This window comes from Tiliqua scincoides, chromosome 7 (genome assembly GCF_035046505.1).
Source record: "Tiliqua scincoides isolate rTilSci1 chromosome 7, rTilSci1.hap2, whole genome shotgun sequence".
NCBI classification, from domain to species: domain Eukaryota; kingdom Metazoa; phylum Chordata; class Lepidosauria; order Squamata; family Scincidae; genus Tiliqua; species Tiliqua scincoides.
The window spans coordinates 49,396,664-49,502,246 of NC_089827.1; the positions used below are offsets into that span (position 1 = coordinate 49,396,664).

At 42.3% G+C, this 105,583-nt stretch overlaps 3 protein-coding genes and 1 pseudogene across 4 annotated transcripts; 1 reads left to right on the forward strand and 3 right to left on the reverse strand.

Annotated features, from left to right (window-relative positions):
• Positions 1-6,829: 6,829 nt before the first annotated feature.
• On the reverse strand, positions 6,830-34,613 carry NUP37 (nucleoporin 37). Of its 2 annotated transcripts, none has more exons than XM_066634204.1 (10): positions 34,539-34,613; positions 32,079-32,234; positions 30,411-30,535; positions 29,200-29,272; positions 22,691-22,785; positions 11,821-11,911; positions 10,714-10,895; positions 9,908-9,958; positions 9,269-9,362; positions 6,830-7,200 (listed from the first exon to the last, which is right to left on the reverse strand). In XM_066634204.1, exons 1-10 carry the CDS (start codon positions 34,557-34,559, stop codon positions 7,087-7,089), a joined length of 1,002 nt encoding a protein of 333 aa, XP_066490301.1. In that variant the 5' UTR covers positions 34,560-34,613; the 3' UTR covers positions 6,830-7,086. The 2 variants fall into 2 exon arrangements, with proteins under 2 accessions (XP_066490301.1, XP_066490302.1); XM_066634205.1 differs by having other exon boundaries at positions 32,079-32,272; positions 34,539-34,594.
• Positions 34,614-34,777: 164 nt separating this feature from the next.
• PARPBP (PARP1 binding protein) lies at positions 34,778-75,227 on the forward strand. Its single transcript, XM_066633350.1, has 11 exons — positions 34,778-34,831; positions 36,415-36,568; positions 45,768-45,992; positions 47,680-47,787; positions 48,493-48,663; positions 51,910-52,064; positions 59,679-59,862; positions 61,058-61,224; positions 62,658-62,739; positions 72,993-73,155; positions 74,890-75,227. The coding sequence occupies exons 2-11, from the start codon at positions 36,419-36,421 to the stop codon at positions 75,225-75,227; spliced, it is 1,743 nt and encodes a 580-aa protein (XP_066489447.1). The 5' UTR covers positions 34,778-34,831; positions 36,415-36,418.
• Positions 75,228-75,748: 521 nt separating this feature from the next.
• PMCH (pro-melanin concentrating hormone) lies at positions 75,749-77,200 on the reverse strand. Its single transcript, XM_066634322.1, has 3 exons — positions 76,955-77,200; positions 76,069-76,273; positions 75,749-75,798 (listed from the first exon to the last, which is right to left on the reverse strand). Exons 1-3 carry the CDS (start codon positions 77,198-77,200, stop codon positions 75,749-75,751), a joined length of 501 nt encoding a protein of 166 aa, XP_066490419.1.
• Positions 77,201-91,090: 13,890 nt separating this feature from the next.
• LOC136658238 (5S ribosomal RNA) lies at positions 91,091-91,204 on the reverse strand (annotated as a pseudogene).
• Between the last annotated feature and the right edge of the window lie 14,379 nt (positions 91,205-105,583).

Sequence of the window (105,583 nt, forward strand, 5' to 3'; positions counted from 1 at the left end):
TTTGTGTTTTACTCTGATTCCTGGCACAGAACCAAACGGTGGAAAAAATTTCTTCTGCTATATTTGTGTGTGTGTGTGTCAAACTGCCTTTAAAGCACTGGTTTCCAACCTGTGTTCCGGGGACCACAGGTGGTTCGCGAGACCGTGAGAAGTGGTCCACAGGTCTCAGGGAAAAAAAATTCAGGGTCCTGCTGAACAAGCAAACTCCACCAAAGAGGGTGGAAACTGCCACAGCCATAGCCACTTGTCAGCTGTGGGCAATTCATTCTCTATCCTCCCTGATAGTCTATATCGGAGTCCTTGCGAGATAGACCACCAGAATGGGCAGAGGCCAGACCACCCACAGCCACTTGTCTGTGGCTCAGTGTCAATTTTGTCTATTTTGTCTCAGTGGTCCGCAGGCTCCTAAAGGTTGGGAACTACTGCTTTAAAGGCAAGCTCAGGAAAAAAGGTGGTAACTGCAAGACCAAGAGCTACTCAGCTTGTAATCCTATGCACACTTACCTGGATAGAAGTTCTGTTGAATGCAGTGGGACATACTTCTGTGTAGACACGTAGACATGCCTAGGACTGTTCTGTCAGCATGTCAGGAGAGTCAGCATGGCTTCTGTAAGGGTAAGTCTTGCCTCACGAACCTTATAGAATTCTTTGAAAAGGTCAACAGGCATGTGGATGCGGGAGAACCCGTGGACATTATATATCTGGACTTTCAGAAGGACTTTCATATATCTGTACAAATCGATGGTAAGGCCACACCTGGAGTATTGTGTCCAGTTCTGGTCGCCGCATCTCAAAAAAGACATAGTGGAAATGGAAAAGGTGCAAAAGAGAGCAACTAAGATGATTACGGGGCTGGGGCACCTTCCTTATGAGGAAAGGCTACGGCGTTTGGGCCTCTTCAGCCTAGAAAAGAGACGCTTGAGGGGGGACATGATTGAGACATACAAAATTATGCAGGGGATGGACAGAGTGGATAGGGAGATGCTCTTTACACTCTCACATAATACCAGAACCAGGGGACATCCACTAAAATTGAGTGTTGGGCGGGTTAGGACAGACAAAAGAAAATATTTCTTTACTCAGCGCGTGGTCGGTCTGTGGAACTCCTTGCCACAGGATGTGGTGCTGGCGTCTAGCCTAGACGCCTTTAAAAGGGGATTGGACGAGTTTCTGGAGGAAAAATCCATTATGGGGTACAAGCCATGATGTGTATGCGCAACCTCCTGATTTTAGGAATGGGTTAAGTCAGAATGCCAGATGTAGGGGAGAGCACCAGGATGACGTCTCTTGTTATCTGGTGTGCTCCCTGGGGCATTTGGTGGGCCGCTGTGAGATACAGGAAGCTGGACTAGATGGGCCTATGGCCTGATCCAGTGGGGCTGTTCTTATGTTCTTATGTTCTTATGTTTGACACGGTCCCTCACCAAAGGCTACTGAAAAAACTCCACAGTCAGGGAATTAGAGGACAGGTCCTCTCGTGGATTGAGAACTGGTTGGAGGCCAGGAAGCAGAGAGTGGGTGTCAATGGGCAATTTTCACAATGGAGAGAGGTGAAAAGCGGTGTGCCCCAAGGATCTGTCCTGGGACCGGTGCTTTTCAACCTCTTCATAAATGACCTGGAGACAGGGTTGAGCAGTGAAGTGGCTAAGTTTGCAGACAACACCAAACTTTTCCGAGTGGTAAAGACCAGAAGTGATTGTGAGGAGCTTCAGAAGGATCTCTCCAGACTGGCAGAATGGGCAGCAAAATGGCAGATGCGCTTCAATGTCAGTAAGTGTAAAGTCATGCACATTGGGGCAAAAAATCAAAACTTTAGATATAGGCTGATGGGTTCTGAGCTGTCTGTGACAGATCAGGAGAGAGATCTTGGGGTGGTGGTGGACAGGTCGATGAAAGTGTCGACCCAATGTGCGGTGGCAGTGAAGAAGGCCAATTCTATGCTTGGGATCATTAGGAAGGGTATTGAGAACAAAACGGTTAGTATTATAATGCCGCTGTACAAATTGATGGTAAGGCCACACCTGGAGTATTGTGTCCAGTTCTGGTCGCCGCATCTCAAAAAAGACATAGTGGAAATGGAAAAGGTGCAAAAGAGAGCGACTAAGATGATTACGGGGCTGGGGCACCTTCCTTATGAGGAAAGGCTACGGCGTTTGGGCCTCTTCAGCCTAGAAAAGAGACGCTTGAGGGGGGACATGATTGAGACATACAAAATTATGCAGGGGATGGACAGAGTGGATAGGGAGATGCTCTTTACACTCTCACATAATACCAGAACCAGGGGACATCCACTAAAATTGAGTGTTGGGCGGGTTAGGACAGACAAAAGAAAATATTTCTTTACTCAGCGCGTGGTCGGTCTGTGGAACTCCTTGCCACAGGATGTGGTGCTGGCGTCTAGCCTAGACGCCTTTAAAAGGGGATTGGACGAGTTTCTGGAGGAAAAATCCATTATGGGGTACAAGCCATGATGTGTATGCGCAACCTCCTGATTTTAGGAATGGGTTAAGTCAGAATGCCAGATGTAGGGGAGGGCACCAGGATGAGGTCTCTTGTTATCTGGTGTGCTCCCTGGGGCATTTGGTGGGCCGCTGTGAGATACAGGAAGCTGGACTAGATGGGCCTATGGCCTGATCCAGTGGGGCTGTTCTTATGTTCTTATGTCAGTGCATTACTTTCCCCACCAAAGAAATATAGTTCACACCCAGCACAGCTTAAAATGTTAAGATTAACATTTTAATGGGGGGGGGGGGAGAAAACAGAATCTTACTGAATGGAGGTGCTATAGTTGTGTCGACAGACAGAATGATCAAAAATTGTTTCCGTAGAGAAAGCAGTGGAAGTGACACAAAGATTTGAGCTGTATGTCCTATAAGGATAATTGTGCGATATCGATAATACTTTTTGGTAACAAACAGGAATCAGACCTGCCCTCTGAAGGTCCAATCCTATCCAACTTTCTAGCACTGGTGCAGCTGCAATGCAGCGCCAAAGTAAGGGAACAAGTGTTCCCATACCTTGAGGAGGCCTCCAAGACTGCCTCCCCACCACAGGATGAAGTGCATGCCCCACTGGCACGGCTGCACCAGCACTGGAAAATTGGGTAGGATTGGGCCCTAACAGCTCACTTTAACTATCAGTATAGCTAAAGAAAATGGCAGGCATGTGCCATGCAATGCTTTGTATGAAATCCATATGCTTACATAATAATCCCCAGGATGTTCCACTTAGTAATCAGCATAGAAGTCAAAAGAACTATGTACAACTAAGCAGCAAGTTGCACAGAAAGAAAAAGCTGATCCAAGGTAATTTCCAAACATGTTGTCACCTGATCCTCCAAGAGGGCAACAATTGTGTTTACTAAAGTAGTTCAGTGAAAAGCCAAAAAGGTCAGAAAATATATTTTTTCCCCATGAAGTTTTCCAAGTTTGTGTATTCAAAAGGCACTCTGGCAAGACTGCATTTGAAGAACAGCTATGTCATCAAATGGGGGTTTCTTATTTATAAAAGATACAAGTTGCTTGCTAAAAAGGAACTGAACATCCACAGTGACAGTTGCATATAGCCCCATTTTTGTTCTGAAGGTGTTTAGTCCCAAAACGGTAAAGGCACACTTTAGAGTGTGGGAAGGGAAATCAGGTAGGATGGGATGCACGTAACTCCTTATATGATTACTTTTACACATGTGGTAGCAGCTTTGTCAGACACAGCGACCTATGGCTTTAACGTAATTGACAACACATAATGAGCCCACAGGTGTACACATTCGATCCCTGTTACGTGTATGCAACATTGGGCAGAAAAGGCTCCTTGACTTTTGCAGTAGTGCAAACTGGGCTCTATGCCTGGGACACAATCCTAAATTGGGCTCTGCATCTGGGGCACAATTCTTCAGTACAGTGATTTTCAACCTTTTTCGACTCAGGGCACACTGATGTGGTACTAAAATTGTCAAGGCACACCATCAGTTTTCTGACAACTGACAAGGCACACCATGCTGTTGGTGGGAGTTCACATCCCCCAATGGCCCTACTAATAAATGACCTGCCCCCAAATTCCCATGGCACACCTGCAGACCATTCATGGCATACCAGTGTGTCATGGGCAGTGGTTGAAAATGGCTCCTTCAGTATATTCTCCAGAATAAGTAACAACTAACATGCAACTCTCATTCATTTCAAGGGTTGATACAGTGGTGGATCTTGCCCATAATTGTTTGCAACTGTCTAGAGTAGTGGTCTCCATACAGGAGACTGTTGTGCTCTGGGAAAGGTGTCCGTGGCATAAAGAGTGCTTACTGTTCTGCTGGGAAGTCTCCTGTTTGTGTTGCCGATCTCTACCAAACTGTGCCCCGGCTTGCTGCGTCTACCTGTAAATCTGGGCAAAATAGCTGCTGGGGTAACAGAACCCAGAAGCAGCTGGCTGGAGCACAGTTTGGGGGAGATTGGCGGCATGAATAGGGGACTCCCCCCATGAAATAGTAAGTGGTATTCAAACGGGGAAGGATTAGGCAGGGCAGCATATCCAGCCTGCCGGCTGGAGTTTGAAGACCCCTGGTCTAGAGAAGTGGTTCCCAAACTGTGGGTCAGGACCCACCAGTGGGTCATGACACAATTTTTGGTGGGTAGCTGATAAGGAAAAAGTACTGAGCCCTATGGAAAGTAAAACTGACATGTAGACAGACATGCCTTGGCTTTTATTGAAGACCAAGTGAAGGGGAATACAAGGCTACTGGAATGGTCCTAATTCAATGAACACGGAGCTCAACAGACACTCAAAAAGATGGATCCCCCACTATAATAAAAAGGATAAAAATAGATGCTTGAGAGCCCAATCCTGTGGTTGGCGGCACGGAGCCATGTAAGGCACATTTGTGGGGCTCACTGCCGGACTCCCACCAGTGCTAGCCAAGTGCCAGCCGGTGCTGGGCTAGCGCGGGGTGGTCCCCCAGCTTCCGTGACTCGGTGGTCTCCCACACTGCAGAGCAGTGGAACGGGAGGGGGCGTGGAGGAGGCATTCCGGGGAGGGGGGAGGCTGGCGGGTGGTGAAGAGAGGGCGGGCAGGAGGCGTGTCAGGGAGAGGGAGGAGGATCTGTGGAGCTCCACTCCGCAGGATCCAGGGCACTCGTGGGGGGTGAGTAGCCCTAAAGTGAGTAGCCCCATTGTGGGGCTGCTTACCTTACTCAGGGGAAGGGAACAAGCGTACCCTTCTCCCGAGGCGCCTTCCGCAGTAGCGCGGGAGGTGTTGGATTCGGTGGCAGCCCTCCTTGGTGCCACTGAGCCTGGGCTCCCCGGGCAGCTCGGGATTGGGCTGCCCGTGGTTTGTAAAATGAATTTTTTTAGCCTTGTAAAGCTAGGCAGGTGCCGACAGACGGTCATTTTAAAATGTGGTTCCTGTGCTAAAACATTTGGGAACCACTGGTCTAGAGAGCTTGGAGACATTTTCTAAGTCGACGCCCTGTGGCTTGACCCAGGAAAATATTTTTGCTATTGAAGTAACCAGAGCACATGCTACTACATCTGCCACAGTAACCTTTGAACATATTTTGATTACCACAAAATGGCTTTGTTTTTTTATTTACAAATTTGGTTGGGGTAACCTTGGGGCAGATGGTGTAACCCTGGGGAACTATTTGCACTGGACCTGCCTGAGAGTTAGTCAATTATTGTTTTTTGACAGTCACCTGATAATATTTTAATGTACGTATTACAGGGCAGCATACTTGGTGGTTCTCATTTTTTGAAATAAGTGTAACTTGCCGAAGGCCACCAAATAAGCTTCATGAGGAATTTGAACCAGGTTCTTATTAGTCCAAGTCCAGAACCAGTATCCAGTAGACTATAGTCTCCCTTATGGAGAACTTGTGCAAGGAAAGCGCTCTACAGGTAGACCACAGCTGTGATACATCTGCAAGAGGGATCTGAAGGCCTTAGGAGTGGACCTCAACAAGTGGGAAACCCTGGCCTCTGAGCGGCCCGCTTGGAGGCAGGCTGTGCAACATGGCCTTTCCCAGTTTGAAGAGACACTTGGCCAACAGTCTGAGGGTAAGAGGCAAAGAAGGAAGGCCCATAGCCAGGGAGACAGGCCAGGGACAGACTGCACTTGCTCCCAGTGTGGAAGGGATTGTCACTCCCGAATCGGCCTTTTCAGCCACACTAGACGCTGTTCCAGAACCACCTTTCAGAGCGCGATACCATAGTCTTTCGAGACTGAAGGTTGCCAACTACTATAATTTCAATGATTATGAAATGTAGATGCTCCAGGTGGACTGCTTCCTATACACATACACAGGGTGCAATCTTCATGGCATTTCTCTCTTGCAGGCCCAAGTGAATCAGTCAAAAATGTCCTATGTGTTTCAAGAAAGTTTACAGAAGTCCTCCTGCTTTACCCTGTAGAAAATGGTTAAAAAACCCAACCATTTCCTGTTGTTTCCTCATCTAAAACTCTGGTCATCTCCTGCTTTGAGCACAACATTTTGCTCTCCTGTTTTTATCGTTCACACCTCAGTCCCCTCAACTGTATGCAAATCCCCAGGTCTAAAATGATTTGCCTGTTCCCTCAGAGCACATGATGCATTCATCCCCTTCCTGCTTTGTCTCTTCCTCCTTCTGTTTCTCCCACTATTTTTGACTGCACATTAATTTTGAACACGGGCCTGCCTGTTTTGCCTACATAACTCTGTCAGGAGCCATGGGCACCGAGGGCACTGTGCAAATAATACAGAGAAGCAGCTCCCAGGTGACCTGCCCTCACTCCCATTCCTCATTTTACAATGTTCATCCTGCTAGTTCATCAACCTGCTTGAAAACTGAAAAGAAACAATACATTTTTCTCAAGAGATGCAATGATGCTTTTATTACAAAATGGTCTCAGACTCAACATCTGCTCTAATAGAGCTGTTTGCACTTGTAATCATAAAAAAATCCAAACACCTGCAAATGTGCTTTGTTCCTTATATTCTGTGGTATGGTTTGGTACTTCTACCATGTAGTTAGTAAACAGTGATCTAAAATAAGCAACATCTTTCTTATGATAACCATTCCCAATTCAGTATCCCAGTCTTTAACCTCCATGTTCAAATGTTTACATTTCTGTCACCCAGAAAAAAAGTTTATGATCTCCACCCATGGCACATAATGGGAGTGTCCTATGCCAAGTCAAGCCAGATCCCACAGGTGCAGAACCAATAAGAACGGGCTGCAAACAGAAAGAGAGAGAAAGAACATGTTTTAAGTATGACTGCTGCCCAAGGTGTAGAGCAGGGGTGCTCAAACTTTCAACTTTAGGGATGCTGGAGCTTTAACAAGTGTATAGAAGAGAGAATTTCAGCAGGTGTAGCTTGTCATCTGTGGGATGACAAGTTGCACCTGCTCAATTCTCTCTTCTATACACTTGTTAAAGCTCCAGCATCCCTAAAGTTGAAAGTTTGAGCACCCCTGGTGTAGAGTACAACACAACACAGCACCAATATTAAAGAACCATACTGTTAATTTTTTAAAAATTCTTCAGTAGATATCCTATAACGCAGCAACCATTTCCTGTATTGCATTTGGCTTCAACATTGATAACTTATCATAACTCTCAGGGAACCTTGCTTGTAAACTGTTAATAATGTAATTATTGAAAATGTATTAGCAAAGAATGAGCTAGAAGGGTCAACTGGAAAGTTGCCAGTACACACCCCATTTAAAAATGAATGAGATGGGCTACCAACCCAAATTTCATGCAACCAGCCTGACATGGCATTAACAATCTGCAGTTGCTTCATGTTAACTCTTGACCTGTGTCTATTGCCTCACTGACAGGAACTTGTGAATTTGCTATTGTTTTACTTGGTTTTTCAATCTGATCCTCAAATAACAAGCAAGAGCCCCCCACCCCCGCATGTTCATCCTCTGCACGCCTCAGACAACAAACAGCCCTATCTCTACCATGTCATAAGAACATAAAAAGAGCCCTGCTGGTTCTGGCCAAGGGCCCATCTAGTCCAGCTTCCTGTATCCCACAGTGGCCCACCAGATGCCTCTGGGAGCACCCAATTTGCCCTGCTCATCAACTTCTCAGTCATACCTGTTGGCAAATACTGGAGACTGTGCTCTGACACAGGCAAAGTAATTTTCATGTTCACCTCTAGCCAAGAAAAAATAAACACAGGCAGGTGTTTCTCTGAACAAATCACCAAAACTGAACCCAGGATGTACAAGAGATTGTCACCTTTCTATGCTTTGAACTCTCATTCTCTCCAATGAAGATTACATGAAACTCAAAAGTTGGCAGCCTTTGAATAAGAAGCTATACACAGTAAGCTGGTTCACAGAAAGTCCTGTATACTGAGTATCAGGACTTCACTTATGGAAACTTAACTGTGTTTGATGCAATTTGCAATATAGAGTATACACATGCGCATTTGATCCCTCTGATCCTTGTACCTCTTTTGCAGGGAGAAGAATTGCAGGGGTTGAGGTCACTTATCTCCCACACATATGAGAACCTTTTTCAGTATAATAATAAATATACAGAAAAAGATATTTCCCAAACCTCATCATCAGTTCAACTTCCATAATGAACTACAAACGCCAGCAGTTAGATTAGGCCTCAGGAGTGCACTCGGTTTGTTATTGTCCAGATTAAGTACACATTCTCTTAATGGGGATTCTACATATAGCATTTCAGGAGGAATGAAGCATCAATCACAGTGTCATAAAAACTCTAAATTTATCGGTATATTGTAAAGTCAGTTTAATTCAGATTTTTTAAAAACGTATTTTGAGCCTTAACACCTATGTACCGACAGCTAGGATCCAAGGGGGGCTTGGGTTTGTGCTTCTCAAACAGCAGGGCTCCATGCCACATGGCAAAGTGCTTTTGAAACTGAGGCAAAAGTGGTTTGTAATAAGGTATGAGGGGGAGAAGGGGGCTGCTGTTGAGAGTAAGCCAATCAAAAACAACACCAGGCTTGCTCAATCCCTTGAGCACACCTAAAGTAACTCTTTGGATTCCAGCCCATGAGCTTTCTCAACCACCTTCATTCTGGACTCTGGGATTGCAGTCAATGTTCTCCAAGATGTTCTGATAAGATAGTTTCAAAGTACATCAAGCCCACTTGTATTCATTTTGAGATACAAAATGAAAAAAAATAGGAACATCCTCCCTAAACACTATATCTGATCTGTTTTGTAATCATGTCTCATTCTTAGAAAGAGCAGTTTATAATCTGGAAGAAAACAAAACTGATTCTCTCATCTCAGATCTGCATGAACTTTACCTGAGGATGTCCTAAATGATGAATGAGAAGCTGACTGGTCATTTTGCCCGGATAGCCAATAGTAGCAAATAAGTTTTCGTTGATTCTGGACCACCTAGATACATAAAAGCCAAATAAAGGGTACTTTCGTTTTTAAACAGAATGTGTAGGTCATTATTCAAAGTTAAGCATTCATTGGTCTCACTCATTTCAATGGGAGGGTGAAGCATATCCATATGCACACACCCACAATTTCTGCACAACACCATGATAGCTGATCATGAAGGCACTGAATATTTTGTATGCATTTCTATCTTGCAAAGTGAAACATAATAAATCTGTGGCATTATACACATAAAACAAGCAAGTATAAAAATTGCCTTACAGTTCTACTTGACCTCCTATTTCAAACTATTTCCATTGGTAACAGAAATAAAAAATAAATTTAGAGTAGAACTCCAAAGGAAACATTTATTACATGTTTCTGCAGTTGAAGCTGAAATGGGCACACTGATGCCAATTTTTTTTTAACTTTGAAGGGCTCGACATTAACATCAAACAAAAACAACTGTGGCATCTTAAAGCCTAACAAATATTAATGTCCTGGAGCCCACTTTGTCAGATGCAAGATCGGTTTAGGACAAAACTACATCAAAATACCTGAATAGTCTAGCTCTATCAGCATGGACAGGTATCTTATCCAGAGGATAACTGTAAAACAAAAATGTGTGAGAAATCGTTCAATTAACAATAATAAGCAATGCCTCCAATTTGGTTCATAAGACAGTAAACCCCTGGAATACTTTTTTAAGATACTACATACATGCAGTCTTTAGTTTTTTAGGTAATGACCTGTGATCTGCTGACAGGTCTTACAAGAACAGCACATCATCTCCTAGACCAGTAGTTCTCAAACTTTTAGCACCGAGACCCACTTTTTAGAATGAGAATCTATCAAGACCCACCAGAAGTGATGTCATGATCAAAAGTGACAAGCAGGAAAATTTTTAACAATCCTAGGCTGCAATCCTAGCACACTTACCCAGGAGCAAGAACCATTTACTATCATTGTTAAAAGCATATACACAGTAGCCTGTTAAAAGTACAGTTCTGTAACAGTTCCCCAAATGCAGTCACATATCATGTTGGCATCAAGTCTAATATATTAAAAATAAAATACTGAAATAAATGGGGACCCACCTGAAATTGGCTTGCGACCTACCTAGTGGGTTCCGATCCACAGTGTGAGAAAAACTGTCCTAGACATTTATGCATCATTCTTTTTTGTTGTGCTCTATAATGTACTAGGTTACATAAGGGTTGTATTACAGTTTGTCTGTGATATAACATGGGGGAACTATTTTGCATAGGTTCAAAAACAAAACAATTCCCTTTTAATAACTATATGAAAAACATCTCCTTGATGCTTCTATATAGTAACAGAGCAAATACTTTGACAACAATACCTAGATCGAGTAATGTCCCAAATAAACCAATCATTTCCAGCAACTGCGCCAACTTTAAAGGTATTTTTTAAGCACCAGTGAGCAGACATCAGTGGTATCTGATCAGTTGTGAGAGATAAAATGGCCTGATGGGTCACAAGATCATAGAATCGTATTGTTCCGTTCTTCTCTGCAACCATCAACTAGAACAGAAAATTAGAGGTGGGTTACAATGACATTAGGGAAACAGCAGCCCATTGCTTTTTTCAGTAAGCATGATGCCCTGTAATTTATTTATCTTTTCACATTTTTTTACCCCCTTCCCTACAAAGAGCTCAGAGCGATGTATGCAGCTGCTCCCCTCCTTTTGTCCTCACAACAACCCTGTGAGGTAGGTGAGACTGAGAGAAAGTGACTGGCTCAAGGTCACCCAGGAAGCTTCCTGGCCAATAGGGGATATGAACCCGGATCTTCCAGGTCTAAGTCCACCTCCCAAACCACTATACCACCCTGGCTCTCTATAATGTAATACATTATTACATTAATTAATGTATTAACGTAGTACATTATTTACAGCACTAAGTGCAATTGGCTAGTATTCATGTATACTGTATACACTTCAGGTCTTTTTATACATGCCCAGTGTTAATGAGCAAATAACAGCAGCTATGGGATGTATAGTCTATGATCCCAATAAAGCACCTCACATCTTCAAGGTAATCCATCAATAAGAATTTTCATACGAAACCACAACATTTAGCTCGCTGACTATAAGACTGGAAAAGTTCAGATTCTTTGAAAACAGTGGTAGAATTCAGATGGGCTTCAGTTTTGTAACATACTACTGCAGTGGTACTCAAACTTTTAGAGGCCCTAGAAGTTGCTGCCTGATTTATAAATGACAAGGGGTGTGGTTATAATGGTGACTGAGCAGCACTGCCCCCATAGCAGCTGATTTAACCCTTGATGCACATAGCCTAATCTGCCCTGTCAGTTTCACAAACCATCAAAAATTGGGTTACTACCCACTGGTGGGTCCTGGACCCACAATTTGAGAACCATTGTACTAGTGTATCACTACATCACTTCAAGGTTTGGTAAGGAAAACATTACCTTTGGAATACTAACCTTGAATGCATCTTCAGGATGCCAGCCCACACTCATCCCAGGAGAACGTAGAACAAAACAAGCTCTCACATTGCCTTCTAAGTCCCAGACTCTAAAAACAAGTAATACCACCATTTTAAACAACTTTCATACAACACCAATTTTTTCAGCTTTGAAAGGCTGTTAAACAGATTGGTCCTGTCTTTTGACCTTGCTATTGGCAGAAGCAATGGCTCTTGTAGAGAAGTTGTGGCTCTTCGCTCACAACAGGAGAGGAAACTGAACGCTTTCCACATGCGCTGCCTCCAGTGCATTCTCGACATCACCTGGCAGGACAAAGTTCCTAACAACACAGTCCTGGAACGTGCTGGAATCCCTAGCATGTAGGCACTGCTGAAACAGAGACGCCTGCGTTGGCTCGGTCATGTCGTGAGAATGGATGATGGCCGGATCCCAAAGGATCTCCTCTATGGAGAACTCGTGCAAGGAAAGCGCCCTACAGGTAGACCACAGCTGCGATACAAGGACATCTGCAAGAGGGATCTGAAGGCCTTAGGAGTGGACCTCAACAAGTGGGAAACCCTGGCCTCTGAGCGGCCCGCTTGGAGGCAGGCTGTGCAACATGGCCTTTCCCAGTTTGAAGGGACACTTGGCCAATAGTCTGAGGCTAAGAGGCAAAGAAGGAAGGCCCATAGCCAGGGAGACAGACCAGGGACAGACTGCACTTGCTCCCAGTGTGGAAGGGACTGTCACTCCCAAATCGGCCTTTTCAGCCACACTAGACGCAGTTCCAGAACCACCATTCAGAGCGCGATACCATAGTCTTTCGGGACTGAGGGTGGCCAACAAATTGGCAGAAGACAGGATCCAGACCCATGCTAGGCAATTAACCTTTATATCTGGAGATGCTGACTATTTGAGATCAAAAAGAAAAACATGTAGAACACATGGCAGGGAAGAGAGAAGCAGTTGTACAACAGAATTTTTAAGGAAAGAAACTAACATTAGGTGCTCCTTTCTTCAAGTAAAACACATAAGCAAAGATTAGGACTGGGGAAGATAAAAGGAATCCCTCAGGAGAATTTTTTTGCCACTGTCCATTATTCAAATACTCTCTGCCACTGTCCATTATTCAAATACTAATAAAGGTTATGGATTTGAGAGCAGAAGCACTTGGGGGAGGGAGATTACATGATATCCACACACACACCCTTAGAATTACAAAACCTGAAAGCTGTTACTTCAACTAATACCACCACAGATGCACACTCAGCTTGGAAAATGTAATGTTTCGCAACATGGCCTGGAGTGTGAGAGACAAAGCGTGCAAACTTGGAATGGAGAAACCTCCCCAGAGCTGTGCATTGCAGGGGGGAAGACTGATCATGGCAGTAAAATGATTTTCCAAGGATTTTCTGCCATCACCTTCTCCTTAGTTAATTTAAAAAAAAAAGTTTACTGCCCCACTTTTCAAACAAGCAGTCAAGGTAGCTTACAACTGCAGTAAAACAAACAAAAATACACTACCACAACAATCCCACAGTAAATCGTACGTGAAACCCAAGAAAAGCAAATCCAGACAAAAAGAGATTCTCTTATTAGCTTCCATGAGTCCCAGGGTTTGTCTGAACACAATTTGGACCACCCACTGTGCAAAGGAGGTATTTGCACAGAAGCCACCTATTTGTGTTTCTCCCTTGGACTTGCTAGTATTTCCAGTGGTTGTGGAGGTTATGAAAGGCTGAGGCCCTGCCCTCTTAGTAGCACTTCTCCAAAAGGAAGAACTCTCAAGTCTTGCTCCTTCCTATCAAGTAGAAGCATTGTGGTCAGCATCTCTTTCTCTCCCTCCCTCATTTAAAGTAGGCTCTTCCTTTTTCTCAGCAATTCAGTTATGTCACTTCATGAAAGCTGCTTTACTTTGAAACAAAACAAAGCCAATATTGAAAGCCCCATAAGGTATCAAGTCATTGTGAGGCTGTAGAACTGAGTATCTATAGTTGCAGGGAAAACAGGACCAAGAGAAAATACTGACTGGACAATTCTCCAAATTCCACCAACACCAACTACAGAACTGCAACATTATGCATTTGTCTCATGGTGTCCTGAAAGTGAATAAAATGCTCAGTTCAACCTCCAGTTATGAGTTAACCGAGTAGCAAAACATATTTTTGGGTAATTTCTGCTCCAAGATCTTTTCAGTTCATCTCTCACCAGGGTACTTAAAACTTTATATTAAGATCTGAACACTCTCTAAAATAAACGATAACACTGCAAGTCTAGACAAAATAGATGTGAAGTAAAGTAAACACAATTAATTAACAGTGTGAGACTTTCTGTGCCAAACTTCAACAGATCAAATATTTGTTTTCCCTGCAGAAATCCTATGGCCTCCAAATTTAGAGAGATCAGTATCCTTATTTTTAAAAATGTACAAGTTTTGTGAAAACAACGAATATCTACTAGATTAGGTAATTTAGAGACAAAGCTCTTTCTTCTCCTGCCAGAAGTTTTGCCTTGTAGATCCTTCCAAGTCAAATCAACACTTTCTGCATGTGTTTACTATGTAGGGAAGAAGAGTGTAGTATAATTCAAAATGGTGAATCATTTGGCCAAAGAACACCGTGCCCCCTTCCCAAAGGGAAAGGAGCAGAGATGCAGGCACTGATAGAAAATTCTATCCATTTCTCTGATTTATGACTTACTGTCAGGCTTGTATCTGCTTTATGTTTTGTTGAAACATGGAGATCATGCTCAGTAACAGAACGTCCTCTGAGATCAAAATATAGCACAACACCCTTTACCATCTCCCCTCCCCCACTCTGCAACAACGTAATTCTACTCAGATCACTTCAAATATTTGGCATTTCATACATGGAAAGCATTGCTGTGCGAAGAGAAAACACACACACACACACACACACACACACACACACACACACACACACACACAATTTACATTTTAACCTAACAGACAAATGCACAGTCCTCACACCAAAGCTAGTATAGAAGACTGGGTAAGAACAGAAACTTCCAATTTAAACATTGCCTTTGCCATGAAAGCACTTGGTGACCTTAGGCAAGCCGTTCTTCCTCAGCCTCACTCCGATCATAACATAAGGATAATGATACTGATCTGCCTTACAGAATCAATGTATAGAATACTGAGATAACATGCTATATAACTGCTATATGATACTGTTAGCATCATTATTTTGACAACCAACAGGCAGTTTTCATGATTTTCCCTATTTTCCCTATTTCCAGGTAGGAAAATGGCAGTGCTTTGAAACAGGTCTTAGGTTGCGATCCTAAATACACTTTCCTAGGAATAAGCTCCACTGAACTTACATACCCCACACATCTGAGTAGATGTGCATAGGATTCCACTGTTCATTTGGAAGACATTAGGATTGTTCCCAATTAAGGGAAAGTATGCCGTTTTAACTGCACATAAACCAGGTGAAGTTCAAATTATCAAAAAAGCAGGACAATAGCTGATCACAGGTTGCTAAATGCTAAAAATTAATCACTAGGTCTCTGCTCTTTTCCTCCACAGCTCATATGAAGCATAAGCAGCTATGTTATGATGGGAGGGAGATAGAGAAGAGGTAGGCAGCATTGAAAAAATAGTAGTCAGTCATCATAAGGTACCCTTCAGGAAAGAAAAAAAAAAAAACCAGATTGATTTTTTCTATTTTTAAAGAAGTAACAAAACAAGAAGGTCTGCACCAAAAGTTGTCTTAAGCTATGCTAAGAGAATGCTAAAGTTCAGGCATTGGGCAGCCCAATCCTATTGGGCTTACTGCCTGCGCTCTTGCCTTGCTGCTGGCTCCAGGTGTCATGAAAAGGCACTCTGGTGCCAACAAAGGTTTTTCCATGAAAACCAGAAATAGTTTTAGATTGGAGACAAGCACTACGTATAGCAGCACTGAGGACACCAGAGGGGACTGCAAGCCCCCTGGACCCTGCAGTAGGCCAGCGCTGCCCTCCAGGTAAGTAAAATAGCCCTTGGGTCCCCAAGCCACTGTGATTATTGCGGCATCATCGGGACACTCTCCCTCATCCCTGCCACTACTTACCATGATCCAAGTAGGACTTTGGGAACCGCTGGCTTATATCACTGTTAATTCAGGGAAAAGTGCTGTAAAGTACAGATGTTTAAACAGCAGTGCATTGGCTTTCATTATGTTTGTTATGAATTGTATGCACTAGCCGCCATTATATTTACTATCCACTCAGCTGCCTGGGTGGGAAGTCTCGGGACTGGAGGACGTCATCCTGGAGAGGAGGGAAACAATCCCCTAGGGGGGACCCCTTCTCCAGGGGACAGGCCCGTATCTGAATGCACTCAGGTTACTCCTCGACGGGAGGGAGGTCGGGGGATTCATGTAGTGGGGGATTTGATTATTAGAAACATAGAGAGGGGTGTTTGTGACGGATGTGAGGACCGCATGGCAACTTGCCTGCCTGGTGCGAAGGTTGCGGACATCACTTCTCGTCTAGACAGGCTGGTAGACAGTGCTGGAGAGGAGGTAGCGGTTGTGGTGCATGTCGGTATCAACGATGTGCACAAGTGTAGCCGGGAGGTCCTGGAGGCCAAATTTAGGCTATTAGGAAGGAAGCTGAAAGCCAGGACCTTAAAGGTAGCGTTCTCTGAAGTGCTACCTGTTCCACGCGCAGGGCCAGCTAGGCAGGCGGAGATCAGGGGTCTCAATGCGTGGATGAGATGGTGGTGTAGGGAGGAGGGGTTTAGATTCATTAGGCACTGGGGAACATTTTGGGACAAGTGGGGCCTGTACAAGAGGGACGGGCTTCACCTGAACCAGAATGGAACCAAACTGCTGGCGCATAACATTAAAAAGGTGGCAGAGCAGCTTTTAAACTGATCCCTGGGGGAAGGCTGACAGGAGCCGAGGGGCATCCATTTCTGGACTCCTCATCCCTATGGGACGAGGATGGGGAGGTTAGAGAACAACAAGACAAAGGCAGAGTAGGAGAAGAAATTGGGAATGGTAGCATGATGGGATGTGATAGACGGTTTGGCACAGTGAGAGGATGTGGGGACAAAGGAGTGAATAAGCAGCCCATCTTGGGGCATTCCGTGTACAAATGCTTTTATGCGAATGCCCGAAGTCTCCGAGCAAAGATGGGAGAACTGGAATGTCTGGTGACAAGGGAAAACATTGTCATAGTGGGCATAACGGAAACCTGGTGGAATGCAGAGAATCAGTGGGATACTGCAATCCCGAGCTATAAACTCTACAGGAGGAACAGGCAGGGGCGTGTTGGAGGTGGGGTGGCCGTTTATGTTAAGGAAGGTATAGAATCCAGCAAAGTAGAGACTGAAGGCGGGTCCGACTCCACCGTAGAATCTCTGTGGGTTAAATTACCAGGCCTGTGGGGCGATGTAATACTGGGGGCGTGCTATCGTCCTCCAGACCAGAAATCGGAAGGGGACCTTGAAATGAGGAAACACATCAGGGAAGTGACAAGGAGGGACAGGGTTGTAATCATGGGGGACTTCAATTATCCTCATATTGACTGGGTCAATTTGTGTTCTGGTCACGAAAACGAGACCAGATTCCTTGATGTGCTAAATGACTCTGCCTTAGAGCAGCTACATGGAGCCCACCAGAGGACAGGTGACTCTGGATTTAATATTGTGCGGTACTCAAGACTTGGTTAGAGATGTCAATGTTACGGAGCCATTGGGGAACAGTGATCATGCTGCAATCTGTTTTGACGTGCATGTCAGGGGAAGAATAACGGGCAAATCTCTCACAAAAATTCTTGACTTCCGATGGGAGGACTGGCTTCAAATGAGGAGGCTGGTTAGGAGGAGGTTGAAAGGGAAGGTAAAAAGAGTCCAATCTCTCCAGAGAGCATGGAGGCTGCTTAAAACAACAGTAATAGAGGCCCAGCAGAGGTGCATAGCACAAAGAAAGAAGGGTTCCACTAAATCCAGAAGGGTGCCCGCATGGCTAACGAGCCAAGTTAGAGAGGCCGTAAAGGGCAAGGAAGCTTCCTTCCGTAAATGGAAGTCTTGCCCTAATGTGGAGAATAAAAAGGAACATAAACTGTGGCAAAAGAAATGTAACAAGGTGATACTGGAGGCCAAGCGAGACTATGAGGAACGCATGGCCAGCAACATTAAGGGGAATAATAAAAGCTTCTTCAAATACGTTAGAAGCAGGAAACCCACCAGAGAAGCGGTTGGCCCTCTGGATGGTGACAGAAGGAAAGGGGAGATAAAAGGAGACTTAGAGATGGCAGAAAAATTAAATGAGTTCTTTGCATCTGTCTTCACGGCAGAAGACCTCGGGCAAATACCGTTGCCCAAACGGCCCCTCCTGACCAAGGAATTAAGTCAGATAGAGGTTAAAAGAGAAGATGTTTCAGACCTCATTGATAAATTAAAGATCAATAAGTCACCAGGCCTGGATGGCATCCACCCAAGAGTTATTAAGGAATTGAAGAATGAAGTTGCTGATCTCTTGACTAAGATATGCAACTTGTCCCTCAAAACGGCCACGGTGCCAGAGGATTGGAGGATAGCAAATGTCACGCCTATCTTTAAAAAGGGAAAGAGGGGGGACCTGGGAAACTATAGGCCGGTCAGCCTAACATCTATACCGGGTAAGATGGTGGAATGCCTCATCAAAGATAGGATCTCAAAACACATAGACAAACAGGCCTTACTGAAGGAGAATCAGCATGGCTTCTGTAAGGGTAAGTCTTACCTCATGAACCTTATAGAATTCTTTGAAAAGGTCAACAGGCATGTGGATGCGGCAGAACCCGTGGACATTAAATACCTGGACTTTCAGAAGGCGTTCGACACGGTCCCTCACCAAAGGCTGCTGAAAAAACTCCACAGTCAGGGAATTAGAGGACAGGTCCTCTCATGGATTGAGAACGGGTTGGAGGCCAGGAAGCAGAAGTGGGTGTCAATGGGCAATTTTCACAATGGAGAGAGGTGAAAAACAGTGTGCCCCAAGGATCTGTCCTGGGACCGGTGCTTTTCAACCTCTTCATAAATGACCTGGAGACAGGGTTGAGCAGTGAGGTGGCAAAGTTTGCAGATGACACCAAACTTTTCCGAGTGGTGAAGACCAGAAGTGATGGTGAGGAGCTCCGGAAGGATCTCTCCAGACTGGCAGAATGGGCAACAAAATGGCAGATGCGCTTCAATGTCGGTAAGTGTAAGGTCATGCACATTGGGGCAAAAAATCAAAACTTCACATATAGGCTGATGGGTTCTGAGCTGTCTGTGACAGATCAGGAGAGAGAGATGGGTTGGTGGTGGACAAGTCGACGGAAGTGTTGACTCAATGTGCGGCGGCAATAAAGAAGGCCAATTCTATGCTTGGGATCATTAGGAAAGGTATTGAGAACAAAACGGCTAATATTATAATGCCGTTGTACAAATCTATGGTAAGGCCACACCTGGAGTATTGTGTCCAGTTCTGGTCGCCGCATCTCAAAAAAGACATAGTGGAAATGGAAAAGGTGCAAAAGAGAGCGACTAAGATGATTACGGGGCTGGGGCACCTTCCTTATGAGGAAAGGCTATGGCGTTTGGGCCTCTTCAGCCTAGAAAAGAGGTGCCTGAGGGGGGACATGATTGAGACATACAAAATTATGCAGGGGATGGACAGAGTGGATAGAGAGATGCTCTTTACACTCTTACATAACATCAGAACCAGGGGACATCCACTAAAATTGAGTGTTGGGAGAGTTAGGACAGACAAAAGAAATATTTCTTTACTCAGCATGTGGTTGGTCTGTGGAACTCCTTGCCACAGGATGTGGTGATGGCGTCTGGCCTGGACACCTTTAAAAGGGGATTGGACAAGTTTCTGGAAGAAATATCCATTACGGGTTACAAGCCATGATGTGCATGTACAACCTCCTAATTTTAGAAATGGGTTATGTCAGAATGCTAGATGAAAGGGAGGGTGCCAGAATGAGGCCTCTTGTTATCTGGTGTGCTCCCTGGTGCATTTGGTGGGCCATTGTGAGATACAAGAAGCTGGACTAGATGGGCCTATGGCCTGATCCAGTGGGGCTGTTCTTATGTACTTATAAATAAATCCCACTGATTTCAGTGGGACTTAATTCTGTGTAAATATGTTTGGAACTGCAACACCAGAGTTGTAAGCCACTTTGGCCTGCACCCAAGTATTCTGCAGAGTATTGTGCAGTGAACCTGGGGGCTTTTTCTTTCTGGTGTCAGCCCTGAGAAGAATCCCTGAAGATTGAAATGCTTCAGTAGCAGCACCACATGAGTGACACGCTGCTATCAAGAACAAAAGACAGCCACCTAACTAGCATATGAGGCCTCTGGGTTCCAGCACTTATTCTACGGCAGTTCTTGCAAGGAATGGCTCCTTGATCCGCATTTTACAGGTGTAAAATAAAGGTCACTAAACAGTACAAAGGAGAGTTGAACCCATATTTCTTGGTTCAGTTTCAGTACACTGATTTGCCAGCATAACCTCATTCACTTCAGAAGGGCTGGTGTTAATGCAATCCTTTAGGATGATCAGGCTGTTGGTTCAAGAAAAAGACAACCGGGAATAAAACGTAAAAGCTGATGCAAATGAGTGCAAATAACCAAATATATGAAATAAGTCAGAAGACTGAGAATTAGGCAGAAGAACCTACTGAAAATGTCAAATAGAATAGGAGAACACACACACACACAGAAAGCTGTGATGGATACCTACACTTTGTGCCAATAAAACTTTCTGCAGTCTAGTAACTTTTGTGCACTTCTTTGCAAGACTGCAATATTGTTTAAATATTGTTTACAGTAAGATACTTTTTTAAAAGGGAGGAGAAAACAATATGTAACCTTGTGGGCAATACCACCCTATATATGGTCTTCACATATTCACCTCTTTCCTAAGGTGGTCTTAAAAAGTAGTTTTCGAAAGGTCACTTTTGAAAGATGCTTGTTCTTGCAAACTCAACTTCATTTCTTATAATGACCTTAAAATTTCCATGACCTATTTTTTTTCAGACAAATCAAATAAAATGATTTCATTTTTAAAGTATTTACAGTCTAGAGATAGGCACTTCCTGGATATGGTAATTAATAACAACCAGAAAATACTTGGCATTTGCAGCAGTCCAGTTGTACAAAATGAACATATAAAATTGTGAATAATGTCTTCTTGATTATGCTAAAAGATCAGGTAATGTATTTGTTTCAGAAAAGTTGTTCTGTTTGTGAGGATGCCTAGATACTGTAACAGGACACAAACTTGCATTTTGTCTGGCACTTTGTAATGATTAAGTGCTAAACAGAAAAAAAAATGCACATCTGTAGGACATATTTGAAAACAAGAAAAAGCGGGCAGAAACCATGGAATCCAAGAATCAGAAAATATTCTCATTATGTCATAATCTTTATTCTTAGTCCAAGACCTCCATAGTAAAGTATTAAAATACATAATAGCTAAACTGGTGAACATCAGATAAGTTCAGGTCTTATGGGGGGGGGGAAGATTTGGTTACTATTAGAAAACAGGACATTCATATGGTTGAAAAATGGCAAATGATCTTCTACCACAGGTAAATATTAAATAATATTCATGGGCACGTGCCCTTTGCTACTTAAAACATACAACAGAAGCACTGACATATCCCTACCTTAGAAAAACCAGCATTCTGGTACTAAACACAGAGAGGGCTGTAAGCCCAGTGGTAAAGCACATGATATGCATGCAGAGCCCTGGCAGTTAGGCCTGGGGAAGACTCCTGTCTGAAATGGTGGAGAGTTGTTGCTAGTTGGAATAGTCAACAATGAATCTAGATGGATTGATGGTTTGACTTGGTATAGGGCAGCTTTACATGTTCACTAGTGCAGGCACATCTGCCTGCATGGTTGTGAGTAACATTCCTATAACACTAGACAGCATCGCATAAGTAGGCTGGCACTGGTGTTTACTTACATGAGCAAATCTTAGGGTAAAGCAAGCTTTATTTTTTAAGTGCTCAAATTTAAGAAAACTTTAGCCTTAAGTAATGCAAAAAGAGGGGTAAGAGAGAGGTGAAAGACTGCTGAAGACCAAGAATAAAATGACCGAAAAACTGCATAAGCCCCTGCCAAAAAGCTGAAGCAGTTCTTGAATTTGCAGGATTACTCCCAGAACAACATGTTTTGGCAGGAACTGAGATGAGAGGAGCAAAGGGGAACAGCGGACTGGAATACTCTGGGGTTTAACTCTTCTTTTAGTTCTTACAGCATGGACTCATCCCAACTGTCCAAAGAACAAAACAGCCAACTAACACAAAGGGGGAGTTGTAGCAAAAAACAGCAACAGCATCAGGAAAAAGCAAGAATTACATATATTTTCCTAGCATGTTAAAATGACATGGAAGAAATTGCAACAAGGAGTAAAGTATACTCATGCTCAGCAACTAACAGTTTCATTGAACAGAATGAACCAATGGTAAAGGGTTGTGTTTTTTTTTTTTGGGGGGGGGTGCAATAAAGCAGTACTGGATGACCACAAGAAGAAATCAGTGATGTTACAGCCTTAAAACACCCCATGTTTATTTTTTATTGTGTCTTTATAGAGCACTTAAAAGCCCATACTCATGCACATGCTTTAAACTCTGCAGTTTTTCCTTTAATATAGCAAAAAGTGCCCATTTTTCAAAAAGTGATGTATGTGGAGTTACACAGCATGTTTGTTAGTAAACTGAGTTTAGTCAAAGTCTTTATCCAGAATACTATGAAAAACAGCACTGTGGTAAAATGCATTGATATGAGGAATTTGAGCATTGTTTTGGTGACACCGCTCTACTTCTTCATATATATATTTTTGTAATAGCACACAGAGATCAAATTTATTTCACATTAGGTTGATGGAATACTTACCTGCAGGTGTGGTCATCGCTCACACTTGCAATTCCCTGACCTTCTTTAGGTGAAAATACCAGGTCATTAATATAATCTGAGTGGCCCTCAAAGGTCTGTTGATCAGAAAGTGGAAATATCTTTGATTATAATATATAACGAAAACAAACATTTAATGCTGCAAAAAACAAAAGTAAGGTGAATACATTCTTCTAAAAAAGTCATCAAAGGAAGATTTGAAAAGTCAGGAACTGAAAAATCAGTAAAAACCTCTTAGGCAGGTTGGACTTAAGCCATTTAAAGCATTACTGGATAAATCAGGTATCTTGAATTGTGTCTGGAAGACTAAAGACAGGGAGGAAGGGCTAAGTAGCGAACAAAACAGGACGGTCTCCAGGATCAGCTCTTGGAGATTACCTGTTTTTCACCTGAAATGGCAGGTCTAGAGACCTGGCAACGAGTGCTAGGAGAGGCACTGTTATCCTGGCGGCTTTAAAGTATCTGGAAACTTTAGAGCTGTTGGAGGAATCTTTAAACTGGTTTCCTCTTCAGGGGGGAAGCAGAGTAGCTTCAGCAGCAGACCCCCCCTCTTGCTGGGAATCAACCCAGGGAGCCTCCCACACCTGGCTGACTGCTAATCAATAAAGACAAACGGCAATGGCTGGTTGAAGTTTGCAAAAGATGTCATTTATTCACGGTTCCTTAGTAGCTTATGTTACAGCATCTGATTATGATCAGAGGTACACTAACTTAAAAGACAACAAGGCCATAAAACTGCCTCGTCCTGCATGTGCCATGTGGTCAAGATGGCATCGCTAGCAGAGCCCTGCTGGATGCCACCTTGACTGGTCAGTGGTCAGTAAGGAAGAGAGGGCATGCTTGGAGCAAAGGGTAAGTTATAGTGTCTGGGCCACGCCCCCACATAGGTCATCCAAAGGGGACAGGTAAAGTGTAGGGTCACTGGGCTATGGCTTAACCCTTTCAATGGACAGTATCCTTCCATCTCTGGAAGCAGACGGAGTTGTACCAACTCCAACAAGAGCTCAGCCAGACTTTGCGGGTAAGACAGCAAGGGAGGCAACAGGAGAAGATCATTGAGCACTTGGTATTATATGGAGCATGATTTCATCAATATACATTTATAAATGTGTAACCCTGTACTGGATATAATTTCCTTTTACTAGACTTTGGATTTTGGACTATTTTGGATCCTTCACCATGGCAGGATTTCGTTAAATATGAACTGGTGAATAGTCTTTGTTGTCTACTAATAGAGACATAGAAATTCTTCAAATTCCATAGGAAAAAAACAAAAGGAACTTTATAGTAAAAGAGAGTTGACATCTAGTGGACTAAAAGAAAACTGCAAGGAGAAATGATGGAACTCCCAGAAGAGGAATGGCAGATCCTGATCCACAGACAGCTGGAACATAAGAACAGCCCCACTGGATCAGGCCATAGGCCCATCTAGTCCAGCTTCCTGTAGCTCACAGCAGCCCACCAAATGCCCCAGGGAGCACACCTGACAACAAGAGACCTCGTTGTGGTGCCCTCCCTTGCATCTGGCATTCTGACAGCCCATTTCTAAAATCAGGAGGTTGTACATGCACATCATGGCTTGTAACCCGTAATGGATTTTTCCTCCAGAAACTTGTCCAATCCCCTTTTAAAGGCGCCCAGGCCAGACACCATCACCACATCATGTGGCAAGGAGTTCCACAGACCAACCACACGCTGACTAAAGAAATATTTTCTTTTGTCTGTCCTAACCCTCCCAACACTCAATTTTAGTGGATGTCCCCTGGTTCTGGTGTTATGTGAGAGTGTAAAGAACATCTCTCTATCCACTCTGTCCATCCCCTGCATAATTTTGTATGTCTCAATCATGTCCCCCCTCAGGCGCCTCTTTTCTAGGCTGAAGAAGCCCAAACGCCGTAGCCTTTCTTCATAAGGAAGGTGCCCCAGCTCTGTAATCATCTTAGTTGCTCTCTTTTGCACCTTTTCCATTTCCACTACGTCTTTTTTGAGATGCGGCGACCAGAACTGAACACAATACTCCAGGTGTGGCCTTACCATCAATTTGTACAACGGCATTATAATATTAGCTGTTTTGTTCTCAATACCTTTTCTAATGATCCCAAGCATAGAACTGGCCTTCTTTACTGCTGCCGCACATTGAGTCGACTCTTTCATCGACCTGTCCTCCACCACCCCAAGATCTCTCTCCTGGTCTCTCACAGACAGCTCAGAACCCATCAGCCTATATGTAAAGTTTTGATTTTTTGCCCCAATGTGCATGACCTTACACTTACTGACATTGAAGCGCATCTGCCATTTTGTTGCCCATTCTGCCAGTCTGGAGAGATCCTTCTGGAGCTCCTCACCATCACTTCTGGTCTTCACCACTCAGAAAAGTTTGGTGTCGTCTGCAAACTTTGCCACCTCACTGCTCAACCCTGTCTCCAGGTCATTTATGAAGAGGTTGAAAAGCACCGGTCCCAGGACAGATCCTTGGGGCACACTGCTTTTCACTCCTCTCCATTGTGAAAATTGCCCATTGACACCCACTCTCTGTTTCCTGGCCTTCAACCAGTTCTCAGTTCTCAGTTGGAGAATTTGCTTGTGATGAGTAGAAATCAGGGGATTCAAAGTCTACAAATACAAATTAGTGTGGAAACTTTAAACCAACAAGTATCTAAGCTGTGTGAATTGGAAGTAACACCGGAGAAAACAATTTGAGTTACTAACTGATGGGTAAATTGGAAGATAAGAATTCAAAAATTATCGGTTTGGAATGGAGAAGAGATGCCACGAAAAATAGATTTTGAAGGGACTGATCAAGAAATTGGTAAAAAGGTGGAGAGAATGTATCAGGAACTGGAGTTGTTGGGAGGAGTAAGAAGAGGATGGATTTTCAAGATGTTGATATGAAGTTTATTAGGAAAAGAAAGAAAAAGAGAGAAAAAAAGTTCAGAGATGATATGCAAGATTTCAATTGCTATTCAAGATAATGACATGATTTGGTAGTTCTGTAATATTTGATTTCAGAGAAGTGAAAATATATATAGGTATTTTATATGTTAATTTTGATGAATTAGATTTAAATTTGTCTGGTATTGTTTTGAAATTTATAGATGGGGAAATGATATGAAGGTAGAAAGTTAAGTTTAGAAAGTAATGGATATGTAATATATGAGTGGTTTGGTAGATTTGTTTATAATTAGATTTATGATAAATATTTAGTAGTAATTTGTATTAGAATAAGTTGTATTAATAAGAGAGTTTAAGATTTTATTGAAAGAAGGAACATAAAGAATGATGTGAAAAGAAGGGAAGAGATAACTGATGATGGAAATGATGAACGTATAGAGAATATGAAAGGATTTTTAGAGATGAATATGTATTCTTTGTGTTTTTTTCCTTTTTATAATTGTTCTTTTTTGTTTGTTTAATATTCAAGATAATGATATGATTTGGTAGCTGTGTAATATTTGATTTGAGAGAAGAGAAAATACATGTTAGTATTTTATAGGTTAATTCTGATGAATTAGATTTAGATGAATTAGATTTAAATTTGTTTGATATTGTTTTGGAATTTATAGATGGGGAAATGATATGTAAAGTTTAGAAAGCAATGGATATGTAATATATGAGTGGTTTGGTAGACTTGTTTATAATTAGATTTATGATAAGTATTTAGTAGTAATTTGTATTAGAATAAGTTGTATTAATAAAAGAGTTTAAGATTTTGTTGAAAGAAGGAACAAAGAATGATGGGAAAAGAAGGGGAGAAATAATTATGATGATGGAAATGATGAAAGTATAGAGAATATGAAACAGGGTTTTTAGAGATGAATATGTATTCTTTGTATTTTTTCCTTTTTATAATTGTTCTTTTTTGATTATATTAAGAGATATAAAAAATTATTGGTAGAACAAATTATTAATTAATTGGCATATGGTATCCTGCAACCTCAATGTTTGTATGTATGCGTTTTTGTGTATTTTTGTTTATGTGTTTATGGAAAAGCAAAAAATAAAATAAAATATACGTAGACCAAAGACAGTACAAATGTTGAAGTACTGCTATTATATGCCCCTGGAGACCAACCCTTTTTAGGAGGCAGGCAGCCATGTTGTATCATCTAAAACAGGGTTGCCCAAACCCCGGCCCTGGGGCCACTTGTGGCCCTCAAAGACTCCTAATCCTGCCCTCAGGGAGCCTCCAGTCTCCAATGAGCCTCTGGTCCTCCGGAGACTTGCTGGAACCTGCACTGGCTTGATGCAACTGCTCTCAGCATGACGGCCAACTGTTCGACCTCTCGTGTGAGCTGTGGGATGAGGGCTCCCTCCACTGCTTGCTGTTTCACATCTGTGATGCAGCAGCGGCAGCAAAAGTTGGCCTTGCTTTGTGCAAGGCCTTGAGCTATTGCAAGACCTTCATTCATATATGAATGAATTTCCATTCCATAGAGAAGTTCCATCTCTAATATATCAATTTTTGTAAATGTATTCAAATTTGAAATGTAAATTAATTCTTTTTTTTTCCTGGCCCCCGACACAGTGTCAGAGAGATGATGTGGCCCTTCTACCAAAAAGTTTGGACACCCCTGATCTAAAACATCACAAAAGTTATGAGCGTTACACAAAAGAACAGTGTTACAATAGCCTAGCCTTGAGTTTACAATACAGTCACTAGTTACATCAGTATTGGGCAAGAAGAGCTGCAGTCTCTATAATCCATGATATTGGTGAAAGAAAAACACTGTTGCAATCCCCAGAGATCCTGGACAAAGCGAGGAAGACAGAGCAACATGGGGTTGTGGATTTGAATGAAGTCAAATGACATCACTGGTGAGCATCCCTGTCTTTGCAAGAACACAGGATCTGAAACTCATTATCACTACAGTCAAGTAGATTCAGCTTTAATTAGCTCACCCATATTCAGTTTCTAGCTATGGTTAGACAGCTAAGTGTGCTCCAAACCTCACATGACTCACTCTGAAGGGGCAGGGAGCAAGACAGACCATTATGGGATGCCACAGCGAAATGTTAAGAATCAACAAAATTGCTCAAGAGCAATCACATTAAAGCCTAGCAGGTTCTATAGCTGTATAATCACCTAAATCTACAGTACACAGAAAGTATACAGAAAGGCTACCCAGAATCAGTTGAGTATGATTAGGCCTGTCACAAGGTCCAGACAATTATTGCCAACCATGACCCTAAGAAGTGCAGTTTCAGAGGTATAATGACTGACAACTGGATTAGTAGAAGTCCAGAAAATGGATAAAATCCAGGTGTTTCTAGGAACAGAAAGTTGGAGATAAGGAAATCTGCATCCAAATATGAATTTTTGAATAGAGGCTGAACAGGTACAAATTGAAGGCCATCCTCTGCCCTCCTTAAGCAACGTATTAGCAGACAAATCAAACACAGGATCCAATTTCTGCAAGTGGGCTTTCATAAGCCAAGTTGGGCATGGAAATAAACTGCAGGTGCAACCACAACCTCTCCGTTGGTGGGAGAAAATGACATCTTAAGTTTGGGGATCAGGTTGTAGCTCAGTGGAAGAGCACAGACCTTGCCTCAGAAGAATCACAGGTTCAATCCCTGGCATCTTCAGGTACAAGATGAAATCCTTCTAGTCAGCACAGTCCACTGAGCAAGATGGATTAATGGTTGTACTCAACACTCAGCCTGTGTCATGCTAAGTTTTACAAGACCAACACTCCAAACGAGGGAGAACTCCCGCACCTTGATATAGTGTTAAATTGTGTTATCAACCATGCAGGAAGCTGTTGTTTTCATGCAGCCTTAGAGTGCAAAGGAGACGTTTGTGAGATTGCATTAGATATTCTGCCGCTGCCACTAGTTTATCACATTTTTATACCGCCCTTCCTCCAAAGAGCTCAGGGCGGTGTACACAGCTGCTCCTCTCCTTTTGTCCTCACAACAACTCTGTGAGGTAGATGACACTAAGAGAAAGTGACTGGCCCAAGGTCACCTAGGAAGCTTCGTGGCTGAGGGAGGATTCAAACCTGGATCTTCCAGGTCTAAGTCCACCTCCCAAACCACTACACCACCCAGGCTCTCTCTATAGTTCCAATACATACATAATACATGCACAAGAAAATCCAATAATCTGCGCTTATTGTATGTTTTTATGTTTATTCTTGTATATCTCAAACATGTCACCATTGTAAATAATTCACATTCAAGCAAACATGCCAACACAGGAATTATGAAAACTAATTTCTTTTTTAAAGCAACAATCACTAGGTACTCAAAATATCAATTTGGGATGTTACTAAAATTCTGCATTAAGAAGTATAAAAAGGCTGCTCATTGAAATCAGAAGTGTTAAAATAATTGCTTTTAAGGACAACACAAACACCCCTCCCCACCCAAAAAAATACCAATTCACAATATTGGTCTTTTAAAAATGCACATTAGTTGTTTTACAACAGGCAAGCAAGCACTTAAAACAGCCAAATGCATTATTATCAGAATTTATTATACTCTGTTACCTCATATTCATTCTTAGCTTGCAGATCTGATGTGAATAACCTTAACTTCCTATCCGAAGCTGCAGTACAAAATCTAAAGCAAACAATACGCAATATATTTAATAATCTCATATTATTCAGAAGCGGTCTGCAACTTGAAAGATCACTATGGTGTAAAATACCTTGCCTAACAGATCAGACCATAAGTCAAAACAATTGTGTATTAATGTGTATAGTTACTTTTAAAAATTATAGATAGCTGAACGTTTGAAAAAATTCAAAGATAGCAGTAACAAAACCCAAAATGGGATCATGAACTAGTTTTCCACATACTTTTAACTGAAGCTTTAAAAAGAAAAAAAGGTGTATCATAATCATGTCCCCCCCCCCCCCAATACCTCTTATCACATCTGGCATTTCCATGCTATATCTGTAAGGCTTGTCAAACTAGTAAAGATACAATAGTTCAAAAAAAAAAGTTATTACTTACATTCTTGGAGCTGGATCTGTTTTAACCTAAAATACTGTAGGTCTCAAGAAGGCAATAACTGCTATGACACTTTACTTGGCAGCTGCCTAGCGGCAAGGAAACATATCACAATTGGCCCCTGCTACCATGACTCTCAGTCAGCAATATAACACAGTGCCAAGTGGAACTGCTCTTTCCATCCCTCTCCTGTCTTAGATGGTTAGGGGGACTAACGGTGCTGAGCACACAGCATATGCAGCTCTGGATTGGCTGTGCACACAGTATATAGGGACCAACTGCTTCCATTCTTTGGCTGTGGCAAAACTAGAGAACTACTGCATGTGATGAATTAAGACTGCTGACGAAAAAAACACACACACCAACAAAGGGCTCCATAGTAGAATGTTTTTCCCCTTTTTATCTTGGTCTTTGTGCTGCTACAGATCAATATTACTATTTTTTTTACAGATGCCTCAGACTTTGAGTAGCGATATTCTATATAGGAGAATCCAATACTGCCACACATTTGCTGGATAACACTGCACTGTTTCATTATCTGTTCTGTATACATTTTGTTATTCTAACACACAGTCCTAAAAAGAAAAGTGTTTGGTGTATACAACTTTCTTTTTAAATCTATAAAGATTCATCCACCAAAAACGTTTGCTTTACAACTGATTTTTCACAGGAAACATTCCTGTGCAATTCCAGCCCTCAAACTTGCACCTAAATAAAATCAAAATAAAAGTGATGTTCACATTACCGTATCTGGGGAGGGAGAGCATCAAGTCTAGTTTCAGGACTCCACGCTATGGCATCAACTCTAATCCCATGATCGAATGTCATTAGTGTTTTATACTGTATTCCTTCCACTTCTGCGTCCTCCTCCTAGAGATACATGCAACACCGTGAAACACTTTGGGAACAATATATTGTTAAACAGGCATGTTTTAAAATGAAGTACGCTTACATAACGAGTCAGCGGTTCCCAAACTCTCTGGGAATTTGGGAACTACTATAAGAGCTTGCAGGGGAGGGGCTAAGGCAGAGACGCAATTGCCACAAACATGCCACTGCCCGGGACAAAACAGTTTTCCCCCCCCCTTACCTGCCGCAGCACCAGCCTTATGGAGAATTCAAGCAGCCCAAAGACCTCTCTGCAGGGCTCCCTGCACATCTAAACAGCTGTAAATAGTGAAAAAGGCCACATTCAGCTTCTCTACAAACACCGGAACTGGAGTTTTTCACTATTTATAGCAGTTTGGAAGTGCTGGAAACTCTGCAGAGGGGTCTGCGGGCTCCCTGGACCCTCTGGAGGGCCAACACTGCCACAGATAAGTATAAAAAAACCCCTTTTTTCCTGGCAGAGGCACGACTGTGGTGACCGCATCACTGCCTTTGGTGTTGTCCGCCCCTTAAGGGGGCAGACACAGGGCTTCCCTGGTTGGGGTGTCACAACGCCCCAGATTGGAAACCTCTGGTTATAGGGGATTGTGTGGAGTATATTCAATTCACAAGGGGACTGTCCAAGCATCCTGGGCATCACCTCACATGAATGGAGAGTAATCTGCCCACATCCCTATGGCAGTGCAAAAGAAAATTTTGTACCTCTGCTGGGCAAGCTGCCTTTCTGATCTTGTTTTACCGATCTTTCCCTCAAGCAATTCCTACATCACAGTTTGAAAGTCACTTGTCTAATCCTAATCCTCAGATATGAGGCTGCAGCATGTCTCTGCAGCAATGTTGTGTGTGCACAGGGCTGGGGTGAGGTGGAAAAGTGAAGGGAATATGACAAGCCAAAATGTTTTTCTCTTCAACAAGCAGCATGAGTAGTAAAACAAAGCTGCAACAATTCTTCCTAACTCCATGTGATTGTGTGAGACACCTTAAGGAAGACGTGCTGGAGATCCTCAAGATTTTATTACCAGCATTCTAAAGTAAGCTTGTGTCAGGTGAAAGGCAGCTTCATCAGCTACGATGAAATGCAAAGAAAGTTGTAATGCAAAGAAAGGGGCATCAGGAAACCTAACAGTTTGGTGAATGCTATTAGCGGGATGTTTTGCGAGGGACTTCTCTCAGAAATATTAATGCTAACCAAAAATGAACTGCAGCGTAATCTGTTCGTATCCTTATTTATATACAGTACTATGTATTTGTGTTGTTCCTTTAGATTGTCGATGTTGACTGTTGTAGGCCACTTGAAATGTCTCTGGGCAGAGAAGTGATATATTAAACATAAATTAAAAGAAAATCATTCTGATCATTGTGAACATTTATGTATACAACTTGCAACTTTTTAGTGCATCCTGACTATCAGATTTGAACCTACTCATTCTATTCACATTTTCAGTCTCACAAAAACGGCAACCTTCTTTGGCTTCATGTTACTGAGCCTTCTTAATATGTTTAAAGAGCTATGAAGGGTACTAACCTGGAATCTGCATGTCCCAACCACCACATAATTATTGCCACCATAAGCAATGAGAGACTCTGCAATTCCACTGTCAAATGGGTTGAATTCCACCACATGCACGTAATCCTCACATTCCACAGTATAAGTTGCACTTCGGGAGGTCTCATGCTTCATCTTCAACAGAAGGACTCAAATTAACATAATAGTAGATCCTTTAGTTGGAAAAGGAACTAAACTGTAAACGCACACAGGAGTTAGATGACAAACAGCCTAATCTCACACATGTTTACTTGGAAGAAAGTCCCACTGAATTCAATGAAATGCATATGCAGTTGGGGTGGGGTGGGGAGGGGGGAGACAGACTACTCATAGCACCATGCAAGCTCAGGGTTGCTGAGCAGACTAATCCTTCTGATATCCTATGCCTACACTAGGACAACAGTTCACTCAACAACTGCAACCATGCACTGGTAGCTTCCCCATCTGGCTGCACTGCCCATTGCGATTACTTCACACTGACAGGAGGGAAAGCTTGTTACCACTCTGGAGATTATTTCCAGCAGGCTGGTGGGAAGGTGGACTCTAGAGGTGGCACAGGAAAAGTTGCCGCTGCCTTTAAGTTTTGAAGGCAACAGTTGATCTTCATCTGGCTCACCTGGTAACCACAGAGAGCAGCACCACATAGGAAAACTCTCATTTTGGATAACTACATCTACATACAAAACAAAGTTTTGCATGATCAATTTCTACGTTATGATACCACTCTCCAGACATAAGACAACCAAGACCTACTCCTCTGACCTAAATACATTATTTTGAAACCAGCAAACCTAATGCCTAAAGCCACAATCCTATCCAGACTTTCCACACTTGATTACAATGGGCTCTAAAGCACTATGCTGAGAACTGGGATGTTAAAGAAAAGGGGGGAAAATCAGATTATTGTACCAATATATTTGATCTCTGGTTTGATGATTAAAACATCTCTTTCCCCCCTTCATTAAATAAAGTCACATAAATCCAGAAAGTCTTGGATACGAGTTTGCAACAACAAGCAATCAGAGTAATTTCCCAACAAGTTACTGAAGGCACAGTCCTAACCCCTTATGTCAGTGCTTTCCAGCACTGGCATAGTGGTGCCAATAGGACATGTGCTGCATCCTGCAGTTGGGGGGCACTCACGGAGGCCTCCTCAAAGTAAGGGAGTGTTTATTCCCTTACCTCAGAGCTGCACTGCCCTTATGTCAGTGCTGGAAAGTGCTGACATAAGGGGTTAGGATTGCACTCTGAGTTATCTATGCTCCTGGAGCAACACAGCTATTGCTCTTAAACAAACCTTTCTCCTGTTGTTCAGGATTAATTAGTTCTGGATTAATTGCTCATGAGAAATCTGATAGATGAGCCCATGACCTGACAAGTTAGAACTGTTCTACACCTTAAGCACTGTTTATTCGGGGGTGGGGGATATATATCATTTCAAGGAATCAAACGTGTAAAATCCAAGACAGAAAAACAGTGCAAAGCTGCAACTGATGCCATGTTCAACTAGGAACAGTACTATACCAAAATAGGTGGTAGGGAGCATTTACTGCTTGTTTGGGGGCAGCCACTACTTGTTCCAGGCCAGTGGTTTTCCACCTTTTTAGTCTCATGGCACACTGACAAAGTATTAAAATTGACAAGGCGCACTGTCAGTTTTTGGACAATTGACAAGGCACACCTTGCTGTTGGTGGGGGGTTCATATCCCCCAACAGTCCTATTAATAAATGACCCTCCACCAAACTCCTGCGGCACACCTGGGGACCATTTGCAGCACACCAGTGTGCCAGGGCACAGTGGCTGAAAATGGCTGTTCCAGGCAAACCCAAAATTGTATGCCTGTCCTCAAAGTGCACAGAGGCAAACACGCAAGCGCCACACTGGCCAGTTCCAGTGTGCTGATCTGAGATGAAGGCACTGTGGGCACATCCCTAACCTGGTCTATTCAGAAGTAAGCCCCATTTTGCTCACGGGGGCTTACTCGCAGGAAAGTATGGGCAGGGGGGCAGCCTGTGCCACCAGTGCTCTTGCGGGGGCGGGGAGTTGAAGCGGCCTCGCCCCCAAAACGCAGCCCAACTGGAAGAGCCGCGTGAAGAAGTAAGGTTGAGGACTGGTCGAAGGCACCTCGCCTGGCTTGGGAGCAGCCTGGCAGCAGAAGGCTGTGCCATACCCCCTGGCAGGCTCAGCCCAACGCTGTCCACACTTTCCTGGGAGTAAGTTGCAATGACTACAATGGGACTGACGTCTGAGTAGACGCGGTGGCGTAGCTGGCGGGGCGGCGGGCGAGCGGCCCCTCCCTTAGGAGCCATTCCCGGCCGTACGGCTCCGTTTTGCTCCCCCCGCCGGGAATGGCTCCGAAGGGTGGGGCCAGTGGCTCGCTCGCTCGCTCGCCAGCTACGCCGCTCCGCGGCCATCCCCCACCACGCTGTAACCGCCACCTCCAGATTTCCGCGCCTCATTCTCCGCCTGCCAAGCTCCCGCGAAGACTTCGTCAGACTCACTACTTCCGGGGGCCGCCGACATCCCCTTCCGGGTCACGAGAGCACCGCGCTCTCTGATTGGCTGCCGTCGCAAAATTTGAAATCCAACCGCCGCCAACGGGCAACCGGCGGCATGCGCTTCCCGTTGCTTAGTAACGAGCGGTTGCTTCGGTCGGGAGTCCTTCGGGTCGACGGGCGGCTCTCTCGCGCCTTCTGAAGAGGGAGGGCCTGGCACGGGGTGCGGTGCGGCGGTGAGGAAGCCGTGGGAGCGGGGGCGGCTCATGGAGAAGATGCTAGAAAGGGCACGGCTGGAGGCTGGGTTGCCAACTGACCAGGGCCCAGCGGTCGTTGCTGGAGGCTGGGTTGCCAACTGACCAGGATTTAAAAACCAAACAGCATCCGACTTGGAGACTCTAAGTGGCAGCTCGAATGCATAGCAGTTGGCAGGAGAAGCTTTTCGGGGGGGGGGGATAAAGCAAAATCACTTCCTGCTCAGTTTGGGTTGTCAAGCTGCTCTTAGAGCTGCAGTGGCAAAGCTGGTAAGCTGAGCAGAAGTGAAGGAGGTAGTACAAGCATTGCGAAGGGTCAGTGGCCTCGCCGCTGGCCAATGCTGGACCCTTCAGGAGCTGCTGGCATATGAGCTCCCTCATCTGGGATCTTCTTCCCTGGCTGCTAAGCCCTAAATCTGCACACAGTCTCTGGGATGGTGGGGTGCCCTGGAGTTACCAGACACAAAGGGCGATGGAGTATCTATACCAGTGATTTTCAACTACTGTGTCAGGGTACATTGGTGTGCTGCGAACAGGTGTGCCATGGGAGTTTGGGGGAGGGTCTTTTATTAGTAGGGCCATTTGAAAAAGGTTGAAAAACTCTGGCCTATACCTTTAACCATTGTATAGAAGAGGGAATTTTGGCAGGTCTCAACATGGAAAGCTGTACCTGCCAAAAATCCCTCTTCTATACAGTGGTTAAAAGTATAGGTACTCTGTGCCCCTGGTAGCCCCAGGGTGCACCACTAAAGCCCTTTCAGGCCATTGCTAGCTGATTACTTCTGGAGTCTCACCTTTCTGCCTTTAACAGGAGCCCTATTTGAGAGCTACAGGATTCTTGTTCATCCTGTTTGTGCATATTGCTGGCACAGGTCTGTGTTGACCCATAGCAGTGGCTGGGGCTTTTCCTGGACAAATGTCCCCTTACCCTGAGGAGATCTCCTAACTGTTGAATTCCCCCAGGAGATGCAGCATAGTCTTGCACTGGTGCTGCTGCATTGGCACAGGGGAACAAAAGTAGGATTGGGTATAAGTCCGATTGAATTCAATGGGGGAATATATGTAGAGTTACACTGTTGGGCGTCTTTTCTCATATGCAGATTTGATGTCTTCTCTATGTCACTGGTCTTCTACAACCTGTATTTTTTTTTATTATCCCATTTGAAATCTTTCAAACTTTTCAGTCTCTTTCCTGAACCAAACTTAGTACTCCAAAGAAGATTCATTGTTAGCAGGGTTTGATGCTGTTCATTCCCAATATTTGGGAAAACTGCTTTTCCTGTGCAACTTGAAACAGCACTGACTTTCTCCACCTCAATATTATCCATGTAACTATTGCTTAGGTTATCCACTATTGCTTTTAAATAACTCTTCTTGATGGTGTTTGCTAGCTATTTATGATTTTTACTCCTTTTCTTTCTCTGCGGAATTTCATTCAGTCTCAATCTGCTTATGTTTTCAGTTAATAAATAATATTGTGAATATTTACCCTTCCCTTGTAAATGCTTGCAGCCCCTCTTTGTAGTTACACATGGTTTTGTAATGTGTTTTACTTTCTGTTTTAGGAACATGTCTTCTCTTCAGCAAAGGATCTTAAATATGATTCAGTGTTTCCGAAAAGAATGGCGCTTATTTTCAGACTCTGAAAGGACTACAGTGTGTGGTGCAGACTTCATGCTGATGACTTTGCAGCTTTGTGTTGCTGAGGTCAATAAAAAGGTCAGTGTATTAGGTCTGGGGAGTTTTTTGTTCCAATTATTGGGTGCATAGAGTACCCAAATACAGCTGCAGGAATCCGAGCTGATATATTTCTGCAGTGTTCCATTCATTATTCTGATATTTGGAAAGGAAAGGTTGTTGTTAAATCTTTTTTATAACAAATAGTTACCACCACCCTGTTCCAATCCACAGTTCTCAAACTCTTCAGAAGGAAGAGATTAAGGACCCAGTCCTATCCACCTTTCCAGCACTGGTGCAGCCGCAATGTAAACTCAAAGTAAGGGAACAAATGTTCCCATACCTTGAAGAAGGCTATGTGCCTTCCTTCCCACCACAGGATGCAGTGCATATCCTGTTGTTACAGCTGCATCAGCACTGGAAAATTGGATAGGATTGGGCCCTAAGGAAGGTGCAAATGGAGCCCAAAACCGGGGTGGGGGGGGGGAGGATAAAAGAAAAGTGACTTGAAATGAATAAAGAAAAATTTTTTATTTAGGATTGTATATTCTTATCTTCCTAGTAGTAAGGCAAATAAATAATAAAGATTAAAACCATAAAAGAATCAAAATACAATAGTGAAAGCACAGCAGCTAAAAACACTGTCAAGCACTTAAAAACAGAACCAATTACCACTATTAAAGCACGTAAAACTAGCAAAACTAATTCGTGTTATAAAATGCCCAAGAGAACATGGTGGACTTTGGGTCTCTAGAGTCTGACTGCAAGCAAATGTTTCCAGTCTGCTTCATCTGTTCTCTAGAGTGGATTGCATACGAAAAGCAGAGAACTCAAATGTGGCAATGGATTGGTGTTTTCACCTACAGCAATCTTGCCAAATTTAAAAAGACACATTGCACCTTGCCTCCAGTAGTGATGCTGCTGAACTGCACTCCAGTGGACATCCATGCTGGAAGCAACATCTGAGATTTGTCACACATCTTTGAACATACAAAACAGCGTTCTAGAATATCTTGCAGATACCTCAAAACCAAGGCCCCCTCTTCACTTACCTCAAACTTCTGATATGATTAGTGGTCAGAGAGATCTCTGGCTCCTAGCTGTGTCAGAAGCCTCTGGTTATGCTTGGAATGAGCTAAAGTCTTCAGCAGTGCAGCATGTCCTAGTTCTGTTTCAAAAATGTTTCTTCTGATGTAAAGTGGGATAAAGTTTGGAAGTATTCCAGAATGTGGGAATGTACTTTAGCTGCATGTGCTATAGGATTCCTATAAACAAGAAGTGAGCTACCCAATATCAGATGCCGAGGACAAATTTTGCCTTCATTGCAAAAGTGCAAGGCATTATTTTTATATTAATTTTAAGGAAAGTAAATGGGACAGCATTGGTTTGAAGGCAGACCTGGTGATCCCAGCAACTGAGAATCAAGCTTCTGTTTTTTTCATACTCGAAGCTGACAGAATGTTGGGAATTAGCTTTATATAAAGAGATGCAGGCACACTAAAAGTTCTGGTTTTTCCTTCATATACGTTTTTAATTTCCTTTTCTTTGGATAGATGTCTATTCAACAAGAAACATCTATGTGTGTGACACTTAGCTTGTGCCAAACTGCTTTGCGGAGTTAGGCTCTTAATGAGGGCTACATTTCTGAAGTTAAGCTACTTCATTCTTACTAGAAATGTGAGTCATCAGAGTGCTGATCTTGCAGTCATGGTTTATGGTGGAACCAGTTTTTTTCCCCTCTTTCTCCAAGCACAGGCAGCTGAAGGATGAAGTACCTCAGCAGACTCTTCCAGGAAAGCTCACTTTCCTCTGTTCAGACCAACCATGGAAATTTTCAGCTTGGAGGATTTTACTTTGTAAAATTATTAACAGATGAAAAAGTGGGGAGGATTAGAAAGAAAACGGTTTTTCAGCTGTATCTGTAATTCCACTGGCTAATTAAGTAGCGATGCTTGTATTTATCTAACTTTTTTCTCTATATTTTCTTGATATAGTTTTTTTCAACATATGGCATTCTGTTCAACAAGAAACATCTAATCATAATATTAAACACTGGACTGTGGCCTAATGGAACACCACAGGAACAGTGTGTGTTGCATTCCCCTTAATCTGAATATTTTCTGACTGCTTACAGAATATTTTGACCCATTGTCACATTGACTACAAATTATCAGCCTTCCCTTACTCATAAATTGCAACTCAATTTTATGCATGTTTCTTGAAAGCAAGTTCTGCTGAGTTCAGTGGAGATTCCCTCCCAGGAACATTTGCACAGGGTTGTAAAGTTAGATTTCTAAAGATGGCTTATTGAGGCTTGGATTTGAACTGAGAAACTGCAATCCTGTGCCTACTTTCCTGGGAGTAAGCGAGTAGCAAGTAAGCATTGGATTGGAATGTAGAAATGCACTCCTAAGCATGTTCACTCAGTTGCAAGTGCGTCTGAGTTCAGTAGGGTTTACCCACAGGAATGTGTGCCTAGGATTGCATCCTTAGAGTTGGAAGTATCATCTGTTGGCCAGTGTTGACTTGGCAGTCTGCAGGTGTAATGATCTTGGTGTTTTGGAATGTTGGTAAGGAGCTAACTGTGACTGACAGCAACATTCCAGGATGACTGGGAAGAAGAGCATGCTGTTGGCAGTTAAGAGAGAGGGTTGGAGAGTTCTGCTCAGGAAAGGAAATTAGGATAAAACTGAAGAGAAAGGTTAGAGATTAGGAGCCTTAGGTTAGCTAAACACTTAGGAATTCCATCAGGGATCACTATTACACCATAGGTGTTTTTTTATTTTTATATCTACTGTGTATGTATCTACTATATCTCACGGCATTTATATGCTGCTTTTTGGTCACATAATGATTCAAAGTGGCTCACAACCTCCAAACACTTAAAAAGTCTAAATTTAAACTGTCAAATCCACTGAGGCATGCTCCATAATAAACATAGCAAGTGTACACCACAACTGCAAAAAATCAGACAACATTAAAAGCTTGTCTGAAAAAGAACATCTATACCAGGAGCTTCAAACCTAAAGCCCATGGGCCAGATGCTGCCCCCCAGAAGCTCTTTATCTGGCCCTCAGGCTCTCCCAGCACCACTGTCAGCTGTTCTGAGTTGTCATTGCTGAAAGGTCAGCACACCTGATAATTGGGCTCTCTGATATCTGGAAAATACAATCAAGATTTGCGTTTTTTTTCTGTCATTTGCAGCTAAGAGTTCCTTAGTGAGAAAAAATGTTTTTGACCTGCTTAATGACATCACTTCCAGCCTTCAGCAGGCATTATGAATGCTATTCGGCCCTCTGCATTAAATGAGTTTGATGTCCCTGATCTGTATGGTTCTTTTAATAATTCAGAAATAAATCTGTTCATTGTTAACTTAATTATTTTTGTGTTTAAAAAGATCATCTCCTACCTCTCCTCTATGAATTTGAGGTGAGTTGTTGAATGAAAGTTCCCTTACCTAGAGGGAACCTTCACAACTGCCCCCATATTGCAGGATGCAGTGGTAGACATTTTGGCCTTGCTATATTGGGAGAAGAAAGAATAGGATTGGGCTGTTAATCATGGGTAATCTGTAGTGATCAAATTATTGCTTTATAGTAGCATTATATTGCTTTATTATCACACACTCAAGCTGAGCTTTTGATGTGCCAACATTTTAGAAAGAAAACATGATGGCTAGTAGTGGTGTGACTAAATGCTGAGATGCTTTGTAATCTGAGATCTGTTATCAATTGCATGGCTTCTTTTTGTTCCCAAACTAGTCAGCCCGCATTTGAGTTTCCGAAATAAACACTCAACCCTGAGCTAGAGAGTTCTAGTTCCTTCTTCACTGTATATGGCATGTTTTGTTCCCTACCACCTCTTTGTTTCCTTTTCTCTTTGGAATCCAGGAGTTTTGTACTTTGACAGCAGGAAGCAATATCAAAGAGAAACTTTGGAAGGGAGTGTAACTAGAGCACTTTTTTCCAGGCAGGAAATCTGGTTACCGATAACCCAAGTTTGCCAAAGAAGTAAAGTTAATGTTGTCAAAATCACATGAAGGTGTACATGAGTTTTGTGTAGCTCAATACCTAAGGTACTGCCAATACAGGTGAATGTCGCTTAGCGACATTCTGGCTAGCGACGGGCCGCAGATGCAATAGTCTGTTGCCAATCACGGTTCCTCTGTTCCACTGAAACCGGAAGTTGTGTCATTTCGGCCATTCTGAGCCTCTGTGGGGCTCAGAAAAGCCTCTGGAGGTGAAGAGAGCACAGCTCCCCTCGGCTTCAGAGGTTTGAAACAGGTGATGTTGATTAATGTCAGCATCACTTGACAATGGGGGTGTGGGAACACATCCCCATAATAAGTGATGCACACCTGTACCTCAGTGTTATCAGTTGCTGAATTCTTGCCATTATTCAATTGAGAGGTAATGGAGCACCCTGGGTAGTGCCGTGGAGCATTTGTGACCTGCTGAGTGGTGAGGCAGCACGTATTGCTATCTACAAAATGATCAGTTTGAGAGAAGGAAGTTATGACAAGGCATACGTGCACTTTGACTTGTGGCAAAGCATGATATGAGTTAATTGCTCTAAACTCATTCCATGTAAACTTAAACTATGTCATATGGCTCCTTCCATTATGGTATACATTTGTATTGGATGAAGTTTCAGAAGTTATAATGAAACTCTACATATTAAGGAGTCTTTGGGGTTTATCCTGTGTGAACCGCCATAGGGCTCAATTCTATCCAACTTTTTAGCACCAGTACAGCCGCAATACAGCCTTGAGGTAAGGGAACAAATGTTCCCATGCCTTGAGGAGGCCTCTGAGATTGTCCCTCCACCACAGGATGCAGTGCATGCCCCATTGGCACAGCTGCACTGGCTCTGGAAAATTGGATAGGATTGCGCCTTTATTTCTTAAATCAGGGGTCTCCAAACCCCAGCCTGGGGGCCAGATGTGACCCACAGCGAGTTTCTATCTGGCCCACAGCCAGCCTCTTGTTCCCTGAAAGCCTCAGGCCCACTCAACTGAACATGGCCAGAGCTGTGCTCTGATTGCATCTGGAGGGTGTTCTGAGGGTTGGAGAGGCTGAGTGAATGAGCCCACTCATTCATTTATTCATTCATCTCAGTTCCATCTCTTATTTATTTAAATTTTATATTTAAATTTTTTTCTGGCCCTCAGCACCGTGCCAGATATTTCATGCGGCCCTCTGGCCAAAAAGTTTGGAGACCCCTACTTTAAATCAAAGGAATATCCAATGACCAAGAAATGCAGTATATAAATACCAGCTGTTGTTGTTGTTATCCACAGTGACATTATGCATCATGTTTCCACCTTTAAGGAGATTTGACAATAACTGAACAAATTTGGTTTGCAAATATCATTTTTGTAGAAATTTAAATTTTGAAATAAAATATTTTGTTGTGCAAAGTTCCAAAATAACTTGATTATTATAAAATATATATTGGGAAGAACTGCTAGGGCTTTTAGACGTGTAAACTTTGCTTTTTTCATTTTATCCATGTGAAATACAATATTCCTGTTGTCTATCAGAGAATTAAAGCATTGAACTTGGTGAACTTCCTTTATAAATTAGCCAGCTGGCATGCGTTCCTAGCAAAACATTTTCTGAGTTCTACCACAAACTCTCACAATCCTTTCTCTGAATAATATGCTGTCACGGTGGGCACCTGATCATGAAAGCTGATATCTGGACAGCATTTTTATTTGGATTTTAAATGTTTTTACAATACCAGTATAAACACAGTTAAGCTGCAAGTTTTTCATCTTGTGAGAAAAGGTTTTGACTGAACTATACTGAAGCTTAACTCGTAGTTACATTTCAAAGGTTAGTTTTCAAAACAAAAGAATGAGGCGAAAAAAGGCCATCTTCTAGTATATAGCTAATGTATGTAATCTGAAGTAGGATTTTCTAGAAAAATGCTATGGAAAATGATTAAAGTATTTGGTTTATGGAATTCCTTATAAAATATTTTCAGTTTCTACATGGTTGGTAGTAATTCTATTACAGTATTTTTCTAATGGCCACTTTTTACATCAGTCTCAACTGAATCTATCAGTAGGGGTGTTTTTTTTCTTGGTGATTTTTTTCCCCAAAATTTTGCAATAAAGCACAATGAGCATTTCAACTGTGAATGCTGTATCATTTTAGACCGTTGCCAAACATATATACGTACGATATTGGTATATTCATTGGTTTTCCAAGCTTCTCAAAAGTGTAGGCAGGCAAGCACCACACTTAGCCCCAGAAAAAGCATTTGAAGAGAGTGGCTTGGGGCAGAGGGGAGATCCAGATCTGAGCACATCCAACCTGATCGCAGATCACAGTTTAGAACTCCATCGCCTCACCTCCAGATTACAACACAGTGCTGATACCAAACTGGGCATAACAGAATGACATAAAATTGGCAAAAAAAACACCCCAGTAAATGCAGATCAAGTTGCAGTAAAATACAGGAAAAAAAAATAGGAGAAAGCATTGCTTGGTTTTCCAAGGTGTCCCAAAGTGCAGCACAACACAGACAAGCACTCATGATGACATAAAATTGGCTCTTACTTGAAATAGCACAAATCACAGTAGGAATCTCCAAAAGCCTCTCCAAAAGTTAAGAAGTCTCTCTGAATGCTTTTCCAAATGCCTCTGCAAACAACTGCAGCCTGCAAACAGCTACAGCCTCTGCAGGGCAGAAAAGGGCAGAAAGCAGCAACCAGGAGGAGCAATAACTAAGCCACAAGCCCCGAGGAGCACCTAGGGAGCAATTACATGAGCCCCAACGAGTGAAGAAAAACAAAGAGGGAGCAAGGCAGGTTGGAACGGCAGGCTTAGCTCTTCCTTCTCAGTGCCTCTGCTCGGGCATTTGCTTTCTCCCCACCCATTTACATCTGTTTCACACACACACCCCCCCAGCTACCACACATACACGTACCCTTTAGCACAGTGATTCTCAAACTTTTTAGCACTGGGACCCACTTTTTAGAATGACAATCTGTTGAGACCCACTGGAAGTGATGTCATTAACCCAGAAGGTATATCTTCGCTGGAAGTGACATCATTAAGCAGGAAAATTTTTAACACCTCCCCATATGGTGAAATTAAATTAAATTAAATTAATTAAGTAAATTAAAAGTTTACAATAAGTTCAAAAATGTATTTAAAATAAAGAACAAACCTCCTAACCTTCCCAAGGAGTTGCTGATCTGTTTAAAAAAAAATTCCCCAAACATCCCAAAGATTGCTATCCTATCCACTCACACCCAGGAGTAAGCCCAACTGAAAGCATTGTTGAAAGCATATACATAGTAGCCTGTTAGAAGTACAGATCTGTAACATTTTCCCCAAGGCAGAAGCTTATCATGGTAGCATCAAGTCTAATATATATTAAAATATATTAAACATTTTTAAATAGTTGAAATGTATAGGGACCATCCTGAAGTTGGCTCATGACCCACCTAATGGGTCCTGACCCAGAGTTTGAGAAACACTGCTCTAGCAGATACTTTTACTCAGCTGCTCTACCATAGGAAATGCTTCAGGGGCTTGCTGCCTTAGTGAAAACTACTTGTGGATTCCTCAAAATAAGCAAAAGTGGTGTTATTTCATAAAATGAGTTGGTTTTTTTTGGGTTTATCTTAATATCTTTTTATATCGCAATTTGAGCAGAAATTCTCATCATTTAGCATTTTGTATTTCTCACTGAAAAAACACCTCTATCTGTGTTAGAATGGTAGGTCAAGTAAATCAACTGAAGGCACACAATGGGGCCACTTTGCTGGAGTCAAGTAAGTGCTTCACTGACAGGCTGATCCTACACTGGGGCAATACTGCCCTGGCAGCGGCCATTGCAAATGTGCTGTAAGATGCTGCAGCAGCTGGCTAGATAGATGTGCCTGCCAGTGCCAGGGGAGAAGCAGAAGGAAAGTGTCCTGATAAGTTGCCCGCCAAATAGCAGAAAGGGTGGGGAAAAGGCAGGAGGGAAACTGGGTGGGGGAGGATGGACCAGATGGCTATTTTTGGCCAGGAGGGGGCAGGGATGGTGGCAGAAGCTGCCACTGAATCCTATCCCCCCCTCCTGAGCCGTGGAGCCTAACACAGGTCTCCTTGATTCTGCACCAGCTTAAATAGCTGGCACATCTTTGAATAGACCCATCAAGGCTTCAGGGGCTTTACGCGGGGTAAGGCAACTGATGTTCCTCTACCCCAGAGGTTCCCAAACGGGCGTTGTGATTGGAAGTGGGTTGCAATCACTATTTTTAGACATTCTGAGGTTTTGGGAACCCTGCAGAGGTGTCTGTGGGCTCCCTGTACCCCTTAGGAAGGGTGCCCTGGTAAATACAAAAAAATCCTTTTCTGGCAGCAGTGCGATCTTGGCAATTGCGTCACTGCTTTCACCCCAGAGGAACTGCTGCCTTACCCTGAGAAGACCTGTGGCTTCTTCTCTGGCCCATACAAGCCACAGCGGTCGTCATTTGGCACTGATGTATTGCATAGTGGCACCAGAGCATAGTATTTGGTCCTGAGTCTTCCTGAGAACCACACATATACCAGTCTGGAAGAACAGGTAGGATATTAATGTAATAAATACAGAAAAGGGCAGGATTAAGGAGATTGAGAGGTGGAAGTTGCAGGAAAAAGCTGAAAGGGCAGTAAATGTGGCTCTAGGTCACATGAAGATTTCATTCTGTGATTCACCCCATCTAGTGGCTGAATGTGGTATAGTGTGGTATACCAACGCATTCTGGGGCAACAATAGAGGAGCAAGTAACTTTGAAGTGGGTCTTTGAAACTTTTTTTCTACTGATTTAGGGCCCAGTTCTATCCAATTTTCCAGGGCAGGTGCAGCTGTGCAAATGGAGCATGCACTGCATCCTGTAGTGGGGAGGCATTAACAGAGGCCTCCTCAAGGTATGGGAACATATGTTCCTTCATCTTCGGGCTATATTGCTGTTGCATTGGTGCTAGAAAGTTGGATAGGATTGGGCCCTTTGGTATCCACTGATTTTTTTTTTTAATCCACTGGGTATTCTGGAATGGAACCACAGTGGATAATGAGGCACAACCTGTATAACATTTTTCCATGATCAAAATCTGTTAGATCCACCTAATAGGACAAATCTAGTTTTATGTGATTACTTTTCTTCTTCCAGCTGACTACATGTTTTGTAATGCAAGCTATTCTTTGTTAATTTTGAATCCTTATTCTGAATGAGGCATTGTCATTTCTTTTTTCATAGCATTATGGAGATTTTAAAACATCTCTTAGTGAAGTGATCTTATCTTGGAATTATCTCCTACCTGACAAATTGGGTATATTGCCTGAAAACATGGAAGCTCCTCAAAACTATGCTGACATCAGAAATGCTTATACTAGCTTTTTAAAGCGTTGCAATATGGTGGATGTTATAGATGTCTTTCAGAAATGTGGGGCACTAACACTGGAAAAAGAATCCATGTCTCCTGTAAGTATTTCCTTTATATATTTTGACTTGTAAACAGCCACTGGTAACTGATGGCAAGTAAAACTTGTCCTGTGGCAACCAAACCTTAAAAACATGAAGAGTTGGTTATTTTCTTTCGTTCAAGTCATCATTGTACCACAACAATGACTAACTCTAAGGGCTAGTAAGTATTTTTTTTTTTTTTGTGGGCTAGTAACTCTTGTGAGCTGATTTGAAAGGCTGGAATAAAATGTTGTAGCCAAGAAAGTGATGTAGATTGAACTAAATTAGTTACACAGTAATCCTAAAATCCATGCCAAAGCTACATATTAGCCCTGTTTGCTAAAGTTTTCCCTCTAAATCTTTATAAAGACAAGAAGTTAAATTAAATTAAGCTTTTAAATTAAGCTTTTAAATTAAGCTTTTAAATTAAGATAATCCCCCTTTTCCTCAGAATGCATGTGACACAAGAACCTGTTGCTTTTCATGTCAGAGTATCTTGGAGTAAAATTTTAGAGAAGTAGTTGTGTGAAACTCTGAAGCATCATGAAATCAAATGATAGTGGTATTTTAAAACAGCATAAAATTGTATGTTTATCAAAAAAAAATCCTATGAACGTATAAAGCTGCCTAAAATTGAGTTAGACCATTGGGCAGTTTAGGCCAGTACTGCATTATCAGCTCTGACAAGCAGCAGCTCTCCCCGATCTCAGGCAGAGGTCTTGCTCAGCACTTGGTACCTGATCCTTTTGACTGGGAACTGAACCTAGAGCCTTCTGCTTGCAAAGCATTTATTTATTTAAATACATTTGTATCCTGCTGTTATATATAAAATATTCAAAGTGGCTAACAAGTTCTGTCTAACACTATAAAACATAACGTTTAAAATGATTTAAATATAAAAACAACGTATAAAACAAATAGCACCATCAAGAAATTAACATCAGCAGATAAGTGTTTTTATATTTAACAATTGTTAAAAACTTGGCTGCTGACATACCAGTAAGTCTTGCCTACCAGGCACAGTCCAAGCATCACCTAGTGCCTGCAGTGGTGCTCCCATGTGCTGTCCCCTACTTTGCAGATTGTTTTCTAAGCCCCTCATGGGTTAGAAGTGTAGTTGTTATGGATGACTTCAGCCTTTTTGGTCCTTGGAGTGGCACATGTCCTGTAGCTATTTTTTTTCCCCATGGTAGAGTAATTTAAAGACTATTTTTGCAACTATGTGTTTACCTGATCCAGAGAACCATGAAAGAAATTGGATTTTCATATTGTAGTGTTTATCTCTTTGAATTTTTTTTGTCCTCATAACTTTTTAATTTCATCTGAACTCTGATTTCACTGAACTCTGATTTTCTTAAATAAATTCAACCGAACTTCTTATAAATCAATGCCTGGGCTTTCTTTATACTAGCCCTGCTATGCCTTCTTGTCTTATGGGCTTGCCTAAGGAGATGGAATTGTTCCTAAGAAAGTTGTCTTTTCTATTAGTGTTTTGGACTCTTCAAAACTATTGAGGTTCTTTTTGGTTCTCTTAGAAGAGGTGCCCTAGAAAACTAGGAGTTGCTAGGGAATGCAGACTGTTAAAATTTTTCTGTTAAAATCTGCTTTATAAATACCCAAAGAACCTTGAACCCCATGTTGACTCTCAAACTTTCACAGACAGAGTCTAGTTATAGTTATTGAAATCTTTTCTTGTTTGCTGAAGGTACAACTATTAGAATTTCTTGCTGGAACAATGGATTTAGCTCGTGAGAATTTTATTCTTTCTGCACCCTCAACACCTACCAAGAGACTGAGCCAAAATAATGAAGAGGTAAGACATTTTGTCGTTCTGTATTAATCACAGCAAACATTTGTTACAAGAAACAGTTACACTGTATTAGCTGTGAGACTTTGCATTTCCTATTTTTGATAAAAGACTGACAGACTCGTTTTGCTTATGTAAAGAAGCTACATCTTTAGAATTTGATTTTGAATTTAAGCAAAATCTCAGCTTTCACTGAAAAACAAAAATCGGTTTCTTGGTTTGCGTGATATTAAGAAAAGGCTTCACAGATCAGAACCCTTCAGTGTTTTTCAGTCACTCTTCATAAATGACACTTCTTTGCTACGGTTCATAAATATGTTCAATTTACTTAAAACACTATTACATGGGGTCTCATCTTGAAGATCATTTGTGAATATTGAAGTGGTTAGGTACCTATGATACCTATGATAATAGTATCTATTATCAGGTTGGTCAACATGGAAGTTCTAGATGTCAGGAGGAAAATAAAAAAGGGAACTGTCATGTGAGTAGGTAATATAAATGTTTGTCAGCCCACATTTGAATACACTTGTTAATCTGTTACTGCTTGATTCATTACTTACTCACTTTCTTCAGCACAGATGTCAGTGAAGCCATTACAGGGACACCATTTTTGTTTTGTTTCATGTGAACTTTTTAATGTATGACTAAATCCATGTTTTCCTGAGACAAATTAGAGAAATTCTTTCTCTTGGATTCTCTCTTATATAGCTGCCAATGATGGTGAAGAATATTCTATATGCATATTTAAGCTTGTTGGTTAACTCCAAAAATGATCTAGCCTTTGCTCATATTTTAAACATTCCTGATAGAGGGCTTGGAAGAGAAGCTTTTACTGATCTAAAACATGCTGCACAGAAGAGACAAATGTCAATTTTTCCGGTAAGTGTGACAAATTAACCCCAGTCTTGCTATATTTTGTCAAAGCATTGAGAAGAGGTAGTAGGACAATTTTAGAAAATAAGCTTGAACTGTTTCTTTAGGAGCTGGGTTGGGGGTAGACAGAGCATGAGTATACCGTGTTGTAAAGGCCTCTCTCTAACACAGGCTTTTCCAAAGTGTGGGTTATGACCCTGTGTGCGATGGGTCATGAGCTGGGCCCACTTTTACCTGTGGTTGGCTCCAAATCAGAGCCATTCTGGAAGCATTGGGTGGGCCCAGGGGCCTCTTCTGGGTTTCACTGCGCCGGCAACCCACTCTATTGTCCTCCATGGGCCTCAGAAAGGCCTGCAGAAGCGCCTGGAAGCAACTTCCAGTTTGACCAGAAGTTGCTTCTTGTTGCTTCTGTGTGCCATTCTGCTGGCTTTTGCAGGTGTCAGAGTTTGTCACTGGCCTGGTGCATCCTGGAAGAGGCCTCCGGGCTCTCCCAGTAAAGTATGGTTGCACCAAAAGGGGCATTGTGTCGTGACCAGCGGTCAGGATGAGGTAGGTTGTGGTGCTGAAAAATTTGGAAACTGCTGCTCTAGAAGCTGTTTTAGAAGCTGGCTTCTCTGGTGAGTTCATCTGTAGAAGTAAAGCGTGGGTGGTACCATAGGGGATTTTGGTGATACCATAGGGGAGCAAACCAAAATAACCTGGTGCATGCTTGTATTGAATACTCATTTGAAACTGAATGTCCCTGGAGCACTAAAGTAGCTTTATGAAGCACTAATAGTGGAAACATTTTCCTAAGTTCTCTGTGAAAGGGGCATTACTCAAGAGGTCTTTACCCATTATCATTGACAGCAACAGGAAATCTTTAGAAAAGAGCAAAATGCTGTGTATTTAGCATTAGGTTTAAATTTTTCTTTTAAAGCAGCCTGGGAATGGGTTTCATGTCCCATGGTAATGTCCTTGAACAAGAATGGAAAAAATGATGGCTTAATTATTTCGGCTCCTAATGTTGTATTAATGCACATTTTAAAAAAAATGAAGTATGAGTTTGGACTGGATTCATTAGCTACTATTGTAGGACTGCCAAAGAAAGGAAACTTCTTTATAGTGTAATGAAACCTTCTTCATTTGGCATCTTTGTTTTGAAAAAAATGAATGAAAACAAATATTTTCCATTGAGCAGTCAAGATCCTGTGAACCACACAACCCACAGGAAAGCCATGAACATTGGCAGAATAGAGGTTCTTTTAGAATTATTCCATGTATATTTTTCCAGGTTTAAGAAAAACTTTCTATTTTAATTATGCAATATACAGATGAAGGATAAATGTGTTATATTAGTGATTCTCACACATTTAGCACAGGAACCCACTTTTTAGAATGAGAATCTGTCAGGACCTACTGGAAGTGATGTCATGACGGGAAGTGACATCATCAAGCAAGAAAATTTTTAACAATCCTAGGCTGCAATCCTATCCACACTTACCCAGGAGTAAGTCCCATTTACTAACATTGTTAAAAGAATATACATAGTAGCTTGTTAAAAGTACAGGTCTGTAACATTTCTCCAAATGTCACATGCCATGGTAGTATCACGTCTTGTTGTTGGCAACCTTCAATCTCGAAAGACTATGGTATTGCGCTCTGAATGGTGGTTCTGGCACAGTGTTTAGTGTGGCTGAAGAGGCCAATTTGGGAGTGACAATCCCTTCCACACTGGGAGCAAGTATGTGTGTGTCCCACATCCCAGTGTGTCCCTGGTCTGTCTCCCTGGCTATGGGCCTTCCTTCTTTGGCTCTTTGCCTCAGTCTGTTGGCAAAGTGTCTCTTCAAACTGGGAAAGGCCATGCTGCACAGCCTGCCTCCAAGCAAAACGCTCAGAGGCCAAGGTTTCCCATCTGTTGAGGTTCATTCCTAAGGCTTTCAGATCCCTCTTGCAGATATCCTTGTATCCAGATATCCAGTATCAAGTCTAATATATTAAAAATAGAATATTGAAATGAATAGGAACCCACCTGAAATTGGCTTGTGACCCACCTAGTGGGTCCTGACCCTCAGTTTGAGAAACAATATAACAGTTATATTGTTTCAACCCTTTAGATTATGTTGCACTAATTTAGGAGTGTATGTGGAATAATGCTGTAGGAGTGTGTGAGGGATAATGGTTCCCTTTGACGAAGTTATCATCAGTGCATGCAACCTATTGATTGACAGCTAATGAACCTGTTCTAGCCCAGGAACCTTTAGCTGCTACTACCTGATAGCACAGCTATAGTTTTCACTGGATTCTATTTAGAAACACAATTTCTGTTCTATATCATCATCATCATTATCATTCATACTAACATCAAACTCAGATGGTTGAGTGCCTGTCAAAACTGAGCCACTCCACAATAGTCATTCTTACATACTTGGAGAACTGCTTATGTACATTCATTTGTGAATTAAAAGCCCAACGTTGTATATACGCAACAGGGACCAAATGTGTACACCTGTGGGCCAGGCAAAAATAGGTTAAAGAAAACGTAAAGATAACCCACCACAACATCCTAATGCAGACTTAGCATGCTCAGTAGTCCCCAAGAACCACAGATGTTGAATGGCACTTGTGGGGGGAACTGACCTGCTGCAGCTGACCTGCTGGCAGCCTTTAACACCTAGAGTTGGAGAACACAGCCACCCTCCCTTATGCAAGTTGTGCTGGTGTTGATAGCCTGCTCATAAGCACACAGGTGCAGCCTTGCTTTCCAAAAATCTGGGCGCATGCCACAGATTTAGAGAATTTCTCAAGACAATGCTACATTTAACAATACAGAACTGTACCAGGTGAAGCGGGATACCTAGCTACCTTATCTTGTTTGCACTGTGGTATTAAATTTTAAAGTGTGTAGTTAATGGGGAGGTCAAATTCTCATTGCAATGCAGATACAACCTGTCTTAATAGTATAGGAACTTGAAACAATGGATTGGTCTGTACTTAATACTGTGCAAATCCAGTTCTAAAGACTTGAACTTTGCTTCAAAATAGTATGTATGCATGTTAAGCACAAAGACACCTGTCATGTTAACAGTTTTATGAATAATGTACAGTTCGTTTGTGGCCATGAATTAACCTGCTATTTGTGGGAATTACTTGGTTGGAAATATGCTTGGTGGTGTATCTTTATTAGGAGTGGGTTAGTCTTTGTGTTCCTAATGTTATAGATGTTATAGATTCCACTATTTGTAACTTGGTTAAATATGTAATTTTTGTTAGGTGGCAACTTCTTTCATCCGAACCATAGAACTTGGAGGGAAAGGTTATGCCCCTTCTCCATCTGACCCTTTGAGAACTCACGTGAAGGGACTTTCATACGTGGTTCACTTTATAGATAAACTGGAAGAAATTATTGGTGAAGTCCTGGAGCCTAGGTAATTTTCTTATATCTATCTATCTATGCACTGTTCAAGTTAATATACATCTATATTCATTAGGTTTAAAAAGAAAAACATGAGAAATGTTTGTTATTGTATACAACTTAACCATTCTGGTGCAAGCAAACTGTTCCAGATGCATTGGGCAGCTTAAAGCATAGCAGATAAGGTAACATACAGGCAAGTGATGAGTCCTGCAAAAGAAGTAAGGAAGTTCATAGAGATAAGGGGAGGAGATCTTAGGATTCAAGAAATGATCAATTTAAAAGTGAATTATTTAACCCTGTCATTGGTACACGGCATGCCAGACAGCCAGTGCGAGGGGAGATAATACGATCATTAAATGTCCTTTATATTTTACTAGTGAAATTCCTGTCAACATAATAGGAACAGAGAGAGATCCCATATCTTACAGAGAACCCTAGCAATATTTGCCTTGTCTTGTAACACTGCTTTGTGTGCTCTTTGCACGGGCACATTTCTTCTCTAGTGGAACCTGACTTAGTAATGAGAACAGGTTTTGCCCCTGCCACACTATTTATTTACTTTTTCCCATAGTGGAGAATCGCAGCTATTCACATATATGAGGGGAAAATAGTGGAAAAATGGGGGGGGGGGAAATGGAAGTGTTTTGTCTGGGCATCTGAGATTGGGGTGGAATCCCTATCTCTGGGGACTCCCAAGTTAAAAATGTTCTCATGTAACATTCAAGCCATCAATATTTGTGGCACCCTTGAACAACTGAGTATGTTTCTAGCCTGTGGAGTTCTTACTTGTCTTGATATTTGCAAGCCACTTGTTACCTCACAAACAGCCTAATTCACTGCAACTCGCTGTGTGGTGATGCATAAGCAGCAACACACATCCATTGAATTCCACAGAGGAGTTTTGGCCTCCTCAAGGTAAGGAAACAATTATTTGCTTTCCCCAGTTTAAGCCTCTGCAAGTATGGTGGGTTAACTTGAACCTGTGCCAGTGATATAGCTAACAAAAGTCTGCATTGACCTAGGAAGTTGGATCAGGCCGGGGGAGAGAGTCAGGATTTGGTGCACACCACCACCACTGAACTTGCCCTTTCTGGGCCTGATCCACCTCTTTGCCACCCAGTTCTACCCTCTCTCTGATTCCATATTCATTGTTGCATGGATCCAGTCGCTTGCAGCTTCCAGTGACTGCCAGGTTGTGCTGTCTAGCAGAGTTGTGTTTGCAACAGCTGGAAAGCACGCTATGCCAGCAGAACGCACATTCCACCAGCATAGCATGTCCTTAAGATTGGGTCCAAATTCAGTCAACCAAGAGAAGGGAGCTGGCAAACTTGAAGTCCAGAAGGAAAAAGGATCTGGATGAGTTCACGAATTCCAAATGGAGTTTATCAGGAAGCTAGAGCATAGAAATGGAACAAGCCATTTACAGTGCATCTGTAAAGGTTGAGTGCCTATTCAGTTCACCAGGCTGGTCCATAATAAATGTTTCATGGGCCAGCTGACAACTTCTCCCATGTCTTTGATGCTTCTTTTTGGAGCAGAAAGATTGCTGAAGGCTTTAAGGGATGATAAAAGTCTTTGGGTGTGACTACTGAATTCCTGACAGTGTCAAAATAGGCAATTACAATGAAACATTCAGTATTTTATGAACATTTTGTGTTTATAGGATGTAAATGAGAGATAACTATAATAGAGAGTTACCTGTCAAGATTTAAATTGGTACAATGCTTATACGTTCATTCATAAATACATGAATCTGTGTATTCATTTAGTGTTCCTCACAATTAGTTTTGGTATATCTTAAATCCTAAAATACAGGTCCAGCCTTGTTATACATGGAATTTTTTTTGCATGGATTTGATTCAACACAAATGGCCACTGCAAATGAGAAGGAATGTGCAGATCCCTGGAGAAGGGGAAAAATTCGTCCCTTTAAAATCACAGTTTAAAAAACTGCTTTTATTACTATTGTAGAGAGACAGTCATGCAAGGAATTACAGGTGTGACCTAATTATCCACAGATTCCACAGATTTTTCTATCTCAACGTGATGAGATGTTTAACAATAGTTAATATGAGAGAGGACAGCCAGCTGACAATCCATCATTCTCTCTCCAGGCAGTTAGGCAAGCCACCCCTCCCTTCCCCCTGAACACGTGAAAGAAAAATAATCCATTTGCTCTGGGTGAAGGGAGTGCTTGGAGTGAAGCCTTTCCAAGCTCCTGGAGAGAGACCAATTGATGGATTTTCTTCTTAGTGACTCTATCTTACATCACAAAGGTCAGCAAAGCTGTTTTTATATCGCCTAACAAAAGGACATTGTTTTTTAAATTAATTTGCTTTAGTGCGATTTTAGCTATCCAGTGAGTTCTAGGAATTGAACCCTTGCGAATAATGAAACTCAACCTGTAAATCAGTATTATAAGTCAACAATTTTACAGCCCAATCCTATGGCACCTCAGCACCAATGCTGGATATCACAAATGTGCCAGAAGGCACGTTTGCGCCACCCTGAGAGTAAACTGTGTTGGTGGGAGGCCTGGGCCACCCTGTCAATGCTGCAGATTGGTCACTGGTGAGCAGGTAAAAGCAGAGTGGCACAGGGGCATGGATAGGTGTTTTGGGGCAGGAGGAAGGGTGGAGAGAGGGTGGAACAGGGGAGGGACAGGCCCAGGAGGGAGGGTGGGACCCGTGTAATGAAATAACTGTTGCAGCCTTGAGAAGTGCCAGTGAGCAGGCTAGGGTTTTACATGGGGTAAGGGGACCTCCAACTTGCTTGGATCCAGCGTAGGATCTAGTGGTAGGTGTTTGAAGCTGCTGCTGTGCTGGATAGGATTGCGCTGTTAATCTTATTAATGTTCATGGTCTATCAGAGAATATGTTATTCTACAGCATAACAATAATAGATTGCATTTGTTATAAACAACAGCTTATATATATCTTGCAATTGCCATGACAGGGAAAAAATGCTGATTTTGCTATAATGGAAATTTGATAAATCCTTTCCTGTTTTTGGAATAAGGATTGGGAAACTGTTTTATGTTTGAGCAGAGCTTGAATACTGTCCATATCCTTGAGTATCTCTAATGTTTCTTCCTTGTCACTAAAAATTTACTCCCAGAAACAGTACATATGTAAATTAAACATACGTGTGTTAGGACTGATGTCACCAGTAACTTATTTACTATAGGAATGCTTCTGGATTATTGTATCATTACTGCCATTTAGTGTATCAATGCACCCACACTACTCATCCTTTATAAATGGGGACCTGAAACAAAGTGTTGCAGTATAGCCTCAGTTCCTAACAATGTTTCTGATGAAGTCTTTAGCTAGCCTAGAACAGAAGACTTGTAATACTGTTCAGGGCTTGCAGGAGGCCAAAGATGTTAGAAGTACCACAGATCTTAGTAGCAGAACTGTCAACCTTTAACCTTAGTATTTTATTGCAATTCAGGGTCCCCACTTATCCACAGGAGATCTGTTGCAGGACCCCTCCCCCATATATAGAAACTGTGGGTATGAGGGAACCCTATCTGCACTATATAGAGAAGCATGCTGTGTGGCCCCAACCCCCATGCCCATTACCTTCGGTTAGCAAGCAGGCATGTTTCTTTCCGTTTCCTCTTAATGTTCTCACTATCCTCCTAGCATGTAGGCTGCTTGCCTCCTTGTCATGTTCTTGCCTCTATAAAAGCAGGAAACATTCCTGCTTGCTCATGAAAAATATGGAAGGTAATGGGCATGGGGGTGGGGAATGAAGAACCAGATAACTGAATCCATAGATACCAGAACTGCGGATATGAAGGAGTGCCTGTATATCAAAAGGAGAGTTTTTATTTAACCTCATGATATGCAAGACCCAACTGCTCTTAACCATAGATGTACTTGCTAGACTCACACAATCTGCCCAACTTCTGGGTCCCGTAGACTCCCTTTTTTTTAATCTCTGGGGCAGACTTGAGAGTTGCCCATAAATCGAGGATTTTAATGTGGCTGTGATCAAGCAGCAGCATCTCTCTCCTTGCAAATATAGCAGCAAAGAAAATTTGTATCTGTAATCATAATGTTAAGAGAGAAGTAATTTTTATTTCTGTTTATGGAACCATACAGGATTCTCATAATTGCATGAAGTAGATTAATCTGTATGTTTTGGAACAGTTTCCTGGGTGGGCAACATTAACTTTAGCAAGGGTCAGAGGTCAACTTGCTGTGCTAGACAGAAAAAATCTCCCAGGAAAGAATGTCTCTTTCTGCTTGCCCTTTCCCATTTCCTTTCCCTTTTTGAATTTAGTGTTGAAACATGATACTGTTGTTCCCTGCTTTGATATATGCTAGCTTCTTAAACTGTCACCCTCTTTACATCACTTGAATCTGATGGAATCCAAACATTGGTCTGTCTCCCACTGAAGAAGTAGGATTTACTTCTGAGTAAACTTGGATAGAATTTGGTTGTAAGAGTAGTCTGTTCGTATTAATGCAAATGAAGTAAACCATGGCATGGTGTCTTACAACTTAAACCCCATACAAGTAGATCAGCACTTTGTCTTGGCCTCTTCATATGAAAAATGAATGAAGTTTTCGTTTCATTGTTCCAGCTAGAGTTGTGTGTATCTGATGGGAAATGGGAATGTTTTTTCTGGAAATGAATTATGTGGGAAGAAAAATTAAATAAGCATAGGGATATTAGCTATTGAATCTGTAGTAGTAGGTAGAAATAAATACATTGATCTTAGTTTTACTGCTTTATGTGCTGTGAAACTAAAATAACTGTCTAAAGATTCTCTTTGTAGAAAATAAGAATGTTCCTTGTATACTATTGCAGATTTCTTTTAAATTGCAATTTTTAAAAAACCATTTTATTCAAGACTCTGTAGCTTGCCTGGAAATAGCCTTTCACTTTTTCTTCTTAACTTTATGATGATGAACAGGTTTTAAGTTACTGATCTTCTCCTAGGAGAAAGCTGGTAGGAATGGCATGAAGTTGATTTACCCAGTTTATAGCATCATAGACTGATGAGATATTATTCAGCTTTTATACTAAGAACTTCATAATTTGAAATCTTTGTTGGATAGAAAAAATTATCAGGGAAAGGATAGAACCAGGTGAGGCCTGGGAGAAGGCAGGCTGACCAGTGGAGTAGAGCCTAGAGCAGGGGTGCTCACACTTTTTTGGCTCGAGAGCTACTTTGAAACCCAGCAAGGCCCGGAGATCTACCAGTTTTTTTTACAATGTTCGCGCCATCATAACATATAACATTTATGTGTACAATGTATGTTGGTGTACCTTGAGCCCCACTGAGTATAACAGGACTTACTCCTGAGTAGACATGCCTAGGATTAGGCTGTGAGGCTGCAATCCTAGCCACACTTACCTGAGAGTAAGCCCCATTGAGTACAATGGGCCTTACTCCCGGCGTTTCCTCCCAGAGGCACCTGAAGGGGGCGGGGGTCGGCACTCCGCGATCTACTCATTTTGCCTCGCGATCTACCGGTAGATCGCGATCCACCTATTGAGCACCCCTGGCCTAGAGGTTAGCATGTCCACATCCGTTCCTGCTCCACACATTCCTTTTACTGAACCAGCAGCAGAATGGGGGAAAACCTTGGTAGATAATATCCACTGCCACCATCCCAGGCAACGGATACCAGCCAGAGAAGGACCATTGAGAAAAAAATCCCTCTCGTAAGAGAGCACTGAACCCTAGGGCACTGTTTCTCAAACTGTGAGTCAGGACCCACTAGGTGGGTCACAAACCAATTTCAGGTGGGTCCCCATCCATTTCAGTATTTTCTTTTTGATAGACTTGATGCTGCCATGGTATGTGATTGCATTTGGAGAAATGTTACAGATCTGTACTTCTAAGAAGCTACTCTGTATATGCTTTTAACAATGATAGTCAATGGGACTGTCTTACTCCTGGGTATGTGTGGGTAGGATTGTCACATTTTCCTGCTTGATGATGTCACTTCCGGTGGGTCCTGACAGATTCTCATTCTAAAAAGTGGGTTCTGGTGCTAAAAGTTTGAGAACCTCTGCCGTAGGGATTTTTATTAAAAATCAAATCCACAGTAGCATCTGTAGGGTGAAGACATTGATGATCCACTGAATTACTCATAAACCAGGCAGACAAAGGATTGAAATATAACTTGTTTATTAAAAGTCTAACAGAAAGGGAATGAAACAATATAGGAAAAGAAAGGGTTGTAGTAAAAGTACACATAGGCTGATGGAAAATGCCTGAGCCTATCTGGGAAGCACAAAGAAAAGGTTTTTTGAAATGGATGCAGAAACCAGTAAATGAAGATAGGTTGCTACTCAAACTCTCAGCTCCTAGACCCTACTCCATTGTATTACTGTGCTAAACCCAGGGAAGATTGCACAGTGGCTAGAGTCAGTTAACAACAAGGAAAATAAAATTATTCCTTAAGGCAATAATAATAATAACTCAGTATTTATATACCATCTTTCTGGTCATTGGATTACTCCTCTGACTTTATTCAAGGCGGTTTACATAGGCAGGCATTTCTAAATCCCTCAAGGGGATTTTTACAATCATAGAGGTTCTCTCTTTCAAGAACCAACAACACTTCAGAATGGATCTTCCTGGGTTGGTCTCACTTCTGGCCTCCAGTTCTCCCACGCAGGCTGACAAGCAGCTCCATCTCTCACACGGAGGGTAGCCAAGACACTTCTTGCTCACACCAAGAGCAGGTGGAATCACTCAGCTGGGCTTGTCAGCTGCTTCAAGGTCTCGCCATTCTCAGCCGTTCAGGGAGCTGCCAGTGTCCTCGAACTGGCGACCTTCTGATGTTATTTTCGGGCTAACGGAAGCTCTACCCTCTAGACCAGACCTCCTGCCCAGACCTACATGCTCCCCAGCTGTTGCAGATGAACAAGTGGGTGCTCTATTCTATGCTCCCAATGAATGTATCAGTCAGGCAACTGGCAGAGATGCTTATATAACTTTGCTTTGATTATGCCATCAAGTTACCTGATCGGAGGAGTGAAATTCAAATTTCAAATCACCGTCAGGAGCCAAGATGAAAGTTTTTAGAGCTACAACTGTGTTACCAAGGAAGGCAGAAGCCAAATATTTAAACATATCTGTTTTGGAAAGAGTACTTAAAACTCTTTTAAAAATGCTGTTAATCCTTGCATCATGATTGCTACTTAATTATTTTACAAGACAAAACATTTCTGATAACATATGCTTCTCAATTTATGTGAATGAAAACCTTATATGTCAAGAAGTGAATGCATTCATTTCTTCCATAACTTTAGTTCCACTTATGGCTGGTGAACAAAATTGAATACTGTGAGCTGACACATGCTGGGGTAATTAAAACTGTTTTGTTTTGCAGTCAGACTATTTTCTTTTGCTATTTAAATCAGTGTATTAGCTAGGGATGAGTCTACTGTCCCTGCTTCTTGACTTTTGTAATCTCTCAATTCTTAAAAGCAAATCATTGCAGAATCTCATTGCATGATGCTGTGCAGCTTAATAGATCAAAGCTGTTCTCTGAACAGTTTTGATTAACTATGAAGACTCGCTGTTTTCAGAACTATTGAGTCTATTAAGAGAGTGCCAAGATGGATAGGAAGATGACCCTAGATCTGTTTTTAGACTTGCAGGGGGTCGAATTCTATCAACAATCAAGATGCATTTGATAAAAGGCCGAAACAGCAGGGATCCATTCTGTCAAGCAGCAGAGGAAGTTGTACAAGATTTGGATGCAAGGATTAAAAATATTATCAATTTTCAGCATGAGACTGAGGCAGCTAGCACCCCTGGAATCAGTCCAGCTCGGGTAAGGGGCCTCCTTTTGTTCTTCTCATTTGCTTGATATAAAAGAAATGACAATTCTCTTAATGCCCTATGTGGAGAAAATAATTCAGTAATAAAGAACCTTTCCTGTAGCATAGTGCCACTAAGAGTGCAATCCTACCCTGCGCTGGAACAGGCAAGCCAAGAGGCTTGTGCTGTATCCAGTGCAGGATAGGGGCCCAAGGTGGCTCAGCCAGAGGCAAGGGGAAACTTTTCCCCTTACCTCTGGGTAAGGCGCCCCTCTGGGTCTCCTCATAGCGAAGGTCTGAGGAGAGCAGAGTGGCGTGAAGCTGCTCCGAGCTCCCTGGGAACGGGGGTTGGGATCTAGCATAAGTGTTGGATCCCAGCCCCGCCTCCCGCTCTCCACCTGCCCGCCCCCGTGGTCACCCACCACCCGCCCTTCCCCCACCCAGGAATGCCTTCCTCCCGCCTCCTCCCTGCCTCATCTCCACCTCCTCCCTGCCCACCTCAGAGGCTTGCATTGGTCCAGCCAGGCCGATGCAAGCCTCGCTGAGGAAGCCGGCACAGAGGCTTGTGTCAGATTTTGTTTCATGTGTTATGATGTTGCTACAAAGAAAGAAAATCTTACCCAGGTGATCTATATTACTTCTTTCTAAATACTTTTATTCTGATTTAACTACTCTGTTAATGATGGTTGCCATTTGTGTTAACAACTATTATAACTTTATGCCGGTGCTGTATATGCTGAGTTATTCCTTGATTGGATTGGCTAGTAAACCCTGTCTTTCCATTTAATATGTAGCTTGGATCCCTTGGCGGCATTTGCTTTGCAGAGGTGGGACTAATGTTCCATGTTCGTTCTACACTCTGTGTACAGACACACAGTGATCTGAAATATGTGGATCCATGATAAGTTCTCCATGCAAAGAACTCTTAGCTGCTCTCACTTAGAATCACATAAATTCCAATGAAATGTATATATAAACATTTATGGGTTTGAAGCAACTCCCATACCATCTGGAATTAGGATAGACATTTTGCATTAGGAAACAAAGTTTTCTGTCTTAAACTAAACCAGAGTAGCCATATTTTGTATGGCCCAGCATTGGAGCCTACCAAACTGGATTAGATGTAGTGCTGGTGTAATTATGTATGTAGATGTTTCCTGTACAACTCAATCTTGTAACTAATAATAATATAGAAAATGTTTGTTACAGCCCAAGCTCCATGTTATAAATCATGGCACTGCTTACTGTGGCAGAGATACAGTGAAGTCCTTATTGGCTCTTTTGGATGAAGCAGCTACTCATCCTCCCGCCAACAACAAAGCTGAACTGTTGTGCAATCATGAATTTGGATTTCCCTCTACCTTGATGTTGTTCACGTAAGTGCTAAATGTTGGAAATTAAGAACCCAATTCTGAGCTCTTTAGCACCAGTGGTGCAAGCGCACTTGTACCGGCATGTCTATGACAACCAGAGAATAGCCGGCACAGACTTGAGAAGCCCCATTGCAGAGACCCAAGGCGACCTCTGGTGGCTGCCATGGGGCCGCAGGATGCTGTGGTAGCTGTTTGGCTGCATCCGGCGGCACTGTTCTCTTTAGGATTGGGCTGTCAGTAAGCCATGGGGAGGAGGTAAGAACAAGGATGTTTATTCTTCTAAGAAGGCTTTCACTGAGAATGCCTCACATGCAGCTCTTTCCACTATAGAAAATAAATAAGGACACTGTTACTTGTGTGGTATTGTGTGAGCCAGGAAGTCAACAAGTACTTTTACATGCTTGAATGGAATGAATTTTGGGTGAGTGGAAGGTGAAAATACTCAGTGGGTATCATCCTAAATAGTATTTCTGCTATCAGAACCTGTCTGTGAATTGAAGGAGCACTCCACCCACATAACGATTCCTAGCACTAATAGAATGCTCTTTCTATTCATGGAGGGAGCTTCTGATGGTGGAAGCTCTAGTTGGGATGCTACCCAGCGTTAGTAAAGCATCAGTCTTATGTAAAGTAAATGATGGTTATTTCCCTTTTTAAAATTTTTGTTGATGACCACTTACAGAGGAAGAATGGAATAAATAATTTGGGGAGAAACATATCAAAATACAAGCAGCATGAAGAACTTTACCATGTTGAAACTGAACTAGTTTTATGCTGCTGAGAGCTGGGGGAAAGATGTTAATCATGTCCACATCAATTACTTCTGACACAAGTAATATTTCTTTAAGAAAAATCCACAGTTCAGTGAAACATTTAGCAAGCTAATGCCTTTACTAAAATGGTCACTATAGTTCTACTAATAACAAATATAATTACAGAAAAAGATGGAAATGGTTTAAAAGAATCACAGCAAAATAATATCTTTAGATCTTCTGATACTCACTTGATCTAATCAAGTAGTCATTAACAAGTACAAGAGTTCCTATATATATCTGCAGATTATTTATCTACAAGAGCATTCATTTCATGGTGGGAACCAATTTGCACTTGTTCTCTTTGTGTATGTGAATTGGCTCCTTGCATTAAAATGAATGAAACATTCATACAGCTGAAAATTTTTTATGAAGGTCAGTATATCTGTTAAATCTTGGAATCAAGACTACCATAATGAGCGGGTCATATTACAAAACAACCTTAGGTTTATACTCTCTCTACGATTTCTGTACAGAGTTTTCACCTATCAAATGTTTATGCCTAATAAAGATTTTGTTAACTATTACAAAACAACTCAATTCTACATATGCATGACATGAAAATATTGGGCTGATGATATATACAATACTGAACATTCTTTCTTACAATTCACTCAAATGTAGGTCTCCAGCACAGTCCACTGGATCGTCTCCTAAAGCTTTGAGACTGCGGATGCAAACATCCGTGAATAAAAGAATACTGAAGGTAGAGTAGCTGCAAAAACCTTGGTGCCTATAACTATTATTAACTATATAACTAATATATAACTATTATTCAAATCATAATGTCATTGACTGCATGCCTATATTGCTTAATATATGGTTTCTGAGAACTGATATGCAATTTCAGAAAAAGTGTGTATAATGCAAAAGAGGTCCTGAACCCCCCTTTCTTGCTTGGTTACATTACCATGACCAATTTCTTTAGCAACTAGACTTGTCAAGTTAGCGCTTGGTCCCCATAAAACAACACTGACACAGTAGGATTTCTTCTAAAGCAGTGGTTTTCAAACATTTTAGCACCTGGACCAATTTTTAGAATGGCAATCTGTCAGGGCCCACTGGAAATGATGTCATTAACCTGGAAGTGATGTCATGGCCAGAAGTGACATCATCAAGCAGGAAAATTTTTAACACCCCCCCATATAATCAAATCAATCAAGTAAGTAAGTAAATTAAAGTTTAGAATAAGTATAGGTTTAAAAATTTATTTAAAATAAAGAAGAACCCTCCCAAGCAGTTGCTGATCTGCTTTAAAAAATTCCCCAAACATCCCAAAGGCTGCAGTCCTACCCAACTTATCCAGGAGTAAGCCCCATTGATTATCATTGTTTAAAGCATATACATAACAGTCTGTTAATAGATCTGTAACATTTCCACAATGCAGTCACATTTGGCAGCATCAAGTCTAATATATTAAAAATAAAATACACATTGAAATGAATGGGGACTCACCTGAAATTAATTTGCCATTCACCTAGTGGGTCCTGACCCACAGTTTGAGAAACACTGTTCTAAAGAATTTTACTATAAACTTTACAACAGTGAGGTAAGTATTAACATATATTAACAAGAGGTTTGTTCTTCAGTGGGGCATTCCAGATGGTCTTCAGGGAATGATTCTCATGTTCCTCAGCCCTCCCCCAGCATCTGCTCAGCAGTTTTTTCCTGAGAGCAACTGTCTCTCTCCCCACATTCTTTTCCAACTGCCTCTATTAACTGCTCTTTCCCATCATTCCAACTGCCATTCCCTCACACAAAGTTCTCCTTTCCCTGCTTCTGTCATCCCTTCCCTGCTTCCTGGAGTGCGACATTGGTGGTGTTCCCCACTCACCCTTGGTGCCATAAAGGACAATGCAGAAAGAACCTGATTCCTCTGTCCCAAAATACGCTCTTGACAGCATGTGTTGGCCTTGTGCAGACCTGCTAGAGAATGCAGAAGACTGGTAGCATGTCTGAATTTCTCTCTCCCACTCCCATTAAAAAGCTTGTATTTCAAGAGGTATTCTTACCAGTCTTCTTCCTGAAGATTCCTTCCCTATATGTTCAGATTTTTTTTTTTAAAGAACATTGGTTTTCAACTGGTGTGTTGCAACCCATGGGCCGGGGAAGCACTGGTCGAACAAGCCTTGCTGAGGGAGAATCAGCATGGCTTCTGTAAGGGTACGTCTTGCCTCACGAACCTTTTAGAATTCTTTGAAAAGGTCAACAGGCATGTGGATGCGGGAGAACCCATGAACATTATATATCCGGACTTCCAGAAGGCGTTTGACACGGTCCCTCACCAAAGGCTACTGAAAAAACTCCACAATGAGGGAATTAGAGGGCAGGTCCTCTCATGGATTGTGAACTGGTTGAAGACCAGGAAACAGAGAGTGGGTGTCAATGGGCAATTTTCACAATGGAGAGAGGTGAAAAGCCGTGTGCCTCAAGGATCTGTCCTGGGACCGGTACTCTTCAACCTCTTCATAAATGACCTGGAGACAGGGGTGAGCAGTGAGGTGGCTAAGTTTGCAGACAACACCAAACTTTTCTGAGTGGTGAAGACCAGTGAGTTGCTCCAGAAGGATCTCTCTAAACTGGCAGAATGGGCAACAAAATGGCAGATGCGTTTCAATGTAAGTAAGTGTAAAATAATGCGCATTGGGGCAAAAAATCAAAACTTTAGATATAGGCTGATGGGTTCTGAGCTGTCTGTGACAGATCAGGAGAGAGATCTTGGGGTGGTGGTGGACAGGTAGATGAAAGTGTTGACCCAATGTGTTGCGGCATTGAAGAAGGCCAATTCTATGCTTGGGATCATTAGAAAAAGTATTGAGAACAAAACAGCTAATATTATAATACCGTTATACAAATAGATGGTGAGGCCACACCTGGAGCATTGTGTTCAGTTCTGGTCACCACATCTCAAAAAGATATAGTGGAAATGGAAAAGGTGAAAGAGAGAGCGACTAAGGGCGCAATCCTAACCTGTGCTGGAGCAGGCAAGCCTGGAGGCTTGTGCTGACTCAAACACAGGTTTGTTGGCGGCAGCAACTCAGCCATGGGCAAGGGGAAGCTCTTCCCCTTACCTGTGGGTAAGGGCTGCGCACCCCAATAGGTCTCCTCAGACCTGCACCACCTCTGCAGGTAGTGCAAATCCGAGGAGGATGGAGCGGCTGGAAGCTTGAAGCCGCTCCGTTCACCCTGGGGATGGGGGTTGGGATCCAGCATAACTGCCGGGTCCTGCCCCCTGCTCCCAGCGCACCTGCCCATGGGCCCGCCCTCCCACCGCCCAGAAACGCCCCCTCCCTCCACTCCCCACGCCCCCCACGCCTACCTTTGCCGCTTTTGTTGGCTTCTGCCTCCGTCCACGCATTGGCGCATTTGAATGCACTGACACGGCTCCCACCTTAGGTGGCACAAACATGCTTTACGGCATGTTTGCAACACCTTCAGGGCTCCTATACTGGCATAAGTGCCAGTTAGGATTGTGCCCTAAGATGATTACTGGGCTGGGGCACCTTCCTTATGAGGAAAGGCTATGGCGTTTGGGCCTCTTCAGCCTAGAAAAGAGCCTCTTTTCTAGGCTGAAGAGGCCCAAACGCCATAGCCGTGTCAGTGCATTCAAATGCGCCAATGCGTGGATGGAGGCAGAAGCCAACATAAGCGGCAAAGGTAGGCGTGGGGAGTGGAGGGAGGGGGCGTTTCTGGGCGGTGGGAGGGCGGGCAGTTATGCTGGATCCCAACCCCCATCCCCAGGGTGAACGGAGGGGACACATGATTGAGACATACAAAATTATGCACAGGAAGGATAGAGTGGATAGAGAGATTCTCTTTACAGTCTCACATAATACCAGAACCAGAGGACATCCACTAAAATTGAGTGTTGGGAGAGTTAGGACAGACAAAAGAAAGTACCGTAGATACTCAGGTATAGGACCTGAAATTTTTGCCAAGTAATCAAGCTCCATTTCTCACTTTGCCTTATCTCTGGGTCAATCAGAGGGCAGAGCCTTTCAACTCTGAACAGGTTCTTTCTCTGCTAAGCTTAGGCAGGCAGCTGGTTAGTTGCTATAGTTACTTTCCTGGGACGTTTCAGCCAAAGTTAACCTTTTATTCGCCTCGGTTCCCTTTTGCTGCTGCAACCCGATTCCCTTTTGCAAAGGCTTTGCATTTGGCAGAGGTCTTTTTTTTTTTTTTCCAACACCAGGATGAGATCATTTGATGCAACAATTCCCAGGCTACAATTCAATGCAGCATTACTTAAGAATAAAACCCATGGAAAGCAGTGGGTCTACTTCTGAGTAAAAAGGATTGCAAATACATACAGCTGCATCTCTCTGCTGTGAATTGAATTGCACACTCTGTTATGTGTTATGGGTTGTGTGTTGTATGTAGAGCTTCTGGCTTCACACACCAGACACCTTAAAGGTGGATTTGATTCATGGTTCTCCTGCAGTGGTTGCCAACCTTTTTCACTTGCATATCCCTTGGCAATAATAAATTGTACCCTTCATATTAGCAAAATATTTGTAATAATACAAGCCCTCACCTCCTCTCTATGAAAACCCAGACTTCATGTATTCATCACAGTGTTTTCTCTTTTTATCTGTTTGAGGAATAGAAGACTCTGCCTTTGCACTGTTTTGCACCAGAAGTGTGCTGAGAAATTCTGGATGATTGATCACTTTACATATTATGTTTCAGCTTTTTTACTGTGCTGGTTTTCAATCACTGGTTCATACATGAATTGATGACCAAAAACTAGCTGTTGGTGGGGCTTTCAAAGCCAACTAGCTACCTCCCTTCCTGCCTTGCTGGTCCTTGCAAGGCATTCTGGAGCATGGTGACCTGCCTTTTTCTACCATTATTCCATTCTTTTTCAAGTACCCCTAAAGGTCCTGTTGAGTGTCCCTGGGAGTACATGAATACCAGGTTGGGAACCACTGATTTACTGGTATGTTGTTTACAGTGCACTTACTCTGATAGTGTTTACAAAAAGGTGGCGAAGATCAGAATTTAAAAAGAATAAAAATGTATCTTATGATCTTTTACTATGTTTTTAATAAATTAGAGGCTACAGTTCTTAGGTAACAATTAGTGGTAGGTTATTTTTCAGAATCTGGCCTGGGGTAAAATCAGACAAAACTATAGTCAGACACCCCTCTAAGTTTAACCCCCGACTTATCCGAGGGTCATAGAAATTTCCATGATTGTTGGCTCAAAACTTGCCTTCGACTTATTTGTGGGGTCGACTTATAGGTGAGTATCTGCGGTATTTCTTTGCTCAGCATGTGGTTGGTTTGTGAATTCCTTGCCACAGGATATGGTGATAGCATCTGGTCTAGATGCCTTTAAAAGGGAATTGGACAAATTTCTGGTGGAAAAATCCATTACGGGTTACAAGACAGTTAAAAACTCCTGATTTTAGAAATGGGCTATGTCAGATGCAAGGGAGGACACTGGGACGCAGATTGTGTCTGTTGTCTTGTGTGCTCCCTGGGGCATTTGGTGGGCCACTGTGAGATACAGGAAGCTGGACTAGATGGGCCTATGGCCTGATCCAGCGGAGCTGTTCTTATGTTCTTATAGTCTATGTCCCATTAATGGGAGGGGAGGGAGGTAGGCAGGCAGGCAGCAATCCCCAGGATTGTGCTGCTGCTGGGGAGGGAATTTTTTTACTTAACTAGAGCTGGAGTCCTGGGTGGTCTCCGGGGTCCTCTGAGTTCAAGTCTGTAAAAACAAACAAACAAAAAAAAAACAGGCACTTTCAGTATTGTTGTAAAAACAGGATATGCCTGTTTTTTCCCCTGTTTTTCAGACTTTCGGTGGCTTGGGGAGCCCTGTGGAGGGCTTTCCAGACAGCCCCGGACCTCCCAGAAGTCCAGCACTTCCTGGAGGTAAGTGGAAAAAACCCCTTCCCTCCCTAGCAGCAGTGCAATCCTCAAAATTGTGTTGCTGCAATCCCTCTGCCCCAGCAAATACTTACATGGTTCCCTCCTCCTAAGGAGGGCTTTGGGAACCACTGTCTTAGGACATTGCGTCTTGGATTCTGCTTTGTTGGAAGTATCTTTTATTTCTGAAAAACTGGAATATGAAAGAATATGGTGCTTTTAGAACCTCTCCCCATTTTTTTTTCTTTTTGCTTTTTAATGGATTGGCTGTGGATGCCTGAAGGGTATCTAGTCCAATATTGAAGGGATGTATGAGAAAAGACTGTCCCCCTGTTGGTCCAGTATCCTGACTACTTACAACAATGAATTAAGAATTGAATCAACAATGAATCATTGTTGTAACAATGAACTATAGCAATGAACAACTAGCTTTTAAATACGTTTCATTGTCTTTACTTCAGTACAAGGTACCTGAATTGTCTTAAATAGTTGGAAGTGTTTAGGCCCTTTCTGCAGTACTTAAAAGAAACCCCTTGCTGTCTTTTAAGAATAAATGCTTGACTTTGTATAAGGTTCAAAGTGACAGTAATGACACAGATTCTAACCTTGCTTCTTTGTTTAAAAAGTAAGCTTGGATGTTAGGGTTTCCGCAGCTGCCCCACACCTACCCCACTGCCATTTTAAGTGGCACTGTTTATGTGCGTATCTTAAAATTTTAGAAACAAATATACCCTCAATCCATTTCTTTTCACTTTATTTTTTTACAGCAAGTTATGTTAATAAATAATATGAATTGCTTTTTGGTTGAATAACTGTTTTGAAAAATAAATTTTCTATGAGGCAAACTCCTTACGCTTATTTTTGTCATTAATGTTTTGTTGGTATAAATCAGGGGTGTCCAAAGTTTTTGGCAGGAGGGCCACCTCATCTCCCTGACACTGTCGGGGGGCGGGGTAGAAAATTAATTTACATTTAAAATTTAAATTAATTTACATAAGTTTGCATAAATAAATATACTAAAGATGAACTTATATGAATGAATGCATGAAGGACTTGCAATAGCTCAAGGCCTGTAAAAGGCCTTGCACAAAGCAAGGCTGGCCTTTCCTTTGCTTCTGCTACTGCATCATAGATGTGAAACAGCAAGCAATGGAGGAAGCCCTCATCCCACAGCTCACGCAAGAGGTCAAACAGTCACCCTTACGCTGAGAGCAGTTGCGTCGGGCCAGTGCAGGCTCCAACAAATCTCTGGAGGGCCAGAGGCTCATTGAAGACTCACTGAGAGGCCTCAAGTGACCACATGTGGCCCCAGGGCCGGGGTTTGGGCACCCCTGGTATAAATCATCAACTTGAAAAATGGCCAAATGTAGGGCAGGAATTCAGGAAATAGTCTTGTTTTATTGCCCAAAGAAGCCAAAATGATCTCTCAAATATTCTCTTTACAATACATGCCCAAATATGATGGGCATTTCAACATGCAGAAATAGAAAATATGGAACAAGTATGGCAAATGGTGAAGCACATTTCGAATATGGTGGTTTCCTTACTGACCTATGACCTGATACAGGCAGTAGGATGTGAGATTTCAATCTTGACTTATGCCAGTATTTCTCTTAATCCACTTTCTGGCAAGTTTCCTATATCAAGTACTATTATTTTCCATTTTGCGGCTAAACTCTTGGCCAAACTTTGGCAAGCTTAAAGTTCACATAATTTTTTTTATGTTGCTGAAATTCTTCCAAAAATAAAAATGTATAAAACAAGAGTATTTCAATCTGTCCTATGAGAATTGATTATTATTGATTTGTCTGTAGAAAATATTTTAAAGTTAGTATAGATCTGAGCATTATTTTGAAAATTATATTTTAGTTCACCAAAAGTCATTGCTAGAGGCCATTGGCTTCTTTCTTTGTTATTCCTGTGGAAATAAATGTATTTGGAGTGCTGTTAACAGAAATGAGTGATTTTAAAAATTGGTTATATTTTCAAAGGAATTAAGCCTGTGAGCAACTGTACCAATAAAGCACTAGTTAAGACAAGGTACAATACCATAACTTGCAGCTCTGTGCTGGTGCAACAGGATAGGCTAGAACTACATTTTTTATAATAGATTAAAGCTCTTGAGTGTCACTGAAATGGGTAGGAGAAAAGAACACTTGGGATAACAGGCGTTCACACTGTGCAAAAACTATGCAGCTGTCTCAATCCGTGTAAACTGGCTGAAAAATAAGATACTGGACAATTCATGTTTTTCTTATTTGGTAGTATTGTGTTACCTTATGCCGCTGACATTCATAGAGAAATGGCAATTTTGTTGGCTTTTACCTTCAATTCTGCAGGAGTTCCTTACTCACATCGTGATGGTTTGAAACAGAATCATAAAGATCAGAGCTGAATCAACCTTGAGTCATCTCTGTTTTGTGTACTGAACAAATCTGATCAAATTCACAACCCCGATATGTTTATGAGGTGTTGGAATGACATTATTATGGATTTAAAGAATGAAGAGCAACAGTCATTTCTAGGAAGGAAAATGACCAGAAGGAATTTCCTAACATTTTGTTAGCCAGTTAATATCAAGTCATACATAAGGATGTTCAGAGAATCCTTGGGAATGAAGGAAAATACCTGAGGAAAGCGTTTGTTTCTTAAACACTCTGATGCTAATATTTTGTTTCATGAAGAGAGTTTAATTTCAGGCTTATCAATGTTACTCTTTCCAAAAGGGACACCATGATGTTTGTGCTTTTAGTTATGTAATATGAAGCATAGACTTTGCGAAATAGGATCCCTCTAATAAAGAAAGGAGCAGTAAGAACTGTTTGGGCTTATTGGCCATGGCCATGAAGATTTTCATTTCCTAATGTTTCGCCCACAACTATGGTGGATGTTTTCAAAGGACCACAGGTGAGAATCACAGACCGTTTGGCTTACTGACAATAACTGTCCACTGTTCCTTAAAGGACTATGCACTTTTTTCCGCAACCCTATTCTTTTCCTGTCCAAATTCCTGGATCCTAGCATTTCTAAGGGCTGGTAGCCAAGCACTGCTAATGTTCAAAGTCTCCTCCTCTCTGTTCATATTGTTATTGTTACGCAGGACCAAAGAGACTACTGACACCAACAAAAGGTTTAAGGCCTTTATTGTTTGGAATGGAACCTTAACCAAATAAAAACACAACCTAGTTCCAAATTCCCTGAGGCAGGCAGGCACTATGCAGGCAGGAGGCAGCAGGACTTGAGGCAAAGGGGCTGGGTGATTGCTCCCTGGTTCTCTGTGTGGCTCTTCCAGGGGCTCCTTGCTGCAACTCTCTCCTAGGCTCAGGTTTCAGCTCTCAGCAGCATGGTCTCTCCCAGCTCAGTCTTGAAGCTCCTCTCAGCAAGGCTTCCCTGGTGGTCTATCCAAGCCCAGTCTTGTGCAGCCCCTTTTATAGGCCTCTGCACGCAGCAGCCTCTATCTTCCCTCTACGGGTACTGCAGCCTCCTCTCCTGCAGCAGTTTTCCCTCAGGTCCTTGTCAGTCAAACTCAACTTTTTTACACATAACATTATGGTGTTTTTGTTTCTGTATCACTTCCCTGTAAATTGGAGTGTGATATTGGGTAGATCCTCAGTTAACTGAAACTACAGATAAGGCCCCCCCCCCGTATTTTGTTGAACAAGAGTAGCCATATTTTGTTGAACAACAACAAAGATTTTTATTGAGAAAGAGATGAAACGTAAAGTTTTGTTATATAGAACAAAGATCCCCAGAACATATACCTAACTATTCCCCTTCCTAAACCCTATGCTGGGCAGGTTATTGGAAGGGAAGGGTAAGCATGGTTTTCCCCTTTGGCTGGAAGTCAGCTGCTGGAACGTTGGATCTTTGGGAAGAGCAGTCTGGAAGGTAACTTGGACCACAGATGGATGTTTGGATCTTGGCTGGAGCTCAAACGGATCCTCAAGATGGGTAAGATCTCTCTGCAAGCACTTCTGGGCAGGAGGTCAGTGGTACAGCTGCCACCTTGTATGACTGGAGATCTGAGGCTGCCCATTTGAAACAAACGGAAGTATCCAAGAACTGACAACATGCTAATATACTGACCCTCAGTGGCAGAGAGGAGTTATTGTCAAGTTGAGCTCTGGCAGCCAGAGAGAGGCCAGACTGGGAAGGAATCCAGCTGGAATGAGGAGTTCTATGAAAGATTAGAACTATTGTAAAAAGCCCTAAGAGGGTTTAGAAGAGCCTGCCTATGTAAACCGCCTTGGATTAAAGTCTGAGGAGAACTCTGATGACCAAGAAAGGTGGTATATAAATACCTGTGTTATCGTTATCATCTCCTGGAGACTTTGCCAGCCTCCTTCATTGCCCACAGAGAACTGTGTGCCCTGAGCTGCAGTTTGCTCTCCTTTTTAAATGCTGGTCTCATAGAACCTTCCAGCTGTGCAGCCAATCAGAACCCTCCCCTGCCTGCTTATTTGCATAACTGTCACCAGATGTCAACTGGGAGGGGCAGAGGAAGAGAATTTAAACCCCCACCCACCCACCCATATAGGTTTTCTGACTTTATATTCTTCCAGGAGAAAGATAAAGGTACTTTGTCATATATCGTTGCAATCCCCATTATTTTTCTGAACAAGATCAGTGGACAGTTATTATCAGTTGCTCTGGGATGAGATGAACAGTTTGTGGTTCTCACCTCTGGTCCTTTGAAAATGCCCATCATAGTTGTGGGCAAAACATTAGGAAATGAAAATCTTCATAGATCATGGCCAGTAGCCCAAACAGTTCTGATAGCAACACTAATAGTACCAGCCATGAAAGCCTTAGATTATATGTCAAAGGGAAGAGCCTTTATAAATTAAAATGTGAATTCTTCAGCTTTCTAAAATTAATTTTAATGTAGTTGCATTTTTTTTATAACTAGCTAAAATAAAACTGGAACAGCTCTTTATGTACTAATTCTTGAATTATGTAGTTAACATTTCTGGCAAAATATTAAAGAAATAGACTTGCCACTTGAGACCACAGTGGGATAAAAACCACATCTCTCACAATTTTATAGATCACACTAATTCTATCTTTTTTTTTCTTTCATTAGTTGAAGCAACCTTTAATTAGGTCTCAGTTTGCTTGTACCTATAAAGATGACATGATAACTGAGTCAAAGGATTATCACTTCAGTGCAAGCCAGGTCCCAACATGCATACACCCAGCACCAAAACTGCCAAGAGGTCTGACCCCTGAAGATGAATTGACTACAGGTAATCAACAATGAGTCACTAAGAGCTCTTTGCTGTTTCTTCTCAGTAGTTGGATTTTTCCAAATTCAGATTGATTGTTCTAAGGAAATATAAAACAGCTTGTTTTAAGAAGAATCCTGCTGGATCAGATGGAAGGTCCATCTAGTCCAGCATCCTGTTTCCACAGGAGCCAGGGGTATGTCTCCAGGAGGTTCACAAGCAGAGTATAAAGGCACTAGCCCTCCCTCACTTTTAGTCCCAAGGAACTGGTATTCAGTGGCATACTGACTTTGAACATGGCAGCTTATTTGGTAATCAGGGATAATAGCAATCAGGGATAATAGCTGTACCTATTTTATTACATTTTTAAATCTTCTGTTCCTCCAAAGAACTCTTCAGTACATTTGATCTTCCCCATTTGTCTTCATAGCAAGTCTACAAAATAGGTTAAACTGAGAGAAGCTCCAAAGCTTTGTGACTGAGCTGGGAACTGGAACCTGTGTCTTCATAGCCTCCATCCAATATTGTAGCCTAGTTCATGTGAATTCAGACATCACATGAAAACATGATGTATCTTTGTGATCTCTTTGCAGTCACACATAGAGTTTTATATGTGCACAAAGCTAATCTTGGTAGGTTCCAGAGTTTTGTCAAAGAGTTCTGCCCCTGCACTTGAGTATGGGGAGCCTATGCATAGTTGCATGCACATAAAGCACCCAATCCTTCTCTTCCTTTTTGACTGAAGCAGCATATTGGAACATGTTCCATTGTTCCTCACAAAGAAAATAGACCTGCTTCGGGATAAGTTTCCTTCCTTGCATTGAAAAATATATACTGTATAGTATATAGTTATATTGTATATCTGTTATTTTTTCAATATAAACCTTTCCCTGCATTCTGATTGTTCTTTTTATTCATTCCTGGAGTAGAGATTGTACATCAAGTTTGATTAAGATTCTATATCGATTGGCTCTGTTAGCTGGATTATGTAATTCATTTTACAAGACAGTGATTGCTCTCTTTGTTTTTTAATGATGGGCATTTTAAGTGACTAAAGGGTGCAATCCTAACTTGCAGGAGCAGGCTGGCTGGCAGGCTTGCGCTGCATCCAATGCAAGTTTGGGGCTAGAACCAGTGTGACCTGAGGCAAAGGGAAAATTCTCCCCTTACCCCATGTTGCACTGCACTGGTCCCAAAGCGTCTACTCGGATCTGAGCCATCTCAGGAGGTGGCGCAAATCTGAGTAGACCGGAAGCAGCTAGAGACTGCTCCACACAACTTGGGAACAGGGTCAGGATCCAGCACAACCACCAGATCCTGGCCCCTCCTCCTGCCCCCAGGAAAGCCTGCTGCCCAACCTCCCCCTGCCCCAAAACACCACCTCCCTGGCCTCCTCATCTGAGCTCAGCTGATGAAAGCGTACCACACCAGGTCCGAATCTGGCCCAGAGAGGCCAGTGCAACTCCTTGCGCTGGCCTCCCCGACTCTAAAGTTAGCACAAACCTGCCTTATGGCATGTTTGCGACAACCCCGGGTCAGCACAAATTACTTGTGCCAGCCTAACCTGGAGATTAGGATTGCACTGCACCAAATGTGAAATAAATTATATTATAAATATTTTAAATAAAAAATATGATTATAAATTATTTGAAGAATCTATTTTAAATAAAAAATATGATTATAAATTATTTGAAGAATCATATATTGCTTTTTCCCTCACTGTGATAAAAAATGTTTTGTTCTTTTAACTAACAGAATGCCTACATTCACATCCTGAAAGTGCTGCACTTGGAACTAGTTCTGGAAATGTTCATCAGAATGGAAGTAAAAGTAAAGAAATAGGAAAATTAAGTTGCCAGCCAAGAAGCAAGAGCTCAAAGAGGAAACAGGTGGATAGGACTGGTGAAAATGTCATGTGTACTAATGAAAATGAATCAGTTCAACACATCCATAGTAAGAGAATAAAGACTGCAATGGAATGCCAGAATGGTTTGGACCGAAAAACGAATGGAGCCAGAAAAGGCAACAAGACAGTAGTCAAAAATAAACAGATTGCTGGTCAAGCAAAGCTAACACATTTCTTTAGGCTGTAAATGTTGTCCTTATTGAAACACTTAGGCCTAAATCCTAACCCACTTTCTAGCACTGACATAGCTGTGCCAATGGGACCTGTGCTGCATCCTGCAGTTGGGGAGCACTCACGGAGGCCTCCTCAAAGTAAGGGAACGTTTGTTTCCTTACCTAGAAGCCACATTGCCCTTATTTTGGTGCTGGAAAGTGGGTTAGGATTACACCCTTAGCCCAGTAATCAGCCCTTTTTCAAAGAAAAAGGCTTTTGCTTAATGAATATCTTGTCTTCATCGTGACTATGCATATTATGCAAGACAAAAATATTTAAATTAGTTGTACAGACAGATGAAGTTTTGCAGAGTTCTCAGTTTTAATAATGCAGTACTGTTTATTCTTCACAGTTGTTTAATCATGTGTTGTTCTCACATACAAATATTTAGACCCATACATGTATACAGATTAATACTTAAACTACACAACTACTACATCATTGAATTATCAGGAAATGTTTTTGTCTCTTCTGAGCGATGTATGCAGCTGTCTTTTATGCTTGCCAACAAGGCCGGTAGACTCTTCCCAGCATGCACCTGAGCACTGAAGAAAGCACACCAGACATTTTGATTTGTCAAAGAAACAATTAACTGTCTATATTTGTGATAAACTGTATCGAAATGCACTTTAATCTTTAGTGGCATACTGCATATTTCCATGAACCTTACCTTGCTTAAACTATTTGGGTCAATTTATCTAATAAATGTTTCTTAGGAAGAGCTGCAATCTATTTGTCTCAACAATTATTATCTTAACATATTGAAACCATTAAGCTACATCATTTGTTTGAATTAACCTGGTAAGTATACTTACTGTCAAAATCTCTTCTTCCAATAGGTAACTTAGCTGAGTTTTCATCATCTCCAGTCTCTCTCCTTTCTTGTACTGACTCGATACTTTGAATTTCAGCATCAGCTGGGAAAGCCAGAGGCCCATCCAATGAAAAATAAGGAAGTTGCTTAATACCCAAGTTCAACGGCTGGCCATGGCCTATGATACGGTGTTTAGAATTGATAGTCTGAATTGCAAAGAAAAAGTTGATTTAGATTGAAATAGAAACTGTTAATAATGACCAGAATTCAAAACACAGAGGCCACTACCTGCTGTGCTGCTCCCATTTCCTTCTAATTAAAGTTTCTCAGCCTGCTTTTGAATGAAAAATTGGGCAATGCCTAGTGCATGAAAATATATGGGGATCTTGAGATCTCAACAGTTCTGAAACTCCAGCTCTCGAAGTGGCCCTATGACAATATTTTGTAGGCTAAGGGTGCACGTCCCAATCCATATCTCACTTATGTAATGTATCAGGAATGAATATTTTTCCTGATCTGAAGTTAAAGCAGAACACAGAATTTTATTTTACTAAGATACAGTTAAGTTTTAAGGCTGGAAATCCTTGTTCTGTGATTAAAGTTGATAAATATGTCCTTTTAAAGTGGCTTTGCCCAATTTTGGAAGGGTAGGCACTTTTGAATTCCAATTAAACCACTCACTGACGTGATTGAAATAACTGATTTTAATAGTTTGAATTACTAACATCTATGGCACCTTAAAAAGAATTACACATACACATGCACACGCCCCATGCTTCTACTGGGGTCACCAGCATGGTTTATAACTGTAAAACAATAAAATCAATTATGTACTTATGCAATTATGATTGCAGCCTTAATGTGATGGCAAAATAGAGGAAACTTACAGAAAATTTTGGGGGTCCATTTTCCTCATCATCCAGAAAACTGCTGTCATCAATTTTATAACGTTCAAGAGAAGCTGCAGGCTGGGACTGTTCAGCTTTGCCACCATTCTGGATTACTTTTCCAAGACTGAACGTGCTTAGTAGCATATCATCTTCGGCTTTTCTCAGAGACTTTGAGACAGAAAGGAAGAAACCTTGAGAAAAGAGAGATAAAATTAGTATTATCATATAGGATGAGATGCACATTCTCAGATGCTTAATGTTTGCATAGAAGTGAATCGGGCTCAAATATTTAAGAGCAATTTCCCTTCATGTTTGTCACTGCCAAAGCTACCTTTATATAACTCTTGGAATGAATGGAAACCACTTCAGTGGCCCACGCTCTCTTCAGAGAGCCTTTACTTGACAGTGACCTTTTGTGTGCTATTAAGTTTCTTTTATTTTGGATCATAGCTTCCCTATGCAATTTTTGAATAATCTGGATTATTGTGTAGCAGCCATCAGAGGACATCATAAATCTTTACTACCTTTCATCAAACTTGGATTTAATTTGCACTTAAGGGCATTTTCAATGGGAAAATACCCAATTTGCATATGTATAGAAGAAAGTAGGGGGAGAGACTCATGGAAGCCTGCCATTTTCTGCATCATACCATTAGCCCATCTCTCTCAGTATTGTTTATAGTACAATGTCTGGCAGCAGCTCTCACAAGTTTCAGGCAGAGGTGTTTCACTGTCCTTCCTGGAAATGTCTGAGTTTGAACTTGGGACCTTCTACATACAAAGTAGGTGCTCTATTACTGAACTAATGCTTCTCTCTGAAAACAGCTATTTTCTATTTTTATTATTTCTGTATTTTTAAAAATTTGAAAATAGAGAAAAAGAAAACCTTCTTAGGAAATAGCAAAGTGCCAGGCTTAGAAGAAAAAGAAGCATATGCAATTGTCAATAATGCCGAGATAGGAAATTGAATTTTTTTCTCTGTATCAAAATTAGAACTTGTTAGTTGCTCATTGATTTGCATAGATTCAGAACAGAAAAAAAGAATATGTCTTGTCCCATAACCAAGGGCCCAATCCTATCCGGCACAGCTAAAATGGCACTAAATGGTCACCACTGGATCCTGTGCCAGATCTGAACAGGCTGAAGGTCTCCTCGGGAAGGGGATATTCGGCACCTTACCCCAAGTAACACCCCACCCTGCTCAATGAAGCTTGCGCCAGCAATTTTGCTGGTACAGACTCTAGAGGCTCTGGTTCGGCTTCCGAGCCCACCACAGAGGAAAGGATTCAGCTGAGGAGGCCTCCATTGGTCCTACCCCATCCCCTGTTCTGCCCTCCCCCCTGCTCTCCCACTGCCCAGGAACCTCCTCAAACTGCCCCTATGCAGTTCTGTACTTAACCTGAGCTGTGCCAGCGGCCGGGGCTTCCACTGCAGCATCAATGGAGTGGCACAAGTCTCCCCACCAGTGTTGCTTGTTCACTCGGTAGTGCAACCTTGCCTTATGGCACATTTGCAACATCCAGTGCTGGGGCTGCAATGCTGGTGCTCAAGCAGCCATGGATTGAGCTGTAAGTTGTGCAAATCCCTACCACAAGATCTTGTCTAGATACCTTTGGAAGCATTAACAGCCCAATCCTATGATTGATTAATGCTGGTGCAGTGGCCACTACGCTGATGCAAGGTGTCAAAAAAGCATTTTAAAACACTTTTCAATACCCAGAGTGTAAGCAGTGCTGGCAGGAAGGCCTGGGCTGTCGTACAAGTGTTGTATTCCACTTGACAGCCACTGGGGCAGGGAGCCATGGACACTAGCCAGGGGAGCTGCGGAATTCTGCAGCCAATAACCCAGTAGGTCAAGGGAGCCTCCAGTCAAAAATTTCGGGAACCACTGCCCTATAGTTTTGGGAAGGAAGGTAAGCTCATCCATTCTTTACAAAGTATCTTCATTTTTCTTATTTTCCTGTCGTTCATTCCCTTATTCTTGTCTCTTTGTCTTCATTTATCTGTGCATTTTCATTTTCCCTTTCTTCTTTTTTTCATTTCTGTTAGAATATGATTGGGAGGTACTCACGAATTGGAGATGGTGGGCAACACTGACTGTATGGGGGGAAGTCTAGGATAAATTCTGGCTGGATGACACAGTCAAGCTTAAATCTGATATACAGCTTGTAACATGTGGTTCAACTTTTGTTGCTTGAGCCATTTAGACTGATTTACTATTGTCTACAAGAAATTCTGGCCTAGTTCACTTTCTTTCCTGCTTTGATCACTTCATGCTATAATCTGGCTGATGAAGGTCTGTGTCTGAATGAAAGGGAAAGGGTGATGTGGAGAGTATGCTGACATTGGGTTGGGCTTAATCATTTTATCTGCCTTATTTGAAGCCTTCCCTGCTTTTCATGGCAAAAAAGAAGCTCCCAAAGTGGCTAAAAAATAATTAAAATGGTAAATTAAAAGCCAAAGAAACAATGAAAAGACCAACTGTAAAACAATCAATGGCTACACAAACAGCAATGAAACAGTAAGGGTAACAAAAAATTTTCAAAAGATTGGGGCCAAAAAATGGTCTTTAAGGTTCCTATGAGAGCAGGTTCTATCAAAGCGACTTCAGTGATCTTCTGTTCCTTTTAGATCTATAAAGTGTGATATGCAAGCAGGCTCAACCCCAGACATTTTGCTGTCTGAGGCAAAAGAAAATGGAAACCCACCCTAGTGAGATATACGACTGAGTGAATATGCATAGGCAACATATTGAGGATGTGACAAGGAAAAAAAAAGCCACCAACTCAAATTCTCTTTCCATTCCAATTAAGGCTGCAATCCTAAACACAATTACTAGGGAATAAGGACTAACGAAGATGGCAGATCTTACTTGTAAGTAAATACATTTCACATGGGATTGGGATGAAAGCCTTATGATGGTGGGAAGTTTAAGTCTGCAGTCCCCAAACTGACCACTCCAAAGGAATTACTTCTTATTCAGTTAGTTAGTTGGCAACCTTCAGTCTCGAAAGACTATGGTATCGCGCTCTGAAAGTTCTTATTCAAAACCAGTAAGAACATAAGAACAGCCCCCCCCCCATCTAGTCCAGCTTCCTGTATCTCACAGCGGCCCACCAAATGCCCCAGGGAGCACACCAGATAACAAGAAACCTCATCTTGGTGCCTTCCCTTGCATCTAGCATTCTGACATAACCCATTTCTAAAATCAGGAGGTTGCGCATACACATCATGGCTTGTACCCCGTAATGGATTTTTCCTCCAGAAACTTGTCCGATCCCCTTTTAAAGGTGTCTAGGCTAGACGTCAGCACCACATCCTGTGGCAAGGAGTTCCACAGACCGACCACGCGCTGAGTAAAGAAATATTTTCTTTTGTCTGTCCTAACCTACCCAACACTCAATTTTAGTGGATGTCCCCTGGTTCTGGTATTATGTGAGAGTGTAAAGAGCATCTCTCTATCCACTTTATCCTTCCCATGCATAATTTTGTATGTCTCAGTCATGTCCCCCCCTCAGGCATCTCTTTTCTAGGCTGAAGAGGCCCAAACGCCGTAGCCTTTCCTCATAAGGAAGGTGCCCCAGCCCCGTAATCATGTTAGTCGCTCTCTTTTGCACCTTTTCCATTTCCACTACGTCTTTTTTGAGATGCGGTGACCAGAACTGGATACAATACTCCAGGTGTGGTCTTACCATCGATTTGTACAATGGCATTATAATATTAGCCGTTTTGTTTTCAATACCCTTCCTAATGATCCCAAGCATAGAATTGGCCTTCATTGCCGCTGCACATTGGGTCGACACTTTCATCGACCTGTCCACCATCACCCCAAGATCTCTCTCCTGATCTGTCACAGACAGCTCAGAACCCATCAGCCTATATCTAAAGTTTTGATTTTTTGCCCCAATGTGCATGACCTTACACTTACTGACATTGAAGCGCATCTGCCATTTTGTCGCCCATTCTGCCAGCCTGGAGAGATCCTTCTGGAGCTCCTCACAATCACTTCTGGTCTTCACCACTCGGAAAAGTTTGGTGTCGTCTGCAAACTTAGCCACCTCACTGCTCACCCCTGTCTCCAGGTCATTTATGAAGAGGTTGAAAAGCACCGGTCCCAGGACAGATCCTTGGGGCACACCGCTTTTCACCTCTCTCCATTGTGAAAATTGCCCATTGACACCCACTCTCTGCTTCCTGGCCTCCAACCAGTTCTCAATCCATGAGAGGACCTGTCCTCTAATTCCCTGACTGTGGAGTTTTTTCAGCAGCCTTTGGTGAGGGACCGTGTCGAACGCCTTCTGAAAGTCCAGATATATAATGTCCACGGGTTCTCCCACATCCACATGCCTGTTGACCTTTTCAAAGAATTCTATAAGGTTCGTGAGGTAAGACTTACCCTTACAGAAGCCATGCTGATTCTCCCTCAGCAAGGCCTGTTTGTCTATGTGTTTTGAGATCCTATCTTTGATGAGGCATTCCACTATCTTACCCGGAATGGATGTTAGGCTGACCGGCCTATAGTTTCCCAGGTCCCCCCTCTTTCCCTTTTTAAAGATAGGCGTGACATTTGCTATCCTGCAATCTTCTGGCACCGTGGCCGTTTTGAGGGACAAGTTGCATACCTTAGTCAAGAGATCAGCAACTTCATTCTTCAATTCCTTAATAACTCTTGGGTGGATGCCATCAGGGCCCGGTGACTTATTGATCTTTAATTTATCAATGAGGTCTGAAACATCTTCTCTTTTAACCTCTATCTGACTTAACTCCTCGGTTAGGAGGGGCTGTTCGGGCAGCGGTATCTGCCCGAGGTCTTCTGCCGTGAAGAAAGATGCAAAGAACTCATTTAATTTCTCTGCCATCTCTAAGTCTCCTTTTATCTCCCCTTTCCCTCCCTCACCATCCAGTGGGCCAACCGCTTCTCTGGCGGGTTTCCTGCTTCTAACATATTTGAAGAAGCTTTTATTATTCCCCTTAATGTTGCTGGCCATGCGTTCCTCATAGTCTCGCTTGGCCTCCCATATCACCTTCTTACATTTCTTTTGCCAAAGTTTATGTTCCTTTTTATTCTCCTCATTAGGGCAAGACTTCCATTTATGGAAGGAAGCTTCCTTGCCCTTCACAGCCTCTCTAACTTGGCTGGTTAGCCATGCGGGCACCCTCCTGGATTTAGTGGAACCCTTCTTTCTTTGCGGTATACACCTCTGCTGGGCCTCTATTACTGTTGTTTTAAGCAACCTCCATGCACTCTGGAGAGATTGGACTCTCTTTAACCTCCTTCTAACCAGCCTCCTCATTTGAGGGAAGTCCGCCCATCGGAAGTCAAGGGTTTTTGTTAGAGATTTGCCTGGTATTCTTCCCCCAACGTGCATGTCAAAACGGATCGCAGCATGAGGCTGAGGTGAGTAGTAGAACGGATCACAGTAGATGTGAGGCTGCAAACTTCTCCCCAAATAATCAAGTGACAAAGCATTATCTGAATTGCATTATTTAATGTTCCCCCGTGCGAAAAATATTAATGCTCCCTGGGAACAACCAACTGAATGGTGGCGACTCAGTTAAGCCATTTCTGCCCAATGTTGCATATACGCAACAGGGATCAAATGTGGACACCTGTGGGCCAGGTAGAAATGGGTTAAAGCATCTGCCCAGAATTTCTTATGTATTCAGATCAATGACAACTCCTGTATCTTGCTTCTAGTACCGGCAACCTGTTTTGATATTTCTTGTTCCCAGCATGTTCATGCTGGACTCTTCCTGCCCTTTCACTCCTTAACTGCTTACCCAGTTATTGGAGCAACTTGTCAGATAAACTACACTCTCCAACTTTAGCAAAGGTCTCCCAAAAAGGAATTTCAGTTCAGAGGAAGTATTTCCAATTTTGTTTTTTCTCACACTCTCTCTTCAAAAAGCTTGGGTCTTCATATCAAGGGAATTGTAAATCCACAAGGCTTGGCTTGTTTTTCTCACTGTTCCCATTCATAATGCTTAACTGACTTTTCTGGAACGTTAATGTATATTTTCATGAGTATTACATTTGGTGTATTTCAAAGTTATACAACGTGCCCTCGCATTTTTGGCAGAAACCTCTTTTGTTTCAGAGGACTACAAGATTGTACGCAGAATTAGAAGTATATTTTACTTGAAGTTTTGCTTTCATCAGAAATGTCTAACAGAGGATTCATAAGATCTGAAAACTGGCATTTTGAAAAAGGCATTAGCCCAGTAAAATTATTAGTTGTGACTAATATTTCCTTTACCTTTTTTGGAAAACAAACTGTAAGACCTGTAATAACTGGTACTTTTAAAATTCAGTACTATTGTATATAGACTGTGGCAAGTCTACAGAATTTAGGCTGAATAAAGAACAGGTCTTTAGCCATGCAGGAGCAGAGCTGCAATGCCCCCCCCCCCCAACATTTCAGGCCCTTTTCTGAATCTCCAACTTTTTATTTTTAGATGAGGTCATAGTCTAGTCCAGGGGTGTCAAATCTAAGGCCCGTGGGCTGAATGCAGCCCCCAGAAGCAATTTATCCAGTCCTGTTATAAAGGGATCTCCCAGCTTCATAACTGGGCTCTCTCATATCTTGGAAATACAAACCAGATTTGCACATTTTCTCTTCTGTCATTTGCAGCTAATGATTTTTTATGTGAGAACAAAATGCTTATTTCTGGCCATCATCTGCTTAATATCATTTCCTGCTTAATGATGTCACTTCCGGCCCACTGCAGGCACCATGAATGCTAACTTCAGCCCTTTGTATGCAATGAGTTTGACATCCCTGGTCTAATCAAAGTTAAGTATTGCTGCATCCCATTTAGTTCAATGTCATTAAGCATATGCATTGTTGCAAATGGCTATTGTTGCCCATTAAGAGTTGGTCAGAGATGATGCAAAACAATCTATTGTTTTAATTAAACAAGTATCGTGAATTTTTACTTGATGTCCTTCCAGCCATTTCTCTCTTTGCTGTTTTCCTGCAGAGGTGCTCTGCAAAGTGATGCCTCAGCAGAAGTGACATAAGAACATAAGAACAGCCCCATTGGATCAGGCCATAGGCCCATCTAATCCAGCTTCCTGTATCTCACAGGGGCCCACGAAATGCCCCAGGGAGCACACCACACCAGATAACAAGAGACCTGCATCCTGGTGCCCTCCCTTGCATCTGGCATTCTGACACACAGCCCATTTCTAAAATCAGGAGGTTACACATACACATCATGGCTTGTAACCCATAATGGATTTTTCCTCCAGAAACTTGTCCAAGCCTCTTTTAAAGTCATCTAGGCCAGATGCCATCACCACATCCTGCAGCAAGGAGTTCCACAGACCAACTACACGCTGAGTAAAGAAATATTTTCTTTTGTCTTTCCTAACCCTCCCAACACTCAATTTTAGTGGATGTCCCCTGGTTCTGATGTTATGTGAGAGTGTAAAGAGCATCTCTCTATCCACTTTATCCTTCCCATGCATAATTGACACTGCTGAAAGGGCTGCAATGTTGCAGGTTCAGGAAAGGATGGAAGCGGACTCCAGAAGGTTTCAAGGAAAACAAACTTTTATTCTTTCAGCCAGCTGCTGGTTACAGAGAAATAGCTTCCAAAGTCTGAGACACTGATTCTCTCGGGGTGTGAGTTGATATAGAAAACAAATCTTCATGGTAAAGCATTGGTCAGATTTCTGACTAAAATGAAATTGCAGAGCCTTGGATACATTCTTGATTGGCAAACAGCATATCACGTGAGGCTTTTGTCTCTGCCTACACATCCCACTACTCAAATTCCGCGCTGCATGCTCTACTATAAATGGCACTTTAAAAATATGTGAAATCTTTCTTACTGTAAAGGTCCCATCTCCCCCCTCCCTGCATTGGCTAATAGCACACTGGCAAAAGTCTCTTTTCTCTTCTAACCACCTGTCTGTTGTAGTTAGCTAGCAGTTTCATGTTTTCTTTTTAACTTCAAAGGCTCTACAGAACAACTTCTTGCAGTCAAAGCTTGTGTCTGCAACACCACTTCCTCTTTAACACAGACACAAAGGGGCATCTTCTAAAGTGTCCTGTAGATCCAAGCAGCTAAGTATAGGGCCTACTTTGGCCAAAGCACCCTGCTTATGCTGACAGCTAGGCCCAAACGGGGGCCTGAATGGGTTCAAACACTCTAAATTCTGGGGAGTTTCCTCACAGCATGTGTGATAATTGTGCTCTCCCAGTGCCTCGACAGCTCTCTCTAACTCCACTTGATCTGCCTCTTCCCCCATACTGTTCTTTGCCTTCTGAGGCCTCTGTTGTACTCCTGTCCCGAAGGGCAGAGCCAGTTGGTAGACAGGTGTAGATTCTGTCCAGTGCTGCTGAGACCGAATGAGCAAGACACTGAAAGGTGGAAGGCTATGAAGGTTTTTTTAAATTGTTCAACAAGACATGTCCATGACCTCTGGGAGATACTCTCAAATCCAGAAGGCGTTCTTCAGTTGGGTGGGATAGGTTTTATACATTTCAGTTGTCATTCAAAACATAGTCTCCCAAAAGGGGAAGTTCCCTGTTAACCTTAACCTTCCACTGACTTTCTCATGCACTCTCCTCCCGCCCCTCTCCATTGCCCTTCTCATGCACTTGCCCCCACCTTCTTCGAGGGAAGTAGTCTGGTTACGGTTTGCCTGTTTAAACAAGTTTTGCTATTGCTATTTCCAGCTATGATGATGCATATTGTCTGGCTTGTGGTTTTGTTAGCTTGTCAGCAAAGGGTCTTTAGTGACATTAGGCACTTTTTGTTAACTTGTCAGCAAAAGGGGCCTGTTAATTATAAAATTTGCAAGGCAGCAAGTCTGGAGCTTTTCCCCCTAAGTTCATACTTTGCCTGTCTCGTTCTGCACCCCCTCCTTCTGTCCTGTATTGATGGTTGTTACAGGTTACCTTGGGAGGAAAGAAGGGGGCCAAGACAGGTAAGCAGGTGACACCTCCTTCCATCTCTCCCTTCTAGCATGTTGGCAAAAGCAGCATGCTGAAAGGTTGGTTCTCAGTTCTCCCAATTATCATGCTGATCACTGTTTCAGCAGTGACACTTCAGCAGAAGTGGTGCTGCTAAAAGGGTGGCCCACATGATAATTGGGCTCCCCCAGTGCCACCAGTTCTGCCGTGCTAGTTCTGCTGATGTGTCACTTTGCAGCTGAGCTGCTGAAAGCAGCTGATGATGGTGCTGGGAGAGCCCAATTATGGGGCCAGCTAAAGAGCTTCTGCAAGCCATATTCAGTAAACAGGCCTTATGTTTGACTCCCCTGCTCTATAATGTCTCAGCAACTGAACTTATTGGCATAACTGTCTACAGAAGCCCATGGTGGTAGTTCAAGACCCGCTCCAGGCTCACATTTTATTTGGACTCAGAAAAGCTACTTAGACATGGTCAAAATTGCTGAATTTAAACCTGTCATTATGCAGGGAAAAGAAAATGGAAAAAAAAGTGTCCTGTAACATGAAAAAAATACCAAGAAATGGCGCCAAAAATGAGTTTTATAACAACATAGTGTGGGGAAAATTTTCTCAACTAATAGTATTTGCAGATGGAAGGCTGTTCTTATAGAGTCAGGCTGCCAAGCACACTGAGAGGTATGCGGTCAGAAGGGGGAGAGGATGAAATATTGCTTTTAATACTATAAAACTGAAAAGGCAGGTTTTATTTTATTCAGCTTTCTAGTCTGTATCTTCCTGAAGGGCCAGACAGGTAACATTATGTTTCTTTAAAAAAAAAAAGAAAGAAAAAAAAGTAAAATACCAGTAAAATACCTAATACAAGCTGATGGTTCCTGGTTTATGGACTTGTATAGTCTTACAAGAAACAAAATCTCATGCAGTGCACAACAATCAAAATGAATATATCAAAGAAAAATCAACCGCAACAGTTAACTGAGTTTCTTAGAAATAACTTAGCCATGATGGCAGCAGATCCAAGTGTATAAACCTAGATTTGCCATGACAACAGTGGAAAGCTGGAGAGGCCCAATTTAACATGTAAAAGGAGGATGGGGGGGGGGAGAGAGTTGCATCTCCCTGTGAACTCTGTGGAACTCCTTGCCACAGGATGTGGTTACGGCATCTGGCCTGGACGCCTTTAAAAGGGGATTGGACAAGTTTCTGGAGGAAAAATCCATTACGGGGTACAAGCCATGATGTGTATGCACAACCTCCTGATTTTAGAAATGGGCTATGTCAGAAGGCCAGATGCAAGGGAGGGCACCAGGATGAGGTCTCTTGTTATCTGGTGTGCATTTGGTGGCATTTGGTGGGCCGCTGTGAGATACAGGAAGCTGGACTAGATGGGCCTATGGCCTGATCCAGTGGGGTTGTTCTTATGTTCACCCCTCTGCCCATCTCTCCAGCCAAACCCAATAAACAAACAATAGAGCAGAAAAATATTTTTGAATATCAGCTCATAAAGGTGCAACAGGAGAACTCTTAACGTGCCCCAGAAGCACAACAAGGAGGGAGTCAAAGAGGTTTCCTGAGGAACAACACCCCAGATTTTTAACACTAATCTCTGTCAAGATTAGACGCTCAGCATTTTTCAGTGGCCCCGACAGCAGTGTCCAATTCTTGCCAAAGACAATGCATTTATCATTTCCTTCTCAGAGAAGATAGGATCTAGCACGTTGGGGTTGAATGCTGTTTGCTAGGAGCAGTGATCTTTCATACGGAGGTGACTGCAATTTGTACTCCTTCCTTATGTTCTAATTTGTCATAATTGTTGGTGAAAGGGTTGAGGCACTTGTGTGTGAGGGTGGTTTTTTTGTTTTTTTTTAAACTGAGAAACCATATTATGCTGTCTGTGAAATCATGTTAGTAGTGTGATGGGTGATGATGATGACACTTGCTGAGGTGTGTGTATCTAGGATTCATTTTGGTTTGTAACATATGTGAAGTGAACCTGGGAGAGGGATTTGTTCCTCAATTTTGTTTTGTTTTTAGATTTAGTAAATGTAGTGTGCATATATGCACTAACACTGGGTTACTGTGTATACGCACACTATGGAAGTGCGACCAAAATGAAACAAACACCCACAGAAGTACAGGCGTCCACCCTTACCTGCGGGGGATCCGTTCCAGAATCCCCGCCCTGAGACCAGGGGACCACTTTTAAAACATGTAGAAAGCCAAGAAAAAAGCCCCAAATATTTTCCCTGACTGTTGCGCAGTGAAACCACTGTATTCTGAAGGCTCCAGGCAGTCCTCTGAGTTCCATGCAGCCTCTTCTGGGTTGTGCGGAGGCCCTTCTCTTTGCCCAAACTTGCCCCAGAATACATTCCTTAACTTTGATTTCCTTGCTTTAAGTAGTGTTACTGAGTTTCTTCTTCCTCATCAAAGTCTTCCTCATTTGCCTTTCCTTCTAGTAATGCACAGGCAACCAAGAACTGGTTTTCACTATCTTAACAGCTTTCATAACATTACTATGTGTGATTTTGAGACAAAGCCCAGGTGAAATAAACTTGCCTGCCCTCTTTTTTTAATTTTTCATTTTTTTCTTTTTTCCTGTGCTCTGAACTTATATTTGTACTTCATGCTGTTAATTTCACCTTCATACGATGTCAAAATAAAAGTAGACTTGATCCAATGTGGTCACGTGTTCTAGACACACACTAAATTAGAAGAAAGAGTGGAGCTGACTATTGGGGCCTGGGAATTCTGTGAACTGAACTGGGGGTGCCCTTCCACTAGGGCCTCGTAGTTCTGGTCTGAAGTAGTAAAATTCACTTTCCCATGTTTGAATTGTATTAATACATACTGGTGTTTACGGAGAAGACCCGGGCTGCTTTTCCAGGGCAGCTTTAATCCACTTTCAATCCACTTCTATTCCCCCAAAGCATTTGGGAAGATTATAATTTGGGAAGGAATCTGAAAGTTGTTTGAGCGACCCTAAAGAAAGTACAGTCTCCAGAATGCATTGCGGAATAGAAGTGCATTGAAGTGCTTTAAAACTGTAGTGGAAACACAGCCCTGGATAGGCTGAGTTTGAAATACCCATATTTATTTTGTATCAAATTTGTTTTAAACTGTGTAGTTTGCTTTTCAGGGCCCTAGTCCCTTGGAAGCCCCCTGCCGCCTCCTCTCAGGCTTACTCAGACCTTTGGGTTTTCCTCAACAAACCAGCAGCGCAATATTGTCCACTGACTGAAGTTCCTGGGAGACAGCACACTATGTATTATGTACTGTATCTGTTTTATACCACCAACTTAATTTATGGGCTTAAATGAAAGCATTTACAAGTCTACAATATGGCTGTATTCACAAAACTGGAGACCAGCTCTCTTGCAAATGTGAGACAAATCTTTGAGATGTTTCTAGAATATAAAGTGTTTTGGCCACAAATTTATAAACGTATATGGATATAACATTTATAGAATATCTGTGGTTGGCAAATCTTAGAGTGTAATCATAAGCACTCTTTGGGCCAGTACAAGTCGCTTGCACTGGCCTGGGAGTGTTGCAAACATTCCGTAAGGCACTTTAGTGCCTCCTTGTGAATCAGGGAGGATGGCTCATGGATGCACACCGGCCTTCCTGCGCCAGATCCCCACCAGTGATGGGTGAGTTCAAGTCAGGTTCAAGTCAGGTTGGCACAGGGGTCTGGGGAGGGAGGGCAGATCTGGGGTAGTCTGAGGCTGGTGGAGGATGGGCCCATAGGCAGCCTGGAGCCAGGTGGGGGTGGGACCAGGATTCAGCACTTAGGCCAGATCCTAACCCCACTCCCAGGCAACCTAGTGTAGCACCAGGCTACTTGAATCTGCGCCACCTCTTTAGGTGGCGCAGATCTGAGTAGCCCCACTGGGGCTGCTGCTGTGTTACCCAGTGTAATTAATTCCCCTCGCCCCAGGCTAAGCCACAGCTAACCACAACCCTGCACTGGATACTGAGGCCAGTATCCAGTGACCCCAGATTGTAACCCACATGTAAAGGCCACTGGAGCAACACACGATGGTAACAGAGAAGCGGCTTGAAAGAATCATTTTGGTAGCTGATTGTTAGTTTCACAGAAGCTGGGACTTTGGGACCTCAAAGGCTGTGTTAGACACTTTGGAATTTAGAAAAGATAGTGCAACTAAGGCAACGAAGAGATAGGCTTCATCTTGGCAGAAGTACACATCTTGCCAAGGACATCAACAACAACAACAAAGCGGTAGTTGAAAAGCGGTATATAAATACTGTTGTTAACAACAACAACAACAACAACAACAACAGTATTTATATACCGCTTTTCAACAAAAAGTTCACAAAGCGGTTTACAGAGAAAATCAAATATCTAATGGCTCCCTGTCCCAACAGGGCTCACAATCTAAAAAGATGCAACACCAGCAGACAGCCACTAGAAAAGACACTGCTGGGGTGAGGTGGGCCAGTTACTCTCCCCCTGCTAAATAAAAGAGGAGCACCCACTTGAAAAAGTGCCTCTTAACCAGTTAGCAGGGGTTAGCATCACTATGCTTGCCTGCCAGTGCTCACTTATTTTATTCTTTCATGCTGTAAGAGCAAAAGCATACATATGGAATCCAAGTGATCCCTTGATGCCAAACTGTACCCAAGGTAAAAGGGTCACAATAGTAATATAGAATTAACCATCGAAGTAGTTCTTAAGGAACCAAAAGGTTGCTTGATTTTAGGAAGGTATTAAGAACAGACAAAAGCTTTAACATTGCAGGAAGGCTTCACAGGTGTTCGATGTTGAGACTTAGCATAAGAGAAAAGCATGCAGAGAAAGATAATGGTACCAGTCACAGTACATTGTGTCATCTCTTTTAATGAGGATGGTACAGAGACCTGTCAAGGAAGTCCTAATTGGATTGATGGATGTACATAAGGGTCAGCGCTGGGTCAATACTGGAAAAAATGAAATTATAGCACCCCCTGCTGGCTTTTGAAAACTTTGTAATTCAATATGTTTAATTGTTTAATTTCACCTATTTTGGAAACCTGTAACTTGAAACTCACCTATCAGGTGTCTCTAAGGTTATCTACAGCCTATTAGGAGTTTGCCCAATCTATGATGTCAAACTTCAGCCAATGGGAAGTTAAGATTTTCAAACAAAGGACCAAGAATGTTATAAAGGGTCCAGTTGGTTGGCAACCTTCAGTCTCGAAAGACTATGGTATAAGCCTGCAGCACCCGGTATTCCCAGGTGGTCTCCCATCCAAGTACTAACCAGGCCTGACCCTGCTTAGCTTCTGAGATCAGACAAGATCAGGCATGTGCAGGGTAACAGTTGACAATTGCTCTCATGCTTTGGACACTAGTCCCATGAGATGCCCATTGCTTGCAATGAAATAAAAGCCTGCAAACCTTCACTCCTGAGCACCGAGATTTCTTGAGTTGCTTTCTTCAACCTTGCAACAGTTACAGCACAGGCCTATCAGCTAAGTTAGGGTTGGGCTACCCTTCTGATAGATTTCATGAATTTGAATTGTGGGGGCAATAGGGTAATTATTGAAATGAAGCATCAAAATTTAATTAAAGATATTAAAGAAATGTTAGGAAGCTGATGACTGTTAAGTCATATAAAATCAAACTGGAGACCTGTTCATATGGTCTGTTAAAAGATAGTTTCCAGATTCCTAGTGAAATGGAATTATGAAATGGAATTATGTCACTTATTCCATCAAAATGACTGTCTCCAGCGGCACATTGGAAGATGCCAATTGCAATTAAAAGATGTTGCTTTCAAATAACCCTTGAGGTTTTCTTCAAGGTGAAAAGTGCTTTCTTTTTTTCCACTCTCTCAACTCAAAAAACCGCAAAGTAAAATGGGTGGAGTTTTTCTTTATGATACATAAATTCATGCCAGAATTCTGTTGCCATTCAAATATCGTCTTATGTCCTGCAACTCGGGTAGCCCTTTCTCAAACTGTGTGTTATCCATTCTAGAGACTTGATATACCTCCAATCAGTGTATACAGTACAACATACAACGTCGCCATCAGATATATGCACATATATGTATGTATCTATTCCACAAAGACTCAGGTGAGTTGAGAATTTAAACTTTGTGATTGAGAAGAAATTGATTTTCCACATACCTTTTTTCTAATTATTTTTGAAAGTGTTTTTCCTTTGGCCACATAGATGAATAAATAAATGCTTTGCTTAATATTGGCAGTAATTATTTGATGCTTACATTGTGCACATCACTGTTTCTTCTGCCTCTTTATCTCTCTTCAGATTTCATCAGTTTCTGCTGTCAGGGCTTTTAATAATTACCATAGTTTTACAGGAGGCTTGTCTAGACGCTTGTATGCATGGCTTGTAATGAAAGCACGCACACTTATCAAGCAACCAGGGATTATAGATTTTTCACTAGGCAAAGAATAAGTCTGCAGTTGTACAGTCTGACTTTTGATAATTTGAAAGCTTTCCCCAATTCCCAGATTGATTCAATAAGGATATGTGCTTCCTAGGCACTGCTACTGCTTTGTGAAAGAATGATGCTTGTTCATGTACACATAATACTATAGCCAATTTTGATCAATGTATACTTCCGTAGCAGAAGATAATTCTAATAAAGTATTTAGTTTTGGAATGAGACATTTTTACCCAAACAAAAGAGAAACAATTATTTACATATTCATTTATTAAAAAAAAATACAGTCCAATCGTGTGTGCTACTATGGGGTCATTGCTCCCCCACTACTGGCACATTCCAGCTGCTGGAGCAATTTTTTTTAAAGAGTAAAGAGGAGATGTTTCCTCTTTTCTTGCTTTTATTTTTTGGGGGGCGGGGGGAGTGCATTTGAATTATTTGTGTGACTTGTATGTAAACCCACCTAAATCAGTGGTCCCCAACCTTTTTTTCCACTGCATACCACTTGGCTGGCCATTTCCATAAATTGTATCCTTCCTATTAGCAAAATGTTTCTAATTAATATATTTATTTTTTATTTGAAATTTATATGTTGTAACTGTAAATAACTGGTCCGATGAAGGGATTATAAAGCCTGCTTTTAACCACTGCTCCAGCTGATAATACACAAATTGAAAAATTAAAACTTAACTTAAAACAATGACAAAAACTACCATACACAGAGAAGACCCAGAAGAACTCACTAACTGAACACTGCTCACTGGACTGACTGAGGTGCCCCCTTATATATACACTGGAACCAGTACAATGGCACTCCAAAGTTCACAAATCAGAGGAGAGTTAGAGCTCTGCAAGCAAGCCTGTGATTGGGCGTGCTGCCAAGCATGTACACTGCAATGGCATGTTTGCAACACACTGTTTAGGGAGGGACTCCCCACCATTCGTCAAAATAACAAAGTCAAGGGGTTTTTCTCAAGTTTAAGCCATTTCTGCCCAATGTTGCATATATACAACAGGGATCAAATGTGTACACCTGTGGTCTGGGCAAAATGGGCTAAACAACAAAGAAAACCTGCACCACCACTGATCATAATGTTGAATGACAGTGCAATCTATCTTGCACTGGAACAGGCAGGCCAGGAGGCCTGTACTGTACCCAGGGCAAGACAGGGGCCCAAAGTAGCTCAGCCGGAGGTAAGGGGAACCTCTTCCCCTTACCCCTGGGTAAGCCACCGCAGCCCCAATGGATTTTCTTGGACTTGTGTCACCTCCAGAGGTGCCATAAGTCTGAGGAGAGCAGAGCAGCTTGTAGCCACTCTGCACTGCTCAGGAAAGGGAGCTAGGATCCGGCATATCTGCTGGGTCCCAGCCCCTCCTTTTACTCCCTGTCCAACCACCCCCGGGACCACCTTCCCCCTGCCCCAGAATGCCTCTCCCACCTCCTCCCCACCCACCCCAGACCCTTGCGTTGGCTGAGCTTGACCAATGCAATTCTCCCTGCCTGAGTCAGTACAGAGGCTGGATTCAGCCTTTGTGGGCCGGTGTGTGTCCATGTACTGGCCCAGCTGACTCTAGAGGAGGTGCAAACATACTTTACACATCTGCAACCCTCCTGGGCCGGCGCAAGGGACTTAGGATTGTAAAACTTGTATCTTGTCTTACACTTTTACATACAGTATGTACCTTTTCCTGTCATTATTCAGTTTTTTTTTCACTTATCCCTAAACGTCCTGATGTCTACCCCTGGTGTATGCATACCCCACATTGGGAACCACTGATCAAAATGATTAGATTTTAAGTAGGTCAAGAATCTCTCATGTAAGAAGGAAAAGGAGTAAAAAAAAACATCATCTTGCTGCGATGTTTTCCTGCAGTAATGTTTGACCTGATAGTTTTGAAAGTGAGAGACAGGTGTTGACAGCAGAGAAGGTGGCAAAGCAATGCTATAAATGAGACCTAGGGGGATTTTAAAAATTTGTTTAATGGCTCACTTCTGCAGCAAGGCATTGAGACATCATCCCACACTTCAACACGAAAGAACTCTACTGAAGTATTTGGAATGACCTAACATAGCCCTGTGTGATTATGACTATTGGAATATACAGTTTATTACATTGTATAGGAATACAAGGTATGTCCTGAGAGTACAAGTGGTTCAGGGACTATGAGTTGTTGCCTTCTGGAAGATTCTTGTCACTCGCAGAGCTGACTTTGCTGAAATCCCCCATCTTGCTGAAATCTGAAATTACACACACTGGGATACATAGTCAGCTTGAAGGAAAGTCTCAAACAGGCACTGTTTACTTTATCACTGTCTGCTTACAGGACTGTCACCTGCATTTTCATGCCATCACTAGAATAATGCTTGTTTTGCCTTATGGGGTTGCCTATAACCCTCTTGAAAGGTTGGCATCAGAGTTCAGAATTGCCAGGCATTTGCTGAGGGTCCAGAACCCACTGCTGATCCTTGAGATAACCTCTGTGTCAATGGCCTACATGCATAGGTGGTGGACATTTTTACTTCCTCTCTCACATCTTCCAAGGGTAAGCCCCACTGTGAACCTGAGGGCAGGTAGGAGGGGGCCTCTGGAGGTCAGTTTACTGAATAGAAATTTATAGTTCTGATATTTTTATGCAGGTACTATGAATATATTTCTGGGCAGCACCTGGGTATGTCATGAAAACAATTAAAAAACAATCATATCAAAAGCTATGTATAAAAGTTTCTAGTTATAATGCTCACCTTTTGAACTTCAGTACCTCCGTTTGATTTCTGAGATCATTCTAATTAAAGCAAGGAAATAATGCTAAAAGAAATTTCAGGAAAATATTATTTTTCCCTCTAGAAGCAGAGTAATATGGTTAAAAAAAAAAAAAAAGAGGTAGTCGGGTAATGTTAATCTGGCCACTTGACAAGTCTTGTCTCAGCCTGGAAAAGACCTGGCAAGAATATTTCATTTTTGCACCAAAAGCTCTAAGACTAGAGTTGATTTTTTGCAGATGATTCAAAACTCTGTTGTGCATTGAAAACAGCAAAGGGCAGCTGGGAATAGGTAAATAGTCCAGCTTTCAAACACAATTTATTTGAAAAACCAACACTGGAATAACGCTGAAGGGAGATGCAAGAACTGAAGATGGGGCTTTAATGGCTATTGCAAGTGTAAAAAGCCTCAAAGTTGTAGGAATCTTACTTATGCAATTCAGTTGCAAGACAAGTATTTAGTCTTCGTATACTAATATGACATTATTTATCTTACAATTTAGCAACTCTCAACCTGCACCATATCACAACTGGGCCTGCCTTTTATAGATGACCACATAGAACTGTGGGACCATTGGTGAAAGGCAGAAGAGAAATGGAAAAATATATAAATATAGCTAATGGAAATTAGCTTCCCAGGTACAAACTTGCCCATGACCTCCATTCCTTTATGAAGGCCGTGCTGCATGTGCATGGTGGACAAAGAATATTCTCAGAGATGACCAAACTATGGGATAGCCTTCCTAAGCACTGCACTATGACCTGGCTTCTTGCTTTCCACCATCAGAACGACAGTGAAGACTCCACTGATTATAAGCAAACAAGGCAAGCTTAGTACTTGTTTTGCTCTGCTGTGTATGTCCTGTCAGTTTATTAATGCCTCTTTAGTTTGCATCGAAGTCACATGCAGCACCTTTCTGTGTAAAGAAAAGGGTATAAATATTTTATTTTAAAAAAATAAAAAGGGTTTAGACTAACTTAAACTTTGCTAGAACCCTGGCTACTCATAGGAGTCTCATTCCCTACCTACTCAGAGGTAAGTCCCATTCTGATCAATGGGGCTTACTCCCAGGAAAATTTGCATAGGATTTCATCCTACAGCTGTTGTATCAGGCAGCAGTTTGAGAAGGATGCTCTTCTCTGTCCATCTACTTGCCTCTACAGCTCCTCCTCCTTCTTCCAGTCCCTGGTTTGGAAAAGGAAGAGAGGAACAGGAAGTGTGGAGGGGGAAAGTGCTGAGCTAAGACATTGGAGAGTAACAGAGGCTGGTACTTCATTGGGTAAGGAGGGGGCAGCATTTGCTATGCTGTCTCATGCTTCAGAAGGTCTTAGGCTGGCCCTTTAATGAGAGGCCAACTGAAGCAGTCATGCCAGGCAGCATATTGGCGGGGGAGTGCCCAACTCTATCTTCCCACTTACCTCCACATAAGAGAAGCAGGCATGGCAGGAACTGTTAATCCACAGGGAACCAATTAGCAACTCATTGAGTGTCCCCTCATCATGGTTCAACATATTTTGAATACTCACTACCAAGGCATGATTAAGGGATGAGATTTGTTGTTCCTGTGATTGCTTTGCCTGGTCAGTCAGTGAGGAGGGGAGAGCCCCTGGAGTAACTGTGCCAGCCAAAATAAGAAGCCAGATCTAACATGGATATTACTTTCAGCCCAATACTATGCATGTCTACATAGGTAAGTCTCACTGTGTTTGATGGGGTTTACCCCCAGGAAAGTGCATTTAGGATTTGCAACCTTAGTAATGCACTCTAAAGTAAATCTAATTTTTGTTTCATATAACTGTGGCAACCCAACATCATGTGAGGAAGATGGTTCCGGATACTGCAGAGAACAGCTATGGTTGTGGCCGTGATTAAGCTGACGACAACTGTGTCCACTTGGACCTGGCCCAGTTTGACCACAGTTGCTGAAAACAATCTGTAGTAACAGAGATCCGTGAGAACAGCTCCCCCGAACTTATAACCAGGTAAAGCTGACCTGGGCTACAGACCAAGCTGCTAAAAGCTTTCTTATTAGTGTGACAAACTCCTCCTGAGTAGCAAAAATAGAGGAAAACGTTACGATTGCTCAAAGCAGTTTAAGTTTAATATTAAAAAGATCTCTTCATGCAGGCTGAATAATTCTTGTCTTAGGTTTTCTCTACTAGCAAACGGAGGAATTATGTCATCCCTCCCAGTACAGAAAGTCTATTGTTCCTTAGTAGCTTCTGTTGTTATGATTACCATCAGAAGACTGAGTGCCATGGTAAGATATTAGAGCCGTAACAGTCATGCTCAAAAAGGACAACAGGAAGAGTCAGCACTTGGACCTCTTGCCAAACAGAAAGGCTTCCTTGCCTGAAAGCTTTTGACTTCCATAGGCTGCAAGCACTATCATTACAATCAGCACCAATTGTTTCTGGCATAGTTTGCATCTGTGAAATGACAGCTGGTTGTTTCCCTCCCCCTATAAATTAGCATCAAAGTGATTTCAAGGACAGCTCAGCTAGAAACTTCTCCAATGGAATTTGGGTTGTCTGCAAAACGAAAATGCAAGACGAGCCGGTTTTTGAACCTAGTTCAAGTGAGACAGTGATTAATTTCTAAGGAGAGAGGAGCTGGAGAGCAAGGCTGCCTAGATGCTGTGTCTTCTGATCCCTGGAAGTTGGCCCCAGAATCCATTTTTATTTCATTTTAAAACATTTTTTTCCTCAGCATGTGGCAGTATGAAGTTGCTCATGTTGAAAGAAATAGACAGATATTGTATATGATGAACTACAAATAATTAACACAGAAAAACAATTGCAAGCAACAATAAAAAGCCAATTCACCAATAACAGAGGACTAGGCATAACAATTGCCAAGCAAATGGAACCCGAACAGGGAGGGGGGTACCCGAGGTGTACAGGGGGGGGAATTGCCCTGGGCTCCATGCTGCTGGGGGCACAGTGTCCACAACCCAAAAGAGCTCTGTGTTGTATTGAACCTTTCCTAGAAGAGGGTCATTGCTTATTTGATGTGACCATGGGTGGTGGATGATGAGTTTTTAAACCCCTGTATGTTGCATCATTTAATTAATATATTGTTGTGACCTCCCCCCCCATCCCCCTTAAAAAAATTAAGGCTACTGAGGTCTTTTGAATGGTAGTCTTAGGCAGTGTGCCTCACCTATAGGCTCAAGATCCCAATATACACACATGTTCTAGGACACACGTGAACACACATGCCTGGGGCAAATGTGGTAACACGTTAACTGATAATAAAACCCAGTAGTGAAACCCCCCTTGTGGAGTTGCCATGGTCCAAGTTCACAAAGGAGAAAGTGGGATTTCCAAGCTTCCCCAACCATCATGTTCTGCTGCTGATTACTTTTGAGGGTTTTGTAACGGAAATCCTTAGGACTTTAGCCCTCTGTGTCCTCTTGGCTTTTTCCAGGTGACTATTTTCTGTCTGGGCTCCCTAGTCTGGATTGTGGCAGCAATGATTGTTTGTTCCGTAAAGGGAGAAAAGTGGAAAGTAGAGGCCTACAGCATATACACTAACTACTAGTCTCTACAGAGCTCCCAGAGCCTTTAAACAAGGACTTCTGGTTAAATTTGATTTGTTGCGGGGGCCTGTCAAAATCTTCTTTGACCCCAGGTACCAGACGCCTTAGCTACATCACTGCTGCTCACAGAGGTTCTTTCCATTTGAATGTTTGGGAGCAGTAGATGCTTGAAAAATTTTGATCTTTTGTGAGCACATTCAAAGCTTTGTGCGAGATTGATTTGATCGTTCACAAAGGTTCATGTTTTTGCAAACATTTGCTCCAAAAGTGTGCAGAAACTCAATATGGTTTCAGGTTGAATATTGGGATGTTTGTACATTTCTAGAAGGAAGTTTTGAGGCCACAACTGAAAAAACTCTGCTCCCACTAGAGGAATGCATCACCTCCGAACAGAACAGTACCTGGAGCAGAGCCTTAAATGACAAACTAAGTGTGCATGAAATGTATAATCTAATTTCACAAGGGCGAGCAGTTACTACTCGGTATGAAGGAATGCAGCCATGCCAACAGGGAGCATGCTGTATCCCGCAGGGCAGTTTCAAGCCATGAAGGCCTCTTCAAGGTAAGGGAATATTTGTTCCCTTACCCCATGATAAGCCCTGCTGGAATGCTTATTGTGTCTGCATAAGGTCTTCACAGGGCTGTTAGTTAATTAAAAGATGGGAGCAGTGTTAGTTAGAATGTATAACTATTGAAGTGAATCACTTCTTCATTAACGAGGTTAACCTAGGATTGCCAGGTCTTGGGAGGTATGTTGTTGCATCAACGGAGAAGGTGCAGTTATTCTCTCACTGAAGAACACTGGTGAGGGAAAACACAATATCAATCACATTTTCCCTTTCCTATGCATACTGAAGTGTAATGAACCCTGTTCCCCTTAAAGAATAGGACTCATTGCGCTTCAGCATGCTGCTGAATCAGGCTGCTCTTGTGACTAGGCTATCTCTGGACACCTGCTTTGCTAAATTAATGTTGCTGTACACAGAGAATTAGAGCAGGTTTACTGATGGATGCTGCATCCTTATTTACCAGGGATAGTCTCTATTTTTGGCAGCCTGGCTCTGGTAAATCCCTGTTCATATTTTTGCCTTCAGGAGATGCTTTATTAAAGTGTTGTTCGTATGAGCTGCTATCATGTCCTTCTTCATGGAGTTCAACCCCATTCCCTGGTCTCAGGTAGTAAAATCTTGTAGGGCAAGCATTACAAGGATGGAGAAATTTTTGTATCTAGACTACACAGAGATATGCACACAAGACTAACCTAAGATTGCCAGATCTTGAGAGGTATCTTGTTGCATCAATGGATCAAATGTATGATCTCCCATAGAGTTCAAAATCTACTGTTTTACACACTGAAGCTGCTATGCTACATCCTGAGCTATTAGTAACATAGTATAGGGCAGATATGTTTTGCCATTATATCTTTAAGCCCAAACATGTCTATGGCTTTCAAATCAACGGAGGGCAGGCAAGTTCAAAGTCAATGAGTACAATGTGCAACAGATGGAGAGGAACTTTGAGCAATGTGTCATGGTAGTTGGCTTGGACAAGTATCCTTGGTATGTGAGAGTAGGGATTTTCCCAGAGGTCTCTCTATTTGTTGGAGGGTATGTGATGCATCTTCTCAGCATGGAAACCTCCAAGGTCCTGCTAAAGTTGTGTCACGGAAGAGCCCCACTGGTCCACATGGGCTGTAGCTCAGCAGTGGGGCACTTGCTTTGCATTGCAGAGAATGTCTAGATCAATCTTTGTCCTCTTGAGGCAAGGCTGGAAAAGACCCCTGTCTGACACTCAGCCTTATGTTCTTACAGTCTAGATCAGGGGTTGGCAACCTTCTTATTGCATAGGGGCCAGGGACATATGAATGAACCTCCTGATTAGGCCAGAGAGCTAAAAAGAGATGGGCACAGCAAGGAGACATGCATACATGGACAGAGAATGATGCTCAAAGAAAACTTTTGCCCTTGGTCCTCTTACACTGCAAGCCTTATAGAGAAAGCATTACAAACTTGAATACTTTTTTAGGACCACACAGGCCAGGAATATATCTTTTTTGGACTATGACCCAGATAATTTTGGGTGACAGGCCGCATCCAGCCCATGGTATGTAGGTTGCCTACCCCTAGGATGGACCAGTGGTCTGATTCCGTATAAGCTAGCTTCATAGAAGATTTGTTTGCTGTGCACAGCAGGAACCCAAAGCTGTTGCATGTCTGCAACACTTTAATGCACACAGAAAGGGTGATTACTGAACTGGGGCATATTGTCACCAGTACCAAACTGCATGTTTACCCTGCCCACCTGCCATCACCCTCAGTTACATTTTTCTGCTATGTTAATTGACCAATATATTTGATGACACCCATAATGTTTCACCTTGTTGGTTACATGTCATTTGAAAATACATATAAATATATTTATGTTTGGAAACCTTAGGATGATTATGCTGCCCTTGATTCAACTGTAAAACTTTGTAGTAGTTTTAATTTTTTTAGCAATTCCATTGCTGTTATTTCTTTATTTGCATTATACACACCCCCCACATTCAAAGTGCTTTGCAATCTTTCAGCTCCTTGTGACAACCTGGTGGAAAAAGTCAGCATTCAACCAGCTTTGCAGATGGGGAACAGATGCTATAAAATACTGCGGCCATCCCATGCATGATTCAGAGGATCAGTGAGCATGATGGTGTTCAGGGAGGATGTTTAACTCTTCCCCTCATGCTGTTTCATTATCTAAATCCCACTCATATGAACATCAGAAAAGCCCTGCTGGATCAGGCCAAAGGCCTAACTAGTGTAGCATTCTGTTTTCAACCAGCTGCCTCTGGGAAGCCCACAAGCAGGAGTGAAAGGCACACTTCTCATCCATGGTTCCCCTATAACGGATATTCAAAGGCTGCTGAACCTCGAGGAAGTATATAGCCTTCATGCCCAGTAGCCATTGATAGCCTCAGTGAATTTATACATTCCCTTTTAAAAACCATCCAAGATGCTGAAAAGATGCCTGTAGGGATAAATTGTGATTTTGGAGTGTGGGTGAAAAATTCTGTAATGTTTCAAGAGTTGATGGCTTCTCAGTGCTTGGGATGGCAGTTGATGTATTTTTTTTAAACAAGTTTATGCTGTTCCTTTGCAAGAGGTGGTATCAGCAGGCATAGAAGGACTAGACCCCTTCTGAAAAGCCAGGTATATCCAGCCACCATTTTTTAAAACAAACAAAAGCATAAAACGCCCCATGAATGATCCTTCATCATAGCATGGCATAATTTCTAGGGCATTCCAGGAAAAAAAATTACCAAGGGTCTGATTCTTTCCCAGTCATCGTTTCTCGGAATCTTAAAAAAGAAAAACAGGTGCTTGTATATGTGGTCATTAGTTATCATCATGATATGTGTGTGTTGCTCTCAGATATTACCTGAGTTGCTCTTACTTGAGTAAGAACAAAAGAACATTGCTGATGGATAAGAGCAAAGGGGCACCCAGTTCAGAATCTTGCTTTTTAGTGATGCCTCTGGAAAGTCTTCAAGCAGGGCAACTGGTATTTAGAGACCTGGACATTCCATGTCGCCATAACACTAGTTGCTATGGATGGATTTGTCAAATCCTCTTTTAAAAACAGCTGAGTAGCGTTGCCAGGTGCGATGCATCCCCAGTCCCTGAGATTTCTGAGGTGGGAACTGATGTTGTTGCAAGATTGCCATTCTTTGAAGAATTGGGGTGGGGGTGGGGTGGAATCTGTTACTGAGGTGAAGCTCAGTGGTGGATCCAAGGTGGCCTGTGATTAACATTAGCATTTTTCTGTTTTATGGTTACAGAGACTGTCACAAAGTTTTTTGCAGAACTGAGTAGGAACAGACAAATGGAAGCTGTTCTTGATGCTGTTGTGCTATTCTCTGTCATTGGGGCCTTTGAAGGGAATTGAGAGTGATACAAGAGAACCCTATAGAGTTTCTTTTGGATTAGCTTTGCTGTAGTTTTACTCATCTTTATGTAGAGCTGTATACAGTTTCCAGGGCCACAACAGCTCACAGAATCAAGAACTCCTTATGAGCACTATTCACTGCAATAGAGGGTGTCGGTTTTGTGTACATTTCTTCCCATAATCAGAGATTTTCAGCCCTTTTCATCTCAAGGCACACTGGCAAGTCACTAGAATAGTCAAGGCACACCATCAGTTTTTTGACAATTGACAAGACACATTGTGCTGCCATTGGGGGGCTCACATCCCCCAGTGGCCCTGTTAATAAATTACCCTCTTCCAAATTCCCACGGCATACCTGAGGACCTCCTGCAACACACCAATGTGCCACAGCACAGTGGTTGAAAATGGCTGCCATAAATGAAGCTGTCCCATTTAAGGGAACAGGAGATCATTTTGCAAGTGGAGGAGTTGCACAAGTGTATCTGAGACCCTGTTCCTGTGAGAAATTGTCAGATAGGGGACCTAGCTAGGGGATAACTGTAAATGTAACTATCCCACAGCTGTTGGTAATTTAGGTAAATTAGAAGTTGTAGGCCTAAGAGTACTGATACTAAAACTCTGGTGCTTTATTGGCCAAAAATGCAAAACTTTACTCACTTGGGTCAACTTTTCCTGTTCCTGCTTCCATTTCCCTTTCCTTCCCCTGTGGTATACCTTTGCTCAGTTTGTAGGTTGTAAGTCCCTTGGATCTTCTTATTCTTTGTACATTTCCATTGATGCCAACAGGATCATCCATCCCAGAGCGAACAGCAGCTTTGGGATTTAATTTTCTTTGGGACTCTAGCAGGAGACAGGGAAGGTAGAGTAGGCCCTCTGTACATGGGACAGTCCTGATTCTGATTGCCCCCACCGTCCCTGCTGTTTTGCACTGAAGAAGAAGAAAAAAACAGGCAGAAGCACAAAAAAAAAAATGTGTTTTTTTCCAACGCCTGTTTGAATGCCTTTCCAGGTGAACGCACATTCTTGTAGGTGTGACACTGCTTTCTCTTAGTGCCAACTGCATGTGTTGTTTCAAGTATTCTTAGCTCTGATGGGTTTAGGTGGACTTTCATCTATAGCTGGATCAGAGAGATCCCCACAGCAGGGCGGGACAAGGGAACTTTAATACTACCTTCCACTACATCCTGATACAGTTATTGATCTAAATAAAAAAGCCGATTAAGGCTAATAATAATATAAATGTCATCAGTTGATACCAATTAAAACTTTTGCCCTCCTGATAAGTTGTGTGCACAGGCTGCTGATCTGAATCAGGACCATGGCAGGGGTAGGGTCTAAGACTCTTCTTCCCCTGTCATAGCCCTTCTGACCCATGGAGGGGCCAGAGCGGTGAGTAACCTAAAGAAACAAGCAAGTACCTAAAGTAATGTGTAATTTGAATCTTGGGTTGCTTGAAAAGGAGATAAGACAAATTAATGGAGCAAGGAGTCAGCAGCATGATAGCTAGGTAGTATCTGCAGGTTCAAAAGCAGTATCCCTCTGGATACCAGTTGTTGCGGAGGACAGCAATGAGAGAGGTGATACCACCTTCATGCCCTAGTTACTGGCTTTCCAGAGACATTGAACTGGGCATTGTGGAAGGCAGGATACTGGACTAAATGGATCTTGGGTCTGATCCAGCTGGGGTCTTCTGGTGCTCTTAAATAGTCCCTTTATAGCTCATGAAATTGGAGTTGGTCAGCCGAAAGAAAAATGCTCAGTACACAGATGTTTTAGTAACCCATTCTTCTTTATTAGACCTCACAGAGGTGTAAACCATACATACAAATACATTAGAAAGATACCCTCTTACAGTAATGTTTCACATTTTGGACTGAATTCCGAGAGGGCTGCAAACATTTCAGTACATTCTACAAACCAAAGGTAGCTGTAGCCTTTATTTATACAGTGTGATGAAGCCCTTTTTCCTGTCATCCATATAGAGGAAACGAAGTGGCAGTTTGCTCTTGAGATCTTTTGAACTAATCATGATAAAAACACAATAAAGAACCTTTCCAAAAGCACATATACACAATTGCTTATGGAGCAACATTTACCAGGTAAGACTGTTTTCACAGGGTGGAACACAAGGCTAAGTGTTGCTGTGTAATTTGTGAACTAGCAAGACCTTCTTTACATTAGCATTAAGATCTCCATTTGCCCGAACTTTCTGGTGTCCAGGGAAAGCCAACAAGTGCTAAACGGGGAGAGTAACAGCATGAGTGATGTTGTGATGTATTTTGCAGGGGAGGGGGAGTTCTGCAACACTGCTGTTACATACACAGTATGAAATATGATATACTTGTCATCAAGACATGACATTTTGCATTTTTGAAAGAACACAGGGAAAGACAAACATTGTTGAAATTCAGATATTTACAGCCCAATCTGCAAAGTATTGTTCAGGTGCATTGCCCAATCACAACCACTTTGTGCCACCAAAGTGCTTTGAGGATTGTGGACTTGGAAGGGGGGGGGGGAGAGAGAAACAAAATTGCTGCATGTGAGCAAATAGGCCCCTTGCTACTGGTTTTGTTTATACCAGGGGTGTCCAAAGTTTTTGGCAGGAGGGCCACATCATCTCTCTGTCACTGTGTTGGGGGCCAGGGGAAATAAGAATTAATTTACATTTAAAATTTGAATAAACTTACATACGTTTACATAAATGTTAATATTAAATATGAGCTTATATGAATGAATGAAGGTCTTGCAATAGCTCAAGGCCTATAAAAGGCCTTGCACATAGCAAGGCTGGCTTTTCCTTTGCTGCTGCATCACAGATGTGCAACAGCAAGCAGTGGAGGGACCCCTCATCCCACAGCTCATGCAAGAGGTTAAACAGTCGCCCTCACTCTGAGAGCAGTTGCGTCGGGCCAGTGTGGGCTCCAGCAAATCTTCGGAGGGCCAGAGGCTCATTGGAGACCGGGGGCCCCCTGAGGGCCGAATTAGGAGTCCTCAAGGGCCACAAGTGGCCCCAGGGCCGGGGTTTGGACATCCCTGGTTTATACAATTAGAACCAGTAGTTT

What these genes read in the sequence shown, in the direction of transcription:
- NUP37 (XM_066634204.1), bottom strand. Translation starts at nt 34,559, where the DNA reads ATGAGGCGCGGAAATCTGGAG. An exon ending in GCTCTCCCTCCCCAGATACG is followed by an intron (nt 29,273 to 30,410) that starts GTAATGTGAACA and finishes TGTTTGCTTTAG; the next exon opens with ATTTTGTACTGCAGCTTCGG. An exon ending in AGCGATGACCACACCTGCAG is followed by an intron (nt 11,912 to 22,690) that starts GTAAGTATTCCA and finishes ACTTGTTTTTAG; the next exon opens with AGTCTGGGACTTAGAAGGCA.
- PARPBP (XM_066633350.1), top strand. Translation starts at nt 36,419, where the DNA reads ATGTCTTCTCTTCAGCAAAGGATCTTAAATATGATTCAGTGTTTCCGA. An exon ending in AAAAAGAATCCATGTCTCCT is followed by an intron (nt 45,993 to 47,679) that starts GTAAGTATTTCC and finishes TGTTTGCTGAAG; the next exon opens with GTACAACTATTAGAATTTCT. An exon ending in TGAAGATGAATTGACTACAG is followed by an intron (nt 73,156 to 74,889) that starts GTAATCAACAAT and finishes TTTAACTAACAG; the next exon opens with AATGCCTACATTCACATCCT.
- PMCH (XM_066634322.1), bottom strand. Translation starts at nt 77,200, where the DNA reads ATGTGCATCTCATCCTATATGATAATACTAATTTTATCTCTCTTTTCT. An exon ending in ATGGACCCCCAAAATTTTCT is followed by an intron (nt 76,274 to 76,954) that starts GTAAGTTTCCTC and finishes TTTGCAATTCAG; the next exon opens with ACTATCAATTCTAAACACCG. An exon ending in TGGAAGAAGAGATTTTGACA is followed by an intron (nt 75,799 to 76,068) that starts GTAAGTATACTT and finishes TGCTTTCTTCAG; the next exon opens with TGCTCAGGTGCATGCTGGGA.